A 144,179-nucleotide genomic window follows, 5' to 3' on the forward strand; every position below is an offset into this window, starting at 1 on the left:
CTTCCAAAATAACCAATTATGCAAGAAAATGAAAAATATGCAGGCATGGTTTAGCCACAAAACACAAAAGTATGTTAAACATACGTGATACGTCCATACATATCTTTAACTGTAGGTTTAAACCTAAGATTAATATTAGTCATGGTTTCGAAGCATCATCAGATTCAACATTCTCCACGCCACCGCTCGTAATAGCATCAACTTGCTCTTTTAAATGAAAGCACCACCAATTTAATGTTTCATGCATAATCATTGAATATGTATGGGAAGAAAAACAGGTCTTATACCTACGAGTTCAAATCTCAAATGTACGTTGTCGGATTACATGTAGTATACAGAGATTTGGTAAAATTATCAACCCTAGTGTTCTAGTGAGGCAAGAAAGCTAGACGTATTCGTTAGTAACGTGTTAAATTAGTAAAACTACCAGCCCTAATGTTCTGTAATTTATTCTTTGCATACCAAAATGTATTTTTCCCCTAATCATGACAATCCAAACACTAAACGGGTCAAACTTTTCTCGTTAAACAATCAATTGATTTAGTTGCGATTTATTCAATAATCTAGAGTCAATTAGACGAATATATGGTTGATTGGTTGTTAAGAATTGAAGACTGAAAGCATGTAGGTTTATTATGGAAGTGGACCAAAAGTTAAACAAAACGAAGAAGAAAGCATAAACGGTTAAACATCACACAACTTAATCATTGAATAAGACAACCATAGTCTACAAGCCATAGCAGTTAGCACCAATATCTAATGAGCTGATAATTTCTTTTAGAGTTTGTCAACAATAGGAATTCAAAGTGCCATTAATTAACTAATCTCATCACCGGTGACCTTCAAGTTTGATGGATATTTGAAACCCTTAGCTTCCAAACGACTCAGAACCTACAAACAAATAAAAAAACATAACAAAATTTAACACATTATATTTATACGAAGGCGCAAATTGCTAGACAAGTAATTTGACCTTAAAACATGAACTCCCAATTTTGAGCTCTTTGGCATGACGAAGATGGAGGATAATTTCTTTAAGCATCTCTTCCTCTTGGGTTGGATCATCATAAGTCTCTTTCATGGTGTAATCTAACTCAACCTTAACTAAAGAAGACACATTCAGCAACAAAATCTTCCTCAACTACAAAAGACTATTAATTGTCAGCGACAAAATATTAGGAGCGTTGATTTCAACAATATCATCCCGAGCCTTGTGTCCGGAGAGCACCAAGTTCTTAACACTCTTTGAGGCAATATTGAGCCGCCTGAAACCATAACAACCGTTTAACATCAGAGTTTCCAATACAGGATTACCTGATAATATGTTTAAAATCAAATCTTCATCTAATCCCACAAACATAATACGTAAACACCTAAGGTTTTTCAAACTAATCGCCCCTGTCGGGTTAAACGTACTGGAAAACAAAGTCACATCCGTAAAACATGAATTCATGGAAAATATCAACTCATCTAGGGGAAAGTTAGCTACACGTTCCGTATTCCACACCGCCAATCTAAGCTCTTCAATGTTACAGTTTACAGCGTAACGAATCCAGTTACTGATCTGAGAATCATGATGTGCAAAGTAGCAGATACCCAGTATGAATTTCTTGAGCTTGAATTGGGGGTGTTGAGTTAGGGTTTTGTCGACGAAAGAAAAGAAATCGGAGCTCTGAGTCTCTTTAAAATGCATGAAGTTGAGATTGGAAACCGAATGCCAAACATGTTTCCATCGTTTGGAGAGTGCACTTGTTCTAACAGCGTACACTGTTTTGGGTAAACGAGAAAGGATTTCAACAAGTAAGCAATCTGGTAACTTACTTATTCCATCTTCATCATCTTCTTCTGTTCGGACCCGTTCCATAGGTTGTTTTTGACTTTCTTCCATGGCAACAGAAACTAAACAAGGCTTAAAACTACGTAAGCATTGATATAAATACGATTCTAGGTTTAGATTTCAATTCTTATTGTTATGTTTTAGGCCCAGCCCGATATGTATAAACTAAGAGAAGGAAGCTATCATTAATTAATATGGCCATTAATTAACAAAAAATAAGGTAAAGACTTAATATTTGATAAACTTAATATGGCCATTAATTAACAAAAATATTAGAGAAAGGGTAACGATCAAATAAGTTTGATAAGTTAATGTTAGATGTTCATATTCAAGAGCAAGAAACGTCAAAGAGTTTGAGTTCAAGTTCAAGTGACTGTTTTAATCTTCTTGTTTCATGTTCAAATCTCGGATCACAAGCGTAGCTTTCTTGTGTGGTGTAATTATATGAATCAGAAATCCAGTCTCACGGTCCTCTTCTTCATAAGTCTTATCCATGATAAATATGTTGCTTTTAGAATTCCATTGTTACGAACAAAGCCCCCGAGTGCCAAACTCATGAGGCGACTATACTGTAAGGCCCCGTTCCCGTAGCCCTACTTTAACGTCGGATTTACTCATAAACACAGTTCTACAAATCAGAGTTTATTAAAAATTTCGCGGAATATAAAATATCAATCATTCGTTACAAAACATTAAATCCTTTCTTTAAAACCAACTTAAAACATCATATTTTAAACAACATCATTTCTTCCATCTTCAGATGCCAGCCATTCAATCCATGCCATGTGTCATCCTCATATAACTCTACATTCAGCTCACCTGCGTGCATACTAAAAGTCAGCTACGCTGAGTGAGTTCTAGTTAATCAGGTAACGTACATTACATACACATATCATACATACTTACGTATCCGAAGATACATACTCATACTTAACTAGTTACTCTTCTGTTCTACATACATACTTACTACTATCACTTACCTCAGTACACTGAGAGTATGTTCATAGTCCACCGTCTATACCTATACTCAAGGTCGTGAACACGAAAAAGGTCCGCAGTCCTTACCTATGCTCACCTTTTATGGTACGTGCAAGGTCCGCAGTCCTTCCCTATACCATCCTACATTAACAACACGTACAAGGTCCACAGTCCCTCCCTATGTTGCAACCTAATTCATAGCACGTACGAGGTCCACAGTCCTCCCATATGCTACCACAATACAATTACAACACGTATAAGGTCCACAGTCCTTTCCTATGCTGACTCCTATCTAAATTAAGTATAAGGTCCACAGTCCTTAACTACGTTCTTATCTATCATCTATAACACGTATAAGGCCCACAGTCCTTAACTACGCCATGACATGCCAAGTCTAAGCCCAACGGAAGTTAGAGGGATTTGCCATCCTAACTTACTGCGTCAGACGTAGAACTCACATACCATTCATGTACCTGCATACACTTACTTCGCATATACAATAATTACATCATATCGTAAGAACACTCTAGGCGTTCTTCACATCATTCATTTAACAATCATACTCATTGTCGGTACGTGCAATATCCGTAGATCGTTCACGCCCCGACAAGCATTCGTTCATAACGATCATACATCATCCATATATAACATTCATATCTTTATTTGCAACCTGACAGTACGCGCAATATCAGAAGATCGTTCGCGTACCGACAAGCAATCATTCATATCTATCACATATATCACATATGGCATACACTTATCACTTAGGATAAATGTATTAACAAACACATCGAGTATGCACACAGCCCCGAAAACATAACAAGGAATGGGGCTAGAAACTCACCTGAATGCGGTTACGTTCACCGTTAATCGTAATCCCTTTTCTTGAGTTGTGCACGGCTAGCTGTATAATATTTACATGTATCAATTAACTATTACTACTCATAACGTATTTCTATCTTTATATAACCCACAACGAATGGGGGTCCGGGGGCGGCAGCCCCTAGCGGGGTCCAAGGGGCAGAGCCCCTGAAAATTTTATTTTCATTAACTGTCTTAACACATTTTCCATTAACATTTTAATTTGTTCCCTAAGTTGGGCTTATTTGTTAAGCTTAAGATAATGGGCTTAGCATCCAGTGGACTTAGCTAAATCTGGCCCATCTGTTCATTAAGTAACTGGGCCTAACTGGCCAGGCCCAAAGTCCACCTCGAGTCACTAACTGGCCGAGAACTCAAGGACATAGAACTCAGCCAAGAACTCGTGACCGAGAACACTTGGGACCGAGATCATTGACCGAAATCATCAACTTTGACCGAGAACTCGTATGTTGACCGAGAACCATTGTTCCTGGCCGAGAACCCCCTTGGCCGAGAACTCTCGTTGACCGAGATCTCCTAATGACCAGGTTCTCATGTTGACCGAAAACTCATGTCTGATGTTTTTAACTCGGATTTTCCTAACCATACACCCAGTCCAGGCTCGAGAAATGATTAATCAGTCTAAAATAACATTTTTTAACTTCCTATTTCCAGTTTCCTTAACCATTTTACACCTGTTAACATCCCATTATCAAGATCTAGTCCATTTCTAGCATAAAGCTTGGATCTTTACACTTTTAACACGTTTTAGGCTAGATCTAGGGTTTCCTTCATGAACCGTATCTAGCCATGAGTATATTACGTCTATTTTAATCATCAATTTGTTAACTTTATGTTTTATCTAGATCCGATCTAGTCTATGTTCAAGTTTCATGGCTATCCGTTTATAAAAACGTAAGCTTTAAGATCAAGGACATACCTTTATACGGCTAATAGGCTACGACTTGACTTGTTTATCAACCTTTATCTTTTATCTAGCTTGTGTAATCAATATCTATTGGTATTCGGCTTGGATTTGGTCTTGGATCTCTCTCTTTCTCTCTCGGCCGTAAATAGGGAAGGGTTTGTGTGTGTTATGGAGGTGTAGAGAGAATAAGATTGATAAGATGGATGAAAATGGAAAGATTTAGGGTTTAAGGGGTATTTATACTCCCTTAAGCCCATAGACCTAAGACCTATTTTTCCTTTTTAGTCCATGATTAATTCTCTAATTAGCCTACATCTCTTTCCCTCTTATATTATTTTATAAAATATTATTATTTGAAATTCGGGATGTTAGATATACTGAACGAGAAATCATTTCTCCTAGCTCTCGTCTTATGATTTGGGTACATTTTGTCACCTCCCAACACCAAATTGGTAGTTTAGAGAAACCAAACTAGCTATAAACTAAACGGAAAACCAAAGCAAACAAGAAACCAGAAACCATGAAGTATCAACAACTATCAACTATACTTTATAACTTGTTTTACAATTAATTAAATCACTTCTTGAAAAACGGCAAGGATAAGAAAATCTCCAATCCAAACTTGTAACAATGAAGGAATCGGCTTTTATTGACAAACTCACACAGTAGCGAGTTTTTTACTGTTGCTGGAAATGAAATTTGCAAGGAACACATATTGATGATTGTGAGATCAAAACAATCCCTGTTTACATAAAAAACTGAAGTGGGTCAATTATCTCAACTTGTCCGAAAATGCAAGTCTTAGGGTAAATATATGTACAAGATGAAAAAAAAGAGTTAAACCTTGTATGTGGAAATATGAAATTTGAAGTAATGGGTAAACATTATATTTCAATTAGTATAGGGATATATATGATATTTTAAGTTTATGTTGGACATATATGATATTTATAAATTCGTAGAGATATATATACATGAAATTTTCCCTATGGGCTAACTCGTTAGTAAATTGGTAAAATTTTCACTTCTAATGTTCTATAATTTGTTCTTTCCATATACCAAAACTAATCATGACAATCCAAGTAAACACCTCAATGAGCCAAACTTTTGTAAGTTTACCAATATAGTGTATGCAAACACAAATTCAAGTACCATTAAAGAATCAGCTAGCCTCATCACCAAGCAATTAAGGTGAAGAAGGGACCTTCAAGTTTGATGGACGGATGAAACCTTTAGCTTCCAAACGTTTCAAAACCTACAAACATATTTTAACATTACGTTAATTCGCCCGTGTTTGGCATAAACGAAACCAGATTCATATCAAAGACACAATTTACCAAAAGAGAAGCAAGCTTACCTTAAAACAGTGATGCCCAATTTTGAGCACCTTGACATGACGAAGCTTGAGTAGAAATCCTTTAAGAGTCTCGTCTTCTTCCAATTCATCGGTTGTCCCATGCCAATAGTTTATGTCAGCTTCAACTAAAGATGACACATTCAGCAACAAAAGCTTCCTGATACATAACCAACTTTTATATGTTAGTGACAAAATGTTAGGAGCATTGATTTCGATTATATCTTCATAATGACGGCCTGTGTAATCATTAAACACCAAGTTCTTAACACTCTTTGAGGTGATATTGAGTGGCGTGCAACCGTGGCACTTGTCCAACACCAGAGTTTCCAATACAGGACTCCCTGATAATATGTTTTGAATCAAATCTTCATCTAATTTACGATAATAGGAAATACGTAAAGTACTAAGGTTTTTCGAACTGATTGCCGTTGTAGGATTTAGCATACAGCCTGACAATTCCAGATGTGTAAAATATGAGCTGATAAAAACAAACTGATCAAGGGGGAACTCGGTTTGGATTTACATATTCCATAACCCCAAATGAAGCTCCTCAACGTTACAACTCACAGCATAACGAACCCAATTGTGGATATGAGATTCATAGAGACTTATGTAGCAGCATAACGTATCGATAGCCACTTTGAATTTCTTGAGCTTCAACTGGCATCCTGAGTTAGCGTTTTATCGACGAAAGAAATAAAATCTGGGTTTTCTTCAACATCGTCATCAGCATATACGAATATGAGATTAGGAACCTGATGCCAAACATGTTTCCACCGTTTGGAGAGTGCACCTGTTCTAACAGCGTATATTGTTTGGGGTAAACGAGAAAGGATTTCAACAAGTAAGCAATCTGGTAACTTACTGATTCGATCTTTATCATCTTCATCTTCAAATCGAATATGTTTCAGAGGTTGAATTTGACTTTCTTTCGTCATTAGTAACACTGAGGCAGAAACTTAAAAACCAAAAAGTCTTAAAACGTAGCTATTGATATATAAATACACTTTTAGGGTTAAGATTTCAATACTAATTAATTGTTATAACTTAGGCCCAGCCCAACCAGATATTAATAAGCTTTGGATGGTATAAACATGATTGTATTTCAATTGAATGAATATAATTTAATTTCCATGTTACGATATTCGTACGACTAGTTATTATCTTTAACCCCAGAGTCACAAACACCCGATACTATAATAGGAAAATCCGGCATCCCTTGTGATTTCCTCATTAAACGATTTCCTTTTTTATTCGAATATGAGGTTTTTTTTATGTAAAGAAAATATTAATCTTCAATTTAATGGCAAACACAACAGTTCATATGTTCTATATTGTTTCATTCAAGTTACATGTTAAAATCGATATTCTGTAAGACTATATAGCTCATTTACACGTAAACTGCAGGTTCTTTAATTATTTTTTGCATTGTAGGTTGGTTTTATTAGTTATTATACACCACGATTGTTAATTAATCTTGAGAGAGACAGAATTTGTTAGTATATGGTTTATCGCATAGGCCGGTGGATGATCTGTCTTAGATCTTAGTAATTTGTGTTGTTCAATTGTATTTGAGATAAAAGTCTTTATCGAGGCAAAATCGATGCATCCTTAATAATTTCCCATGTTTTCTTACAATAATAATGCCTTCACAAGTCGTGCCGACATCAAAGATCAGGTGATTAGGCTATTCAAACCTCTTGCCCGATGTCGATTTACAGAACTGGGTCTACCATCGTTACCAATGTAATAATTAACCCTTGTGTTTATTTGGGATGCATAGTCTAATGCATAGTTCAAGTGACTTGTAATCTTCTTGTTTCATGTTCAAATTTCGGATCACAAATGTAGCTTTCTTGTGCGGTGTAACTATCTAAATCAGAAACCCACTCTCACGGTCTTCTTCATGAGTCTTATCCACAATAAAGGTGTTGCTTTCAGAATCCCATTGCTACGAACAAAGCCCCCGAGTACCAAACTCATGAGGCGACTATACTGAACGAGAAATTGTTGCTCCTAGCTCTCGTCTTATGATTTGGGTAAATTTTTGTTACCTCCCAACACCAGATTGGTAGTTTAGAGAAACCAAACTAGCTATAAACTAAATGGAAAAGAGTTGACCTTGTATGGGGAAATATGAAATTTGAAGTAATGAGTAAATATTATATTTCAGTTAGTTGGTAGGGATATACATGATATTTTAAGTTTATGTTGGACATATATGATATTTTGTAAATTCGTAGAGATATACATGAAATTCTCCCTATAAAATATAAACGGAATGGGCTCATTCGTTAGTAAATTGGTAATATTATCACTTCTAAATTTCTAATGTTCTGTAATTTTGTTCTTTCCAAACCAAAACTAATCATGACAATCCAAGTAAAACCCTCAACGAGTCAAAACTTTTGTAAGTTTACCAACATAGTGTATGCAAACACAAATTCAAGTACCATTAAAAATCAGCTAGCCTCATCATCTGCAGGATCATCACCAAGCAATTAAGGTGAAGAAGGGACCTTCAAGTTTGATGGACGGATGAAACCTTTAGCTTCCAAACGTTTCAAAACCTATAAACATATTTTAACATTATGTTAATTCGCCAGTGTTTGACATAAACGAAACCAGATTCATATCAAAGACACAATTTTCCAAAAGAGAAATAAGCTTACCTCAAAACAGTGACACCCAATTTTGAGCACCTTGACATGACGAAGCTTGAGTAGAAATCCTTTAAGAGTCTCTTCTTCCAATTCAGCGGCTTTCCCATGCCAATAGTTTATGTCAGCTTCAACTAAAGACGACACATTCAGCAACAAAAGCTTCCCGATCCATAACTGACTTTTATATGTTAGTGACAAAATGTTAGGAGCATTGATTTCAATTATATCTTCATAATGATGACCTGTGTATCCTTGGAACACCAAGTTCTTAACGCTCTTTGAGGTGATATTGAGCCGCGTGTAACCTCTGCACTCGTACAACACCAGAGTTTCCAATACAGGACTCCCTGATAATATGTTTTGAATCAAACCTTCATCTAATTTACGATAATTGGAAATACATAAAGTCCTTAGGTTTTTCCAACTGATTGCCGTTGTAGGATTTAGCATACAGCCCGACAATTCCAGATGTGTAAAACATGAACTGGTAAAAACAAACTGATCAAGGGGGAACTCGGTTTCGATATCCATACTCCATAACCCCAAATGAAGCTCTTCAACGTTACAATTCACGGCGTAACGAACCCAGTTGCGGATATGAGATTCATAGCTTTCTATGTAGCATCATAACGTATCGAAAACCACTTCAAATTTCTTGAGCTTCAACTGAGGTCGTTGAGTTAGGGTTTTATCGACGAAAGAAATAAAATCAGGGTCCACTTCATCATCGTCATCATCATATACGAATTTGAGATTAGGAACCTTATGCCAAACATGTTTCCATCGTTTGGAAAACGCACCTGATCTGATCGCGTATTTTGTTTCGGGTAAACGAGAAAGGATTTCAACAAGTAAGCAATCCGGTAACTTACTGATTTGATCTTCATCATCTTTGGCTTCATATCGAAACGGTTTCAGAGGTTGATTTTGACCTTCTTTCGTCATTACTTATGCTTATGCGACAAGAGAAACTTAATAAAAACTAACAATGAAAAGGCTTAAAAGGTAACCATTAATATATAAATACGATTTAGGGTTTAGGTTTCAATACTACATGTTATATTTTAGCCCAGCCCATATTCTAAAAACATTATATATTATTGTTCCCCATTGTAGAAACTGTTTTTCTAGATGATCATGACCGTTTAAAGTGGTTAAATTTTGATCTCGGCCGTTTAAACTCACTAAAAAGTCGTCTAGAAGGAGCAGTTGGTGGACATTTGAGTCTCCCAGCCGTTTAAACGAGAAAGAATTACTCATGTTGAGACACCCAATTCCCATCTAATTTTGATATTAGGTGTTGAATTCAATGTGAAAAGCTTAACATCTAGAAGTTGGAACACATTAGTTACATCATCCGAAGGTATGTGTTCAGACTTAACTTGTTGAAGTTTAACTTCTTAATAGTTTTTTTTGAAAAATTGCATATGCAGGTGCAAGGAGAAAGGAGCTACCTAGATGAGGATTAAGTTTAGCCGCTTCAATAAGATGGGACTTGGCTTTGATATATTCATTGAAGGATAGTGACAGGGTAAAGTGTTAAATGTTGAGACACCCAATTACCATCTAATTTTGATATTAGGTGTTGAATTCAATGTGAAAAGCTTAACATCTAGAAATTGGAACACATTAGTTACATCATCCGAAGGTATGTGTTCAGACTTAACTTGTTGAAGTTTAACTTCTTAATAGTTTTTTTGAAAAATTGCATATGCAGGTGCAAGGAGAAAGGAGCTACCTAGATGAGGATTAAGTTTAGCCGCTTCAATAAGATGGGACTTGGCTTTGATATATTCATTGAAGGATAGTGTAAGGCCCGGTTTTGTTTAATTGAGTCTTTCGTATCTGTATCATTTTAGTTTACGTTTTCGTTCGTTTACGTTTATATGTATTGGGCCCGAGGCCTTGTGTACTTGGTGCTTGTTGGGCTTATTATTAATGAAATGGTGTATAACATACCACTATATATTGTGCGTGTATGGAATACACCAAACAACCCTTGCATTTTTCATTCTTCCAAATAACTTAAAACTCTCTCAACTCCCTCACCCTCCTCTATATATTTCGGCCTCCCTTTCACACACACAAGATCCGAGATCTCGGTCCAATTAGTTGTTTCCGCCAACTAGTTGTGAGGTTGATCCAAGAACGACTAGTCCTTAGTTTGTTTTGTTGTTTGATCTGGTTTTGGGACCTACAATTGGTATCAGAGCTTTCGGGCTCTACTAGTTGTAGATCTTGGGTCACAACCTTGGATTTTGGTCTTGTGTGTGAAAAGACGGATTTTTCGAGAAAATAATTGGTTTTCGGGTTCTTGTGTTCTTAAAGTTCTTGAGAAATTTAGTGTGTCTTTGTTGAAGATGATAAAGTTTGGTTGAAAAAGTAGTGGTTTTGGTGTTTTGATTCTCAAAGGATTATGTTTGTAGTGGGTGCATGTGATATGTTGTTTCAAAAGTTGGGATATTCATGAAATTGGATGTATAGTGTAAAAGGTGATGGAAAGTGAGTTAGTGACTTTCCTTGTTTGGAGTTGAATGTGTGTGAAAACTGTAACATCCTACTTTCGGTTATATTAATAAAATAAACTTCGTCTATTTTATAGTGGGTCGTTATCGGTTTAGATAAATAAAATATGAGTTGGACTAGTGTTGGGTAAATGAATATGGGTTATGGCCTTGGAGTATGAAAGAAGAAGGAAAGACCATGGGCTTAAGCCCATGACCCCTAAATATAAATACCATTAATCATCACTTAATCCACATTCACACATATTCCATACACCACCCAAAAACACACACTTAAGATTTCTCTCTAGTTCTTCCTTATCCCTAGCCGAAATCAAGAAGGAAACCGAGCACCGACCCGAGGTAACGATAGTTTAATATTGTATGAGCTTAACCCGTTAGATATAGTTGCGAAACGACGAGCCGACACCGTTAAACCGTTTAAATCACGAGATTCGGGTGGAATCGGGTATAAACCGAACCTATGATGAGGTTAGGGATCACCCTAGCTCAGATCTGGATCAAACGGGACGAAAAACGGTGAAAACGGAGCTGAACCACGTTTTTCCGGCGAAATCGCGTTTCTCCGGCAACGGCGCCGGAAAGGCGGCTGGTACGAGGATACGATGTCAGAGAATGTTTCTGACATTCTCTGACCTAACCCTAGTTCGCTAACGGAGAGTTAACGAATTAGAGGTAATTCGACACCTGATTCGCTAAGGAAAGAATAACGAACTAGCCTTAGTTCGCGTCCAGATTCGTTAAGGAAAAGATAATGAATTAACCCCCCAATTCGTTATAGTCATTCGTTAAGGAGATAACGAATTAGAAGGTCCGATTCGTTACCCGGACTGATTCGCTATGTGGACTGGTTCGTTATATGGACTGATTCGTTAAAGGACCAGTTCGTTAGAGGGTTCAATTCCCTACAATGACCAGTTCGCTAAGATAAGCCATTCGTTATGAACCAGAAACGAATCAGAAGTTCAACATAATGACAAGAACAGTCCCTGGACTTAGAAAAAGATTGAATTAATTACAAAGAAGCCCTTGGACTTTCAAGTTAGCAAATTAAATAATAATATAAAATCCTAATGGAAAATGTGTTATGACAGTTAATAGAAATAAAATTTTTCCAAGCTGACCTGGCAGCTCGACCCCAGCCAGGGGCTCTGCCCCTTGGACCCTGCTAGGGGCTGCCGCCCCTAGACCCCGATGCCAGGGGCGCTGCCCCCGGACCCCCGTTCGTTGTGGGTTATAAAAAAGATAGAAATACGATATGAGATAGAATAGTTAATTGATACATGTAAATATTATATAGTTAGCCGTGCACAACTCAAGAAAGGAATTACCATTAACGGTGAACGTAACCGACTTCAAGTGAGTTTCTAGCCCCATTCCTTGTTATGTTTTCGGGGCTGTGTGCGTACTCGATGTGATTAGTTAATACACTTATCCTAAGTGATAAGTGTATTCCATATATGTATTATGTGAAATGTATGAATGGTTTCTTGTCGATACATGAACGATCTTCGGAATTGCATGTATTGCCAGGAAATGGTTGATGTTATATGTATGTTGAAGATGAAGAATGAATGATGTATGTATGAAACTTACGATTATGTATATAGAAAAGTATGTTAAAAAGGTATGGAAGAAAGGGTACCGGACCCTAATAATATCCGAGGATGAAGGGTACCGGACCCTAATAATATCCGAGGATGGAGGGCACCGGACCCTAATAATATCCGAGGATGGAGGGTACCGGACCCTAATAATATCCGAGGTATGTAGGGCGAATGCTCTTTATAACGTAAGGCTAGTTATGAATGTATATGAAAGAACGATGGACAGGTTATGTATGTAATGCGTACCTACGGGCACGTATATGTGTATGTAAAGTAAGTTATGTGATTAACTAGAACTTACTCAGCGTAGCTGACTTTTAGTATGCACGCATGCAAATAGGTTGAGGCAGCTCGCGTGATTGAAGACACATGGCATGGAATCGAAGACACTGGCATCTCGAAGAAATGTTGTGATGTTTTAAAGACTATGTTTTGTTTTAAATGACTTTGAATGCTTTTATAAGACAAGATTTGAAGATTATGTAATATATTATGGTTGAAGCTTTAATGTTCCGCGAATGTTTAATTAACTCTGATATTAAGAACCGTGTTTATGAGTAAATTGATTACTTGCCTCACCTAACTCGCATACATCCTCAATCGATCACATCATCCAACCCGCTTACACTTATAGTCGATCACAACCAACTCGTTTACACCGTCCATACTCTAATACATCCTCAACAATCATCCACAGTCGCTTCGCTCACTTCCATATTCGATTACATCTACACTCGCATACAAAGCTCCTACTCGATTACAATTTAGCATTCGATTACAATCTTCCAGTCATTCGCTCACATCACCATTCGTTCACAATCGAACTCAAACCACCACCTAATCGAATTAACCATTCAATTTAATCGAACTTACCTTCCTTTCCATTCCAATCGAATCTTTCATTCGAATCGAATCGAACGCACCTTCTACCATCTCACAGCCCTCTTGTTCTTGCTAATCTGTTGAGTTGTGTTGTTGATTTTATCTGGTGATGGTTTAAAGGAATTTAGATCTATATTTTAAGTTTGGGTTGGTATATATTATCTTGGTGATGGAGAAACAAAAGGACCGATTTTTTAAGAAATAATGAAAAAGATGATCATCAATGAAAGATTAAAGTGCATTTAATTTTCTTTGACATCCAGCCATTATTGGTGTAGTCTACGTTGACACTTGAGTATTGTGTGGGCCATTTTTGGTATGGAATACATATATTAAAAAAAAAAAACTACTTTGATTTTGACATTTTATTTGGGAGCTTGTCTATGTTTGGGAAATAAATTTTATTGGGTGTTAGTAGAAGCAATTTTTTGTGTTGAGAACCATTTACAAGTTTTGTGAACCAGGCGATTCTTAAAAGATTTGATAGGGTCTAACTTGCGGGTTATTTCGGGAATTCAGCATTACTTCTTTAGATTTTAAAGTTGATAAGACTTTTCTTTGGGCCGGTACAAGAAAGGGATTTGGTTTATTCGTCAAAGTCAGATTAAAAAAAAATGTATTACAATTATGAGCTTGAAGGAAATCTGGATATGAGGGAGAACCGAAAGAACATAGTAAAAGAGGAATTAAACATGTTTAACCATAATAAAGGAGAATCGGTTGCCTCTATCATCAACAGATATGAGTCACTCGTCACTGAAATGAGAAGTGCCGGTATCACAAATAAGTTGTCTGAGATTAACATGAAGTTGAATTCACTGCCTTACACATGGAACAGCAGTGTGTTTACCATCAGAAGAACGACAAACCTGGACACCTTAACACTCTCAGAGTTGACTTCTACCATCAAGTTTTTGTGCAAAGAAAATAAAGATGAGACAAGTGATGTGGGTGTGAGCAGTCAAGCAAGTCCTATCATCCTCGAGTGTGCTGCAGGTGGAAGTAGTCAAGCAAACACCTCGTCAAGCCCCACCAACGGGATTCCCACACCCGCCTCTCTCATTCCCGAGGTACACAAACTCTGCTCTCAAGAATGTATTGATAAAGTTCTTCATTATAGAAACCATAATGCTAAAATTCTTGAACAAATTGAAAGCATTAGAGTTCAAAATGATGATCTTAAAAAGGCTGCTAAGATTTACACTATTAGAATTAACACTCATGGTAATGATATGGCCGATCTTAGGGAACAAGTTTCAATTGCTAGAAATTTAGCGAAGCGTCATGAAAATCAAGTAGTTGAACTAAACGCTAAAATTGTTAAATTAGAAATTGAGTTAACCCAAAAGAAGATTGCCATAGAAACTTTGAGTTAGCCACGGAAAAGCTGAATAAACTAATTGGGTCACAAATGGAATTAAGATTAAAGACTGGTTTAGGCTATGATAGTTCTGCTGTTGTTGGTGCATTTTGTGACCGTCGCTATGCAATTCTGACCAGCGGAACGCCATAGGCGAAGTTAGCACAACTTCGCCTACTGAAGCCCAGGCCCGAGAATGTTTTATATATATATACGTGTGTCTTGTTTAGGTTTAGAGAATCCAGAAATTAGTGTGTGTTTTGAGTAGTTTGTTTGTTTAGAGAGAGTAAGAGACAAGGAGAGTCGTGTGAGACGACCCGAGGTAGAGCTCACCTCGGGTCAGTCGTGTTTTCTGTTTGGTTACGGTATGTAACGTGTTTGTTTGATTATTATATAAGAATCTGCAGATTTGATTATCCCGTTTGTAACATCCTAAAATTTTTATAATGTTAAATAAAAGAAAGTTATGTTTAGTGATTTCACGTTTTAGTTATTTAATGTCGAGTAAGGAACGGGTCATGGGCTTAGATTACGTAAGATGGGTTAAATGAGAATGGGCTTTGGGTCCGTGGGCTTGAGAGATATAAATACCCATCCCAAGCCCAAGATATCATTTTATTTCCATCTTTCTCTTTTACACACTAAAAAACACACACATAACCGACCGAGATCCGAAGTCGAGACCCGAGATTTTGCTGGTAGATCTGAGTTGGAAAGGTAAGAACTAATCCCGCAAAGCTAATATTACTGAAAATGGTTAGGATTTGACGGGTTAATCGGACCCGAAACACAACTGCCCAAATCGGACCCCTAAAACGTCGATTTTAGGCCGATTTGATGGTTGGGATTTGTAGGCGCCGATCATACGATTCCGTGGGTACCAAAATCGAGTTATTTGGCTAAGAAACGAAGGAGTTATGGGCAAACAGATCTGCAGCGCGACAACGTCGCCTTCATCTGGGCAACTTCGCCTTCAAGCGATGAACTTCGCCTGCAAGCTAAGTTCGCCTGATGAACTTCGCCTGCAAGCCAAGTTCGCCTGATGATAAGTTCGCCTGAAGCCAAGTTCGCCTAATGGCAACTTCGCTGAAATGATAACTTCGCCTAAAAGCCAAGTTCGCCTGAGGGTTAACTTCGCCTAAAAGCCAAGTTCGCCTGAGGTTTAACTTCGCCTAAAAGCCAAGTTCGCCTGAGGTTTAACTTCGCCTAAAAGCCAAGTTCGCCTGAGGTTTAACTTCGCCTAAAAGCCAAGTTCGCCTGAGGTTTAACTTCGCCTAAAAGCCAAGTTCGCCTAAGGTTTAACTTCGCCTGAAGCCAAGTTCGCCTAAGGTTTAACTTCGCCTGAAGCCAAGTTCGCCTAAGGTTTAACTTCGCCTAAAGTGAAGTTCGCTTAGAAAATAAATTAAAAACCTAATGGAAAATGTGTTAAGGCGGTTATCGAAAATGAGTAGTAGTAATAGTAGTAGCAGTAATTGATATGTGTAAATATTATACAGTTAGCCGAGCCCAGTTAAAGAAAGGAATTACAATCAACGGCGAGCGTAACAGGATCCAGGTGAGTTTCTAGCCCCATTCCTTGTTATATTTTCGGGGCTGTGTGCATACTTGATGTGTTGTTAATACATTTATCCTAAGTGATAAGTGTATGCCATATGTGATATATGTGATATGTATGAATGATTGCTTGATGGTTCGTGAACGATCTTCGGATATTGCACGTACTGTCAGGTTGTAACGTTATAAAGCCATATGTGATATATGTGATATGTATGAATGATTGCTTGATGGTTCGTGAACGATCTTCGGATATTGCACGTACTGTCAGGTTGTAACGTTATAAATATGGCAAGTATGATATGTATGTTTATGTGTATGAACGTAATAAAGTTAATAAAAGAAGGAAATGACGGTTGTATGGTTGTATGGTTACGAAAAGGGTACCGAGCCCTAATAATACTTGAGGTATGATGTATGGTTGTATGGTAACGAAGAGGGAATCGAACCCTACTAATATTCGAAAACAAGGGACCAGACCCTAATAATATCTGTGATGTTAGGGACCAGACCCTTATAATATCTGTGATGTTAGGGACCAGACCCTTATAATATCTGTGATGTTAGGGACCAGACCCTTTTAATATCTGTGATGTTAGGGACCAGACCCTTATAATATCTGTGATGTTAGGGACCAGACCCTTATAATATCTGTGATGTTAGGGACCAGACCCTTATAATATCTGTGAGGTTATAGGGCGAAAGGCTCTTTAAAACGTATGATTATGAATGAAAAGAAAGTATGTAAGTAAGAAAGAAAGTATGTAAGTAAGAATGAAGGTATGAGTACTTATGTGTGTATGAAAGAAAGTTATGAGGTTAAGTACGTATGTATGTAATAAGGTATTGTATGGTATTGTATGATTAACTAGAACTCACTCAGCGTAGCTGACTTTTAGTATGCACGCAGGTGAGTAGGATGAGACAGCTGGCTTGAGTGGAGGACACATGGCAGAAGACTAAAGCCTGGCATCTGAAGATCTGATATGTTTTATAAGTTATGTTTTGATTTTGAAAGACAAGAGGAATGTTTTAAGACATGATTATGAATCGATATGTAATGTTTTATGAAAGTTTTATATTCCGCGTAAAGTTTTTAATTAACTCTGATATTTAGAACTGTGTTTATGAGTAAATCCAACACGAAAGTAGGGTTACCGGTAACGGGGCCTTACAAGTTGGTATCAGAGCAAAGTTCGAGAGATTTAAGCATCCTACATGCTTAGACTCGAACAGAGAATGGGATTTAAGTAAGAAAAGAAAGAAGATGCCAGTTCAAGAATGCCATGTGTCGCTCAAGCAAGATCAGTAAAGGTGAAAGGTATGATTAAATGATATACGTTAATGAGAAAGAAAAGATATGAGAATGGTACGGATAGGAATAATTGATTGTTTTGAATTGACTAACTACTTAAGTAGAACCAGCACAAATAGACTCATAAAAGGAAGTGTATAGGACGCGGAAAGTAACGTGATCAGCTAATCACAACTGGCCACTGTTATTACCTGTTAGCCTTACTATCCTTGTACTAGATAGTTCCTTGAGTGATGATGTTTGTGTTTTCCCCTTTAGAATACTAATGGCTGGAGCTGGAGAATTTGTTGAAACTGGGGGTCGCACTGGGCGTCGTGGCAGGCCTCGTCTTGTCCGGCAACCCTCGGTAGAAGAAGCTTCCCACACCGAAGATGAAGGAAGCGCAGCTGGAGGAGACCAGAACAACAACGAGGAAGTTCAACTTAGTCCTGCAGTTCAAGCAGCCATTGTTCAGGCTGTAGTTGCTGCTGTGAAGAACCTGAATCCCGAAGGATCTGCTGGAAGCCGTGAACGAACTGCTGAAGGGGCGGGTGGTGATGGTAGAAAGGATGGGGAAGGTGAAAGAGGGGCCTCGAGTGGGGATAAGTCTGTGAAAGTCGATGATAGGAGAGGAGGACAAGGTGGGTGCAGCTATAAGTCCTTCAAAGGTTGTGACCCGCCTAAGCTGACTGGTTTAGGAGACGCAATCGCTACTCTCCAGTGGTTAACCGCTATGGACAAGGTTATCCGCATTAGCGAATGCCGTCCCGACCAAGCTGTGGGTTATGCTACTCAGTCATTCGTAGATGAGGCTATGTATTGGTGGGAGAGTGTGGAGCAGAGGAAGACCCGTGAAGAGATCAAAGAGATGAAGTGGGAAGATTTGAAAGAGTTGGTAATGAAGAAGTTCTGTGCAGATGCCGAGGTTGAAAGAACGGAGATGAAGTTCCAGAATTTAAAAGCCGGTATGATGACGCATCGTGAGTATACCACGGAGTTCAACCGACTATCTAGGTTGGTGCCTGACATGGTTGACACTGAGGTCAAGAGAATCAAATGTTATGTGAGGGGGTTGCCACAAAAGGTCCGCATGTTAGTCAGGGCGATTCAACCTGCTACTTTTGATTCGGCTGTTGGACTCGCGGAAATGGTCTATGCTGACGTGGCCGCGGATGATAGGGTGGAAAGGGACGAAGAGAAAGAGAAGAAATGGGTCACTCCTGCTAAACGACCCGGTACTCAGTTATGGAACTCCAAGGATAAGAAACAGAAAGTGTGGGAGAAGAGATCGTGTAAGACCTGCGGAAAGAGGCATGGTGGTGAGTGCAAGTGGGGTAAAAGTTCTAATGTTTGTCTCAAATGTGGAAAGGCCCATGGTGGAGAATGCAGAATGGGGTCGAGTGCCTGTTATAAGTGCGGGAAGGTAGGGCATTATGCCAATGAGTGCAGTGCGAAGCCAGCATGTTACAAATGTGGCAAGACAGGCCATATGTCAAGGGAGTGCACTGAAGGTGTAGCTGGAGGTACTGGAAAGAAGGATGCCGATCAAGCTAGGCCCAGAACTAGAGCCTACATGCTGACCCAGGAACAAGCCAGGCAGATTCCGGATGTCGTCACAGGTACGTTTCTAGTGAACGATGTTTCCGCTTCTGTATTATTTGATTCTGGTGCGAATAGAAGTTTTGTAGCTACGACGTTTAGTAAACTAGCTAAAATGAAAGGCTGCCGAGTGTCTGAAACTTTTGTAGTAGAAACCGCAAGTGACACTTCGGTGAAAATAACAAAAATGGTTAAGAATTGTAAGATAGTGTTAGAGGGACATGAGTTCCCTGTTACTTTGTATGTTATGGCCTTAGGAGGGTTCGATGTAGTCTTGGGTATGGATTGGTTGTCTGAGTTTGAGGCTCAGATAGTATGTAAAAGTAAGATAATAAGGTTAAAGTCATTGGATGGTAGTGCGGTGACGGTTTATGGTGATAAGGAGAGTTATGGGCTTAATGTCATTTCGATGATAAAAGCCGAGGGTTTGTTAAGGCGAGGGTGCGGTGCCTACCTGGCGTATGTTGTCAACGCTACGGCCGAGACGAAAGAAATGAAGAATGTTCCTATTGTGCGCAACTACCCAGAAGTATTCCCTGAGGATCTTCCGGGGTTGCCACCTGAGCGAGAGATAGAATTTCAGATAGATCTAGTACCAGGAGCCCAGCCCGTCGCGAAGGCGCCTTACCGTCTAGCACCGTCCGAGATGAAGGAATTGATGTCCCAACTGCAAGAACTCCTCGACAAGGGTTTTATCAGACCGAGTGTTTCTCCGTGGGGCGCACCGGTTTTGTTTGTGAAGAAAAAGGATGGAAGTATGAGAATGTGCATAGACTATCGTGAGTTGAATAAGCTTACGGTAAAGAATAGATACCCCTTGCCTAGGATTGACGATCTGTTTGACCAACTGCAAGGTTCGAGTTGGTTCTCACGAATAGATCTCAGATCAGGCTACCATCAGCTGAAGGTGAAAGAGGTAGACATCCCTAAAACAGCGTTCCGAACGCGGTATGGACACTACGAGTTCCTTGTAATGTCATTCGGTCTAACAAATGCTCCTGCAGCATTTATGGACATGATGAATAGGGTGTGTCGACCGATGTTGGATAAGTCGGTTATCGTCTTCATCGATGATATATTGATTTATTCAAAGAGTGAGTCTGACCATGCCGAGCATCTGAGAGAGGTATTGGAAGTTCTGAAGAAAGAAAGGTTGTACGCCAAGTTTTCGAAGTGCGCGTTCTGGTTAAGGGAAGTGCAATTTTTAGGTCATGTGGTTAATCCGGAGGGGATTACCGTGGACCCAGCTAAGATTGAAGCGATAACGAATTGGAAGACTCCGCAGAATCCGACTGATATACGAAGCTTCCTAGGGTTAGCTGGCTACTATAGGAGATTCATCGAAGGTTTCTCCAAGATAGCCGCACCGCTGACCGGTATGACCCGTGAGACGATAGTATTCAATTGGGGAAAGTTTCAGGAGGAAGCCTTTGAAGAATTGAAGAAGAGACTCACGCAAGCTCCAATCCTTACTTTACCCGATGGTGATGAGGATTTTGTTGTTTGTGCTGATGCCTCGCATCAAGGGTTAGGTTGCGTGTTGATGCAACGAGGGAAGGTGATAGCCTACGCGTCTAGACAGTTGAAGGTCCATGAGAGTACTTACCCGACGCATGATTTGGAGTTAGCAGCTGTGGTGCATGCTCTTAAGATATGGAGGCATTATCTGTACGGCACTAAGTGTACTATCTATACAGATCATAAGAGTTTAAAGTACTTCTTCGAGCAGAAAGAACTGAACATGAGGCAGAGAAGATGGTTAGAATTGATAAAGGATTACGACTGTGAGATTAAGTATTACCCCGGTAAAGCTAACGTGGTCGCTGATGCGTTAAGTCGGAAGATTGAGGAAGTCCTTGCAACAGTGAAGTCATACAAGTTGATCATGAACCCGAGTCTTTTTGAAGAAATCATCAAGGTGCAGTCAGAAGTGTTAATAGATGAAGGGTTAGTAAAGAAGGAAAGGATTTATGGCCAGCAAGATGAGTTGATGGAAAACACTCATGGAGTTAAGACTAGGTTCGACCGTATGTGGATCCCACGCCATGGTGATCTTAGAAGTCGAATCTTAGATGAAGCTCATAAGTCAAGGTACTCAATCCATCCAGGAGCTACAAAGATGTACCAAGACTTGAAAAGAGATTACTGGTGGCCAGGATTGAAGAGCGATGTAGTGGATTATGTTAGTAAGTGCTTAACTTGCTTACAAGTCAAGGCCGAGCACCAAAAGCCTTATGGGAAGATGCAACCGCTAGAGATACCTGAGTGGAAATGGGAACACATCACCATGGATTTCATAACTAAGCTACCTCGTACAGCTAAGCATCATGATACCATCTGGGTGATTGTGGACCGTTTGACCAAGAGTGCTCACTTTCTGCCCATACGAGAGGCCATCTCGTCAGAAACGTTAGCAAGCTTGTTCATCAAGGAATTGGTAACCAAGCATGGAGTACCGTTATCGATCGTGTCTGATAGGGATACACGGTTTACTTCGAGGTTCTGGAAGAAATTTCATGAAGCTATGGGGACGAGGTTGAACATCAGTACGGCGTATCATCCTCAAACCGATGGACAGTCTGAAAGGACGATCCAAACCCTTGAGGATATGCTACGTGCTTGCGTTTTAGATTTTGGTGGAAGTTGGGATGATCATCTGCATCTGGCAGAGTTCTCCTATAACAACAGTTACCATTCGAGTATTGGTATGCCACCGTTTGAGATGCTGTACGGTAGACGATGTAGAACCCCGGTGTGTTGGGGTGAGATTGGTCAGAAGGAAATGGGAAGTATAGAAGTGGTTCAAGAAACGTCTTCAAAGTTCGATCAGATCAAAGCAAGAATGAAAGCCGCTCAAGACAGACAAAAGTCTTATGCGGATAAGCGGCGACGACCAATTGAGTTTAACGTTGGCGACTATGTGATGCTTAAGGTCTCGCCTTGGAAAGGAATTATCCGTTTTAGAAAGAGAGGGAAGCTTAGTCCGAGGTACATTGGACCATTTAAAATTTTGTATCGTGTGGGGGAAGTAGCTTATAAGCTGGATTTACCCGATGAGTTAGAAGGAATTCATTCAACCTTCCATGTTTCTCATCTGAGGAAGTGTCTAGCTGATGACACGTCTCACGTGCCATTAATGGACATCGAGGTTGATGAACAATTGAACTACATCGAGCAACCGATAAAGATCGTTGATCGCAAGGAGAAGCAGCTTCGTCACAAGATTATACCCTTGGTAAAAGTGATATGGAAACACCGCAAGGGATCAGATGCTACTTGGGAAGTCGAGGATGAGATGCGCAAGTTTTACCCTAGTTTGTTTATGTAATAGTTAGGTTTCGGGGACGAAACCTCCTTAAGGGGGGAAGACTTGTAACATCCTAAAATTTTTATAATGTTAAATAAAAGAAAGTTATGTTTAGTGATTTCACGTTTTAGTTATTTAATGTCGAGTAAGGAACGGGTCATGGGCTTAGATTACGTAAGATGGGTTAAATGAGAATGGGCTTTGGGTCCGTGGGCTTGAGAGATATAAATACCCATCCCAAGCCCAAGATATCATTTTATTTCCATCTTTCTCTTTTACACACTCAAAAACACACACATAACCGACCGAGATCCGAAGTCGAGACCCGAGATTTTGCTGGTAGATCTGAGTTGGAAAGGTAAGAACTAATCCCGCAAAGCTAATATTACTGAAAATGGTTAGGATTTGACGGGTTAATCGGACCCGAAACACAACTGCCCAAATCGGACCCCTAAAACGTCGATTTTAGGCCGATTTGATGGTTGGGATTTGTAGGCGCCGATCATACGATTCCGTGGGTACCAAAATCGAGTTATTTGGCTAAGAAACGAAGGAGTTATGGGCAAACAGATCTGCAGCGCGACAACTTCGCCTTCATCTGGGCAACTTCGCCTTCAAGCGATGAACTTCGCCTGCAAGCTAAGTTCGCCTGATGAACTTCGCCTGCAAGCCAAGTTCGCCTGATGATAAGTTCGCCTGAAGCCAAGTTCGCCTAATGGCAACTTCGCTGAAATGATAACTTCGCCTAAAAGCCAAGTTCGCCTGAGGGTTAACTTCGCCTAAAAGCCAAGTTCGCCTGAGGTTTAACTTCGCCTAAAAGCCAAGTTCGCCTGAGGTTTAACTTCGCCTAAAAGCCAAGTTCGCCTAAGGTTTAACTTCGCCTAAAAGCCAAGTTCGCCTGAGGTTTAACTTCGCCTAAAAGCCAAGTTCGCCTAAGGTTTAACTTCGCCTGAAGCCAAGTTCGCCTAAGGTTTAACTTCGCCTGAAGCCAAGTTCGCCTAAGGTTTAACTTCGCCTAAAGTGAAGTTCGCTTAGAAAATAAATTAAAAACCTAATGGAAAATGTGTTAAGGCGGTTATCGAAAATGAGTAGTAGTAATAGTAGTAGCAGTAATTGATATGTGTAAATATTATACAGTTAGCCGAGCCCAGTTAAAGAAAGGAATTACAATCAACGGCGAGCGTAACAGGATCCAGGTGAGTTTCTAGCCCCATTCCTTGTTATATTTTCGGGGCTGTGTGCATACTTGATGTGTTGTTAATACATTTATCCTAAGTGATAAGTGTATGCCATATGTGATATATGTGATATGTATGAATGATTGCTTGATGGTTCGTGAACGATCTTCGGATATTGCACGTACTGTCAGGTTGTAACGTTATAAAGCCATATGTGATATATGTGATATGTATGAATGATTGCTTGATGGTTCGTGAACGATCTTCGGATATTGCACGTACTGTCAGGTTGTAACGTTATAAATATGGCAAGTATGATATGTATGTTTATGTGTATGAACGTAATAAAGTTAATAAAAGAAGGAAATGACGGTTGTATGGTTGTATGGTTACGAAAAGGGTACCGAGCCCTAATAATACTTGAGGTATGATGTATGGTTGTATGGTAACGAAGAGGGAATCGAACCCTACTAATATTCGAAAACAAGGGACCAGACCCTAATAATATCTGTGATGTTAGGGACCAGACCCTTATAATATCTGTGATGTTAGGGACCAGACCCTTATAATATCTGTGATGTTAGGGACCAGACCCTTTTAATATCTGTGATGTTAGGGACCAGACCCTTATAATATCTGTGATGTTAGGGACCAGACCCTTATAATATCTGTGATGTTAGGGACCAGACCCTTATAATATCTGTGAGGTTATAGGGCGAAAGGCTCTTTAAAACGTATGATTATGAATGAAAAGAAAGTATGTAAGTAAGAAAGAAAGTATGTAAGTAAGAATGAAGGTATGAGTACTTATGTGTGTATGAAAGAAAGTTATGAGGTTAAGTACGTATGTATGTAATAAGGTATTGTATGGTATTGTATGATTAACTAGAACTCACTCAGCGTAGCTGACTTTTAGTATGCACGCAGGTGAGTAGGATGAGACAGCTGGCTTGAGTGGAGGACACATGGCAGAAGACTAAAGCCTGGCATCTGAAGATCTGATATGTTTTATAAGTTATGTTTTGATTTTGAAAGACAAGAGGAATGTTTTAAGACATGATTATGAATCGATATGTAATGTTTTATGAAAGTTTTATATTACGCGTAAAGTTTTTAATTAACTCTGATATTTAGAACTGTGTTTATGAGTAAATCCAACACGAAAGTAGGGTTACCGGTAACGGGGCCTTACACCGTTCTTGTATTTGTTCGTGTATTTGTTCGTGTACGTGTTTGTGTTCTTCATCTTTACACCAATAAACGAGTCTAGGAGGATTCCGCACTCCTAGACCTCGTGCGGATCTCGTATCGATCGGCGACGCCCCTGGGGGACTTACATGTGGTATCAGTACGAGATCCGCACTGTTATGAACCATAGCATGTCATGTAAGTCCCCCCGGGGCGTCGACGATCGATACGAGATCCGCACGAGGTCTAGGAGTGCGGAATCCTCCTAGACTCGTTTATTGGTGTAAAGATGAAGAACACAAACACGTACACGAACAAATACACGAACAAATACAAGAACGGGATAATCAAATCTGCAGATTCTTATATAATAATCAAACAAACACGTTACATACCGTAACCAAACAGAAAACACGACTGACCCGAGGTGAGCTCTACCTCGGGTCGTCTCACACGACTCGCCTTGTCTCTTACTCTCTCTAAACAAACAAACTACTCAAAACACACACTAATTTCTGGATTCTCTAAACCTAAACAAGACACACGTATATATATATAAAACATTCTCGGGCCTGGGCTTCAGTAGGCGAAGTTGTGCTAACTTCGCCTATGGCGAAGTTGTTCTAACTTCGCCTAAGGCGAAGTTGTGCTAACTTCGCCTGTGGCGTTCCGCTGGTCAGAATTGCATAGCGACGGTCACAAAATGCACCAACAGTCTCCCCTTTGACCGTTGCTCTCAATTCTAACAAACACAAAAGATCATCTGTTACACGACATGCACCAACAGCTGTACCTTCACCATTTAAGAATAACTATACTAACCTTCCTCACTTTAACTTTAATTCTCCTCCAAAGGAAGAAATGGTCTATGGTATTGGTCATGTGCCCATATCAAAGACATTTGTTCCTGCTGCTTCAAAGACTGTTGATTCAGCTGTTCCTTCAGTTAGTCCTAATAGTAGTTCATCTTTTGTAGCAGGTTGTGTAGAAGAAAAGGGGTGTGTGGAAACAAACAAGGGTTGTGGAGATAAAAACGTACTTTTTGATTCATCTATTGTCAACCCTGTCTGTAATAATATTGATTCCAAAAACATTTTGAACAATGATGTATCTGATGAGAGTGTTCATGTTGGCACGTCTCTTGAAAATGAAAATGATGTTTCTATTTCTGATAGTGATTGTAAAACTATTTTTGATGAAACCATTGTTGATAGAACTGTGCATGAAACAGTTTCTGTGAATACTAACCTACCCAGCTGCTCGTCAAAAGATTGTAAAGTTGAGGAGACTAAAATTAATGAAAATCGTTTTGAAAAGCAAAAGACAAATACATCTGGTAAATATATGCCACATCATAGAAACAATTTTTATCAATCCACAAATCAATATTATCAACCTCAACTGTACAATCAAATTGATAATAGTTACTATGGTTATTATCCACAAGATTATGTAAACTCTTTCTATACAAACGTTTTTGATGACCGGGGTCATAGATCTGAAAGCTTGTTTGTTCCCGCACAACCATCTCCTTATTCGCCACAACCCATGTATTATCATTATGACGGTTTCTATAGGGAAGATAGAAGAAAACTTTGTTTTGTGTGTGGTAACCCGTCTCACCTTGCAAGACATTGCAAGAGCTGGCATAAGGTGAAAAGAGAAACGAACATTAGGTTTAATCAATTTCGTTCAAGAGCTAAACCAAGCTCAAGAACAAGAAATGATCAACCTGACAGTTCTGCCAGCGAAATGGATGTGAGATCCAGAAATAAAAAGAATGATAAACCTCCTTTTTGGATAACCAAAAAGGAGAGAGCAAAAAGGAATTCAAAGACTGAAAAGTCTGAGAATTCATCAAAAAGAAAGCAGAAACGACATCCAAAGATTGAAAGATCTGAGGATATTGTTTTAAAACCAAAGAGAAGACAGTCTCGAAAATCTTTTCAAAACAGGAAACCTGCAAGTGCATGGAGTCCTAGAGACTGCTCCTCCGATTCTGACACGTCCCATAACTTCATAAACAAAAATGAGAAAAGGACATTTGACCCTCCCGAGACAACTACGTCTCGGGAAACTGTATCTAATTAAACTGCTAATGTGTAGGGTCAGGCAAGACGTTCTGTAAATAGTATATGGTATTTAGATAGCGGCTGTACCCGACACATGACAGGAGACGAATCTTTGTTGTTTGACATTAAACCGTTCGATGGCGGATACGTTTCTTTTGCTGGAGATATGGGTGGAAATATTTCAAAACAGGTTAAAGTGTTAAATGGAGTCATGACGTTTGACGACGTCAATCTGGTGGAACAACTGAACCACAACTTGCTTAGCATCTCTCAAATATGAACCGAAGACTTGTTAATAGAACGGGTCAAAACTGATTACAACTTTGCTGACCTATTTACCAAAGCTTTTGATCGTGCCCGATTTTTGTTTCTTGTTGAGTCACTTGGCATGATCTCTTATGAACAAAATTAAGTTTTATTTTTAATTTTTACTTTATTTTAAAATTATTTAAATTTTAACTTGTTTTATTTCATTTTATTTTTGTTTCACCTAATATTTTCTTTTATCTTACTTTATTTGTTATTTATCTTAAATTTTTTTTAACTTTAGGTTTATTTTCATCTTATTTTTAATTTTCCTTTTAATTTTCATCTCATTTTATTTAAATTTTCTTTCATCTTTTGTATATAAAATTTGTAAATATTTTTCAAATATGTCACAAATTTAGAGGGAGAAAATGAGTTTTAACTCACCAAAAAGATTTTACATTTGTTAAGAAAAACAAAATTTAAGTCATTTGACTTTCAAAAAATATTTTATATATTATTTATTTTATTTAAGAAAATCTGAAAAAGTCTTAAAACTATATTCTCTCTCTTAGAGGGAGCTCCTGTTTAGAGGGAGTTGGATAATATTAAAATATTAGAAAATTTTGAGAAATTGATCCGACCTTTGGAAAATGATAGAAAATTGTCTTAATGATCCTAGCACATGAAAAGAGTAGATCAAAAGCCAACAAGATCATTGCTTGATGTGTAGATAGGCTTAACAAATGAGTAAGTATCATAGTGATATAAACTTAAATATCTGCCTTTGCTAGTGGTTACACTCTTATGAAGTGGTTGCCGACTCCAAATAAGTCATATTAATGAAGGCAAAAATCCTAATAGTCAGTCATACACGAGCCCGTTAGTGATTGGTCACAATGGAAAATTATTTCTTGCTTTAGCTTCAAATTGTGAAAAATATCAAAAATTATTGAAAAAGCAGAAAAACTGCAATATGCTCAAAAAGTGCTCAAAAATCAACAACAAAAATGTTGATTATTTTATCAAACAAAAAGGGGTATATTAGAACCACGTAACGTGGGGCAAACAAGTAAGTCCTAAACACTTTATATGAAGGCATACGTCAACAAGGCTAGTAAGTCCATGGTTCAACCTTTACATATTGTTTGAAAGAAAAGTTTGCAAAAAGTCTATAGAAGCTCAAAATGTTTTGATCAATCATTAGGGGGTCGGAGTCAATTCGGGGTGATACTAATGAACACAAAGTATGCCCGAGGTATGATGGAGTATGTAACATGTTGAATTAATAGGGGACCACACAAGTATTGTGCCTAACTATACCTTAACGTATCACGGTGAAATCAAAATACTTGATAAGTTTATAGTGAACCAACATATCTACAATCGACTTTGGATTCTTGGCATAATAATATCCAAATGAAGTGTGATCTAGGACACTATAGACAATATGATTCCATGTCGTGATCTTTCTCACCAAAAACAAGTATTAATAGCCTCTTCTGCAAATTAATTAATACAATTAATATAATATTAATATTCTCCTTATCTAAATTTTCCAAATTTTACTTCATTTTTAAGTTTTTATTTTATTTTATTTTACATGTTAAAATTAGTTTAACTTGTATTTCTTTTAATTTTATTTTATCTTATTTTTTTATTTTAACTTTCATTTTTATTTTTAAATTTTATTTTTTATTTTTCACTTTTAAATTATTTTTAAAATATTTGACTTTACCTTATTTTATTTCACATTTAATTTTATTTTCTCTACTTTTATTGATTTGTTTTAACTCTTATTTTAGTTTTAGTTTGTGTTTTATCGTTATTGTAAATCTTTAAATTTTAATCTTATATTTCTTTAAACCTATTTTAATTTTTTAATGTAAATTTTAATTTTATTTTGTTTTAAAATTTTATTTTCGTTGAGTTTTGTTTTAAAATATTGTTTTATTTTTATTTTCAATCTTTCATCTTAAACTTATTTTAAAGTTTTGTATAAATCTTGAGTCTGTATAAAAGTTTTAGTTTCTAATTTATTTTTATTTAAACTTATTTTAACTTTATTTTCAGTTTTGTCTTTAAATTTTTTAAAAATTGGGTTAACACTTATAACGAGGTCGTCCATGCAAAGTTTGTTAAGTCTAGACCTGACAACATTATACCTTGTATACATTTATAGGTGTTTGGATTCGATGGATAAACATTTTAAGGGTTTTTAAAGGGATAACATTTTTAGAGTTCAGGGTTCGGGAATAAAATTTCGTTTAAAATCGAGACAGTCTGACCCTATCACGAGGTGAGTTGACAGCATATTAGGGTTTTCACAAAATCTCTTTTATTTCAAGCTTTACTTTCTAAACATTATCCATCTTCTCTCTCTCTCTCTCTCCTATACGCACCTCCACCGTCGCCCCCTTTAAAAAAAATCAAAAAAAAAAACAACAACCTAATCGGCTCCTCAATCAAACACAATCAAGACACAGATCTGCTTAATCGATTACAATTGTAATCGAATACAATTGAAATCGAATACAATTATAATCGATTACAACTGTAATCAATCAGCATTGTAATCAATGTTATCAGTGTATTCGAGTGGTAAGATTGTAATCGAGTCTATATGCATTTGTTTCCATTGTATTCGAGTCTGTGTAATTGAGTTTGCACTGTATTCGAGTCTATGGGTATTCGATTTCAAGTGTAATCGAGTTCCAGTGTAATCGAGTCTATGTTTTCTAGTCCATTCGAGTCTGGAATTAAGCTTGTAATCGAGTTAATGGTTTTGAAAATGTAATCGAGTTCAATTTTTTTAAGTCTGTATATTTGAATCTTTGTATTCAAATTGATTGATTTTAGATTGTAATCGAGTTAAGATGTAACTGATTTATAATTGTAATCTAATTACAATTGTTAGCGAGTTCTTGGATTTTAATGTGTATATTCGATTACAAATAGATCTTTGCTTCCTTAAATCTTAAATCAATTACAATTAGATTATCATTCACTTTGGTCTTGATCGATCACAATCTTTATTTTTGATCACTTTGTGGTTTTTGATTACTTTTGGTGATGAAGTGATAAATTGGTTTTGAGATTGATATTAAATGTGTATTATGGACAGTGTATTCGAGTTAGATCAAGATGTGTTTTCGGTTGAGTATAATTGGAGAACTTGTGAAAATTGGCTAAGTATAATGTAGTCTATTTCATTGGAATGTGTATGGGTTTATATGAAAGTTTCTTTAAGTAAAAAGTAATCTAAATATTCAAATGGACTTGTGAAAATTCTAAGTTCAAAGTATTCTAATTCACTCGTTTACAAATATAATGATCTTCAAAATTATTAACTAATTTGTACTCAAAAGGAGTTGTATTCAAATTCTTTGAATAGAATACTTTTAACTTAAAATTTTCTTCAAAATTCATCTCATTAGAATACTTTATACTTAGACATTTTTCTATCCATTAGAATACTTTATACTTAGAAAATTTTCTGCCTTTGAGTCTTTTTGTAAATAATTTTTGTCAATAAAGTCCCTTTGTTGCAACAAGGTGGTGGTGATGATGGTGATGACAAGGATGATGATGAGGGAAATGATGAAGAGGATGATAATCACGAGCACGATAGTTATGATTAACCTCGTGATGGTGGAAACGATGATGGAAATGGTGGTGGTAGTGGTAGTGGTGATGCCACTGAAAATAAGACGGCTGATGTTGAGCCGTCAAAAGAGGCTAAAAAAACAAGAGAAACGGAAGCTGCGGTGGAGGCCGAGCTCGCCTTCTTACTTAACGTTTGTTCTTTAGCAGGTACCGTTCCTTCAGTTCAGAAAGCCGGTGAAGAAAATAAAGATGATGATGACGGCATCAACTATTCTCCCGAACCCGACACATCACCAACTGGGAAGAATGTTGAGCCAACCGTTGACAAGCATGCTGTCGCTCTTGCTAGTAATCGGTCAAGAAGAGGAATCAAATACTATAGCATGAGCTTATTGGGAAACATGCAAGCAAGGTCAAAGTCAACAACAAATTCGATGATGTCATCATGCATTGCACTCGCAGTCACGAGCTCATGTTCTTTGATGAGCACGAATTGACTAGACTTGGACTTCGCGACCTCAGGAAGCTAGTTGAGTCGCCCCTTTGCACAGTCGAAGATGTCCGTCGTGACAACACGAACGCCATCGTTGAAAAGTCAACAAATTTGTCAGATTACTTGTTGAAAAGCAACTTTTTGAAGAAGATCCAGATGGTGTATTTGACTATGAGTCCGAGTGCGAGTGGTGAGAAGGAAATAAGACAAATACCAAAAGACTAGAGGGAGATTGTAAGGCTCGGTTTTGTTTAATTGAGTCTTTCGTATTTGTATCATTCTAGTTTACGTTTTCGTTCGTTTACATTTATATGTATTGGGCCCGAGGCCTTGTGTACTTGGTGCCTATTGGGCTTATTATTAATTAAATGGTGTATAACATACCACTATATATTGTGTGTGTATGGAATACACCAAACAACCCTTGCATTTTTCATTCTTCCAAGTAACTTAAAACTCTCTCAACTCCCTCACCCTCCTCTCTATATTTCGGCCTCCCTTTCACACACACAAGATCCGAGATCTCGGTCCAACTAGTTGGTTCCGCCAACTAGTTGTGAGGTTGATCCAAGAACGACTAGTCCTTAGTTTGTTTTGTTGTTTGATCCGGTTTTGATACCTACAGATAGTACATAGGCTAGTAAAAATAATGTCAAGTAAGAATGTATGAGTATGTGAACCTATGTGTATATTATATCTTCACGTATTCATTAAGATTAGAAAGGGTTCAATCGACACCGCTATATTCGAATATTTGGAATGTGTAATATACTAATATGAACTTCAATCAACACGACATTTCATTTATATATGTATAAGTTTGTTGATTGTGTGAATTTGTTTAAGTTAATCAAGGACTACACCAATATGGGAGAGGATTGCTAGTGATTTGACTGTAATTGGGGATTAACTTGTTGATCATGATAATTGCAATATGAATCTAAATAAATCGGGCGTAGAGTGCGCACTTATTTGATCTTATTATAATTTATAATCTTATTGGTACTTAGGGGCGAAACCCCTACCCTGATAGCAGGGTTCAAAGGGCAGAAACCGTGGCTGGGGTCGAGCTCCTGGCAAGTCTTCACCAAGGCAACCGAAAGCAAATATGTAAGGCAATGGTAGTACATCCTGGCCAAAAAAGACAATGTTATGGTACGACGATAGCTGATTTGTTTATAAGGAGGTGTACACCTTCCCATCATAACACATTTTTGGACGCTTAATGGTAGTGAATGAGAGGAGAATACCACAATTAAGCGTGCTCAGGTATGAATGGTATTAATACGGGTTCGTTGGGTCGACCCTTAAAGCAAGTTATTAGTTAAGTAGTTTATTTAGTTATACTAATTATTTTATGATTTTTAGAATTTTAATTTGTTTGGTTTCTCTATTATAAAAAAATTACAAAACTGTACGGTTGCTAGAACAACTATCATATGTATACTAACTCACGAGTAAACACCGTTTTTAATCAATATACTAATATTTTTATTAAAAAAAAACTTGAAATCTACATTAGTTACTAACAATGTTTCGAAGAAATATGCACATATGATTCCGTATGTGGATTCTAACACGTATAGCTTGACCCATCTCACCCATTCAATCCGATTAAACACGTAACATAATATTATGCCCTGTTAGAGGTGTTTATAGTGGTTTGGCCGGTCTAACATCATGAACTCAAAAACAACCAGAACTACATGCATATTTGTGGGTTGATCGACTCAAGCACAACATGATAAGTAATTGGAAACTTGGAAGCCTAATCAAAGCCTTGATAGGCTTGTTATTTTTATTTTCAAGTTCGTGTATTATATCATGTCTCATGAAATTCTAGACGTCAGAAAACCAATCTTTGTTATGAAGTATTCTCTAAGTCAAGGATGCATGAATGGAAATACATGTCGAAAGAGTCAAGGTAGATGATTATTTAGTAAAAAAGGCCACACGTTTACTTTTTTATCAAAGTTTCAAGTCATATGTGGATTTATGTTACGTTAGCTATAACAGCTTGAAGGGAAAAAAGCCCACAAGTATTTACCTTTTATCAAGTTGCACCATTTTTTTTAAAAAAAGACAAATAATATCACTACCCATAATTAATTAAAATGATTGGTGCGTTCAAATTACTAATATATATATAAAGAAAGTTTAGCGACGTTAATTTATAATTGGTTCACTTGGTAAAGTTTCATTGGGCCAAGGTTTTCTATATAATTATTGTTCTTTTTGTTTTGCTTTTCTTTTTCTTAGATAGATAATTATATTTCTAGTTAGTTTTTATGTTCTTTATTTGTTTTATTTTGTTTTGTTATTTCTAATTCGTAACGAACGTGAAAAAAACCGACCGAATTTGCATAAACTCACCATAACAACATCAGGGATCAACAACGCTCGAATTTTACCAACCGACGTCACCCCATTGATCAATCTCAAAATTTATAACTTTTTTGTTTTGGTTCCCGTACAATAACACACGTAACCAAAACCGACAGTATTCACGTCGACTTACCGCCTCAACACTTAGGACATGTAATGCTTGGGTTTACCACCGTCCGGATTTACCAACTTACCCGGCAACGTGCGGGGTACAAAACTAGTTTGAATATAATCAACATGCTCTTTTACGTATTTTTTTAGGAATTATGAATTTTTATTTTGAAAGTTATATACGTGAGACAAAATCTACAAAATCAATCTTAAAATATTTATTTTAAATACCCTATTATAACGCATAACCATACCCGTGGTCTCGTTTTATAATATCTCGGGAGCTAATGAAACTATTTTAGTAAAATCGAATTGTCTAAGTTCTCGGCAATCGCACCAAAAACTCGAGTTCATTTTGGATTTCCTTTTTGATCAATCACAATTACAACACTACTTTACTTTTTATCCAAGAGATATATGACTCATCTTTTGTTAGTTAACCAACAAAGTGTAAATAAACACAAATTCAAAGCGCCATTAAAAATCAACTAGCCTCATCATCAGCTGGACCATCACCAAAGCAATAAAGGAGAAGAAGGGACCTTTAAGTTTGATGGACGGATGAAACCCTTCGCTTGCAAATGATTCAAGACCTACAAATGATTTTTAACATTATCTTTGGCCGCATTTGACATAAACGAAACCATATTCAATAATATCGAAGACACAAATCGCCAAAATAGAAGTAAGTTTACCTTAAAACAGTAACCCCCAATTTTAAGCACCTTGACATGACGAAGGTTGAGTATAAATCCTTTAAGTGTCTCTTCTTCATCTTCAGCGATTGTCAATAATCTAGGCGTCCCGTGCCAATAATATAAGTCAGCTTCAACTAAAGATGACACATTCAACAACAAAAGCTTCCTAATAGATACATTATCTTTAATTTTTAGTGACACAATATTAGAAGCATTGATTTCGAAACTATGACCATCTCCAAAATTATAAATGTATCCCGAGAACACCAAGTTCTTTACACTCTTTGAGGTGATATTGAGCCGCCTATAACCATTACAACTATTCAACTCCAGCGTTTTCAATACATGACTACCTGATAATATATTTTCAAGCAAATCTTCATCCAACTTCCCACACGATATGCATAAACTCTTGAGGTTTTTCCAACTAATTGCCATGGTAGTATTTAGTACACAGCCTGACAATGTCAAATCCGTAAAACATGAATTGATGAAAAATAACTCATCTAGCTGAACCTTAGGTACCTGCTCCACATTCCATAACCTCAAATGAAGCTCTTCGACGTTACAACTGATAGCATACTGAATCCACTTGTGGATATGAGATACAAAGCGATAATCGCAACACACTTTGAATTTCTTGAGCTTCAATTGTCGACGTTGAGTTAGGATTTTCTCGACGAAAGAAAAGAAATCGGGACTCGCATCATAAGGATGTAGGAATATGAGATTAGGAACCGAGTGCCAAATATGTTTCCATCGTTTAGAGAGCGCACATGTTCTAACCGCGTCTTTTATTCCGGGTAAACGAGAAAGGATTTCAACAATTAAGCAATCTGGTAACCTACTGATTCGATCTTAATCTTCGTCTTCAAGTCGAATCAGTTTCAGGGGTTGATTTTGCCCTTCATCCGCCATTTGTAATGCGGGAAGAGAAACTTGCAAATTCACAAGAGGCTTATAAAAATTAGGTAAACAAACATTGATATACAAATACGAATTAGGGTTTAGGTTTCAATACTAAATTTTGTATGTTAGGCCCAACCTGATCTTTTCAAGCTTTATTAATTACATATTCTAAATTTGGAATATATATATGATATATGAAATAAATATTTTAGATTAGTATTTATGAGACGATATTAGCATATGCCACAATATTATAAATACAAGGAGGAGGTTAGAGATAGACCGGCTTCAGATGCAACAATCTCAGAACCTTATTAGAGAAAACAAGCAATCGTCGATTTCCACTATTACACAAGTGAGCAAAAGCGACCCGAAATTTGGGCAACCAGAATGGTCGCAAAATTCGCGACTGTGACCAAAATCAAAATGGTCGCAAAATCCGAGATTAAAACTGTCAGTCAAATATTTAGCGACCGAATCAAAATCAGTTGCAAAATAAGCATCCAAATTTATTCAGTCGTTAATTGGTCGCAAATTTAGCGACCAAATTTGTTTCAGTTGCAAAACTGTTGGTAGTATTAAATACGGTCGCATATTACCAACCACAATTGTTCGGTTGAAATATTACCGACTGATATAATATCGGTCGCAAAATTATGAACCAATGTTTTTAGGTCATTAGTTAGTCGCAAAATGTTGCAACCAAAATTGTGTCGGTTGCAAATGTGGTCGGTAGTTTTAAAGAACAGAAAAATATTTAACCTTGTCGCAAAGGCGGTCGCAAATATACCAATCAACTTGTTCGGGTGCAACATAAGTGACCAAAATAAATTCCGCTGCATAATTAGCAACCAACTTTTTTTTGTCATTAATAGGTCTCAAACTTAGCAACCAAAATTGTTTCGGTTGCAAATATGGTCGATAGTACGAAAACGGTAGCAATCGAAGTTGTGCACTTAATTTGTATGCTACGTTGCAATCGAAGTTACGAGTTTGACTCTTTTGGATTTTAGTTTGGTTGTTGTTAGACGTGTTGGTGAATGGATTCTCAATATAGAGAAGTTACTGCAGCAAAGCAACCCCGTTTTCGTTAGTGATCTAGTCCTATCTAAAAAATGTAGATAAATTGGTTACAAAGAAACCAATCGCAAAATCGGTTGAAAATAGGTTCGGTTGTGATTGTGGTCGCAAACAGTTCAGTCGCGATTGCGGCCACAAAAAGTTCGATTGTAAAATCAGTCGCAAAATTGGTCTTGAGAAATTGGAGTCGCAATTTGGTTGTAAAAAGCTCGGTCACAAAACCGGCCGCAAAAAAAGATTTGGTCGTAAATTCAAACGTAATCGATCTGAAAAATATTTTCAGTAGCAAAAAATGTTCCCCACCAAGGTATAACCGACTGTCAAATCGGAAACAAATCAGTCGAAAAGGGCATTCGCTACCGATTTGCGACCGAAACGGCGGTTTGCAAATGCCCAACTTTCTAATAGTGTTCCAACTTGCGTATTCAATGATACGGCTTCAGCGATTGATGTGTTACAATCAGACATGGTGAATATGAATGATTAAATGCAATTATAAACATCATATACATTTTGCAATGCAGGTAGTATATATAATTTTAGAAAAATGTTTTAAAATAGGAAATTATGTAAGTGTGAAATGGTTTTTAGAAGAAAGAAAAATTGTTGATGGTTTATAGGAGATTCGTCATTTGAAATGGCGGATGTCAAGTAACATGTTGACCATATCAGATTTTGTTTGGTGAGTTGGACAATTACTAGGCGTTCCACCATTTCAAATGACGGATCTGATACTTTTTATTCGTGTTCTGCCATTCGAAATAAAGGATGTCCTTTTCTGTGATTCGCCATTTTGACTGGTAGGTCACAATTCCCAACGTAGGCTACCCCTATATGTCAAAATGTATTTTGATAGACATTCGCCATTTGAAATGTCGACAGATGCCTTCTTGACATCCGTCATTTCAAATGGCAGATGTGAATAATGAATGTACTATGTACTTGACTAATTGATTGACAACACTGCTTTTTATTATTATTGTTTATCCATACTGTATATAATACATAACTCATGGCTAAATTAAGACACTTGAATTTTAAGTAATTTACAACTTAACTAACAAATGATATAACATACATAGCATATTAAAGAAGGGTAAAATAGTAAACTTCAATTCTTTAAACATAGTTACAATATTGACCCTTCAACTTTAATTAACTTTGTAAATTTAAGTAATAGTTGCAACCTTAGCCGTTAACTTTTAACTATATATTCTTTTTAATTTCACATTTAACCCAACTTCCACCCACGACTTTTAAACGGTCATAGTTTTTTCATACGTTAATATTTTTTTTTAAAATCGGCACCATAAAAATGAGTATTTTATTCTTTTTAATTTGAGTATGATATCGCCTTAGTTTTTTTAGTTAAAAAAATTAACATTTAAGAAGCGGTACTTGCAATACGGTTTTGATGGTTTTTAAATAAACAATCAGTAGCGGTTTTGATCATATAAACCGAAACATAACCGTTAAAAATTGAAACCAAACCATTATCGGTGTTCCCGCTGCATCGCATGGACACCCATCTAGTTATTTTAAAACAACATTATTTAAAAAAATAAAAATTTAATATTAAGAAAGTTGGTTTCTATTAAAAACACTAATATATGTAATTTAAATTATTAGTAAAATTACATAGTGTTAAAATTACATATATTAGTGATTTGAAAAATAATAAATAATAAAAAGTAAATGTATATTCTAATAATTTAAATTACATATATTAGTGGTTTTAATAAAAAAAAATCTTTTTATTATTAAAATTTTAATTTTGTTAAATAATGTTATTTTGAAAAATAAAAAATAATAAAAAGAAAAAGTAGTGTTGTCAATCAGTCAGTCAAATACATAGTACATTCACTATTCACTTCTGTCATTTAAAATGACGGATGTCAAGAAGACACCCGCCATTTCAAATTGTGGGTGTCTGAAAAAATGTATTTCTAAAGTTACATATATTACTGTTTTTAATAAAAAACAACTTTTTTAATATTAAAATTTTTTATTTTTTTAAATAATGTTATTTTAAAAATATTAAATAACAAAAATAAAAGTAGTGTTGTTTATCAGTCAGTCAAGTACATAGTATATTCACTATTCACATATGACATTTGAAATAACGGATGTCGAGAAGACATCTGTCATTTCAAATGACGAATTCTATCAAAATACATTTTGACATATAGGCGTAGCCTACGTTGGGAATTGTGACCTGCCAGTCAAACTGGCGGATCATAGAAAAGGGCATCCGCCATTTCAAATGGCGGAACACGAATAAAAAATAACGGATGTCGAGAAGACATCTGTCATTTCAAATGACGAATTCTATCAAAATACATTTTGACATATAGGCGTAGCCTACGTTGGGAATTGTGACCTGCCAGTCAAACTGGCGGATCATAGAAAAGGGCATCCGCCATTTCAAATGGCGGAACACGAATAAAAAATATCAGATCCACCATTTAAAATGACGGAACACCTGGTAATTAATTGTTCAACTCATCAGACAAAATCTAACATGGTCTACATGTTACTTGACATACGCCATTTCAAATGACTGATCTATTAACCATCAACAACTTTTCTCTCTCGCAGAAATCATTTCACACTTACATAATTTCTTACTATATTTTTATAACGTGAGAAAAATTCACTACTTGAATCAGTGTACTAGACCACCAATAAGTAAATAACAAACCACGTAAAGTCGGCACCAACAGACATAGATGGTTAATGTAGTAACTATAATTTAAAAGCTCAACGTAGGAAACTAAATGTAGTAACTATAATTTAAAAGCGCCACGTAGGAAACTAAAATATCATCGAGTCATCAGCCTAGTTCACCTCATGTTCATCATATAAACTATAAATGATGTATTGAAAATTGCAATAATTTATAATATATATAACACCTAATTTCAATTGATGACTCTCAAAGTATGAAACTAAAGTATCATCAATTCGACAACGTAGGTTTGAGCGATTATAGAAGTAACGAAATAAGATTGTGAAGTAGGGCTTTAATCTATTTACCTCTTAATCTGTCAAATGTCAATAGAACCGTGAATCACGATTGCTAGAAGGCACGACGAAATCGAGTAGAGAAACGTACTCTTGGTGGAAATTAGCCATACTAAGTTCACATTATCAAATTCTACCCAAATGCGTCTCCATTTGTAACATATTTCTAAAACTACTATCAGTTCCAATAACATATAGTTGTCTTATATATGAGGTGAAGAACCTCCATACAAACACAAGGACAAATTAAGCATATGTGGGCCAGTCTATAAATAACATATACACATCTATCAGGAGAGATGAGATTCTATACAGCTGAACACAGAAACAATTTCTTCTGCAACAATACCTTGCAACATTGAGAATATGAGATAGAGGAAAAAGTGTGTGATCTAGAAACTCAAAACAAAACTTTTAGCTCTACTTGGACACATAAATATCACTTGTGGATCGTAAGAAAAGAACATTAACTCTCTACCTAGTACTTAACAGTAACAGTTTGTGTGATTTTTCAAAGCAATATGTTCTGGAGCCTCCAAAGCAAAAGGCACCAAATATAAAACAAAATCAATTTGTAACTTCATACAACATTTAAATTCCAAGAAATAAGGGGTTATAGATATTTACGTAGGTCGATTCTCTGCTTCAATGTTGAATATGACGAAACAAAAAGCACTTACAATGATTGGGGGACACCTAAACGGAGAAAACAGAAAGCATCAGCTGAATCTGATGGTGGGTGGGGGGATTGCTGAAAAACGATGGAGTATGCGGGTTGGAGTGGCTGCGTGTGTATGCAAATGTCACCCTAGTAGACTGGGCGTGTTTTAAAAGAAGGGAAAAAAAAGTATACTACTGAGTGCTTCAAACCTGGGCTAATTTATTAAGAAACGCAGCACTTAACCACTGTGACAGCCTTGTAGCTTCAAATTATTATGGTTTCACTCAAGTTTGCGGTTATTGGTGCTTCACTAATATTTAAAAAATCAATGGGTTCCTGTGACACCGATGGTTCAAAGGTGGGTCCGCCCCTACCTGAATGGGCTCATTTGTTAGTCAATTGGTAAAACTATCACTTCTAAATATTCTAATGTGCTGTAATTAGTTCTTTGCATACCAAAACTAACTATGACAATCCAAGAGAAACCCTCAATGAGCCAAACGTTTGTAAGTTTACCAACAGAGTGTACATAAAAACAAATTCAAAGTGCCATTAAAAATCAACTAGCCTCATCACCTGTAGGACCATCACCAAGCAATTAAAATGTAGAAGGGACCTTCAAGTTTGATGGACGGACGAAACCCTTAGCTTCCAACCTATTCAAAACCTACAAACAAATTTTAACATTATGTTCGCCCGCTTTAGTATAAACGAAACCAGATTCATATCAAAGACGCAAATTTTCAAAAGAGAAGTTTACCTTACAACAGTAACCCCCAATTTTAAGCACGTTGACATGGAGAAGCTTGAGTATTAATCCTTTAAGCGTCTCTTCTCCTTGTTCTGCAGTTGGCCCAAGCCAATAATCTAAGTCAGCTTCAACTAAAGATGACACATTCTGCAACAAAAGCTTCTTCGTAGGAACGCCATCTTGAATTTTTAGTGACAAAATATTAGGAGCATTAATTTCGAAATTATCCCCTCCAAATTTACTCCCGTATCCAGATAACACCAACGTCTTAACGCTCAATGAGGTGATATTGATCCGCCTGTAGCCATAACAATTGTCCAACACCAGGGTTTCCAACACAGGACTTCCTGATAATATGTTTGCAATCAAACCTTCATCTAATTTCCCTTTCAAGATAATTAAACTCCTAAGATTTCGCCAACTGATTGAGCCGGTGGGATTAAATGAACAGCCTGACAATTTCAGATCAGTAAAACTTGAACAGCTGAAAAAAACCTCATTCCATAACCACACATGATTCTCAGTTTTTTCGGCACGCCGTAGCGTCAAATTAAGTTCTTCGATGTTACAACTGACAGCGTAACGAATCCAATTGTCTATCCGAGATTCAAACCGACTATCGTAGCAGGTATCCAGCATAAATTTTTTGAGTTTCAGTTGACGACGTTGAATTAGAGTTTTATCAACCGAAGAAAAGAACTCGGGGCTCACGTCGTTGTAATGTACGAATCTGAGCTTAAGAACCGAATGCCAAATATGTTCCCATCGCTTAGAGAGCGCACTTGTTCGTACGGCGTATTTTGTTTCCGGTAAACGAGACAGGATTTCAACAATTAAGGAATCTGGTAACTTACTAATTCCATCTTCATCTTCAAACCGAATCTGTTTCAGGGGTTGATTTTGCCCTTCTTCCACCATCTCTAACGCCCACCAAAATTCAGGTTTAAAAAGTAAGCATTGTTATAAATAAGTTTCTAGGGTTTAGCTTTAGATATACATACATATACATGTATATATGCTAGTTGTTATAAATTTTGGGCCCAACCCGATCTTTATAAGTTTTAGTGCATATTGTTTTATTTTTTATTTTTTATATTTGTATAGATTTTAGTTTTAGTCTTACTATACTATTAAACTAACACAAGATATACATATGAAATTCAACTAGCATGTCCATATAAGTTTTCAAGTCACCCGGTTTCCATTTATATAATTACCACATAATTCACTAATTAATATTCTCTAGAAAATAACATCATTAATTAATGTTTTCTATAATCATAACCAACTGTTTCCTTTTAAATTATTTAAAAACCGATTTTGACAACAATTAATTATTTATAACTGATTTTGTGTTCCTTTTCTTAGTATAACTATTATTTTAGCAATTCAATGATTTGTAAAACATTTTCTCATTCAATCATTTATACATATTTTTCCTACATCTTGTGGTTTTGCAGAGAATAATGAAAGAATTCTTATAATATCGACAATGTTTGAAATATTTTTCACCCGTGTGTAACATGGGCGGTATCCTAGTATAAATAATTAAAGCAAAACAGTTTAGCTTTTTTTAATGGTTATCTGATAGGCATGACTTAGGAAATAGGTTATCCATATGTATATTATTGAATATTGATCCTCGATCAAGTATTTCTCTTGATCGTTTAAAAAAAACTATACTTTGTACAGTATTTAGAAATGAAGAATTAGCTTCTATATTTAGGGTGCACGTGTACTTGATGAAATATATCATTTTGAAGACTGAATTAACCTGTAACTTTCATGATCAATAACTCATAATTCATCTGAACAACACCCTTCTAAGATGGTTAAGTTAATGTTAGAATTTTATCTTTTAAGAGTTCCAAGTTCAAGTAAGAGTTTCAATCTTATTTCATGTTCAAATCTCGGATCACAAATATAGCTTTTTTGTCAATGTAAAATATAATCTGAATGGGCTCATTTGTTAGTAAAATGATAAAATCATCACTTCTAATGTTACTGTAATTTGTTGTATATATGCATATGGAAACACTGATCATGACAATCCAAAAGAAACCCTCAACGAGTCAAACTTTCGTAAGTTTACCAACAAAGTGTAAATATTAGCACATTTTTATTATAGAAAATCATCAAGATATACCATCAAATTCTAATATGACAAATCACAGCTTTTTGTTGACATCAGTTTCGGTCTAATTTTAGTTGGTACTATCTTTTAATTTTATGTATTTAGAATGTACTTTTGATGATGACTAAATGACTTGAACATTCACAATTTGTAAAGACGGAGTCTTATCAAGACCTTGGTATCCAAGTGTTAGATTTGGTTATTATTTAATACAAGATATCCATTACCTATAACTAGTCAGGTGCCTGTGCTATGAAGCGGAGTACGTGCGCAAAACCGATGATGGTGCGTTCGTAACTCGAAATTGGACGCTTAACACGTGCAAAGCCAGTACGTGTGTAACTGACAGTTGAACACGCATAACCGGCACCTGAATGCATGTTACATGCATTAAACATGCTTAACCAACATAATGTGTGTAACCCACGTTGATTACTTGTGCGTGACGTGGTGTTGGGCGCGTACCGGGTAATGCTCGTTACGTGGTGTTGACAGGTGTTTATTGGGTATGGTACGTGCAAACATCGCGAAACTGATGCCTAAAATGTACAAAAATTTCAATAAATCGATTTTTAAACCAATCTGTTTTGACCCGAATTGAAACCCATCTGGACCAGACACCGTTCTAACTCGAAACTCGTTTCGACCCGATACCCTTTTGACATGAACCCTTTCGACCTGAACCCATCCCAACCCGGGCCAAATTAACCAGCTTTTGTATTGACATGTTCTGACTCTAATTCATTTTGACCCATGATTCGAACCGCCCGACCTAACCCATTGTCGTTACAAACCGGTAATCACGTAATTACTAATTTTTTAAATTAATAAACTCTAGCAATATCATTTGCAAATTAAAGAAAATAAAATGTTCGTTTGTATTGATTAATTTTCTTAAAAAAAATATTAACGTGTGAAAAAGTTATGAACGTTTAAAAGTAATAGAGGGAGTTTGTTTTAAATCAGGGTTAAATGTGTAATTATTCTATAAATTAACAAAATTTTATTAAAGTTAGAGGACTAAAATTGAAACTATTAGGTAAGAAACTAAAGTATCCATATATGTGATGTTGTGACAACATTACCCTTAAAATTTCTTAAATCTATTCATAGTATGTTATACAATAAGCAACAAGTTAGGCACATCTTAAAATTTAAGAGGTACCTGACTCATGTAATTATGTAATTACATCATAGATAGTGTAATTACATAATTACTCTACTTGTATATATAAAAACTTACTTGATTATCACAATTAGCACGTTAATTTCATTTGTATGTTAACTTTCCCCCTATAATAATATACATTATACGAAACATGATCAAATACATTTTATTTTTAACATGAAAACGGTAAGAACCAATTTGTTGTTATGATTAGGTTTATTGTTATAGGTGTTTGCTGCTATTTTTTGTTCGTATTTGCTTATTTATATTTTGTTGTTATTATTAGATGTTTTCTGTTGCTATTATAAGCATTTGCTGGTATATGTTGTTATTATTTTGTTCTTGATTTTGATTCTTTTGTTGTAGTTTTTCAGTTATTTTCTTTGTTATTTATTATAGGTCATTGTTTATGTAGATTGCTATTGTTTCTTACATTCACATTTTTAAATAAATTGGCATTATTTCCTACGTACTCATGTTAAGATCAAAATGTACATAAACTTCCCCTACATTATACTAAATTTATTTTTTCTTAAACTAGTTGTGAAATAGACTTTTTTTTTCAAACCAACCCACTCTTAAATCTACACTAAGATCCACCATTAAATAAGAACTCTCAACCATTTAGTGTGAAGCATCTTTACTACACATATTGATACTACAAGACCTTTGGTAAACGCAAAATTTTCAAAACTAAAAAGATCAATTCTGTTCAGGAGTAAAACATCTATGATAAAAAAAAGTTAAAACTAATTACCCAACTGAGCCAGGGAAGATCATCTACTTTTCTTGATCACTGCCTGAAATTGTAGTTGTCGTTAGGCTCAATAAAACACTGTAAAAAATTAAAACTAGAAGAAAAGCATAAACAAACTAATTTACTTGAACATAGCATCTGTTGGTATAACAGATCAGTCAGTTGCAGCAAAACTAAAGAAGAATTGAAGCAAAAGACTTTTTATACTGTTGATTGAATCAGAGTACTTGACAAAAGGAAATAAGCCTCTCTAAAATAGAGGATACAAAGCCGCCGCGAAGAACCGGACTCAACAAAATAAACCTGACTAACAACTTATAATTCAAAAGAGAAATAACTTATTCAAACTTCAAAATAACAAATGTTAAAAAAGGACCAGCAATGCTTCCATCATATGAGTCTTGAATCAATTTTCATCAGCATCATCCTCCCCTCCACTGCTGGTAATAGCATCAATTTCCTCATCATCATCCTCCAATCCGCCGCTGGTAATAGCATAATATTGCTCAACATCATCCTCCAGTCTACTTTTGGCGTAAGCATCAATTTGTTCTTGTAACTGAAAGCAGGAGACAATTAAGAGTTTCTTCTTGCATAGTAATAACATGACTCACTGATTACTCATACAGAACATCAAATCCGTTAAAAAAACACAAAAACAAAACTCCATTTTAAGAAGCAGAAACATAATCAGAAACTTAAACCCAAACAAGATATTACAATGGAAATCTGATAGAAGATTCAGAATCGTGATTAACCAACAACGATGATTGGGAAGTCTTAAATATTGAAAATATGCAGTTGGAATGAACTATGAAGACACCACTAATTTAGCATGAACCTAGATTCTAAAGTAACATTAATCAACTAACCGTATCAGCAAAACGGTCATGAACCTTCAAGTTCGATGGAGAAACAAAGCCTTCAAATATTAACTGAGCGAAAGCCTACAAACAAAAAATAAAAATGAATGTTAATATTCTTTAGTTTTTAAATAGAAACAAATTAACAAAAGAAATACAACTTTACATCAAAGCAATAAGGCCCGATTATGAGGTCCTTGACATGGCGAAGACTCAGTATAAATCCTTTAAGCAACTCTATTTCACTGATCAGTCGCCCATAATTAACATAACTTAACTCCGCTATTACTAAAGAAGACACATCTAGCAACAAAAGCCTACTGAAGTTCATCTTTCTTGTAATTGTTAATGACAAAATATTAGGAGCATTGATTTCAACATCATCACCTATATATCTAGAGAACACCAAGTTCTTAACACTCTTTGAGGTAATATTGACCCGCCTAAAACCATCACATTGGTCCAACACAAGAGTTTCCAATACAGGACTTCCCGATAATATGTTTTCAATAAGATCTTCATCCAACTCCCCATAAGTAATGCGCAAACTCCTAAGGTTTTTCCAGCTAATCGCCCCCGCGGGATTAAACATACAGCCTACCAATCCCAGATCGGTAAAACATGAATTCATGAAAAATAACTGATCCAGCGGAAACAAAGGCTCGCATCCTATATTCCATAACTCAACATCAAGGTCTTCAACGTCACAATTGATAGCATAATGAATCCAATTGCGGACCTGAGAATCAGATTGATCAGTGTTGTAGAAAAACGAGACTTCGAATTTCTTGAGCTTCAATTGTGGGCGTTGAGTTAAGGTTTTGTCGACGAAAGAATAAAAATCGGAGATCGGGTCCATTCCATAAGTATATACGAATATGAGATTAGGAACCTGATGCCAAACATGTTTCCATCGTTTAGAGAGTGCACCTGTTCGAACGGCGTGTTTTGTTTCGGGTAAACGAGAAAGGATTTCAACAAGTAAGCAATCTGGTAACCTACTTATTAGATCTTCCGCCATATCAAATGCAGCGACAGAAGATAGAAACACCAATATTAAATACGATTTAGGGTTTGGTATTATATATATATATACGATTTTATAATTTCAGGCCCAACCAAGTATTTAACGAGCTTTAGCATAATACTACATTGGTTTTTATGAAATAAAATGTTTTTAGTTAAATCAATGATAAATATGGTTATCACGACCAACTACTGTAAGACAGTTGGCCTTGTGATCCAATGGCATGGGGTGACGGTTATGACTTGGGATTTTAGGGTATCAAGTTCGAAACATGTCTTAAAGGGGTTTTTATCAAAGTGGTAGAATTCCTCCTTGATAGTGTTATTGGGTGAGTAAGGACTGGAGCGTCAAATCAGCATGGACAGCAGACATCACGTCTCGGGAAAACTCGCAGTGAGTATTAGAGAGGTTCCACACATTGTTAAAAGAAAAACTACTCTATGCATCCCTGAAACACCGGATACTATCATTTATAGTGGAAATTTTGGCATCCTGTGTGGCTACGCGATAACCTCAATCAACCACATTTTTGTTAATTTCTTGTTGAAAATATATGTATGTCATCTTCAATTCAATAGCAAACATAATAGTTTATAGAGATATTTACTAGATGTGTATTATAAGCTTGTTGGTGATACTGATAGCGTTGCTATGGAATCAAGTGAAAGCTATAGGGCTGCAATGCAAGTTAAGGAGAGATACATATATGTCGCTTGGTTGTTCATGAGAAGAAAGATAAATATCCAGTTATGTACACCTATGTATGTAACACCCCGACTTTAAGTGGAATACCTGAGGATGTAACGTACAGATCACCCATAAGCTCGTAATACTATTGAAGTGATAATAATTATATTTATTTCATTTCATAACATAGCAAGTACACAATTGTTCATAAATAAAAAGAAAACAACAAACACTTCATCAAATAACAAATAAGTTCTTTATAATATACTAATTTGAGGCTCGTGTACTACACGAGTAGTTCTTGAAAATACAATATTTAATAAATAATTAGTATACAATAAATAATAAACCCGTTAAATACTATAAATACAGTTGTTGCACAATAGTCTTTAAAATATTTTTAAAGTAAAAGATATTTATAAATATCAAATATTTGAAAAAAAAATATGAAGTAAATATTAAATTAACAAAATTTGAAGCATAAATTTTAAAAATGGTAAGTGTTATTTTACTATTATAAATTTGTTAAAAATGATAAGGTTTAATATGGGAGTGACAAGTGGCAAAACTTGTAGCCTCTTATTAAGGAGTATAGATAGGTTTCCCACTGAACATGGAAAAGTCCTAGATATGGATATGTATTTAAAAATTTATATTTATTCTGGAACAAACTATTTAGAAAATTACTCAGTAAGCTAGAAGAAAAACACTAAAGATCAATATTATGAATTTATCAACCAAACACTACTAGAAAAAGAGATGTTTTTCTACGACTGAATTCGTAGGAAATTTGTTGGAAAATCTAGTTTCTAACAGTTTTCCAACAAAAAGTTACGTTGGAAAAACAAATGCTTGAAGATCGTTTTCAACCGTTTTCCAACAACTTTTCTTACAAAATTGCTACAAAACATGTGGTTGTAAACTTTTTACAACTTTCTTACAAAAACTATTTTGACTTAACATAATATTTATTAGATAATATTGTAGCAAAACTGGAGCTTATTTTTTGTTAGAAATCCGTTGGAACTACTTGTCGTAGGAAATTTTTGTAGGAAAATAACTTATTTTCTAGTAGTGAAACTCGATTTAATTGAAAACAATTGAGGATCTTCTACAACAAATTAGGAGCCTAATTCTATTAAAAATACAAAATCAAACCAGATACTAAATTTTTTTTACAAAACTGGGGAACCGAGAACTCGGTTAGGTGACTCGGTGTGAACAGGGTGATGTACCAATATATATAGCTTTGGTTGGATCTTTTATTTAGTAGCAAATATCTATTACCTATTACATACATTATTATTTTACACTTTTTATTCTTAAACTAAAATGCAAAATAGATAGGCCAGTTTAGGTTAGACCATGGTAGTCATAACTCTTCACCTCCAGGTATTATGCGTCATGTGGTGCCCAGTAAGAGTTATGGTTTTTTACAAAAATAGGGTGTAGTCATAACTCTCCACCCCCAGGCGTTATGCGCCACGTGACGCCCAGTCACTTTTACACTTTTTGTTTTTTTTTAACTTTTTAATAAAAATAATCAAATAACAATAATATTTTATTAAATAAATATTACATTAAATAAAAAAAAATTACTCGTCGTCGTTGTTGTCGTCCTCGTCGTCTTCGCCCTCGTCGTCGTCACCCTCGTCGTCGTCGTCGTCTTCATTGTTGCCCTCGTTTTGATCATCATTTTCACTAGGCAAAGGCCGATACATCCAAAGATGTTAGACCAAATCCTCCTTTAGTGCGTTATGTATTTCTCTTGACATCACGGAATCCGAGTTTTCGAGTCTTTGCTCCATACTTGCTGGAGTCCGTGGTGGATCCGGGTACGGTATGAAAGTTGGACATATTGCTCTTCCCTCGTCCTCGATGATCATGTTATGCATTATGATACACGCATACATAGCACATTTCATTCTTTCTAAAGACCATAGACGATAATGATTTTTAACAAAATGTCATCGTTGTTGAAGAACACCAAAACACCTCTCGATATCCTTTCTCACAAACTCTTGCACTTTCTTAAAATACTGTCTTTTTTCATCCATCGGGTCTCTGAATGTTTTAACGATTATCGCATACTCTGGATATACAGATAGTTCCCATGATGGTAGAAGTTATCGTTAGCCCAAAATGAAGCGACGGGAACGGTCCCAGATATGTAACTCTCCATCACAGGAGACTGCTCTAAGACGGTTATGTCATTGTTGGAACCGGGAACACCAAAGAATGCCGAACAAATCCAAAGGTCGTATGAAGTAATCGCTTGAAGGCTGACCGTTGTTCCCTTTTGGTCACCTCGTGTGAATTGACCTCGCCATGCAGTTGGACATTTAGCCCATTCCCAATGCATGCAATCTACACTCCTAATTATGCCGGGGAAACCATGCACCCTTGTATGTGCCTCGTAAAAACGTTGTAGATCGTTACAGTTGGGCTCTCTCAGATAATGTGGTCCATATAGTTTCAATATTCCTATATTTTACACAACTTTTATAAAATAAATGATTAAAGTAAACAAGTGATAAAATTAAAAAAAAAACGTACCGTAACAAAAATACTCCAAGGTGTCCCGAGTTGTTTTATGGCCATCTTTAAATACTCGCCGTTGATGTCGGCCGTGTTTCCATAGGCGAGCACGCGTACAACTGACGCAACCTTTTGAATAGCCATGAATCCTAGCGTCCCTCGACCGTCCGGCTTTTGCTTAAAGTAATCAAGCTCACGCTCCAAATCATTAGTGATGCGCATAAATAAATTTTTAGACATCCGAAAACGACGCCTAAATGTCTTCGGGTTCTTGTATCTCGGCGAGTCGCAGAAGTAATCCGCCATCAACCGGTTGTTGGCTTCGGTACGATCTCGTTCGATATATGCTCTTTTTAAAACGGGGGTGGTGGAGAGCTAATCACACTCGTAACGGAACTCATATAAGTTGTCGCGAGCATAATCGCACTCGTAACCGCATGTTCCTCCGCCTCGTCGTCGGCTTGTTGGTCGGCCCGAAAAACCGTTTATATATAGATGGAGGATCCATTTATATAGTGAATATTGTGTGAGGAAATATAGAGTTGAAAGAGATTTTTTATAAGTTTGATGAGTTTTGATTGGGAATAAGTTGGTTTAATATATAGGAAATAATTTTTTTATATATTCCAAAGCTCCAACGGTAAACATAACGGCTCTTTTTTTTTATATTGGAGCCATTAATCACTTTGTATACATAACGTTAAAAAAAATACCAAAACGGCGGGGGGGGGGGGGGGGGGGAGGGGGCGGTGTGCCCCCGGCGTTATACCAAAAAATGCGGCCACAACATAATGACTACGGATGGTCTTAGAGAGTTGAGGTAATCATCCATTTTTCTTGCATCCAAATTTAGTTAGTGTAGTTTGACCTAACAAACTACTGTAAAACGTAAAACTAAATAGAAGATATGTAAACATCAAAGATTGAATTTCAAGTCTTGGATCACAAGTATAGCTTTCTAATACAACATATAACCTGACTCGGCTCATTTGTTAGTAAACCGGTAAAATTATCACCTCTAATGTTTTGTAATTTGTTCTTTGAAGATACCACAGTCTTTTACTAATCAAGACAATCCATCGGGCCGTTTAAGAGATACCTTAAATGGGCCAAACTTTTGTCTTTGGATGGAAAACATGTGTGAGATTTGAACCAACACTATTAACTTGTTTAACCGTTAAATCATTTAATTGCGTTTTCAACAACAATCCAGAGACAATCAGATGAAGCTATGGTTGTTATTTGTTAAGAACTGAAATCATAATATATTATGGAAGTCAAACATTTAACAGAAAAATTATCATTGAAATATGAGAGCCAGAGACTAGATGCCTTGGAAGACACCAACAAAGTGTAATTTAACAATTATCCTTTTTTTGTAATTAGGACAATCATTCTTAAGAATCTGATAAATCGAAATCAGTTTGGGTAACAAACTTGATTAACAAAGTGTAATTAAACATGAATCTAATTACCTTTACCTATAGGACCTTTATCAGAGTATAGCATCAAGGACCTTCAAGTTCGATAACGAATTGAAACCTTTAGCTTCCAAACGAGCAAGGACCTACAAACAAGCAAAAAATAGGAAATGAAAACAAATGTCAATACATATATTACCAAAAAATAAAAAAAAAATTAAATAAACCTTAAAACAGGAAATCCCAATTTTGAGGTCCTTGACATGGAGAAGGTTGAGCATAAATCCTTTAAGCATCTCTTCTTCGGCTTCTTCACGGTTTGTCTCATTATGCCCAAAACGTTTCCTATAATCTAAGACAACTTCAACTACAGAAGACACATTGATCAACAAAAGCTTCTGCAAAATCAATTCATCTTGAATTTTCAATGATAAAATATTAGGAGCATTGATTTCAATAATATCGTCAACATGAAGACGATGCATGTATCCAGAGAACACCAATGTTTTTACACTCTTTGAGGTTATATTGAGCCGCATATAACCATAGCAATTGTTCAACGTCACCAGAGTTTCCAATACAGGGCTACCGGATAATATATTCTCGATTAAACCTTCATCTAGTTTCCCATTCCAAATATCTAAGCTCCTGAGGTTTTTCCAACTAATCGCCCCAGTGGGATTAAATGCACAGCCTGACAATGTCAAATCTGTAAAACATGAACAGTTGAAAAAAACTGACCAAGAGGAAATTCAGTTATACGTTCCACATTCCGTAACGTCAAATTGAGGTCTTCAACGTTTCAATTCACAGCATAACGAATCCAATTGTTGACATGAGATTCAAAGCGATGATTGTAGCGGCTATGCAGTCTGAATTTCTTGAGCTTCAATCGACAACGTTGAGTTAGTGCTTTGTCAACGAAAGAGAAGAAATCAGGACTCACGTGATAGTGAGTTACATAAGGATGTAGGAAAGCGAGGTTATGAAGCGTAGTCCAAAGATGTTTCCATCGTTTGGAGAGTGTTCCTGTTCCAATGGCATCTTTTGTATCATGTAAACGAGAAATAATTTCAACAAGTAAGCAATCTGGTAACCTACTAATTCGATCTTCATATTCATCTTCGTCTTCAAATCGAATCCGTTTCAGACGTTGATTTTTTCCTTCTTCCACCATTTCTAACGCCGGCGGCAGGAACTTGAAAGACCAATATTCACAACAGGCTTATGAAAGATCAAAAGACATAGTGATTTGTAAGAAGAAAATAAGGCGAAGAAGATGAGAAAGTAGCATCTAGTTGTTATCTTTGCCTACAAACGATCTAAGTCTTCATTTCCGCCTAAATTTAGAAAGAGACAGAGGGATAACTTAGTTGGTCGTATTTTGGCTGGACTTGAAATAAATGTCAACACCACATGTAGGCTATTTTGACTTTTCTTAATGGACTTTTGTATTTGTATATATCAATATATATTATTTTAAAAAGAAACCGATGTAAAGTTTTCCAATCATTTTGATATATATTTCTTAAAAATGAAACCGCTGTAGACTCATCAAAATACAAATCACAGCTTACATATATTGTTCTAGCTGATAAATGTGTGGGTGTGGGTGTATTATTGTATTATCCATTTTCACTCAAGCTCTCATCACACACATTCATGTAAGTACAAAATTTTTGATATTTTTCACATTTATTGCTATTATACTTGCTTATTAACTAACTTTTAACACATAATTTCTTTATATTACCCAAAAATAGTATTTTCAATTATTTCTAGCAAACAAATAAATAAATTAATAAGTGGTAAATGAGCCGAGTTTGAACTCTGTAAGCTAAACGAGCCGAGCTCGGGCTCAGCTAGTTTGCACCCCTATTTATACATGTATATATTCAGCCAAGCTCGAGCCTAGCTAGTCAAGCTCAATCTCGGGTTTAGACTCGGTTGGCTCGTTTGCATCCCTATATATACATGTAGACATTATTATAGAATAGCTTTTTAGAGTATATACTCATCCAAAGTTTATCTAATAAAGATAGCATTTTGGATTATTCCCTTTCGAGACTGCTTTTTGAATATTATATCTCGTTTTTAGGATGCATATATATTTTAAGGGTTGCCATTTAAGAAAAAAAATGGCAATTATTTCCTCCTACTCCTGCGAGTTTGTGGTTAGTACACATGCTTGGGGAGTTAAGGGAAAATGTTGTCGATTTTTTCTTAAATTGTCAACTCGTTATGCGAGATATAACTTTCAAAAAGTGGATTAGAATCTGCTGTCTTAGAGCACCGATTTACACCATATATGTATTTATTTTGTTTTTTTTTCTCAGATGGAACGTAATGACTGGATTTACGGTATTTTATCTACTAGCAAAGCTTTAGAAGCGACGTTAAAGGTTTTCTAAAGACCGCCAAAGATAATCTCAAGTGAAGGTTGGAAATAAAATGATTTGGTGTCCTTGTAGGAGTTGTGAAAACAACAAAATATATGATAATATAGAAGAAAATAGAGTAACATTTGATAACGCGTGATTTTAAGCCTAGATATACTCGTTGATTAATGCATGGTAAGTAACTTGTTGATCGTGGCACGTCATCACAAGCTAAGCTTTAAAAGTGGATTCACTAAACTACATTTTACACAACATTAGCGAGTGTACCGGTCGCTAATGTGTGAAAATTTGTTTATTTAAAAATTAAATAATTTTTAAAAATAGAATTGCCTAATTACCTACACACAATCGACAAGTATACCATTCGTATTGTAGCAAGCAAGCAAGTCCAAATATCGAATCTATGACACTATGAGAAACTTCTAACAATAAACCTAACCGATTACTAACATGAGTGATTTTTGGTTTTGAAAAGGTTTTGAATATTAATAAAAATTAAAAATAAAAACTTTATATAAGACTTGAATTGACACGAAAAAAAGGAGAATGGGAAAATCGGTTTTCTTACTTCAAATATAACAAAGACGAGCTACCTATGTATGAATCCCTAGACACAAGTTATGAAATCCTAATTCTGATTATTGATTGAAGACCCGGCTCTAACCCAGTAAACTTCCAACTAAGAATGAATATGATAAACTAAACTCGAATTGGGACAAATGGTAAAGTGCTAAGATGAATCGGCTCGACCTATCTAGTTAACTAATGGTAACTAAGGCTCACTAAATCACTTTATCGGTAATTACTAATCAGTTAACTATAATCACAAGGTGAATTATAATGTGTTAGATGCTGGTTTATATTATAAAATTCTTTTGGTGGGAAGTCGGGTATTGAAACACAATGGATATTGTGCGTGATCGAGGTGCGAGTGTATGTATTTTATTGCCATATTTTTAGAATATATTCTGAAATCTTTATTATTAATTTTTGTAGCTGGATATTATATCCGATGGGGATGCTTGTTTTGGGTTCGCTTTATATATACTTCCCATCCCATAGCATGTACCTTGTCAACCATCATGTTAATATTGGAACTCATCTCATGTGCTTAATTTTTTCACAAACAAAATTTTCAACATTTTCATACAAATAACTAGTTTTTATCCTCCGTATTACGGGGGTTGTTTTATATTGTTTGTTCTAATGTTTATTTATTTTTTGAATTTATATATTTTTTATTGTATGAAAATTAATAATATACTTATGGTTTGATGATAAATTGTTTCACAAATAAATGAGATGTTATAACCCGGTTTAAAAGCTATATAGTTTTGATGAGACCCAAGACCCGTTTATTATTTTTACTATAAAATTGATTTTTTAATTATAAATAATATTTATGAAAGTTAATAATATACTTATGGTATGATGAGACCCAAAACCCGTTTATTTTTTTTACTATCAAATTGGTTTTTTAATTTAAATAATATATATATCTTTTTAAGCTATATGGTTTTGATGAGACCCAATACCCGTTTATTTTTTTTACTATAAAATTGGTTTTTTAATTATAAATAATATTTATGAAAGTTAATAATATACTTATGGTTTGATGAGACCCAAGACCCGTTTATTTTTTTTACTATCAAATTGGTTTTTTAATTTAAATAATATATATATCTTTTTTAAAATAAATAAGATATTAATTTTTATTATATCCTATTTTATAGGATTTTTACATCAATAATTTGGTGAGAATAATTTTTAATTTAAAGAGATATTATAACCCGTTTAAGGAATATCTGGGTTTGGTAAGAACCATACCCATGAATTCGGGTCAAATGCATGAGAAGCCTCCATTTAAAAATCAAGCAAATCTGGTGACTCCAAAAAATGGGGGAGCAACAACATCGCAACACGTAGGATTTGTATGTCTTCGTTTATATATATTATAGATATAGATGGTGTAGAAAGTAGAGGTGCACAAAAAACCCGTATCTAGAACCTGACTCAGTTTTTATTTTTTACACCTGGGTATTCTATACCCGAAAAAGTTAATGACCCTACCCGTAGGGTATGGTTAGGGTATGCATTTTGAGCTCAATACTTGTACCCAGAAACATACATATATACTGGAGCCGGTCATACCCTATACCCATACCCGGTTACGCTATACCCGATACCAATATTTTTAATACCCAAAATAATACATGTTTTTATAATATATTTTTATGTTTACTTCACAACATTTATATTTAAGTTTTTTTTAAAATATATATTATAAAGCAAATAATTTGTACTTGAGTGAATTTATGGTTTTTGTAATATACTTTAACTATTTTTATAAATTACAAAACAAATTTAATTTTTAAATGAATTTAAATATATAAAAAAAATTACAAATTAAAAACCGGGTAATAATACCATGTCATACCCGGACACATACCCGATTCCAATACCCGGTTATACTCAAACCAGATCATACCCTACGCGGGTACATAGGCCGGGTTGAGTTTTTCTCCTCAATACCCTACCGATCACCCTACCCGATTTCTCTTAATACCCGATTTTTAAAATACCTGATTATACATAAACATGGTTCTATACCCGGAACCGTATATATGAAAAACCCGATTTGTTCACTTCTAGTAGAAACTAGAAAGTGATATATTTTGACTTTCTTTTCTTCGGGTACAACTGGCAATTTCCATCCTAATAGTATGCAATTAGGCATTCTGTCCAGTTTGACTCTGACCGACAAAGGCAAGGACTTTGAAGAACGAATGACAAGTTCTTGGTGAGGGGGAAAAGCTCTGAGCAAGGTAATTTTTTTTAATTTTATTTGTGTTAATGTATGACAGTTTTAACCTTTTGTGTGCTTGTGAAATCTTTGAGAAATCACACATCAACCGTGAACAAAAGAGTTTTGTCATATGGACATAATGCGTCAAGTTCTATAAACACCATATCGACACGTTTGTTTCTGATGAAAGGAGAATCTAATAGTTTAACACGCTTGTTTAGGAGAAAATTTTGAATGGTGATCTCTTGGGAAGAATCAAATACATGTCGCCCTTCAACTTGGAAATTTAATATTATTATATTATTGTATATTATTGGGGCGATTTTGGGCTACAAACCACTACACCCTAAAAATGAAAATACACCCCCCCCCCCCAACGCTAACATGGCGCACGTGTCAAAAATCGACCCCCAATGTAGCCCCTCCACTAAACATGTAACTTGTCTCCGATATAACAATCAATCTAAAAATTAGGTCCATCCTTAGATTTTCATATTCAAGAGCAAGCAACAGCCAACATTGATATAATCAAGCTAAGTGTTCAACAGCCTCATGTTAAGAGCAAGCAACATCAAGAGATTCAAGTTCAACTAATTTTTTTTTTAAAGTACAGTACGTGTTCAAGGGCAAGCAACATCAAAGAGTTACAGTTCAAGTCACGCGTATAATATATAACTTGAATTGGCCCATTTGTTAGTAAACTGGTAAATTTATCACCTTTTATGTTCTGTAATTTGTTCTTTGCATACCAAAATGTGTCTTTTTCTAAACAAGAAAACCACATAATCCTCGAAGAGAAACCTTAAACGGGTCAAACTTCTGCAATGATATGTTTCTAGCAATGATGAATCTATGGTTGTTAACTTGTTAAAAGCTAAAAATCTTAGTATACAACTTTATAGCAGAATAAGAGAACCACAGACTACAAATCTTAGCATCAATAATCAATAAACTTATAAGCCAAGAAGGTTTTTTACAATCTGACATCAATAGCCCTGCAGAATCCGCTAAATCATAATCACTTCGGGCAACAAACTCATATGTATTTGGAATACACCAACAAAGTGTAACAAAATATTAATCAACTAACCTCATCACCCGGTAGAACCATCTTCAAGCAATAACACCTCCAAACTCTGCTTTCAGTCGAATCGCTATTGGACCAATTATCACTAAGCTCCACCGAATCGTTATCAGTGCATAAAGGTGAAGACGTAACATCAAGCACCTTCACGTTTGATGGAAAAACGAAACCTTTAGCTTCCAAACGACACAAAAACCTGCCAACAAAAACCACATTCATCATCCAACATATTTTTCACGAGATTTGATATAAACAAACCGAAATTATAACCTTATAACAAAAAATCCCAATTTTGAGCTCCTTGACATGGCGAAGATCGAGTATAAACCCTTTAAGCATCTCTTCTTCCGCTTCTTTAGCGGTCGTATCATAATACCCCTCCTTCGTATAATCCAAATCCGCTTCAACTAAAGAAGACACATCCACCAACACAAGCTTCCACAGCAACAAATCATCTTGTATCGCCAACGACAAAATATACGGAGCATTAATCTCAACAACATCCGCAAGATCATTCGACACGTCATCAGGGTTCACGTACCCCGAAAACACCAACCTCTTAACACTCTTCGACGTAACATCAAGCCTCTTAAAACCATAACAATTATCCAACACCAGAGTTTCCAAAGCCGGACTCCCCGAGAAAATGTTTTCTATCAAACCCTCATCCAAATTCCCATACGAAATACGTAAACTCTTAACATTTTTCCAACTAACCGCCCCGGTGGGATTGAACACGCATCCCGACAACGTCAGATCCGTAAAACAAGAACACGTGATAAAAACATCATCTAGTAAAAACTCAGCTTCACATTCGACATTCCATAACATCAAATTAAGTTCCTCGACATTGCAATCGATAGCGTAATGAATCCAATTGTTGACATGGGATTCAAACCGGTAATCGTAGCTGGTAGAGACTATCAATTTGTTAAGCTTTAATCGGGGTCGTTGACTTAAGGTTTTGTCAACGTATGAATAGAAATCGGTACGCGGGTGGTTTGAATTCTCACAGTGATGTTGGAATATAAGAGTATGAAGCGAATGCCAAATATGTTTCCAACGTTTAGAGAGTGTAGTTGTTGTAATGGCGTGTTTTGTGTCGGGTAAACGAGAGAGGATTTCAACGAGTAAGCAGTCTGGTAAGGTGCTAATTATGTCTTGATCGTGTTCGTCATGGTCCGTGATTTGTTGGAATCGGGTCCGTTTGAGGGTTGTTTCGGGTTGATTTTGGGGTTCTTCTGCGTCCGCCATTGCTGGAAATGGGGAAATTAAGTTTTTCTTGGTCTTTAGGGTAAGAAAATAGAATAAACCGAACCGAAACTGAATTAATCAAAAAATTCGAATCGAAGTATTAAAGTCATGTTTGGGATTCCTTATTTACACCTCTTTATACCTTATATAAGGAGTTAAGTTACAAATTCGTAACTTATGAAAACTCTTTTTCCTTCTTTAAAATGTTTAATAAGTTAAATTACCCAAACACTATTGTTATCAGGGATGAGCAAATTAACCGTCATAACCGCAAACCGAACTATAACCGACATAACCGAACCGATTTTAACCGATATAACCAGTGGGTTGGTTTAATGAATTTTTGAAAACCGTCATACATGGGTCGGTTTTGGTTAATATTAGTTCCAAACCCGCCATAACCGAATCGCCCCATTTATGTAACTAGTAATCAAGAAATAAGGTTTGGAAATTAGAATTAGTTCATGAATAAGATATTTTTATAGTTATTGCCGTTACATATTAAAAAATCTCCACACCAACTAGGATTTAGGCCAATAATATTGGTGATAATGGCTACCATATTCATTCCAATATTTCATTATTGTCGTTCTGGATTTCCATATAAATTGTCATTTCAAATATTTAATATGTCAATTAAATATGTATATTCCATAAATTGCAGTAAAAAAAGAACATTTATTTGAATTCCACAATATAGTTAGCGACTTTAAGTGTTCGCAATCAAATAGAAGGATTGTTTATTTTGGTCACGGTTAATCGACCTATAACCGACTCGCTATAACCGTTAAAACTGATTAACCGCAACCGCCATAACGGATCGGTTATGGTTATGGTTATCTATTAACCGCTATATCGGTTACGGTTATGGGTTTGGAAATAAACCGCCCCAAACCGACCCATGCACACCCCTAAGTTTAATCTATAAAAATGAATAAGTTATAAGGAGGTAAAAATAAGGAAACCCAAACACCCCCTAACTGATGGTTAATTTTTGTATTTTTTTGAGACTGAATTTTCGGTTTCGGTTACAATTTGGTTTTTAATTTTTAAAAAACAGATTGATGATGATGAAGATTATAAAAATGATAAAGACTGAGACTAAACTCTGTAAATGAACAAGATTCTGTAAATGAACAAGATGATGAATGAAGGTTGAGACTAAATTTTTAGTATCTTTTTTATTTTTATTAAAAACTTTGTTGAATATTAAACTCTGCTACTCTAGCTCTTTTGTATTCGTATGGTTCCACGTAACACGCGTCTATTTTTCCTTTTGTTTGTTGTTTTTTTTGTTGTCTTCATTATAAATGTGATACTCTAATATGCTCTTACAAGCCTAAAATCATCATCTTCATTTTTTATTTTTTTTTGCAATGTCTACACGTATTTGAAAAAAAAACAACTATAACCTAACCAAATCGAAAACCAAACGGTTTGTATATTCAAAAAACCGATGACTTCAGTTTCGTTTTCGGTTTCAGTTTTGCCTAATAACTGAACTGTGCTCAGCCCTAACTTGGCTTTTAAAGTTTGTGGAACTACCAAATTTGAGGATGATTATACAGAGTGTTATGGAACGGAATTAGTTGACGAAAAGTGACGTCACGTCATGATCACGTTTGCGATGAAGAATTGACTAAGTAAGCTATCAAATGGATGAGATATTTCAACCAAAAAACAGCTATTTATAAAAAATAATAATAATAAAAATGTGAGTGGGGTATGTTGATTGATCGGATTTGTACGTAATCCCACCATTTAAGGCCTTCATCTTGTTACTTAGCTGACACTTGAGGTGCATCTTCTACTTTGGCGTCCCCATTTTTTTTATGTGTAACGGCGTTTTGGCTCTCAAAAATGATGCCCATTCTGTTCATAACACATAGTCTTACTGATGGTACTTGGGTTTTATAACACAGATGACGTTTATAGCTGACTAAAATTGTTAGAAACACACAGAATTACTAAAACGTAGATAAAGAAAAAACGTCAAATAATGTCGTGAAAATGAGCGTACCTTAAGAAAATTGAATAAGAAAATTTTCAAAGTCACCCCACATAATATTTGTTATTATAAACATTGTTGACACTATATAATAAATCTTTTGTTATAAGTCATATAACACAATTAAATTAATTAACTTATGTAACAATTCAACATAAAAATAAATAAATAAATAAATAAAAAACAACCTTTAAAGTATTGCTGGAGTTCTAAAGTCTAAACTCACCAAACTCCAAAACGGTTTGTGTGTCCCATAACAACCACCTACATTTGATAACGATTTCTAGTGTTTAATTTAAAACTGAAGCTTCCACATGTAATATTCACTTTTCAACTTTCAGTCTGCTGTTTGGTGACAAGTTAATGTTTTAAAGATGTGATATCTCTGCTGCATTTTATGTTTAATTTGCAAACAATCTCCATGAACAGGTCACCTTATTCTTTATTATATCCCATTGTTTACCTTTCATTTTCATAATTTGATGCATGCTTTCATATTTTTTTATTATTTTTTAGTTTTCCAATACTGTATATTAAACATTTAAACATTCAAACATTCAAAACTAGGAAAGTTGTTTCATAACAATGGGGAAGCTAGAGTTTAAACAAGGGGATGCATTTAGTTACCAGTTTCGGTATCAGAAAACAACGGTGGGAAGTGATCCTGCGAAAGTGAGGAGGGTGTCAGGAGATAAGTTTGAGTTGTTTCATGGGTTAAGGAGTAATTCTATGAAATCAGGTTCTTTTAAGGGTGGTTATGTTGGTAAAAGGCATACGTGGATACGTAAACATTTGTCATCGATTGTTTTCACCGTTGCGTTGATGGCTTTTCTTTTTCTTTTGGATTCTGTCATTAGCTCCATGTTTGAACCCTCGGTTATTCTAAGTCATTCTACGTTGAATATTGTTTCTAATGACTCGGTATGTATTCATGTGTTCTTTTATGTTCTTAGAGGTCTACAAGCTTTCTATTTAAAAACCAAATGTTTTTAATATGTGGCATGATGATTTTCATAAACTGACTGTGTTCTTTTGTAGTTTGGAGATAACGGTGGTAAAAATGTGGTGCAAATGTATGATCGCCTTACAAGCATGGCTTCAAGTGCTCTTGTAGAGGTTTGATTTATTGTTTCAACTCTGCATACTGTTTAATCATCAGTTTTTGGTTTCTGGTTTGTTACATCAGACTTAGAGGTCTATAATTAATGCATTGGATATTATTAGCAAAAACAATATAATTACCATATGAATCCAAACCTTTAGATTAAACCATTAGGAAGTTGTATGCATTAAAAACACACTTCGGGTAAATTTCTACCTGTTTGACTCGTTTCCTTCTTAGGTAAAAAATGTATTTGACTCGTCTGAGATCATAAATCCAAATCTAGTTAATCTAGGTCAGATGATATGTTTTGTTGTTCATGGATAATTCCTAACGCAGAGAGAGCTTAAACAAGACGAGTCAAAATTTTGGAAGGAATCTTATCGTAAAGCATCCACATGGAGTTATTGTGCAGATGGAGAAGAATCAATAAGTGCCGGTAAAGTCTTATTTTACAATTCTTTGTTAATTTGTATATTCCCATATCTATATGAGATTTGAAAAGTGGTCCCGTTGACCTTGAAAGTCAAACTTGATATGTTTGATCTGTTATGCATATATATATATATATGTTTTGCATGATCTGTTTCATTATTTGTCAATGTTGTTAGGACAGGAAAACTTCAAAGCAACAATGGTTACATATTGGTTAGTGCAAATGGAGGCTTAAATCAACAACGGGTTGCTGTAAGTAAAAGTCATTCTGTTGTTTATTTTTTAGCAGCCATATGAACTTAAAACTTACATATGGATGCAGGTATGTAATGCTGTCGCGGTAGCATCATTATTAAATGCAACATTAGTTATTCCAAGGTTTCTTTTCAGCAATGTATGGAAGGACCCCAGGTATGTGGACTTCATTATCTGCTTAAACATTTAATTAAAAAAATAACTAAAATTGTAAGTTTCGACGCCTGCGTGTGATTCAGCCAGTTTGGTGATATTTATCAAGAAGAGTATTTCATGAAAACATTAAAGAATGATGTTAATATTGTGAAGGATCTTCCGCCTCATTTGAAGTCACTAGATTTCAAAGAAATCGGTAGTCTGGTATTCGTTTTTTTAACTTAATTTTGTTTATCAAAAAACTTTTGTTTAAACTATGGCATGTTGCATATAATGTTTCCACTATTTTTTTCAGATAACTGATGCAGACATCAGCAAGGAGGCATTACCAGCTGAATATATAAACAAGATACTTCCTATTTTATTAAAAAATGGAGTTGTTCATTTTCTTGGATATGGAAATCGGCTTGGATTTGACCCGTTACCTTCTGAACTTCAAGTTAGTAACTAACTAACTATCACTTATCTTTTTTATATGGATTATTTCAAACACATTATAATCTTATGATTATTGTTGCAGAGGTTAAGATGCAAATGTAACTATCATGCTTTAAAGTTTGTGCCCAAAATTCAAGAAACCGGTTCGTTGTTGATAAGAAGGATAAGAAAATATGATGGCCCAAGGAACAAATTAGATAAAGAACTACTAGGAAACTTCATCATTGGCCCGTCAAACGGGCCCACTATGGATAGAGAACCACTTAAGTATATTGCTTTTATGAGATTTGAAATCGACATGGTTGCGTATTCTCTATGTGAATTTGGTGGTGGACAAGATGAGAAAACCGAACTCCAAACGTACCGAGAAATCCACTTTCCGTTGCTAATGCAACGGTTAAAAGAGTCAAAGTGAGTAATGGGTAAAGGGTCAACTGAATGGTTTTTGGGCCTGGCCAGCCTGAACCAAAACACTTTTGGCCCAATTTTTTTTAAATTTTGTTATGAGTAGCCCTGTAACCGAACCGAACAAACACGAACGAAGCGTATTCATGTTCATTCGTTTAACTTTAACCAAACAAACGATCGAGCACGAACGACTAGCGAACGTGGTTTCTTGTTCGTGTTTGTTCATTAACAGTATAAATGAACGGTTCACAATATTAAATATTTTTTTTGAACGGACATATACAAACTTCGTTTACATGCCTAATTCAGAACAACGATTGAGGGCATTTTTGTAATTTTATCTATGTAGGCCAATTTCTGCAGAAGAACTAAGGAGGTCAGGAAGATGTCCATTAACACCAGAAGAAGCTGCACTCGTTCTTGCTAGTCTCGGTTTCACAAGTGAAACATATATTTATCTTGCTGGATCCCAAATATATGGCGGAAAGTCAAGGATGCAACCGTTGACTAATTTATATCCTCATGTTATCACCAAAGAGGATCTCCTCTCGCCTACCGAACTCGCACCATTCAAAAACTTCTCTTCTCAGGTAAATAATAATAATCTGTTTTAACTTATTGTCATCTCTAATAATAACCACTTTGGGTTATAGCTTGCAGCACTGGATTTCATTGCATGTGCAACTGCAGATGTATTTGCTATAACAGATTCAGGTAGTCAACTATCTTCATTAGTGTCGGGTTTCAGAACATATTATGGAGGGGGGCACGCCCCGACATTAAGACCGAGCAAAAAGAGACTTGCAGAAATCTTGTCAAAGAATAATACAATAACTTGGAATGATTTTGAAAAGAAAGTGAGAAAGATGATAACCGGAGCACAAAGTGTTCGGTTGAGGAGTTGGGGCCGAAGCATTTATAGACAACCGAGATGCCCCGAGTGTATGTGCATGTTCCAGTAATTTTTTGATTCTTTTAGATGATCATTTGTTATTAATTTGTTGCATATAGAAAAGCAGATAAAGAACATTCATTTACACGAAAATAAAATTAATCAAATTAATGAATTTTTCAGAACACTAAAAGGGATTGTGATCAGCACAATCTTGATCTTGCAAAATGACAACACTACCCTTAACTGCTAAACTAAAAAAGAATCTTATGATGGCGGAAAGAATCGGTTAAGATTGAACGGAAGGGTGTAAAATTCCTCATTTCGACTATCGTCTTTGAACGCTCTAAACCGGGCCCACCATGGCATCCCCCTGTCTCTAGCACTGCCTTTCAACTCGAGTGTGTTGTCAAGAAACACCGACACCATCAATGCCACCGTCGGGGAGGAGAAGAAGACAGTGTTGAGGAAATCATTGAACTGCATCAAAACACATGTGAAAAGACCAATTTACCCTTCCGGCTTTCGCATGTGAAAACACTATGAAACTAGATGTGAAAAGACCGACTTACCCATTCAGCTTTTGTATGCGAAGGACCATGTTGAGCACGGGCCATGTACTCCCTAAAGTACTCGGGGATAGACAAACCGAGAAACAATGACACGCCAACAATGAACAAGTTTCTCATTGAGTTCATGTTTGTGAATTGCAAGAACGACAACCCGACAGAAGCTGCCAAAACAAAACAGATACAAAAAGGATATTAACTTACATTTTGCATTTTTTTAACTGTGTTTTCTTTATTAACTAAAGACGGGGGGATGCTTACCAACAAAACCGAACAGCAAGCAATACACCGCAGCAAAGATAGGGAACGGTATCGATGCAAATAAAGCTCCAAATTTCCCTACGCGTTATTAAAACAAAAATTAAGAAGACGTGATTCGGTTAAAAAGCAAATTTTGATGCATAATGCGTTAACTTTACCTAGTATCGAGAAGAAGATCATGAAACCGGCTGAGATTTGAATGACTCTTCGACTACCTACACGAGTGCTTCCCATAAGACCAACATTTTCTCTGTTTTACAGATAAAGACATGTTTAACATGTGTCATATGTTTTTGTTTCAAACAAAGTTAATGGTATCATAAACATTAAACACTTACACCAAAACCGTTGATCCGGTTGCTGTTCCAAAGAGACCACTCAACAGAATCCCGATTCCCTGCCATCCGATGCCTCGACTAAGAATATGAGCAGGAGGCGGTGTAGCACTCGCTAGGCGGGCCGACGCCATGTATGAACCTGTTGACTACATTAGCAAACATAAATCTTTATGTTACATTTTATTAGTTGACCAAATGGGACCCACAACAAATCACAAGATTCTCACCTCAACAAGGGAGACTAAAACCGCAGACATCATTCCAAAAGCATGCCCTGCTTGAAACGTCGGTGCGCCCCATTGAAGCGGGTAGGGGATCTTTATCCTGCATTATTAAAAGAAATTTTACTTATGGTTCATGATTTATTAGATAAGATTTATGACTAAAATAACTAACTAACCATGGTGCAGCGGATATGAGATCGGCTTTATCGGTTCTGCAGTGCAGTTGTGTTTGTTCTGGATGATGTTTATATGCGCCACTAGCGGTTAATAAGTGTGCATAGGCCCAGATTAGTGCTATGGTCAAGAGTAGTGCAAATCGCTCCAATATTGGCAGGTGTTTCGCCTGAAACTGTTTCAGGTACTGTTTGGAAAATCAAGAACCTAAGATTAAAAATTTAAAATTCTATTAAATGAAATGTAATGTATTTAAATTAACGAACAGTGGTAAGTTGGAAACTACCTGAGAGAATGCGATGAAAAGAATTAGCATCGGTATGCCAAATTCGACGCACCTTCCAACCTATGAAAAAAAATTGAATAACAATTATTAAGCTGTTGTGTCAAAGAACAATACAGACTTTTGAAGTCAAATGTGCCTTAAAAGCTTATCAGTTTGACCTAAAAAAGTCAAACTAAAATCAGGGAAGTATATCATTCATACCACAGGAAACCCTCCGTCAAAGAGTCCAAAACCGACCAATGAAATCACCGGAACCATGGCAACAGGACTAAAGAATCTGAAATCATCAAAAACATTAATAAGAATTTGACTACTGAAACACTATTGATTAATGAAATTAAACTACTCACCTTGAACATATAGCCCACAACTGACTATACCCTAAAATGATCTGCACACTCGACGCCACAATAAGCGCGCCTTGTATCGCTCGCATCGTAGCAAGAAATCTCTGCAAATGCAAACAAACCCATCATCAAAGATTATGCTTTTTACAGTTTTACCTCTTATAATAATAAAAAGATAATCTTTTTCACTTCAATTACTAAAAAAATTCAAACTTTATAAGTTTAAATTACCATATGATCGTCTCCAATGGTGGCGAGAGAAGGATCCTGGATGATTGAGACTATAGGAACCATGAAAGCCCATGAACCCCCAATGACAGCCGGCAATCGGGTTCCGAATAATGTTTGCAAAATAGTATTAATCCCTTGAACAAATAACAATGTTTGCACCACTCTCACCTTATCACCCTGCAAATTTTCATTCACATATTGTTCTAAATCTATATTCTATTCACAGTCATAAACATAGTACAAATGTACAAGCAGGGCCGTCTCCGAGAATTTAAATACCTCGGCTGAGCCAAAATAAAACCGCCCGTAGACCTTAACGAAAAATTTTATTCGCTAATGTACATGGATAAAATTTATTATAAGCAGAAACCATTCTGAGCATGTAATTATCACATAAATCATTGCAAATAACCTTATTTTTAACAACAAAAAACATATATATGTAACATGTATAAAAAAGTTTGTGCCCCCGAAATTTATATGCCACGGCCGATGGTGCGGTTCGCACACCCTCCCCTGAGTACAAGTAATTAATGCATGATTTGGATTAAAAAGACTCACAGGTGTACCACCCATCAAAGGAACAAGAAATGAAGGGATCATAACAGCAGTCCCTAAAGACAAAATGTAATGTTGAAACCCTAATGCTATTGCCTCCCCTGTTTCCAAGAATCATCAAATTAAGCTCAAATTAATATAATCAAGTGTTTAAAAGTTAAAATTTATTATAGATTTGAAGATAAAGTTAACAACTTTACATACCCCATGATGGATTTGAGTCAATACAGTACTCTAAACCCTGAAGCTGGTCTGTTGGAAGATGAGTAATATCCTCTGTTTTTGGTGCTTCAGCCATAGCTCAAAAAATGTGATTTTGATGGTGAAATGAAGATTCTGAAAGCAACCCAGATGAGATTATGGCTTGATTGAAATGGGTTTTGAATGAATTTGCAAGAACACAAGTATTTGAAGAATCTTGGGAGGACCAATGAGATAGAAAGAAAAAGGGTGAAGTGAAAAGCAAAAGTTGATTGGGGAGTGGAGTGGAGTGGAGTGGAGTTGCAGAGGGAGACTTGAATCTTTATAATATGTAGTGATCCGTTAAAATATGACAGAAATGCCCCTATAAAATACTTCCAAACTTTGTTACCGTTGGTCCCTTCAACGTGCATTTAATATTGAGATACCCATCTTCACACCATTAACTATTTTCACTTTTTGTTTACTTTTTTTAATTAATCCTTAAGTTTTTAATTTAGTTTACTTTTTATGTTGTTAATTAATTAATTTTTCTTCTATTTAGTGGTTTAATGTAATGATTGTAACATTAATATCAAACAAATCAATCACGAATTTTTTTAACCGATTCAGCTAGCTTTCTTTCGAGTTCTTTGGTATTATTCTTTTAACGACTCGTTCAGATTAAGTGCTTTGCTCTATTATTTTTATACCGACTTAAATGATCTCGTTTATCATCTATTTTTTTCTAAATTTGAGTAGAATGACACTTAAATATGGTGTTTCTCCACAGTTGTTCTAGATTTGCAAAACTGGATTCTTTTTTAACTTGTATTTAGTTTATTTTAGTCAAGTGGAGCGGTAGCGGACCAATACCGGTTAAAGTTAAAGCCCGTATGGTCTTGAGCTTGAACCTGAGTTGAGTTGGCTTGACTCAAGTTTGAATCGTAAACAACATAATTCTAGTTATAAAAAAATGCAATAATATGTATTAAAAATATAGCTATATTTATAAGAAAATAATATATATACCTTGTGAATTAAAAATTTTAAGAATTTGGTCTGTAAACAGTGCATGCACGTTTTCATCACTAATTTAAATTTGGAAAAAATAACAAAATTGAATTATGAAATCAATCCACTTTTAAATTTTAAATTGGTTGTTAATTCACTGTGCGATCGATATCACCGATATATCAGTGTGATATATCGGCTATCGGTCCCTTGGTAAAATGTCAGTCAGAATATCGGTACCAATAATATATGCGATATTGACCGATATTTCATCGATATTTGACCTATATATCACCAATATTTCCGATATCAGTGTTTTAAGTCTTAATTATCAATTTTTAGTGTTTAATATTACTATTTTAAGTCATAGCCGTTTCCTACTTGTGATTGTTATTGTTTTGCAAGTTACAAAAGATTAATTTGTTATTGGTAGGAAAGTATACTGAATTATTAGTGTTAAATTGTTATATATATGAACCTTACATGGTACTAAAATTACCGATATCTCACCGCGATAACCGGTATCTCAGATATCGGTCCTTGACCGATATCCGATATTTTTTCACATTAACTACTTAGCTAATTCATTCTTGGGTCACAAATCTTACAAAATAAAATATTTAAATAATGATAAAAAATAAGGGTTGAGTTATTCAACACATGCTAAAAAAATAAGAAGTGTGATAAGCCATAGTTAATTGACATGTGTTAAATCGGGACAAAAAAATGGTATAAAAATAATAGTACACATTTTATCTCTCTAGATGCTAGTCACATGTTAATTCCGCAATTATCTTAAAACTTCTATAATTTTTTCATATGATATTAAAAAAATCACTATAATAACAAGCGTTTTTTTATCTTTGATATAAGTATAATTTTTTTATATAAAAATTAAAACAAAATTACGTCATTATCTTTTTGCTTATCATTGTGTCTTTTTCGTAATTGTGTCTTTCAACTCGTCATTGTGTTTTTTTTTCAAACACTAACAACACCGTTGTGTAATAATAATATGTAAATATAACGAAAAATACCAATAAATTATCTAATACATAAAACACAATGATGAATAAATACATATTACACAATAACCTGAAACGTAAAACACAATGATAAAAGGGGAGGTGTCACCCCATAGCAAGCTTCGAACCCATGTGATAATATCGTCGCCGTCATGCATGGCTTCAAACTCATATGGTAAACCTTTGCCACATAAACCCACACCATTTTCTTTTTAGCTTCTAACAACCAAATTTTTTTAAAAAAAAGTTAGAGTATTTGTGGGCATGTGCTGCTAGTGATTTTGTGGTTTGTAAATACTTTGGGAAAAAAATAAGGTGACAATGCAGGATTGACCGGTTCATTAGTTGTATTCACCGGTTCATTAGTTGTAAAAAACATTAATTATGGTAATATTCTATTTAAAACTATATATTTATATTACTTACATTAATAACTACTATATTTAACATTACATTTTCACCTCTTAAATCTTACCTTCATTGATAACTATTAAATAATTTTTTTTAATTCCCTCTAAAATTACTATTTCATCTCCCACCATTTTTATATTTATTTTTATGTAAAGAATATTCAAATATAAAAGTAACTTTTGAGATTCCTATAACGTCTTCAAGTGTTGAACCAACTTAAGATCAGCTTCCTCTAGCGATTCAATATTCGGCTTGCAAAGAAAAATGAACAAGTTTTGTTGTCAAGCATTACAAAGCGGCTCGATGGCATAAGGTTATTTGAGATGGTAAGATGGCTGCCAGCACTTGCAAAATTTTGAATTTGTAAGGATACTTTGTCGACATGTTTAATGTTTCTTCTCCATACATGTTGTTTTGAAATTTCTTTTAGTTATTGGCTATCACGACACAGACGAGAAGAGGCTCAATTCAATAACGTCTCTCAATTACACCAAGAAGGAACTTTGGATATTACATCATATTTTATAGAAAAAAATGATCCTATAACTAATGCGATTGGTGGGTTCAACACTTAGAGACGTTATATGAATTTCGAAAGTCACTTTCATATTTGAATACTAGGTTACTAACCCGTGTAGTACACGGGTGGAAAATAGGAAATTCTTCACGTAAAGAAATTTGATTATATATTTGAATATTATATTATTCGTCTAATTATAAAAACAAATAATTTTAACCAACAATATCGCCCGTTCTTGAAAGTAAGTTCATTGAACTTGTCTAAAATCGAAGGATACACAAAGTCTATTAAATCATATAATGAATATAATGAATTGTTAATTAGAAGATAATCGAGAATTTGTACATTCATTTGTCGTCATTTGGATCCCCACCCCAACATTCCCTTCACCTATATCCAATAATTAATTCACAAATTATTTATCTTTTCAACATGTAAGGATTAACATCCAACTATGAGCCTCGTGTTTTTTTTTTATAATTTAAGTACCTTTCACTTTAACAAGATATAGGAAGAACTTATTGAAGTATAATTTAAAATAAACACGAATAAAAATCTATACAATCTAACTATTTATTTAACAAAAGTATCATAAATTTAATATTTACAACTCCCTAAATACTTCCTTTTATACAAGGTTTATACTTTAATTTGTAGCATTTCATTGTTGTCAATGATTAATATAAAAAGGAACAGATTGATTTTTTAACAACTAATAGCTAAACATTTGGAAACATCAATTGGCTTATATGACTTGTTTAACGATTCATAGAGCCATAACTTGTATACACTCTAATATTGACTTGAACTTGTTATGGCTTAAACTCAAGATGCTAATAACCCATCTGGTATTATAGTATTTTCCATAATACCTTACCGAAAAACCATAATAGTTCAACATCTCCATTGAATTTTTTATTTTAATATGGAACCTAAAGAGATTATAAAAAAAATTATATAATAATTAAATTCATTATAAACAAAAAGGGAAAAGAAAAAAAATTGCTAACGAAATAATGAATAATATGAGAATCGATTATTAGAGTATCAAATTAAACCTTACCGGAAAATAATTAATCCCCCTTACCAGAATTGGCGATGATAGAGATAGTAATCCGAAACAGAGAGAGAGAGAGAGAGAGAGAGAGATTATAATTGTTAATGTTTTCAATCTTAAGATTTATATAATGTAAATGAGATGATTTAATATGTTTTTAATAATTAGAATAATTAATATCATAATTACATTAATAGGTTAATTATGGATTGTTTGACCAGATTGTAAAAATATTTAAGTTATTGTAAATTTTAAATTTTAAAATTGGATATATTTTTAGTAATAATGCATTTTTAATTATGGTACATTTAGACTTTATGGAATGTTTGACCAATAAAATTCAAAAGTTTAAAATTTAAAATTGAAAATCCTTTTAAAAATAATAAGTTTCATCGTATTAATGTTACATTATGAAATGTTTGACCATTGATTTACAAAATATACATTTGAGTTACACTTTAAAGTTTTAAAGTTTATAAAATATTAAAATGGCATAAAACTTTGAGAACTATGGTTATAAAATGGTGACACAAAATAAACGTAACTAAATGTATTTATGATAATAAAACACACACACACACACACACATATATATATATACTTATGAATGATAAAAATAGCACTAATCAAAACAATACAAACCTTATTTCAATATACATCGTTGGATAAATTAACCTTACAATATTCCAAGGCAGGCCAAAATGCAATTCGAGTTAGATTTAGATTTAGTGACGATATAAATAATTAAATTCATAACAATATGTAAGGGAAATTTAATATCACAAAACATACTTGTATACATTTAATTAAATGGTGACCAAGTTTTGATTTTTTTGGTTGAAATGTTGACGAAATTTGAATACCTGTATTAAAAAAAATCAACCTCTCCGGGCAAAATGCAGTCATTTCGATGGTATAAATCCCTAAAAATTATACACGGACTTATATTATTGTTTGGGCTAATTATACACATAAATATCCCCGGGCTAATTTTTTAGGAATTTATATACATGTTTTGATTATTGTTTGGGCTAACTACCATTTCATCTTGAACAATCATTTCGATGGACCAATCTTCTCCGTGCTTTGAATTTTCCTTCAGACGTCAAAGTTTGAGAATACGCACCTTGAGGATACAGTCACTGTTAAGGACATCCAATTGTTTCAACATAGTGATGTTTGTTGGCTCCATCTTCCTGGTGGTGGAAAAAAAACATTAATTTCTGAAAAATAACACTTTTAACCAAAAAATGAAAAAAATTGAATGATATAAACAACAAAAATATAAACCTTAGAAATCAAGAAAATCGTTTTAGCTCAATTTGGTGTGACAGTGTAAGAATTCTTGTGTGAAAGTGAAGTATTTATATATAGTTCATAGTAAATGATTGAATTTTGGGAGGAATGAATAAAGAAGGAATGTATATACGGAATTAATTAAAAACATAAAATTAGGGAACTTCAATTACATTAAATCATGGACGAAAATTAGGGAATGAGGACTAAAGGATTTTCAAATTTTGAATTACTAAAATGTAATGTTGTTAAATACAAAATAATTCAATTCAAATCTTTAATTCTAGACTATATTTAAACATACAGAATTAACTTTTTAATATGGAAAAATAAGTTACTACTTTTTTTATTTACATGAATATAATTAATCATCAATTCAATCAATTAAATAATTACCTTATATCTTGAATGATTATCAATTACCGTATATCTAATATCTAAAATTATAATCAATTATGATATATTTAAATTGTGAATCATATGGTTGAAATTTATAAAAATAGTCAACATAATATAATTAATAAGCATTTGAATAATTAAGTAACTAATATAAGCTGTGTAAAAATAACTAAGTAATTTCTTTTTTTTTATGTATTAACAATAACACAATTTTATTATAATAAACAACAATTTAAAAATTGAGTCATTGATATAACATATGGTAAGTAGTAATAATAATTATAAATTAACATATATTTCAAATTAGAATCAGCCTCATATATTAAAATCTTTGATTGACTAATTTTGAATTAGTCAATCGGTCAAAATCCGTATTTATAGTAACCCTTAAGAACGCTTAATCAAAACCTTAATCAAATGATCAAATGATATATCATAATTTATTAAAATATAGAAATTCCGTAATTAAAGAATTCCTTAATCAAATGGAAAATTTATCCCTAATTTACAGAAATTGATTACAGAAATTGATATTTCATAAATATCAAATTACACACAATTATAGTATAGTTAAATCCGTAATCTCTGTATATTAGATTGTTTTATATTGAATCCAATGGATGAAATATCAATTAATTATCTCAAATAAGTTAAACTTGGAAGGAAGTCTGATGATTAAACTGACTTGAGGTAATGTTGATGGTGAGCACCTTCATCGATGGTGGACCGTGAATTTGACAGATAAATGAATTGAAGAAAGTGATAGTTGGTACATGATAGAACCATCAATGAGAATGGAGGCGTGAAAGAGGAAAATTGATTTGAGTTTCTAGGTTAATTAAGTATATTAGTTAGATACATAATAATAAAAATAACATAAACAATAAAAATCATAATTAATTAATTAATAAATAAATTGGTTAATCATTATTAAATTAAATATTAAATTAAAGTTAAAGAGAATCATTAAAGAGAATTGATTGTATCTTATTTTAATTTAATTTTGATTTATTTTATTCAAATTAAAATTAGAGAGGTGGTAGATATATATGGAAAGTTTAGGAAACAACCAATAGGAAGATGTGAAGTTGAGTTAAAGCCTATTGCTTTAATATATATATATATATAGATAATTAATTAGAATATAGAAATTCCATAATTACATAATTTCCTTTGGTTAGGTTATTAAAAGGTTTAAAATTTAAGTTTTCATAACGGTATATATGACGAAATTCACATTTGTGGATGGTTTTTATTATTTTATTACTAACATGTTCTTGAGTTTTTTAAAGGAGAGAAAGGAAATGAAAACTAAGGATAGTTAAAAAATGGGTGTTCTTGAGTTTTTTTAGGATGGAAAGGAAATGAGTAGGAGAAGTTAGGAAGGATTAAATTAATGTATTTTCCCAATAAGTTATCCTCCCAAAAATGGAATGATTACTAAGGATAACTATTTTTTAACATAGTTATCCTTTCCTTTCCTCTAATTTCCTTCCAACTCAAGAACACACCAAATTAAAAAAAAATTCATTCCCTTCCCTTCCCTTTCTTATCCTTCCCTCTCCTTTCATTTTCTTTCCTTGGTTAAAAAACTAAAGAACAAGGCGTAAAGGTTTGCTTAATGATATTTATAATTATTTGAAGAGAAATGTTAAATAGTAAGTACCTCGCCAAAATAAATAAGTATTTTACCTGTGATAAAATAAATTGATAAAACTTTATAAAATTTAGTAGTGATAATTTCGTAAATATCATTAATTGCATAGAAATTCCCCGAAATGAATTTAATTAGCCGGAGTCAAAATTATGAATTTTAATTATTAACTTGAAATATAATTACAAAAGATTCAAGATTAAAATTAAGTTAAATATGAAAGAGAATCATTAAAGAGTATTTATTGTATCTTATTTAAATATATTTTTGATTTATTTTATTAAGATGGAAATTAGACAAGTGATTGATATACATAGAATGTTTAATCAACAACCAATAGAAAGAGGGGAAATAGATTTAAAGCCTATTACTTTAATAGTATAGTTAGATTCTTTGCATATCAATTAATACAAAAAACGGTGGAAGATGAAATAGTAATTTTAGAGGTAATTAAAAAAATATCTAATAGTTATTAATGAAGGCAAGATTTATAAGAAGAAAATGTAATATTATATATAATTTATTAATATAAGTAATATAAATATATAGTTTTAACAAGAATATTACCATAATTAATATTTATTACATGCGCCCTTAAAACACATGTTAGAAAATCCCTTGGTAATATACGAAATAGTAACGTCTATAATTTGAACGAACACAAAGCACACGTGAGTGTCTGAGACTCTCAGGTGTTTCACAACCGCAAACGTAAGCATTTGCCACCAAACCGTACGGTTCAAGTCAGATGTTTTACAGCAAACCGAGGATTGTAGTGATAATTTATTTATGATAATTTCCTGAGTTGTTTCTATTCAAACAGATGAGCCATCAACATTTTATATATCTATTTTCAGATATGCTATCAATGAGTGAAGTTAAATTATAAATATAATTAATTGTTCATTTAAGTTCTTTCAAATGTATTATGGATTAATTTTAACTCAACAAATTTTACATTACACGTATATTTTATTGCTAATTATTACTTTGATACTAATGAATAAGGGTCCTACTAGGGACACTTAGATACCCCCCATATACGCCCCGTATATACGGGAGGGTATAGGATCCCCGTATAGTCCTATACGGAGCGTATATGAGGTTTTTTTTAGGAAAACGGTGGGTGTCCCTAGAAAACCCCATGAATAGTGATCATCTATTTGTATGTCAATGAAACTGATTCATCTCTAACACCAAAAGTTTAAAATTCTAACATAACACAAACAGTGGCGGATCTTGAACACATAATATGAGTGAGCCAGAGGATTTTAAACAACAGTTTGGATGAGCCGAACTTGATACGTACATATAAATTTTATTTTTATTTTTTTAAAAAAACCTACACTATTGAACGAAAAAGCTGCCTGGGCCTCGACCCGCCTTAGCCCGCACTAAGACCTGCCAATGAGCACAAATTAATCATCAACGATTAACGATGTCTCATTAAACTTAATGAACTATTATGAATAAGTTACAATGAAAACGAGTTGTAAATCACACCATGAATTATCACATCATTGCTTATATATCAACTGTTTCCAACAGAAAAATATCAGTGTCTTTCTAGCAACGTTAATAGTGACCTTACTTCCTTCGATATCAAACTATTCTTACTTACGGAGTAACGGTTATACTCTACTAGTATGAACTCTTCAATCTTCATCACTATTTAACATGTCATCATTACTAACTTATCATCAGCACTAACTATCCTACTGATAATTAATGCATACTCAATAACTATATCAATTACTAACGTTATACTTACTAACTACAAACTTTTTTTAACGACCAACAAAAAACCCAGTCACATGTGCTAATTGCCAAAAGGTCACCCATGCTAATTGCCAATTATCACAGACAACGTTGGTAACCTGGGCCGCCACCAATCTTGGGGGAAACCCGCCGTCTAAAAACCGATTTTGGTAAAACACTAAAACCTCTGGCCCGCACACGACATTTTGTCATGAGCGCACACAACATTAACTACCAACTAATGACTATATTTGCTAGCATCAATAGCTTTATTAGTGATGATACCTTTAACAAGAACTTAATTAGTTTATTCTATAAGTCTATAACATGATACATTGATGATAAGCAAACCCATAAATCTTGTTTTAAATGTTGACTCGTCCTAGAATACAAGCATCATATAAGTCATTAGTGTAATAAAGATGAGAAACATACAACATGGTCATATGATTTTTCCCCTTTTTTGAAAGGTTAATTTCTTTTTTACCCGAGACTCGAACCCAGAACATTTAGATATTTAAGAGACTTGCGGGAAATCAACCCCCAAACATGACAAGATGATTAACATATCTAGTTTTGTATATTGGTGATGGTGTGGACTTTTTTGTCGGACCGACACTAAACGTTAAAGTAAAATGATGAACGGTGTTGATGATCGGATCTCCCATAGGACCCATACGACTTCCTTTTTTGAGTGTGGGGTAGGCCAAAACCCATGGTCCCGCCAGCCCAAACCAAAAGACAAGCCCGAACAGTATATACACATGTAGCATTGTAGCCCAAGACAAGCTAAAGATTTTCAGTTCTATGCTATAGATTTACGAAACTTAGAAGTTTTAAAATTTTTGATTTTATTAATAACTTTTAATAATTCAACTTTCTTACAATCAAATATGATTATTTTAATTCGGCCCATTTCACAACCGTTTTTACTAAACATACAAAATCCTAAACGACTAAACCCATCACTGATTTTACAAAAACTAACATATCATGCTATATTGTCTCAATCCCGGGGCCCGGAGGTCTTCACCAAAGTGTTATGCACCGCATGTTAATAATAATCGCTCTCCCGGTCTCCAAACCAAATATTTTCAGGTCTTATTAGACTAGTTATATAATTATCATATCTAGAATATATTCAAGTGTAATATTATTTTCACCGGAGAGTATGTAACCTTACTATACATGCAATCAATTAGACCTTAATAAAATTTTAACGCGATTAAGCATATTTTCTAATAAATCCATATAAAACAAGAAAAATATGTAAACCGTAAAAGGTTAAAATTTATATCAACTCACATTGCAAACTCCCTACCACTACACCAGTAGGCCTTCGGGTGGGTGAGTTTTCCCTGAAACTGGAGATAACTTGGAGGCGCTTAAGGGGGCTCCGTACGGCTGGGTTGGGCCAGCTAGCGGTGGATTTTAGCCATTGGGTCACCCCGTACGGAGTAACTAGGCATTCTATGTTCGTTAGCCGTACAAAAAAAATAAAAATATTTACAAAGGAGAGTTTCGGCGACCGAGATGGTTATCGCACGAGTTAACGCAGTTGTTGAAACGGATGCTTGATACGAACCCAGGGACAAGGTCCACAAGGATTACCATATACCCGAGATTATGGAATATTAGTGGTTTAAGAAAAGTTTTAAGCACATTAAATTTTATTTATAGGATGATAAGGTTTTTTTAGTGTGAAAGATCATGTTATTGATTATTGTTCGGATCAGTCATTGTATGAATCCGAGAGTGAAGTCGAGGGGAAAAGGCGGTCAGTTAACTTGGGTAAACCCGTGGGTTTAAACACGTTTGATTTGATTTCGTTTTCGTCCGGTTTTAGTCTTTCGGGTCTGTTTGAAGATGGATGTGAAGATTCAAGATTGTGTTGGGGGCTTCGGTTTCTAGCATTGTTTTTTGAGTCTTCGGTTTTTTGTTACAATGTTGTTAAATTTTCTGGCATTTAAAATGATCATATGTATACAAAACAAACACTAACTGATCTAGTGATATAAGTGTATCAAGAATTATAATTCCTTGTGATGAAATGATGGATCATCATCCTTCATCATTTGGTATCAAGATTGTATCTAGCTTTCACATTTTTTCGCAAAAGTTATGATACTCTACCGTGTCCCCAGACAACAACTTCACCTCAACCATATGCAATGATGGTGCAAACTCGAATATCTCCGCGTCTATGGCTAACTTACCATTTTTCCCTTCTTTTTTCCTTTGCAAAATCAGTGTCCCATCTAACTTCTTCAAAACCCTATAATCTTCCGTCACCGCTACCTCTTCCAACTTTGACATGATTGTGGCTGCTGGCTTAGTCGTCATGAAACGGGACTCTAGTTTCTCGCTTGGAGCTTCGTCCTCAAACAAACCCGAAAGGTTTAATCCATCCGACATTGATATGATATCAAATGCATTCATTGATGTTGGCTTCAATTCAGCGGGTTCTTCTTTCTTGAGTTTTTCAAGATTAGTACTATTAACACTACTTCCACTTGGAATTTGGGATTATTGTTTGGTGCTTTCAAGATCAAGGTCAAGATCGAGATCAAGATCGATCTCAATGTCTTGTTTTGCTTTGTTCTTGTAACATCCTAAATATTCTAATAATAAATAAAGAAAGTTGCTTTAAAGTGTCGTGCGTTTAATAATATTAACTAACGTCTAATATGGAAAAGATCATGGACTTGGATTTAATTAAGATGGGTTAAGGATAATGGGCCTTAGGTCCATGGGCCTTGGGGAATATAAATATCCCCCTAAACCAACCTAAAACCCTGAACCCTCATTTCATTTCCATCATAATCTCTACACACTCAAAAACACACACATACACTACACCATATTCGGCCGAGAGAGAGAGAGAGAGAGACATCCGAGACCAAGAATCAAGCCGACCATTATTAGATCTTCAATATACGAGATAACCAAGCAAACCGCGACCACACCGAACGTATAAAAGGTATGTTCTTGACCTTTAAAGTTTACGTAGTATTGAACGTTTTTACCTTAAAGGTCCAAGCTTTATAGTATATACGGGATATATATACGAACGAAAACGGTTAGGGAACGTAGGGGGTGATGTCGAACCATAACAAGGGTATTAAAATCGCCAAAATGCTTGATAAAAACCAAACCCGTAGCTGACCTGAACAACTTCGCCTGCAAAAGCTTAACTTCGCCTTCAAAGCATAACTTCGCCTTCAAAGCTTAACTTCGCCTACGGCCAAGTTCGCATAACTGGTAACTTCGCCTAAGGCCAAGTTCGCCTAATTGATAACTTCGCCTAATGCCAAGTTCGCCTAATTGATAACTTCGCCTAAGGCCAAGTTCGCCTAAGTGATAACTTCGCCTACGGTCAAGTTCGCCTAACTGATAACTTCGCCTAAGGCCAAGTTCGCCTAACTGATAACTTCGCCTAAAGCTAAGTTCGCTTAAGGTTTAACTTCGCATAAAGTTAAGTTCGCTTAGAAAATAAATTAAAAACCTAATGGAAAATGTGTTAAGACAGTTAATGTAAATAAAATTTTTCCAAGCTGACCTGGCAGCTCGACCCCAGCCAGGGGCTCTGCCCCTTGGACCCTGCTAGGGGCTGCCGCCCCTAGACCCCGCTGCCAGGGGCGCTGCCCCCGGACCCCCGTTCGTTATAGGTTATATAAAGATAGAAATACAACATGAGTAGTAGTAGTTAATTGATACATGTAAATATTATACAGTTAGCCGTGCACAGCTCAAGAAGGGAATAACGATTAACGGAGAGCGTAACAGGATTCAGGTGAGTTTCTAGCCCCATTTATGTGTTATGTTTTTGGGGCTGTGTGCATACTCAATATGTTTGTTAATACGCTTATCCTAAGAGATAAGTGTATGCCTTATGTGAAAAATGTGAAATGTATGAATGATTTCCTGATGGTACGTGAACGATCTTCGGATATTGCACGTACTGTCAGGTTGTAACGCTATGTGTAAGGTAAGTATGATATGTACGCTTATGTGTATGAATGTGATAAAGTTAATAAAAGAAGGAAAAGATGGTTGTATGGTTGTATGGTTACGAAGAGGGTACCGGGCCCTAATAATACTCGAGGTATGATGTATGGTTGTATGGTAACGAAGAGGGAATCGAACCCTACTAATATTCGAGAACTAGGGAACCGAACCCTACTAATATTCGAGGAAAGAGGGTACCGGCCCTAATAATACTCGAGGAAAGAGGGTACCGAGCCCTAATAATACTCGAGGAAGGAGGGTACCGAGCCCTAATAATACTCGAGGAATGTAGGGCGTAATGCTCTTTATAACGTAAGATATGAAAGCAAGTTAATACAAAAGAAAGTATGAAAGTATGAAAGCAAGAAAGTATGAACGTATGAAAGTATGAATGAAAGAATATAAGTTTATGTGTATTGTATAATGTATGATTAACTAGAACTCACTCAGCGTAGCTGACTTTTAGTATGCACGCAGGTGAGTAGGATGAGGCAGCTCGCTTGAGGAGACACGTGGCATTGAATAAGAGGCTGGCATCGGAAGACTCAAGACGTTTAAGTTTAATGTTTTGTTCATTTTGAAAGACAAGATGTTGTTTTAAGACAAGATGTGTTTTGCTATGAAATGTTTTACGAAAGTTTTTATATTCCGCGAATGTTTTAATTAACTCTGATATTAGAATTGCGTTTATGAGTAAATCCAACACGAAAGTAGGGCTACCGGTAACGGGGCCTTACAGTTCTTCATGGTGATTACATTTGGGATTTTAATCTTCTTGAAACCCTTTTTGAACCAAGAGTGTTGCATAATCTCAGGTGCTGTGATTCTTGTGTTCGGGTTTGTATCAAGAATCCGAAAAATCAAGCCTTTGACCTCCGGAGAGAACCATTGCGGACACTTAAACGTGCCTTTGCTAATCTTTTTGTACATATTCATCAAATTTGCATCATAAAATGGAAGATAAGCCGCAAGCAGAACAAACAAGATGACTCCACAAGACCAAATATCCGCCTTTACACCATCGTACCCTTTTGTGTTGATAACTTCGGGTGCCACATAAGCCGGTGTCCCACACATTGTATGCAAAAGACCATCTTGCCTCCTGGACTCAGACACCGCGCTCAAACCAAAATCCGAGACTTTAAGTTTTCCTGATTCGTCGATGAGGAGATTCTCAGGCTTGAGATCACGATGACAAACACCGCGACTATGACAAAAATCAACGGCTGATATTAACTATTGAAAGTATTTTCTAGCAGCATCCTCTTTTAGCCTACCTTTTGCAACCTTATCAAAAAGCTCACCCCCTTAATGTATTCCATCGCGAAGTAAATACTGGTTTTGTTTGCCATCACCTCATAAAGCCGGACCACATTCGGGTGTTTCACAAGCCTCATAACAGAAATCTCGCGTTTGATTTGATTCATCAACCCTGCCTCCATGACCTTACCTTTGTCAATAATCTTGACCGCGACACTTTGGTTTGTTTTAAGGTTTCGCGCGTGATAGACCTTCGCAAATGTGCCATGTCCAAGCAACTTTCCGAGCTCATATCGTTGCATCAAAATGTTTCCTTTTTTGTTTTCCATCTTTCTTTTTGTTCTTTTATTAAAACCTTAAATTAAGAACAGAAAACATGACAGAAAACCTAAAGGAATTCATGGGCATTCAACCAAGGAGATTTTTGCAAGAAGTTAGAAATTATATATGCATGCACATGATCATGATACATCAAACAAAAGGAACTCTATGGGTCAAATACTTGATTATGTAATTGAATTAGATTACTAATTATGGAAATTGAGTAACATGTGGTTTAAGAATTTGTATATAGGAATAGCACATAAATGGAGGAATTATGAGTGATACATGATTTATCGATTTATTGTTGTATTTGAGGAGTTCAAAGATTGTTCCAAACTTGACTTTAATAGCTTGTGACATAATTGCATAAAACACTTTTGCACAATGTTATGGAGACAGAGTGGAAGTAACAAGTAACAGATAGAACGAGGTATCATCACCAGCTGTAACACCACCATGCCTGATATAATACTGCCCAAATATGCCTCGTGTGGTAAATCTATCTTGAAGACCATCCCGAACAATGCCATTGTGGGTATTTTATCTTACGCTTCTTATCTTGTATCTTACTAAAAATGGTTTACGGATAATAAAGATTCATTTCAAGGTAACTACTGCTCTATTCCTGAGTTCAATTAAATAAGAGAAAAGAAAAGAAATTTTTCTTTCTTCCCATTTTATTTCTTTTCCATCAATAAGTTAACTCGGGAACACAGTATAAGGGATTGTTTAGAGACAAGTGATATGTAATGGAAAAATTATGGCATTAACATAAATAGTCATACAAAATTGTTTTGCCTGTTTTAGTTACGTATAAAAAAAAGTATAAATAAATATGTCAACGGTAACTCTATATGTGCTAATCCATGAGTCATGACCATCAGTCCTTCAAATTTGGCCCTACCGAATCAAGCCTCATCCAAAATCTTGAAAATGGGTTTGATGTATCATCATCTATGCATGTCCCACATTGAAGATTTTCGTTGCGTTTTTTTTGTCATTTCAAACCAAATTGCTATAAATTTAATTAAAAAGTACACAAAATTATATTACATAAAAGGTGTAATAAAATGGGTGGAAGATATGGATTTTTGTATATTGTTCAACAAATAAATCCTCCGGTTGACACAGTCGAGATAAGGATAAGAAAGATCTGATTAACGGTAACCGAAAAAACCTATCCAACCTACAAACGAATATTCGGATATGTTTATTCTTAAAAACCAAAAATTGCTATTTGCTTTTAAGGTGTTCTCTGTTCTTCTATGGAGAGGCAACATAACCTTTTTACATCATCGTCATATAGGAAACAGGGCTTCGAAGCCTCTCTCCATAACGTACCGCTATTGTTTGTTGTTCCATTATATATACATATATATATACGTGTGTATGTGTGTGTGTGTGGGAGAGAGAGAGAGAAGTTGGATGGCGCATCTCACCCTCAGCAACCCCCCCCCCCACCCACCCCAAATCGCCCCCCTATATCTCCCTCAGCTGTGTTCCTCCCCAATATTGCCCTTAAATCGCCCCCAAGACACCCACAACAAAGAGTCTAATAATGTCTCACATCAAAACTGAAGCGAGCCACCCCATAAAACCGAATTGCATTAGACTTGTCCAAATGTTTATTTTTGAGTTTATTGCTCAAATTCATTATTTTGGTACAAAAGTTAATGATTAAATTTCATTAATAGGTGCACGTAGTTAACAAAAACTTCAGACCGGTTTTAAAATCAAATTCATTATTTTTATATCAAGTGTTTCAAATCCAAACATTTAAGCTCAAGTGTAAAATAAAAACACACTACAACCAAATCAAATCAAACCAATTACAAAAAAAAACGAATTAACACAACAATTTCTATGCCAACTTGCACCGTTTATGGTTTGAAAAACCGAGTCTAAAAGTATTAGTATAGAATCTGATCTTTAACTTTTGTTTATTTATTTTATTTTTGGATATTCACTTACGTACATGGCCTATTTTTATCATTAAATCAAAAAGAATTTTGATAAACTGGGCCCGGGTCGGATCGAATATTCTTTAAAACAAACAATAGAAAACATGCAAGTCGGCCGCCTTTTAATATAAAATAAAACGTTGCCTCTTAATTCTTGTAATTAAAATTACTAAAAATATAAGGCAGGCGCCCACCTACGAATCCAAGGGTTAAAGGGGTACAGAAAACATGAACATAAACGGTACAAAAAGAGTACATGTCATGTCAGTCACTACTCACTAGTGTGTTCTTCACTCTTTCAATTTCTCCCGTAATTTCCGATCTATTTAATTCTTTATTTTTCTAGATTGGATCAATTATATAGGTTTTTTATGATGTTTAAGAAATTTACGAGGAATAAATATATTGGATCATAAGTTTTAACATTTATTTGTTAATCAATCCATATGATAAGGGAGGTGCGTTGCGTATATAAAAATTATCACTTTTACGTAGAAATTGTAAGAAATTTCGTATTTGCATTTATACTATATATGTTGGAAGTAATTTCAGACTCCAAGTTACAAGTCGGTGAACTTGAGGGATCAATATTGACAAGTAAGTCATAGTGGTTATGTTTTCTAATTGTATCTCTATATATAATAAAAGAAAACAGGTTCTGACACGTGTCACCACCATATTCAATTGGGACACGTGTCAGCCCCACAACCATTTTGATATTGTGTTCAAAAACTACGCTTCCACATCGCCTCTTTCTTTGAACCGGGTTTTCTTCTTCTCTCTCCGTCATTCAAAACCATAACCCTATCTCTTTTCTTCTTCTCTCTCCTTCATTCATTCACTCAACCGTTTCAATGTTTCTCTCTTCTCCACACCAGATCTACAAACATCTATTCTCCATAAAGGATCTTATGATATTCACTATATTTCAGATCTTCAGATCCACAAACATCTCTTCTCCACACTGGATCTTCAGATATTCACTATATTTCGGATCTGGTGATCTTCACTATATTTCAGATCTTGTGACAAATCAAGTACTTCAGTTGTTGTTGTGTTCATTAATTCTCGTTTTTTGCTATCTGCCGCCGTGAAACCTCACTGTTCAAGGTGACTTTTAATGTGTTTATATATTTCTTATTTTCTCTAAATATTTTGTTCTTATGTTCTAATCCTTTAAATAATTTATTATCTCTTTAATATTTAGGGGAAATTTTTACGATCAGTTCATCTAAAGCCTCCGTAAATCGTCTTTGTTGAAGGTGAGCGCAATTAATTTTTTTATGTTAGGTTTTATTAATTTGCCTCATATTGTGTACTTAAGTCATGTTAATTAACTGTGAATTTATTTTTCATTAATAAATAATTCTATGTTATCTATTCAGATTCATATGTTCAACAGTGAAGATGAAGATGAACATAAAGAGGTACTGTTATCCTGTTCAAATAAAATATTAATTTAATTTTTTAATTTTCCATTTTCTATATTTCTCACTTCTGTTTTACTTTTAACATTTTTGTATTTTGTGTTCCAGGTACACATCGGCTTTGCTGGAATCAATATTATGTTTTTGCAAGGTATGTGTAGTTGAATTTATAATTAATTTAATTCTTTATATTTTGAAAAATAAGAGTTAGATTTATTTAATTGATCATTTTGGCTTGCATTTTTTGTACCATACTTTTTAGGCGTATTCTCAACATTGAAGATTTACGATGACGATGAACAGGTACTGTTTTGCTGTTTAAATCTCTATATATAATTTAGTAATTTAAAATTTTATTTTACATATTTATTAATTCAAATTAATTTCCAAATTTGTTTTCAATGTTTTGCAAGTACAAATTAACCTAGCTGCATTCTGGATTGTTGGACTTCAATATCATGTTGTTTAATTCAATTTCTTCAAACAGTAAGTTATCTTCTTCATAGATGTGCTATGAAAGTTAAATTTATTATATTAGTTACTTATTTTAAACAAAATCTGATTTCCATATGTTTACAGATTACAGTATGTTTCTTCAAGCAAGAATCACATTAAGAAATTTCGTTCTCATATGATTTATGGTGTGAAGGTATACTCAATTTTACATTTCTCTTTAAAAGTATGTATTTGTTTAGTTTAATTGATAATATTTTATTTAGAATAAATTAATTACATATTACATATTTTGAAAACAAAAGCATAAAATAATACGCTTGAAAAACTATAATTTTTCCTTTTATGATGTAAATATTTACATCAACATTTATTTTTTAAAAAGGTTATTATTTAAGAATTAGGAATTGTATTCTCATTTTTATATATGGAATATTTATAATTTCTAATTTCCTAAAAGTTATAATATTGTTTAAAAAGGTTATTCATTTTGCTTTTATCCTTTTTATGATGAATTATTTTTAAATGCTAAATATTTAGATCAAAATTTATTGTTTAAAAAGGTTATTATTTTTTTGTTGTATCCTATTATGATGTATATGATGTTTTTCATCTAAATGTTCTTGAATGATAATTATTTTTTGGAATTAACAAATTGATTTTAATTTTTAATAGTTTTATAAAAAAAGAATACTTTTTTATATATGCAATATTTTAAATTTACAATAAATTTTAGTAGTGTTTCAAAAGGTTATTATTTTTGGTCTTTTCCTTTTTATGATGTATTTTCTTGAAATTCTAAATATTTAGATAAACATTGATTACTTAAAAAGGTTATTATTTAAGAATTAAGAATTATATTATCATTGTTATATATGCAATATTTCTAATTTATAATTTTCAAAAACTTATAATATTGTTTAAAAAGGTTATTATTTTTGGTTTTATCCTTTTGTGATGAATTTTATTTAAATGCTAAATATTTAGATCAACATTTATTGTTTAAAAAGGTTATTGTTTTTTTGTACTACATATAGAGATTATAAGTTAAAGAAAACAATGAACTATTTAGAATATAAGAAAAAAAACTATATATTTTATAAGACTGACATATTTTAAAATTCATCACAGTAGAAAGTTAATATTTTCCCTACCTAAGTAGGTTTATAAATTTATTTTCAAACTAGAAAACACTATATGAAAAAAGTCCGAAAATTGTCAACATTTTGAGTATTTGATATTCCAAGCAACATTCAGACTAAGTAAATTATGTTATATGTTTTCAATTTGAGTTTAAAAAGTCTATGTTTGTTGTTATTATAATCTGTAATCAAATATTTACATATCATATATTTTAAAAATAAAAAATTTTATTTTGACTTATAAAACCATTTTTAAAGTGTTCACTCTTTTCAAAAAACCGTCAATATTCTTTACAAATCTTTACAAAGCTCGATACAATCTTTTTGTTATCTTTTTAATGTTTTATTTTCTTTCAACTTTAAAAAAGGTAGATATACTTTTGATTAACTTTTCATTTTAAACCAAAAGATATGATTATCTCTCAACTTTAAAAAAAGCAGATCTACTTTTCATCAACTTTTCATTTCAAACTAAAATATATTAAAAAATCCAACTTTCAAAAAGGGAGATCTTTACAAAATTCAACTTTTAAAAAGTTGATCTACTTTTGAAAGTTGGACTTTTCATTTCAAACAAAATTATATTATAGAAAATTAAACTTTCATTTTCAAAAAAAGTATACTTATGTCAGTTGTTCAGTCTTTCTAATGAATTTTAATTTTCTTTTTTCAAACCTTAATACATTATGTTTGTTTTGTTTTTTATGTATTGTTGTATATCAACTTTAAAAACAGTTACAAAATATGTATGACGCTTTACCTAAATATCTGAACAACTTATACACAATTTCCATATTTTTCCAACTATGAGGACAAGTTGACCATTTCAAGATTGTTAGAATGTGTTCGACTAACTTTTGAATAATTTAGGATCTTTATATTCACTCAATCTATAAACACTATTAAAAGACATCTTTTTCACATCTTTCCAAAAATGTTTCCAAATTTAGAAACCAATTTCTCTAACCAAGAAACAATATTTTTCTGTCATGTTTCTTATATCTTAAAATAGATTGTAGGTGAAAGTATATTAGAACATTCAAATGTGACAAAATAGATATTGGACCACTTATTCAGGTTATAGGTGAAAGAAAAATATAACATTTACACTATAAGAAACTAAACTACGATATTGAATAAGACATTTTCAAATCCCAATATAGATATTTACACTTTAAAAGTATTTTTTTTCTTTTCAAAAAAATGGATATATTCGTTGGATATTTAAATGCATTATGTTTTTTTCCGTTTTTATGTATTGTTTTATTTCAACTTTAAAAAACTTAGGATCTTTATATTCACTCAATCTATAAAACACTATTAGAAGACATCTTTTTCAAAAGTTTTCAAATGTTGATCAATTTAGAAACCAATGTCTCTAACCAAGAAAGAATATTTTTCTGCCATGTTTCTTATAGCTTAAAATAGATTGTAGGTGAAAGAATATTAGAGATTAAAATGTGTCAAAATTAGTTGGACTACTTATAAAGTTTGTAGGTGAAAGAAAAACATAACATTTACACTATAAGAAACTAAAAACATAAGATAAATAGCAATGAAATGTTGATTTCAACTATTTCAACTACTTATAGAGATTATATAGCAATAAAATGTTGATTTTTTTTATATTATAAGAAATAAAACAGATAAATTATCACCCATTGACACTGTTTAAAATTCCAATCAAAGAATCTGGCTAATTAAATTCTCATGTACATTTTCCATTTTCGTTTAAAAGTATATATTTGTTGTTATTTATTTACATTCACAGATTAACAATAATTAAAATTCAAAAATTATAAACTATATTTTAGATTTTGAAATAAAATTTTACTTTTCAATTGATTTGTCTTTTCAAAACATTGTCAATATTCATTGGATATTTTCATGTTTTCTGTTTTTATCCATTTTAATGTATTGCTTTATTTAAAAGTTGCAAATATTTAGAAAGTTAATCTTGACCTTACTTAAATATGTTTATAAACTTTTCATATATAATGAATATTATATATTATATTTAAATTTTCAAAAATGTAAGAATAATACTCAATATATATTTCAACTAATTTTAGATATTAACTAACAATGAAAAAAAATAAGGCTATAATAAATAAAACAGAAATAAATCAGCATTCACACCGTTTAAAATTACAATCAACAACCTCGATAACTCAGTTTTCATATACATTTTCCATTTACCTTTAAAACTATATATGTGGGACAATAATTTCTATACACAGATTTGTAATTTTGTTTTTTTCTATGTTATAAGAAATAAAACATATAATTTATCACCCATTGACCCTGTTTAAAATTCCAATCAAGAATCTGGCTAATTAAATTCTCATGTACATTTTCCAATTTCGTTTAAAAGTATATATTTGTTGTTATTTATTTACATTCACGGATTAACAATAATTAAATTTTAAAAATTACAAACCATATTTTAGATTTTGAAATAAACTTTTACTTTTTAATTGATTTGTCTTTTCAAAACATTGTCAATATTCATTGGATATTTTCATGCTTTCTGTTTTTATCCGTTTTAATGTATTGTTTTTAGAAAGTTAATCTTGACCTTACTTAAATATGTTGATAAACTTTTCATATATAATGAATATTAAATTTAAATTTTTTAAAATTGTAAGAAAAATACTCAATACTTAAACTATATATTTGGGACAATAGTTTATATTTTGAAAATTATAAATTTTTAATCTGAAACTTTATAATCACAGATTTGTAATAATTATATTTTGAAAATTATAAACTGTAGTTTATATTTTTAACTAAACTTAAACTTTGATGCATTCTGTTTTTAACCGTTTTATGTATTGGTTTATGTAAAAGTTGGTACAAACTTATATTTGTTTAGTCTTAATAAAGTTCTCTTTAGAGAAAATCTTTCCCAATTTAGTTAACAATTTATCAAATTAAAAAAGAAGATTTGCCTTCTATTTTTCATATAGCCTGAAATAGATTGTTGTTTTTCCTCCATAAATACTCCCTCACATGCTCACAATTTTGCACGCTCACCTCCCACTTGTCTTTAATTTCTGTATTGTATCTTTCTTGTGAAGTCATGGAGCACGGGTATATTCTAATACTTTATGTTGTAATGTATTCTTTATTTATATCAGCTTATAATTAATAAATTTGTTTTTTGCATATTATTTTGGTACAAAAACATCACTTATTTGAAGGATTTGGATTTGGCTCGTCGTGATTACACTGTCAAAGTTCGTGTAATCCGTTTATTGAAGCAGCCTTTGTATAATAATCCAGATCAGTTTTACTCAATTGAAATGATTGTTGTGGATGAACATGTATATCTTAATCCATTTAATTTATACGTTTTCTTTTAAATTATGTTGTTTTATTTTTCATATCTTTTTGACCTATACTTTTTACTTATAGGGCACCACAATGCAAGCTAATGTTCCTAGAAGATGGTTTCCCAAATTTGAAAGTCTTCTTCATGAATCCGGTTATTTTTACTATTCTTTTATTTTTATAGTCAACAATATTATTTTTACTTTGCACAGTTGTTATCATATGTTGATTTCTTATTTGTTATTATATTAGTTTAGAATTTGTATGTAAGGCCCCGAACCCGGTGACCCTACTTTAGCGTCGGATTTACTCGTAAACACAGTTCTTCAAATCAGAGTTTATTAAAACTTTTCGCGGAATATAAAACATCAATCATTTGTTACAAAACATTAAATCTTTTCTTTGATACCATAACACAAAACTTTATATTTAAAGCATCTTTACTTCTTTCTTCAGATGCCAGCCGTTCAATCCATGCCGTGTGTCATCCTCATGCTAACTCTATAATCAGTTCACCTGCGTGCATACTAAAAGTCAGCTACGCTGAGTGAGTTCTAGTTAATCGAACGCCATACAGTACATACACATACATACATATCTGTAGATACATATCCATACTTCGCTAGTTACCCTTCTGTTCTACATACATACTTGCTACCATACATACATACATATCTACAATCACTAACCTCAGTCTACCGAGAGTACGTTCATAGTTCACCGTCTATACCTGTACTCAAGGTCGTGAACACGTACAAGGTTCGCAGTCCTTACCTATGTTCACAATTTATGGTACGTACAAGGATCGCGGTCCTTCCCTATACCATAGTACATCCACAACACGTACAAGGTTCGCAGTCCTTCCCTATGTTGCAACCTAATTCATAGCACGTACGAGGTTCGCAGTCCTCCCCTATGCTACAAAATCAGCACGTATAAGGTTCACAGTCCTTTCCTATGCTGAAATACATCCACAACACGTACAAGGTTCGCAGTCCTTCCCTATGTTGCAACCTAATTCATAGCACGTACGAGGTTCGCAGTCCTCCCCTATGCTACAAAATCAGCACGTATAAGGTTCACAGTCCTTTCCTATGCTGAAATACATCCACAACACGTACAAGGTTCGCAGTCCTTCCCTATGTTGCAACCTAATTCATAGCACGTACGAGGTTCGCAGTCCTCCCCTATGCTACAAAATACAGCACGTATAAGGTTCACAGTCCTTTCCTATGCTGACGCCTATCTACATTACGTATAAGGTTCGCAGTCCTTATCTACGTTTACCTATATCATCTACTTCACGTATAAGGCTCGCAGTCCTTAACTACGCCATCACCAGCCGAGTCTATGTCCGACAGAAGCTAGAGGGATTTGCCATCCTAACTTACTATGTCGAACGTAGAACTCACATGCCATTCGTGTACCTATATACACATACTTACATTATAACATAAGAATACTCTAGGCATTCTTTACCTCATTCATTTAACAACCATACCCCTTGTCGTTACGTGCAATATCCGAAGATCGTTCACGCCCCGACAAGTATTCATTTGAAATATTCATACATCTTCGATATATAATATTCGTACCTTTATTTTTAACCTGACAGTACGCGCAATATCCGAAGATCGTTCGCGTACCGACAAACAATCATTCATATCTATCACACATATCACATATGACATACACTTATCACTTAGGATAAATGTATTAACAACACATCGAGTATGCACACAGCCCCGAAAACATAACAAGGAATGGGGCTAGAAACTCACCTGAACACGGTTACGTTCATCGTTAATCGTAATCCCTTTCTTCAGCTGTGCACGGCTGACTGTATAACAAGTACACGTATCAAACAACTATCACTACTCATATCACCTTTCCAGTCTTAACTACTACCCACAACGAACGGGGGTCCGGGGGCAGCGCCCATGGCAGCGGGGTCTAAGGGCGGCAGCCCCTAGCAGGGTCCAAGGGGCAGAGCCCCTGGCTGGGGTCGAGCTGCCAGGTCAGCTTGGAAAAATTTTATTTCCATTAACTGTCTTAACACATTTTCCATTAGGTTTTTTTTAATTTATTTTCTAAACGAACTTAACTTTAGGCGAAGTTAAACCTTAGGCGAACTTGGCTTTAGGCGAAGTTAAACCTCAGGCGAACTTAGCTTCAGGCGAAGTTAAACCTTAGTCGAACTTGGCTTCAGGCGAAGTTATCATCAGGCGAACTTAACTTTACAGCGAAGTTGCCATCAGGCGAACTTAGCTTGCAGGCGAAGTTCATCAGGCGAACTTAGCTTGCAGGCGAAGTTCGTCGCGTTGAAGGCGAAGTTGCCCAGACAGCCGCTGTTCGGTTTCTTTCCAGCATTTTGAGCGATTTTAACACCCTTGCTATGGTTCAATCTCACCCACTACGCTTCCCGACCATTTTCGGTCGCTTATACACTAAAAAGAAGCTTGGATCTTTAAACTTCAAAGATCAAGAATCATACCTTTGAGCTTGTTGGATCTCGTTAACCTGCTAGCACACTAATCTTTTCTCTTGGACCTGCCCGATTCTTCCCTTGGCTCGGCCCGGTTCCGGCGAAGTTAGTGTGTGGTGTGTGTGTGTTAGGGAGTTTGGTGAAAAATGAAATATATTTTGGGTTTAGGGGATATTTATATCCCTGAAATCCCATGGACCTAAGGCCCATTCTCATTTAACCCATCTCTATTAATCCAAGTCCATAACCCACATCCATTACACGACACTAGCCCGACCCCTACCAACTCCTATTCTTTTATTTATTTCCTGATAACCCGAGTAAACTTTCCCTCTATTATTAAGTAATATAATTAATATTATCTTGAAATTTCGGGATGTTACATTGTATTATAATTTTGTAGTAAATATTGATAACATTTACTATAATTCTCTTGATTGTTTATACTAATTTTTTTAATAATTGTTTACACTCTATTTTTTTCTTCATTGTATTTGTATTATATTTGAACATATGTTATAAAATTAGTATGTATCTTTAAGTAATTTTAAGAATATTTGTCAAATTGTATGTGAATTAAAGTTATTTGTATTTTGTAGTTTTCCATTTTTATTCAAAAGAGTATAACCTATTTTGTGTTCCAACTTTTTTTATTTATTATTAAAATTAATAAATAATTATAGATATTATTAATGAATCAGCTTCTTTATAATATTATCCTCTTTTTATACTTAATATTACTTTTACTTTGCACAATTAATATCATATGTTGATTTTTTATTTTTTTTAGATTATGCTTTTAGTTTCTTTAAAATCACTAAATCATTTTTTGATTAAATCTTATTTACACTTCTTTAATTTTACTTTTGTAGACTGTTATTACATTGTGAAGCCTATGATTGGTTTGAATGACTCAAAGTACAAATATGTGAACAACCAAAACAAACTTGGTATTTTTGTGGACAGTGATGTGTTCCCATGTTTTGATTTTTCTAGTCCAGTATATGGATTATGTTTCACAGATTTTAAGGATATCATTGAAAAAACCGTTCCTGATAATCAAGCTTTAGGCAAACAGATTTTATATTGTACAATTATTTTATTTCTCTGTACTTTAACTTTTTATATTTAAATCCATAAATTATTTTTCCAGATGTTATTGGTTTTGTTGCTGATGTTAAAGATCTGAAGAAATTCAAGACATCAAGGGTAAAGACACAAAGAAAGTGAATGTCATTCTTCAAGATCTTGAGTATGTATTCAGTCTTAATATTTTATAATTATAAATTTAGTTTGTAACCACTTTTGTTGAAATATTATTTTTAATTCTGTTTTGCAAGGATGAATTCAATTTACCTTTTTTTGTGGGATTCTGTAAGGCCCCGAACCCGGTAGCCCTACTTTAACGTCGGATTTACTCATAAACACAGTCCTTCAATTCAGAGCTTATTATAACTTTTCGCGGAATATAAAACATCAATCATTTGTTACAAAACATTAAATCTTTTCTTTGATACCATAACACAAAACTTTATATTTAAAACATCTTTACATCTTTCTTCAGATGCCAGCCGTTCAATCCATGCCATGCGTCATCCTCTTGCTAGCTCTGTAATCGGCTCACCTGCGTGCATACTAAAAGTCAGCTACGCTGAGTGAGTTCTAGTTAATCAGGCAACATATAATCTATTCCCATATATTACTTCCCGTATCCGAAGACACATATTACTACCTTAACCTTGTATAAATATCCATAGGAGGATCGTCACGTAATATCTATTAAAAGAACCATTACCATTACCCTACCATATATAATTTCCATAGGAGGAACACTATACTATCCATAGAAGGGACACTTTACTATCCATAAAAGGAACACTATACCTTCCATAAAAGGAACACTATACCTTCCATAAAAGGAACACTATACTTTATTATTTAATATCCATGTAAGGAGCTAGTCACTTCCCTTGACGATACGTGCAATATCCGAAGATCGTTCACGTACCGTCAAGCAATCAATCGTATCGATCACATATACCATACACGGCATACACATAAAATTATATCCTTTCGTTCATACTTTCTTTTGTATTATCTTACTTTCATATCTTACGTTATAAAGAGCATTACGCCCTACATTCCTCGAGTATTACTAGGGCTCGGTACCCTCTTCGTAACCATACAACCATACGTTATCATTTCTTTCTTCTATTATCTCTATCATGTTCATACACATAAACATACGTAACATACTTACCTTATTCTTAGCGCTGCAACCTGACAGTACGTGCAATATCCGAAGATCGTTCACGTACCATCAAGCAATCATTCTTACCTTTCACATTATCCATATAAGGCATACACTTATCTCTTAGGATAAGTGTATTAACAAACATATTGAGTATGCACACAGCCCCGAAAACGTAACACATAAATGGGGCTAGAAACTCACCTGAATTCTGCTTCTTTTTCTGATAGCTGTAAATCCCTTATCTATCTGAGCTCGGCTGACTGTACAAGTTACACGTATCAATACTCGCCTGATCTAATCTGGTGGCCTAGTAGTAGCTTACTTAACTTATCGCTTTTTAATTTATTTTCTAATCAAACTTAGCTCTAGGCGAAGTTAACCTTAGGCGAACTTAGCTGTAGGCGAAGTTACCAGCTAGGCGAACTTAGCTTTACAGCGAAGTTGCCATCAGGCGAACTTGGCTTCAGGCGAAGTTGTCATCAGGCGAACTTGGCCTCAGGCGAAGTTACCAGTAAGGCGAACTTAACTTTACAGCGAATTTGCCATTAGGTGAACTTAGCTTGCAGGCGAAGTTCATCAGGCGAACTTAGCTTGCAGGCGAAGTTCATCGTGTTGAAGAAGAAGTTGCCCAGATGCAGGCGAAGTTACCCAGACAGCCGCTGTTCGGTTTCTTTCCAGCATTTTGAGCGTTTTTAACACCTTTGCTATGGTTCAATATCACCCACTACGCTTCCCGACCATTTTCGGTCGCTTATACACTAAAAAGCTTGGATCTTTAAACTTTAAAGATCAAGAATCATACCTTTTTGAGCTTGTTTGGATCTCGTTTACTTGCTAGTACACTAATCTCTCTCTCTCGGACCTGCCCGACTCTTCCCTTGGCTCGGCAGGCCGGAGGCGGTATGTGTGTGGTGTGTGTGTGTTTTGGGGTGTTAGGGAGTTTGGTGAAAATGAAGATATTTTGGGGTTTAGGGGATATTTATATCCCTGAAATCCCATGGACCTAAGGCCCATTCTCATTTAACCCATCTCTATTAATCCAAATCCATAACCCACGTCCATTACCCAACGCTAGCCCGACCCATACCAACTCCTATTCTATTATTTATTTCCAGATAACCCGAGTAAACTTTCCCTCTATTATTAAGTAATATAATTAATATTATCTTGAAATTTCGGGATGTTACAGATTCTTATGCTGATTCTGTTTTAGAGCACTGGCAAAACAGAAATGAAATTGGTGTTATTGTTGTTGTACTCCAGTTTGGCACATTGAAGTACTTTGGTCGTTTCGGTTATGTAAACAACTGTTTTAATGTTTCAAAGCTATTTGTGAATTCTGACATTGTTAAAATTACTTCAATTCAAAACAGGTTTTATACATTTATTATTAAAGTTTCATATTACAATATAATATGATTTTGCATATTTTTTATTTTACTCACTAAATTTTTCATTTTTTATCAGCCTCCTTCAAAACTCTGCTGGTTCATCATGTTCCACCCAATCATCTAGGTTATCTGGAATGTTTTTATCCCTCTATGATGAATATGTTGTAAGGAGCGAATTTGTTAAGATAGCTGAGATAACTTTGAATGAGGTAAACTTTATTTGATTTTTTTAATATTTAATATTTATGTTATGTTATAATAGAGTTAACATAAATATAGGTGAAGTCTGTGGTTATTGTTGGTACTGTTCGGATGATACAAGAAAAATTGCCCTGGTATTATTTTGCTTGTAAAACTTGTCACAAGAAGGTTACAAAAAAGTGTGATAGTGATGAACATACTGTGGGTGTTTTGGTTGATCAAGAAGATGTTTTTGAATGTAAAACAGAGAGTTGCAATAATACTGTTATTGAAGTTGTTGAAAGGTAATATTATATTTAAATTTTATCATCATATTTTTCTTATAATCATAGTATGTTACATGATTTATTATTTATGCAGGCTGAAACTCCCATTGGTGATTCAGGATTCCACGGGAAGTGTTTCTTTGACAGTTTTTGACAGAGAAGCTTCGAAAATTCTCAACACTTCTGCTAAAGCTTTAGTTGACAAACATGCTGCTGTAAGATACCATTATTACTTTATAATTTTTCTGGCTTATATTTTTAATTTTAATAACTATTTGATGTTAATATTGTTGTAAATGTTACTTAAAACAGGGTGGTGATAAAGCTTTGTATCCTGATGAGTTCGATATTCTTGTGGGGAAAAAGTTTGCATTTCGGATTGATATTACCGAGTTTAATCAGAAAAACAACTTCTGGGTTTTGGTGTTTCCAAAGTCATTGATGATGCTGATATTATCTTTGAGCTTAAAAAAAAGTCAAACAATTATGAGGTAATACATTTACATAAAAATATATTCAACATACATTTTTTCACCAACAAACTATGATGGTAATTTTTTCCAATTAAAGGTTGATGACTCCGCATGTTTGACCAACTGTTTGGATGATAGTCAATCTCAAGACACACTGAACCCCAATGGATGACCTTTATATAGTTAAAATTATGTCAATTCTTTATAGTATTACATATTTTTTCAACCTTATATAAATATAATTTTAAATATTTGAACTTCATTCTTTGTTTGTAAATACATATTAGGTTGATAATCTTGGTGGTATTGACTCAAGCCAAGCTCTCAAACCAATGGTAATTACCATCAATTTAACTTTAAAATTTCAATTTATTAATAGAAAATGCAACATTTACTTACAAGCTTATTTTATAAATTTATAGGTTGTTGTTGAAATTATGGATGATAATGTCATTACTCCAGCTGGAAAACAAAGTAATGACAAACAAATTGAGAAGCCTGATGTTTGTGACACTGCAACTTTAAGAGGAAATCTAAAAATCCAACTTTCAAGAAAAATTTGATGAACATTTACGATGTTGTTGAACTTGGGGATATATCTACCACCAAACCTGTTTCTGATGGCAAGCCTGCCCTGCTAATCCTCAAGCTCGAAAAATGAAGTGTTTATGTTTATGTTTTTAATGTTCTTCTATGTTATTTTGAAGTCTTTTTAATTATCTCTGTTGTTTAAGAACTATTATCAGATCTTGGATTCATTCCAAGGTTTATGGTTTTATTGTTGTATTTCCTGTTGTGTACTTTTTGGTTTAAGACTATTTGGAAATGTATCACTATGTTATGGTTTTTAATTAACTTTATGTTTGTTTTGTGTTTATATTTTAAAGTATTACATGTTTTCATGTTACCAAAAACTTTATTTTGTTTTAAATTTTCAACTTATATATTCATTTAAAAACTTTTAAGTTTTTTGTCATTAAATATAAATTTCTTATTGCAAAAAGAAATTTACGCCTTATTGCAAAAAGAAATAAAGATGGAAGAACATATAACTTGTCAACTGCTTCTGAGGTTGCTGCTTTAGTTGTTGGGGACATTGACACGTCACTTGAACCTAGAGATATTATTGTCAAGACCAAAGAAGGTTTTCTGCAACGTATTAGTGAATAACATCCCTCTTATGTGCCACTTCAGTATCCGATTATTTTTATTTATGGTGATGATTGTTACAGAATTGACATTCCTCATCGTGATGTTTCTGGTTCAAACACCACTAAAACACGCTTATGCACAATGAGAGTTTTTCTGTTACATGATCCAAGACAGATTGAATCATTATTCATTGATTCTACTTTCTAGGCGCCTTTTTCAGCAATTTTTAGTTGATGCGTATACAATGGTCGAAAGTGAAACTCTTTTTCATACGTAATCAGCAAAAGAAATTAAGATATGAGACTTATGAGAATCTCCGTTCGTTTCAAAATCAAGGCAACAACGATCTGTCTACAGTTGGTCAGCGTGTTATACTACCTTCTTCCTTTACTGGCAGTGCACGTTACATGTTGCAAAATTATTTAGATGCCATGTCTCTTTGTAAGTGGTATGACTATCCAGATTTTTTCATTACAATTACATGTAACCCTAAATGGCCAAAAGTTAAAAGATTTTTAGAAGACACAACGCTTAATGCCGAAGACAGACCTGATATTTTATGTCGATTATTCAAAATCAAATTGGATTCTATCATTAAAGACATCAAGGAGAATTCAATACTTGGAAAGGTCCAAGCAGGTACTTTTTTCTCCTTATTTCTACCTATCATCAACAAACATATATGTATGCTACAAAACCATATTAAGGAAAATAATTATACATATCAAATATATTATCATATATCACATATATATATAATTAGCATACCATCCTAGAATAATAATATATTACATACCAAGCCTTAAGAACATAAGGCAAACAGTTTAAAAAAAATTGTCTTTAGTTCACCATAACCATACCATTACATATCAAAAACATGAAAAACAAAGTTTTCACCACCACCACCTACATTCACCAGCACCCATCAACTGCATTCACAACCAGCCACCACCTATATTCAAAATATAACCAAAACTCAAAACATTATAACTTAAATGCTTAATTGTTGTTATAATTTTCTCAAATAATCTAAAACTACTATAATAATAAGTATTTTCATGGCTTACTATTAAACCGTAACTAACTTATTGAAATGCTTAATATATCTGAACCTAAAACTATACTAATAAAACTCTAATAATAAGCAAACAAAAACATCTATTAAAATTTCTTATTTATTGGGTGTTTGGAATTCCTTATTTTCATAACTTATAACTGATAAAATTTTTGCTAAAATTAATAAGGTGTTTGGCAAACCATAACGCCTTTTGGATTTTAAGTTATGGTTAAAGCAAAATATATGAGTTTTCAAAACTTAGGAATCTCTAACTTATTAACTTCATTGATTTGAATTACCTATTACACTATTTAACCCTAAAAAACCATTACAATCCCTAAAATAAAACTTTTCTCCAATGTGAAGGATTTTGACTGTACAATCATTCATGTCATCAGCACGTATCGTAAAATATCTGATAGAGATATTTTTCAGATCTTCAAATCGTTGAACAAACAAAGTTGGCACCACCTTTATATTCAAAAACATTAAAAACTAATTTAAAATTTTCTATACTCTAACTATTACTTTATATTCACAATAAGAATACATACCGTATAATCTATGTCAAGATGGAACAGGTTTTTGTAGAATGAATTGCCGTCAGCAGTAACACGAGTTTCATTGAAATGTTGAATTGTGAAACATGAATTTCCATCATGCTTAAAGACCAAAAAATCATCAGAAGCTAACTTCAAATCCGAAGCAACGTTTTCCCATCCTTTAGTCATCCTATAAGCATTCTTCACATATTTTATTGAAACTGTCCATCTTGATCCACGTTTTGTTCTAATGGTAGTAGAACCAAGTGGATAATTGTATTTTAAAAATAACTCATCGTAGTTTAACGGTAACTTATGAAATAAATACAAATTCAAAACCATTTTACATTAATATACTTATTATTTACTGATACTATTTAAAAACTACAAGGCTTACCATAGAAGTTGCATTAGGGTTTTTTACAATCCTAATAAACCTTGGACCCATCTGACCTGTGAATGATTATAACAGTCAATTTTGTATTACAGCTTATGTTATAATTCAAACATATTAATAAATAAACACTAACACAATGTCAAAAATAATACAAACATTATTTCATTCTGATTATATTTCTTTTCAAAAGCCCTAATTTTATTTATCAAAATACACACACATAATTTTTCATTAAATTTTGTTATGCAATCTACATAAACATAAAGATAACTTATATTAAAACATTAAACTTAAAAGATTATTTTAATCATCACCGTTTTTACTAAAAACTTTCACAATTTCACGTATTTTAACCTTAATCAACACAATACTTAGTATGTGAAAAGTAACTCACCAAATATAGAAGATCTTAACAATACGATAATTGATTCTTTGAGAGTTCAGCCGTATATACTTTCGATGTGGAAGGTGGAAGATTGAAGATGGAAGAGAGGATAGAAGATGAAAAAGAGTTAATGTAAAGACAATAGGTTAAATAGTGTTTTATTGGGATTCAAAGTTATATAGATAATTATATTGTTAATTTTTATTATTTTATTTTTTATAATACAGTATAATACAAAAATTAATATGACGTTTTTTAAAAAAAAATTCCTAACTTTTTAATTTTTTCATAAACATTAATTCAATTTTTCTTTTACAATCTTATAGAAAATTAATTATTTATAAAATTGATATGAATTTTACAAATTACTCACATAAATAACATTAATGAAGTTTTTATGTATAGTTGATCCCCTTCATTTTTTAAGTTTATTATTAAGTGTACTAACTATCATGTAATTTTGTAAATGACACTCTATTAAACTTTGTAGTGAATTAATTCAAAGGCAAAAATGGATGATTCGATACTCGATACAAACATCAAACCCTCTATAATAATGTCTTTAGAAGTTAGTAAATGAAAACTAGAATTTATATATATTAACACAATATATTTTAATTGAATTTTATTGTTATTTTTGAAGTTGATTTTAAATCTCACACATTTTATTATATATTGTTATTAATATGTTTACGAAAATACATTTTCTCAACCCGTGTAGAACACGGGCACGTAACCTAGTTGTAATTATAATAGGTAATGTCTTGGCTAACAAGTTAGGGTTAGTCTATATAAACCGAGTTATGGTTAGACATTAGAGATGGTGAGTTTGGTGTACCGAGTTAGGGTTAGGGTTTGATAGTTTGTAATCAGTTTTTTAAGTAAGATTTTCTGATTAATATAAACGAAGGTTATTCGTTTAATTCGTGTGTTGATTATCAATACGGGACTTGAATATATATGTTGTGCTGATTTAAGTACAAAGATAGAAAACAAGAATGTACCCTATAAGTTAAAGTAAAAAATATGCATTTTTTTAATGTAAGTTGGTTCTATATTAAATAACCATTTTGTTAGAGGGGGTCAAATGTGAAATGGCAAAGCAAGGCATGTTTGGATCGGCTAAACGGTTCGCCGGTTCTAGTCAAAATGAACAAATTGTTCACACCAGATGAGGTAGAAGGTGAAAGGATTTAGATAGGATCGAAGGTGGGTGGAATATGTTTTAAGATTTTGAGTAAAAACAATTTTTATGCATTTATATTTTTAATGGTTTATTTTTTATATTTAATATTTTGGGTAGAAAAGTTATTCTAATTCAACTTAGCAGACTTTTAAAATTTAAAGTACTCCCGTTAGTGGAAAGGACGGAAATATGTTTTAAGATTTTGAGTAAAAATAATTTTTATGTATTTATATTTTTAATGGTTTATTTTTTATATTTAATATTATGGGTAGAAAAGTTATTATATTTCAACTTAGCAGACTTTTAAACTCCTGTTAGTGGAAAGGACGGGAATTACAACAAGTATCAAAGTTTAGGGACGTTCACTGCACTTATTGAAGATTAAGAACATATTTGAAAATTAGCACAAACATAAATGGCAGCTATAGCGGTGATAGATGAACGAAGAGACATGGTGTTTGCACATTTAAACTCGTTTTAAATTTGGATAGTTTAAATGATGGTTTGAATCGACTAAATTACTTAACATGTTGGAAAAGAATAAACTAGTGACTCTATAACCTATTTTCTTTATCTTATAATCAATATGTTTTGATAAATAGATTTGTAATAATGGATCATCGAGTGTAGCAGACAGACTATGATTTGTAAAATGTTTAGGTTTAATTTGTTTAAAAGATATAAGTTAATGCGATTTCAATGATTTATGATAATATAATAGAACTTGATACATAAAAAAGTTAGATGGGAAGTAGTGAAGTACATATATGTTGAATGGGATAAAGTAAAACATTTGACTTCAAACTGTGACTAAAAGCCAAGGGGGTCGCATATTGTGGAAGCGTGAAGGAAGCTCCACATGGGACACCACGTGGTCCTTTGTCATGACACGTCTACACCTACGTGGCACTTTGGATGACATCACACCCTGGAAAACGCCTTTGCCTTTTTTCAAAAAATTAAAAATAAAACTCCCATTTTTTATGTTTTATAAATCCATCAAAACTTATATATGTAACTAAAAACCGAAGTTGATAGTGTTACATATCTTATTTGATAGTATGCTTGCATAAAACTATAAATAAAATGCGTATACTCTTTAGTCTTTACACCTTGTAGCTTATATAATATTCACATAGCTAGCTTTCTCTCCCCAAATTACAGTTCTTAGGTTTTAATTTATACCAGATATATTTAGTGCAAAATTTACATTTTTTTTAATATAATTATGAGTGGAATTTTTATTATCACATCACACTTATAGATATTATTATTAGAAAAACCGTTGTTTTTATATGTTTGCTTCATGTACAAAGATTTAAAACATTTGTTGTGCAGCATTCTTTTTTGGGGATGCATGTGACCACACCAGAGTTGAGTTGAAGCTGAGATGGATCTAAAACTTATAATTTGCTACTTATAAATATTCGATTAGTTATTTTATAATATTAGTTTGCATCAAGAGAAAAGAGGATGACGAATTAATCTAACTTGAAACATATATAACTTGCTATATGTGGGAGGTTCTAGTAAAGTGGATTTCGTCTAAAAAACACGAGAAGCAACGAGTAGACGCCAAGTGATTATAGAAAGACATAGCATCGAGTACGTGAAAATAATGCTATAACCATACATGGTTATTACACATACTCACACCATGTAAACTGATATGTATATAACTACGTAAAATTATATAAGCACTTTGGATGTGCGGATTCCATCTTTAGTAGTGTTAGTTGTTAATAACTTACAACTAATTACGAAATTCTCAATTGTGTTAATCTCAACCATTAAATTAGTTCTATTAATTGTTTCTTACACTTTTTAAAAGAAGAGATCTCTTTTTTATAGTTGATCCCTCCACTAATATAAATTTCATGTTTGGCTCATAGTAGTGGATATTTAGAGCTCGTTCAAACATCTTTAAAATACCATAATTAATTAATGGTGTATTCTTTTATCAAACCCTTTCACGAGTATTTAGTTCTGAGTTATATAACTAACTATTCCCGTTCAATGCAATGCATGTCACGGAAACCAGTATAATACTTTACTTTACTAGCTTTGAACTCGTGTATTACACGAAATATACAATATTAATACATAATATGTTACATATAATAATAATTTTAATAAAAAAATCAAAATATGTTAAAATTAATATATAGTTTTTAGGTTTCAAAATAAATTAATTACTATTTAATGTACTATGACTTTCCATTATTATTTGATTAAAAATGTAACATAATAAAATTTCAAAGTTTATTGAAATAAAAGATGATTTAAAATAAATGTGTTTTACTTAGTATAATTAATTAGTATTTTCGTTAAAAACAAATACCCCGCACTTATTACATAAAACACATAAATATCTAGTTTTTATCGTTGTAGCAGTCGAATGTGCGTAATTATATTCCACACACACAAGAAAATATTTTATTTGGAATACAACTCCGTTTTTCAAAAAACAATACTTTATTATTTTTAGAATACAAATAATAGTAACAATTTAAAGCAACTGCTTAACAAAAAAAACAAAGTTTATATATGGTATTCATAAACATAAGAATACAAAAAATTAATAAACATCTAGTTCTAATCATCGTCAAGTAGTTGACGTGTAATTATACTTCATCAAAACTCCTGATGCAAGCACATGCAAAAGTCGTTTATGATTGTGATGACAGCAATATCGTGAATAACAAAACCGATATCATATCGGTAGATGAAAATACTGAAACTAACTCGTAATGAAACCTAAACCTTAAAAATAAATATAGATAATGATGCTTGTTGGGCAACGATACGATATAAGTACTCGATATTTTGAGTAAACTCATTAATTCTCCAATAAATTTTAGATTGGAGTGTTATTCCTTGTAGGATTATGGTAGGAAACATGAGTTTCTTAATGAAAATCCAAGCTCAAAACCCACAACACTACTTGTGGGGTGGGGTGGGGTGGGGTGGGGGGGGGGGGGAAGGGGATGGGTGGCTCAATAAAAGAAGACTGAATATTTGTGATATCCGGTTCAATCCTGAGAGCGTCTGAGTTTTACAATAAAAGGGCCTTCAGACGGGTTGATTTTTCTACGAACCATGTATAACTTAGAAATGATTAAGGTCTCCGTTTGGCTGGTTCGGACTAGCTACCAGTGACTTTTTGTCATTGGGTGATTCCGTACAGTATACATAGACAATTCTCTGTTTGTTGAACGTTAATAAAATAACACAAAAATGTATATCAATATTTTTTCTAGAAAGTTAAAAACTAAAAATGTATCAATATTTTTTCTAGAAAGTTAAAAACTCAAAATGCATGTACAATAATATTATGAACGCTATCAAATAGGTATATTCAAAAAATTTCAAACAAATTCTATTATAGAGAGAGAAAGAGAAAGACTAGGTAAACCATGCAGCAGCATGCATCTTCAGCCACGCATTTCTCCCAAGTCGAAGCGTGTCACTCATCCACCCTTTCTCTCTCTCTATGTACAATACATGTATCTATATATATATATACAACCTCAAAAGCATCGGCCATGTTTAATAATAATAATAATAAGAAACCATGAAAAAGACACCAACAGAAGAAAAATTCTCAGATTTCTACGAGAAGTGGGTATGCCAGCTCGAAGAATATCTCAGATTTCTGGTCCAAGATTACACCCACCAGTCCGATTACGAAAATCTGGTCGCTAAAATGACTACTCACCACAAGAACTATTATCGTGTCAAATGGGCAGCTGCCCATTAAGACGTTTGTGCGTTTTTTACTCCGGTATGGCTTACGCCTCTAGAAAACGCGTACCTTTGGGTAACCGGGTGGAAACCGTCCGCGGTGTTCCGATTTGTGGACACGTTAAGGCGGACGGGTACCGGGCTGGCGGACTTGACTGATGAGCAAGTGAAGAGGATTGAGGGGTTGAGGGTGAAGATTAAGATGGAGGAAGAGAAAGTAGAGAGGGAAATGGAACGGCAGCAGGTTGGGATGGCGGATAGGTGGATGGTGGAGTTGACTAGAGGTGGTGGTGGTGGTGACGGTGATGCGGTGGTGGCGTTGTTGAGTGGGTTGGAGAGGATGATGAAAATGGGAGATTGTGTGAGGTTGAAGACATTGAAGGGGTTGTTGGATATGATGAATCCTAAGCAGTGTGTTGAGTTGTTGGCTGCACAGTCTATGTTTCATGTTCAGTTAAGGAAGTGGGACAAGAAATTGTGATGTTTTGGTGATTTTGTTATTTGGTTTTAAATTAAGTGTTTGTTAGTGTTTAGCAAGTTAATGTTAGTTTGTGGTAGGCTAGTTGACTTCTTGTTGTTTAGTTAATTATTCCATTTTGATTTACAAATCTTGGGTCTAAACTAAATATTTTATTATGATCGTTATTAATTAGTTTATACAATGGTTACAAAGAATATAGTTAGACCATCTACAATGCTAGTCGGTTAGCGACGCAAAGGGTTTGAAGCTTCAAAGAGTTTGCTTGCCACTTTGAGGGTTGTGGCATCGCTTGTTGTCCGTTTGTCTGCCACTTTATTGTAATTGTTTTATATTATTAATGTCAAGAAATTTATGGTTAAAGAGTAACTAGGGGGTTGTTTTCTCTTGGCTATGTTGGGTAGGGTAATGAAGTGGTGGCGACAACAAATCTGTAAACAGGACCGGTTAATCTCTATTAAAAGAGGGGTCTAGATGCGATGCGACCACGCTATGGAATAAGAGTTTTGGGTAACTAAAGTAAAAAATGGAGAAAGAGCTTGATCTTAAATGTATTTGAACTTACCTCACCTTGGTTGACAAGGACGTGTTTATACCCTTCATATTCACCTTGGTTGACAATGACTTGCTTGTACCCCTCGAATTCTCATGACCTCATTGTAGTCCCCTTCTGGACCGGTCCCTTCCAAACCAATCACTATCCGGTCACCCTTTTGAATCAATCACTATCGTGGTTAATTATTTTGTTGTTTCCGGTCATGTTAAGAACTCCGCACCATTCCAAAATTTCATTACTTAAAAGTTGGGTTTTTATGTTTCTTTTGACCCTTTCCGGATCAAATTGTGATGTGTGTTGTTATGAATTCTCTAATTCGTTTTTTTCGTCTTTCTGAGGTGTTACCCCTTTAGGATCTGTCTGACAACGATTAGCATGGGCTTATTGGTTTGTCTAGAAGTCGAAGTCCGAATGATAGAAGATGAGGGCTCCTGGACAAATTTAATAAATACATTTAAGTCACCAAAATTAAGTGGGGGGTGTTTGGGTCCTTTGGGATTGCTTATGTAAGCTTCTTTTTTAACTTATTAACTTTTCTAGAAAAGCTAATAAGTTAATAAGGTGTTTGGTAAGTCAAGATATATACTCTGAGCCACACATTAATAAGTTAGGTTATTCTGACTTATTAACATTTTTAAGAAAAAGATTATAAGAAGGAAAAATAAGGAATCACAAACACCCCTTAACATACTTCTTAATTTTTTGTCAAATGGGCATGTACTCTATGAGCGAAAATGTTTGCCATGTGTCATCCTTTGGGCGGATGTGCACTCCACGTGGCCTATGCAAACAACACGTGCCACCTTTGAACGAAAACACATGCCACACGACTTTTATTGTTTCGTCGACGACTGTATAAATATTTCGGCACCTGAATGAAATGTATATATTTTTTAAACTTCCATCTGTGGCCGACGAAAGTGACCCTTATAGAATATTTAAGATCAAAAGTCATCCTTGGTAGTGACAACAACCCTTCTTGTGAGAAAAAGAAATGTAAGAAAATACTCACTTGTGATGTAAGCATCGGTTCCATACTCATTGATTAAAGAAATTCTCTTCAACATAGTCCGGCTAGCGAGTATAGGCCAACACTAGAAGATCCACCCGATGGTTTGGCATGGGTGCTGCGATGGCTAGATGGTGGCAGAAGAGGTTTTACGATTCATAATTAGTTTTCTGTTTCTTTTATCTTTTTTGTTTTATGTGGAGTAAGTTTATGACATTGTATCATGTGTTTAATGACCTATATATCATATCCATGGTTAAATCATATTAATTTTAAAGATATTAATTTTAATATAGTCAATGATATTTTCTTTATGTTACACGATCATTTAAGGTATGTAAATTAGTTTACTAATAAATTTCCTTTTATAGCAACACATTCTATAAATTCTTATAATAATTTGATTATGAAAAATTATGTGTGAAACATTAGGATGTGGGCGAAAGAATACGGTGTTGGTGAAGAGATACGTGTTTTGATTGATGAATTATATATTTTGAGAGAGCAGATGTTGCATGCTTGTAAACATTTCTGATGCCTATAATTGTAAATGATCTTAGTATCATTGGTATTTTACGTAGTACTAAAAATGGTAATCATACTGAATGCATATTATATTTATTAAATATTTTGATATTTTATTTAAAAACAATTAAAATCGAACCAAATTACAAACTTGATTTCCGGTTCGGTTCTAAACCAAAACTGAATTTGGTATTTGCTTTTGTTTTTGTGAATTTGAATTTGGTTTAACGGGTTCATTAGCTCAATACCAAATTCCTTTGTAATAAGTAGCTGAATACCAAACTATGAACCGATCTGAATTCGGTTTGAATGGCCCATGACCCAGCTATTGTAAAAGCCCTATATCAAATCATACCATAACCTGATTGTGTATTGAAGCTTTGATGTGCTAGGCTTATAAAATTACTTATTATTGGTATAGTATACCCCCCATGGCCCATACTTTAGCCCACCATATTTTAAATGTACTCAAAACTCTCGGTCCAAATGATAAATAACTTTATATTCATATTTATCGTTTTAAACAATTTAATACATATTAATGATTTACATTAAAATATTTATAATGATACTTCCTTAAACCATATCTTCTAGCTATGGCAGTTAACTACAACATATTCTCTCTAGTAGTCTCTTGTTATACGTGAAGAAATCCTCTAGGCCTATATTGTTTTTATAGAACAGCTAACGCAAAGTCTATAAATATATACCTTAAGCTACACCAACGTCCGCTATGGGTTTAGAGCACCCCAATCACTTGATATGAGTAGAGGAACACATTTACTACATATATTGATACCGTTGAACTACAAGCCCTTTGATGTTGAGATCTAAATTGATCTAATTACTTGACTTTGCATTATTCAGCCCTTCACTGTTTTGATATTAGCGCTCCTTGGGGCACAAAAAGAACCTTTCATTCTAAAGAAGTAGTCACCAACAAATCAAACAATTAAGTTCAAACACATTTAGAACCCTTCTAGAGAGGCTAAATGTTAACTTGGTATGGTAATCAGATATTAAAAACAAACGAACTTCCTGATTAAAATTGAATGTAAAATAAATGAAAAATAAAACCCTTTAAATAGGAAACAAACTAATCCTAATTGTACTAGAACTAAAACGCAAACAACTTTTAAAAATTAAACTAACACTTATCTAACTAAAAAGATAAATATTAAATAATAATAAACTTATTATTATTAACGAGTTTAGTCGTCAGACTATGATCTCCTCCATAACCTCCCCTTGAGATCAACCGAACCTCCCTCTCGATCCTTAGTTGTCCACGTTATTAAGCTCGGTATTGGATATATTTTCACACTCCCTCTCAATACCGACTTTTCCCATGTGTAAGCCCAATCGAAACTCTTAACAACTTCCACTTTGGCAATCCCTTAGTTAACACATCAGCTACTTGCAACTTCGTGTCAACATACTTAAGATCAATTTCCCCATTTAATACTTTCTCTCGAATAAAGTGGTAATGCACTTCTATGTGCTTCGTTCGAGCATGAAACGTGGGGTTTTCAGCCAGTTTAATCGCAGACTTGTTGTCACAAAACAACTTAACTTTGTAATCAACTTTCTGGTTCATTTCTTGCATCAAACGTTTTACCCAAACAAGTTCTTGAGTTGCAACAGCCGCGGCTCGATACTCAGCTTCTGTTGTCGATAAGGATACCGTAGGTTGTCTTTTACTACACCAAGATATTGCACTTTCATCGATAAAGAAAACATACCCGGTTGTCGACCTTCTACCGGTTGGATCCCCGGCATAATCCAAATCACAAAAACCATTCAGTTCAATGCTAGACTCCCTCTTGAACTAAACCCCATAATCAAATGTGTCTTTCACATAACGTAAGACCCTTCTTGCTGCATAAATATGAGGTTTTCTTGGTTGTTGCATAAACCGACTTAGGACTCCTACTGAGTAGGCTAAATCGGGTCTAGTTAGTGTTAAGTAAATCAAACTTCCCACTATCTGCCGGTATTCTGTAGCACACTCCAACACCGTTCCTTCAGTCGCAAGCAATTTCATGTTCACATCAGTTGGTGTGGTGGCCGGTTTTGAATCCACCATGTCGAACCGATACAACAACTCCGACGCATACTTCTTTTGGTGTAACAACAGCCCGTTTGACTGATCCCTCTACCTCTAGGCCCAAGAAGTGGCTTAACTTTCCCAAATCTTTGATCTTGAACCGAACATTTAGATTACTTTTAAGTTGTTTTGTCTCTTCTTCCCAATCCCCGGTAATTATCAAATCATCCACATAAATTAATACCACGGCGATTTGAGTTCCATTCTTCTTTATAAACAAACTAGCATCCGAAGTTGTGCTAGTATACCCGTTGTGTTCAAGAAATTCTTCGATTTTACCGTACCAAGCTCGCGGGGATTGTTTGAGCCCATATATTGCTTTCTTGAGCTTGCACACATACTCGAGGTTCAATTTTTCCTCGAATCCGACAGGTTGCTCCATATAAACAACATGATTCAAGTCGCCATAGAGAAAGGCATTATTCACGTCCATTTGCCCAAGTTTCCAATTCCGACTTGCTGCAATAGCTAGGATCACTCGTACGGTTGTGAGTTTAGCCACTGGACTGAATGTCTCATCGTAATCCAACCCATACTCTTGTGAGAATCCACGGGCAACAAGTCGGGCCTTGTACCTATCAATACTGCCATCCGCCTTCCGTTTAATTTTGTAAACCCACTTGCACGAAACGGGTTTTACTCCTTCAGGTTTCGGTACCAAATCCCATGTTTCGTTACCTTTTAAAGCATCTAGTTCCAACTTCATTGCTGCTACCTACTCTGGTTTCTTGTATGCCTCATAGTAGGTTGTCGCTTCCACTACTTTTTCTTCAACTATAGTAGCGTTCGCATACCTTGGATTTGGTTTTCGTTCACGACTTGTCCTCCGCATTTGCTGTTGTTGTGTTGCCGCACCTCGATCTGATTCTTATATTGTTTCTGTTGTGACTGACGGACCAGCCCCGGTTTCGGGTTCGGGTACAACTGCGGTTTCAGGTTGTTCGACTCGTTCAGCTTCAATATCAAAATCAAACAGATTTAGCTGGGCAACTTCAAGCCTTTCTTTAAAATCATCCGAATCTGGCAGCAGTTCTTTAGTCGAAGACCACCATGACGAGTTTTCGTCGAATACCATGTTACGGGAGACGTAACTCCTCCCGGTGTTTGGATCGCAACACTTCCAGCCTTTCCTTTGTTGGTCATAGCCTACAAAGATACAACTAACGGCTTTCTTCTCTAATTTGTGCCTTAGGTGACTTGGTATAAAAACGTAACACAAACATCCAAACACTTTGAAATAACTCACGCTCGGTTTGACTTTGAACAAAAGTTCATACGGTGTTACATTGTCAAGTCCCGGTTGAGGCAGTCGGTTAATCACATACGCTGTCGTGGCCATCGACTCTGCCCAGAACCGCCCAGGTACATTTTTGTCATGCAACATGCTTCCACATATTTCTGATAAGTGTCGGTTTTTGCACTCCAACACACCGTTTTGTTGCGGGGTAATAGAACATGTTAACTGTCGTCCTATACCGCAATTTTTAAGGTACTGATCGAACTTGTACGATGTGTACTCTCCTCCGTTATCCGATCGTAACACTTTAATTTTTGACCCGGTGACTCGTTCGGCTTCTAGTTTAAATTCTTTAAACTTCATGAAGGCTTATGTCACACCCCGACCAAAGGCGGCGGAACATGCCGGGGTGCAACGATTGCTCATAAGCGCATGACACTATTTAAAGCGACAATATTTAACAAACTCATTTCATTTCACATCATCGAAAATGTCACATAACCAAATATTCATAACTCAAATACAACAAAATATAACAAAATATAGCAAATCAAATATTGTTCAGTTTTGCTAATATCCTAACGGTATTTGTGACGTTTTCTTCACCGAACTCCATAATCAACCTAGATGCAAACCTGTAACATTTCATAAAATAAAGTTTATCAACACAAAGGTTGGTGAGCAATTCATAAGTTTGAACAATAGATATATAGTATGAAAAGCCACAAAACTAGTATACAAAACCATAAATAATAGCTATAAACTTGGATAAATAGTTATCGCTAACAAGTTAGCGACACCCAACTATAAGGGGTTGCCAAATAGTTTAGGATTTTATAGTTATCGTTAATTGCATTACGCTAACGACACCTTGCCATGAGGGGTTGCCAAATGGTCTAGGATTTATAGTTCCACCATCCAAAAGCGATAAACACATAGTCAAATAAGCATAGAACACCAAATCGAGCAATTATTCAAGTAAGGTAAACAACAACGTTTGTGGTTTAAGACCCAAGTATAAAACATTTAGTTTAGATAAGTTGAAATGTCACCCCCAAAATAAAAGATAGAAAACGGGGTATGAAGTTACTCACATTCAAGTAATAAACTTGAAAGATTGATTATTTGGAGATTTGCCGGAACGACGAGTTTAACGTATGAAGCCTAAATAAAAGAAAGTCTTGGATTTAGAAAGGTTGTCTTGAAGATCTTTAAATAAAATAATTGTTGCAAAAACTAATCAATTAAAGTTCAAGGTTTAAAATGTAACTATTTAAGAATTTATAATAATAACCCTTTTAAAAAATGTAAGTTTGCTCAAAACCGGGTTAAAGTATCTAACCTTAATATTTATTTAACCAATGTTAAGTAATAAGGTGGGGAAAATGCTAAAATGCAAGTTCCATTAGGCTAAAGATACTAAAACGGGTTTTTAACGAGTGTTCGGGTTGTCGGTTCGGGTCTTGACAAATGGTCAAACCCAAAGTCAACTTTCCAAAATATTAATTATTATGAGATAACTCATTAAAACATACTAACACTTAACTAAGTATGTAGATCTATTGTTTAGAACTAACAACGCACGTTAAGCGAGTGTTCGGTTTTGTCGGTCCAAGCTATGTTATGAGATCAAGTTGGATCCAACTATTCCAAGTACTTAAGAAATAATTAAAATCAGTTTGTAAACTATTTTTTAAAGAAATATACAAGTCTTGATAACTAAAAACACACTTGTGTGTCTTAAGCGAGTAAAAGTCGGTATAGTTCGGTCTCCATCTCACAAATAGTTCATAGATGGTTTCTACATGCCCAAATATCATAGAACTTGTATATTGGTTTATAAATGAAGAAAACTTAAATTTTACAACAAAAAAAGTTAACTACAAGTCTTTTAAGCAAAAGTTTCGGTTTAGTTCGGTTTCCATCTCCCAACGAGTTCATAGATGGATCCCATATGCTTAATATCAAAGAACTTGTAAAAATGATTTTTGAAACTCAAATATAGCAATAAACATGTTTAAACAACTATTTTAACAAAACTAGTAAACAAAAGTTCGGTTTCCGGTTTGGACTAGTTTCGGTTAAACCGAGGTTAGTCTTATACAAACCCACACCATGGAACTTGTAAATAAGATGAACAAACTAAAGGGTTAGAAGTTAGTCATAAGTGATATGTATAATAAGTTATGTGTGTGTAAATATATATCAAGAACACGAAGTCCTCCATGAAACCTTGCCTTATGACATTCGAAACTTAACCAACCAAAGTCGGTGAAGTAACAAATAAAGGAAACAAGGGGTGTGTATTATATATATGTTGTACCACCATATTCAAGAGTTAGTAATGTTAGATGAACAAGTTAGAATGAAAGACTATAGTTAGTTTGACTTGAGAAGTCAAAACTTCAAGAATACATAAGAAATAACAACCTTGAATCTATGGAGTTTGAGAGAGTTTTTGGAGATGTAGCAAGAGTAAAATGAAGAAGATGGGTGTGTATATATAGGGAAGGAGTGAAGGGTTGGGTATAAAGATTCTTTTATGGTTTGCATAAAAATGGGTATGTTTAAATGGTCAAACAATGCATAATAAAAAAAATATATTTTTTATATTTTTTATATTTAAAATGACAAGATCCAATATTTTATATATTTGAAATGTTCGGGTTACAAATGAGTCGGGTTTACATAACAAAAGTGACCCGAAATTGACGAATGTCACAGCTTATGACTTCTTTCATAAACGATACCGAAACATAACGTGAATAATCGTCTATAAACGTAATCAGATATCGTGCTCCACCCAATGACTTTTGTTTAACGGGTCCGAAAACATCCGTGTGGACTACTTCGAGAGGTTCTTTGGCCTCTGTTTTGACCGTTCAAATTCTTGTTGGTGTGACTTGCCAAATTGGCAACCTGCACATACCACACCTTTAGACATATTTAAATTCGGTAAACCACTTACCACGCTTTTCTTGGCCATGATGTTTAGCTTATCGTATGCTACGTGCCCAAGACGGAGATGCCACAAATCAACACTACTTTGATTCCTTGTTTTCTCCAAATACGCGGTCTCAGCCGACAACACATACAAAGCCTCCTTCCTACAACCTTGTAAAATTGGTACAGATTTAGTTTCAAATTCCTCAAACACTTTCACGTCATTCGGCCCGAATAGAACATACTTTCCCGACTCGGTCAATTGTGGAACCGAGAGCAGGTTCTTCTTAATTCCGGGTACGTGATACACATTGTCGAGAGTCAAACTTGTAGCACCATTCTTCTTTGGGAATAACACGTCACTGGTACTCAGAGATTGAGTGCCAGGAGTTATCAGCAATCACGACGACCCGACTACCATCATACTTCTTCGGGTTCGTTAACTGATGTTTGTTACCTGTTAGATGATTGGAACACCCTGAGTCAACGATCCATTCTTCCAGCGTGTTGGTTTTCGCTTCCACCGTCACCGTGAGGGCTTGCACATTAGTATCTACTATCTGTGCAACATACGATTCAGCATCCCAACTTGCTTCGACTTAGGTCTCGGCACTATTCCCTTCATCTTGCTGCTCGCCTTGACAATTTTTAGCCATGTGGCCTTTTTGACCACATTTATTACACATGAATGGGATAAAGCTTGAATAGCGGTGTTAAAGCTACTGTACTCCGATCTCAGTCCATGAATGATTATTCGTTTCATCCGAGCCTCACTTATCTTGGATTGTGCATCTAGATCTCCGATTTCCCGGCATAGGTTCTTGATCTTTCGAAAGTACTGTGGGATTAAAAGATCTCCTTGAGGGGTTGACATCAGTTCTCCTTCAAGTAACTGTAGACGGACATCATTCTTTTTCGAGAACAAGGCTTCAAGAGTATCCCATGCTTGCTTAGGATGCTCGAGTTCTTGGATATGATCGAGAATTTCTTCCTACACTGTGGTCTTTATCACAAACATGGCACGACCCGCTTTCACATGCCACTTTCCGATCGATCCGTTGATGTCGGCAGTGGGTACCCGGGTATCTGTTCCGTTCGTGACTTGCCATAAGTCTTGCCCTTGAAGGTACAACTTGATACACGTAATCCACATCTTGTAGTTGGTTTGATTTAGCTTCTTGATCCCTCCAATAACCTGCAAATCAGCCATACTTGTCGGTTTCTTGCGCTTAAGTTTGTTTTCTTTTCCTTCTGAACTGCAGCCTTCTGATCAGTTTCTTGTAGCCTTTGATCACAGCTTGCTTCAGATCTCCCAAGACTCGTTTAATGCTCTGATACCAGTTGTTAACTTGGTATGGTAATCAGAGATTAAAAACAAACGAACTTCTTGATTAAAACTGAATGTAAATTACATGGAAAATAAAACCCTTTAAATAGGAAACAAACTAATCCTAATTGTACTGGAACTAAAACGCAAACAACTTTTAGAAATTAAACTAACACTTATCTAAACTAAAAAGATAAATATTAAATAATAATAAACTTATTATTATTAACGAGTTTAGTCGTCAGACTATGATCTCCTCCATAACCTCCCCTTGAGATCAACCGAACCTCCCTCTCAATCCTTAGTTGTCCACGTTATTAAGCTCGGTATTGGATATATTTTCACACTAAAATGAAGTTTTTTTTTCCTTTTTTTCTAAAGATATATGTAACTAGTTTTTTATTTATCTGTAACAGAAAATTTTTTTATTTATATGCATTTTACTCAAATATATTATCAAAAAAAAGTAAGATAACGTGTTGTCCCTTCAGCCTTCCAAATACGAATTATAAAGAAAAATGACAACAATTGTCATTTTCAGTTAAGAAACTCAAAACTCATACAAATACTCAACCATGTGGTCCTTTAATTGCAACACTTATATAGAAGATTTTTTCTTATTATTACCTGTTTAAACATTTACAATCATTATTATAAAATATACATTGCATTTTCAATCATTATCATAGGATTTCGAATCTCACATGTTCACATTTAAATGGCTGAATAATTTTATTTTATTTTTTAAACGACCAAGAATTATCATAAATGGATGAATAATAATAGAAAAAGTTTTCCTTATCGATTAATGTATTTATACAAATATGTGTATATAATTTATTGTACTAAATTACAAGAATGCGTTAATAATATATCTATATTACATAATAATAAAGATAGGAAACCTTTTAACTGCATACTTTCTCTCTCCATAAGACGCTTATATATTAATTGTATATTATTAATAATAATTACTCGTACAGACTACACCGGTCTTACAATGCCGGAGCATCTCAACGCATTGGAGGGTTTGGCGGTTACAAACGCATCATTGAAGCGACCGATGGTTGCTTTACCCTGTCATTGAAGATACCACGGGTCCTGCCATAAAAATTAGGTTTCATTGATGGTGCTTTATAACACTCACACTCTTCTGTAATTTCTCATCATAATGTTGATGAAAAGCTTTTTTTTCTTGGATATTGATATAATATCTTGTGTGCGTGTATTGTGTCTCAATTGTCAATACACATTTTGTACATATTGTCATGACTGTGGACCATTAGTTTCGTATTTTCTTCATAAGTGAGATCTCTATAATGATATGTCATGGTATGAAAATTATAACCATCATCTAGACTATATATTTTAATGGAGATTGGAGAAGAACTACATATTCTATTCATTGTTTTTCATACGTACACTCTTTTAGTTTGGAACGTCAATCATATTATACTATAATTAAATTTTATACCATTAGTAAGCAACCAAGAAAAGATATCTTTACGAGAAATTCGGTTTTATGTTTTTTTCTAAAGATGAATTTTAACATCAATCATATTATACCATTATTGAATTTTATATATTTTTCTATTAGGTGTTAATTGTTTGATCTCCCTCTGCGTAATGTAAATATATGGCATTTTGATTGAGTTCTAATCAGGTATAACTGATAAGAAATTGGTTTCAATTAAACTTGTGCAACATTGGCTAAAAATAAGGGTGGTATGGATGAGTCTCGTGTGCGGTGGAGGAGACTACTACTTATAATAATGTGTTTATTATATGAATTCAAATAGTTATGTTTTGAGTTTAACTCAAATTTAGTATTGATTTGTAACAGGTTAGTATATTTGATGGCTCTATATAACCTAGGATCTTTTTCAATTTTGATTGTATTCTGTTTTGTTTTTCATGAGTCGAATAAATCAAAGTCAAGAGTCGCTTGAGTTAAGCAAACTTGTTTTTATTTGGTTGCGATTCTTGATTCATTTGTGATAATTTAACAGTTCCCACATACTTTTCTTTGAATTTCTGATTATGTGACTCACAATTGCGGAGTTTTAAATATATGAATATGTTTTCCCCATATTACATTTTCAATTATTAAGATGTTTATATGTAGACTAATACTTTTAAAATTTTGAATGATTGTATAAATTTCTTTTCAAATTTTACAAGATGATGTATGTGGAAAGTAAAGCCTTTAATATATTTATTTAAATTTATGTCAATGAATTTTTAACATTTTATAATATATTATTGCTAATTCTAGCAAATTATTTAGGGTTTACTGTGGCATATTATTTGTTATTGTAAACATATGAGCATTAACAGAATTAAAAAAGTGAATGTTTATGAATATAAATGAACGAAGGAGACGTGCTCATGTTTGCCCGTTATTAAATAAACATAAACGAAATTCCAACCAACCGAACCGCGGCTCACGAATTTCCATTGCGCCCCACTGCAACGCGCGAGCTTGTCTACTAGTTTAATAAAATAAACAAACTAGGTACAATTACGAACTTTTTATTAGTTTTTTTTTGTTAAACGGCTTTTATTTTATAATTCAACAGGTATATGTTTAAATTAGTTATATAAAAAGACGCTATTAATAGATAAGATATACAAATATTTGTATATAATTTTTCGAACTAAATTACAGAATGCATTAATAATATATTTAATAAAGTACAATTACGAAGTTTTTTATTAGTTTTTTTTTTGTTACACGGCTTTTATTTTTATAATTCAACATGTATATGTTAAAATTAGTTATATAAAAAGACACTATTAATATATAAGATAAGATTTTAAATAGGTGTTAATTAATAAGATAATGACACCTATTTGATTTTAATAAAAAAAATGATGTTACATTTGTTTTGTTGCATTGAGAAATAAGAGATTGTTAGGAAATAAGATTAAAATGCCAATATTGATATTTTGATCATGCATATTCCAAGAATGTCCATTAAAATTAGTCCCGCTTGAACATGTTCATGGTAGATCTCCACGACTGCCTTAATTTTTTTAAACCAACCATTGAGAGCCATGCGCCCCTATCTAGTCGGGCTACCCATTAGAGATTAGCAAATTCGGTATCGATACTGACTGGTACCGGTACCAAAGTTTTGAGTTTTGAGTTTTGAGTTTTGAGATCGGTACAGTAACAGTATTTCTCGAATTTTTACCTTCAATGCTGGTATGGTAGGAACCGAACCAAATATTTCGGTAGGGTACCAAGAATTTGAGATTTTCAGGATCGGTATTTTCGGTACTGGTACAGTACCGAGCTCATCCCTACCACCCACTATTGAATAATACTAGAAAACAGTGGGAGGCTGAAAGTTTTTTCAGTAAGTCAATGCTACAATAAACATAGAACATAGCCAACATACATTAACATTTGAGATATATAATTAACATAATGCACTAGTAATACAAAGTACATATTGCGACCGACAAATAGTGACACGACAGGCGTCACTAATGCATCATCGCAACATATATTGATGAATCACGTCAATCTGATCAATAAGTGTCAAGTTCTACGATCGTTGCTAACATTTATGTAACATGCTTTTAGGTTCTAAAATCATACATAATAATAGACAACCCCCTATGACAAGGGATGTGATAAAAATATCCCTTATGACCAGTTCTTAGACCGCAGCCGCAAACCTGTTCCTGTTCCACACCAGGGGCTGAAACTCTTCCACAACGGTTTCTTCAATCTTCTCCCATGGCATCTTGTGTTTAGCCATCTTTCTCTTCTTTGCAGCCACTCCAAAAGTATCTCCGGATTTCTATATATTATGAACAAGTTCAAGTAAATTTGCAAATAGTACAAAAGCAAGTGTTCAATATTTATATAGCACTACTAAACAAAAGAGTATCAAACAGATGTTTTTGTTGACAGTGTGTCAGTGAAGGCGTATACCGACAGAAATTTGTATGTAACTATTTACTAGAAAAACTGTTGTGGTGAATCTCATTCACAACAGTTTATTGGTTGAATTTACGCATAAGCCTTTATTAATGAATAACCACAAACTTTTATTCTTGTTCAAAACAATTGTTTCTGATGGTTAACCGATGGCAATCTGTCGGTAATTACTGACAACCAGAAAAAATGGTTGTCAGTAGTTTCATTTGTGACAGATTATAGACATTATTTACAAAAGGATCACTATTCACTAACAGACTACTTTACCAATGAGCCACGGACAACTTTTATATGGTCGCCCACTGACGAGCCGCATACTACTTTACTGACAACTTTTATCGACGACATCATTAGCGATAACATACCGACGGACACCTTTTTTTAACAGCTAATTTTTTTCCACTTTTCAGTCTTTCACCTCATGTCTCAACTGAGACTATAATTCCCAACTATTTGGTTTTAAGACATACACCTTTACCACTAGACTAAGCTAGTGATTTGACGGAGACTTTTTGACGGCTAAAAGTTTTTTTTTTTTTTTTTGGAAATAAGCTAAAAGTTTTGTTGATAATTTTAATACTTACCGACTGATTAATTTATTCGATTAACATTTTCCCATAAATTCGACACTCTTTTAAAGCTAAAAATTTCATCAGTAATCTGTCAGTGATACTCTTTTGTTTAATAATGCAGCAAAAGGTCGAACATATACGTACCTTGTAGCAATACCCCGCTTGAACATCACAAACCGGGTAATCACTCGGGCAACAAGCCGATGACCCCTTACAACACACGGCATTCGTATACCCACAACAACCATGGATCAAACAATAGTTATAGAACTCAAGGATGCAACAACACGTCTCAGAAGCCTGACAATACGAGAAGTCGCCACATTTGCTAGGCGTGGGAGACGGAGGTGGCGGTGTAGGTGTTGGACGTGGCGGAGAGGGTGGTGCGGGTGGAGATGGTGGTGTTGGTGCTCCATTGACAGGGTACATTGCTTCAAGATACATACCGCAAACACCGTTCTTAACGTTGGAGTTTCGGGCCATTAGTACGTAGCCATCGAGCCCCCAGTAGGTGCCCCATTGGTTCTTGACGATCCAGTAGTCTTGACCGTCTTGCGAACCGTAACCAACGATTAGCACTGCGTGGTCTAGGCTGTATAAACTGTTGGAGCATTGTCCGTTATATATACCCTAAGCCATATGCAAAGAAAAACACAAATTAACCTTTAGTTTTTATATTTTATTTAAAAGGTTACTTAAAAAGAAAAACATAAATCATATTTCATCACCAAATATCATTTTATAATTCCTAAATTTTCATTATTGTTTATTTAATATTTTACTTATTCAATCTGTTTAATATATGGGTTTCATCACCAGATGGCTTTATGTATAAATAAATGTTTCTTATGCATTTGATCCAAATTTATGGGTATGGGTCTCACTAAACTTAGATAGCCCTTAGAGCATTCTCAACTCATTCTCTAAAGTTGTTAAACCCATATAATTTAGGGTAAATTTTAAGAAAACCATCAAAATCACCTCTCCAATCCATTCCCTATTATATGGATGAGTTATATAGCAACTAAAGTAAATCCCTAAATATAGGGACTTATTTTTGATCCACACCATATAATATATCACATATCTACCAATCACCATTTACTATATAATAAGACAAAAGAGAATAAAATAATAAAGAATTAATTTATGGATTATAAATAGGGAATAGAATGTGAAAGAATTTTGAAAAATGATAGATAAATTTATGGAATAGTGTTTTTAGCTAAATTATAGGGAATATATATGGAATGAGATGTGAATGCTCTTAAACGGATTATAATATCTCATTGTATTAAAAATTAATCTCATTAAATATTTGCTATGAAAATCTTATAAAATAAGGATAAACTAAAAATTAATATCCGTTTTTTTAAAAGATACTATTTATAATTAAAAAATAATTTTATAGTAAAAAAAGCGGGTCATGGGTCTCACCAAACACAGATAGTTTTTAAACCCGATTAAAGCATCTCATTTAATTTGTGAACTTCTTTCATCATCAAATCCTAAATATATTATTAACTTCCTAACAATAAATAAATTTAAAATCCTAAAAAATATATGAATATTATAAACGCATAATATAAAACAACCTCGTAATACGAAAGATAAAAGCTAGTATAATATGTATATTTAACATAAAACAAGTCAGCCTTACCCCGGTGTAAAGTTGAAAGTCATAAGCTGAACCACAAATACCAATGGTAATAGGTTGTTGAGCCGCAGCACAAAGGACTGCATCTTCATTCGGGTCTACTTCCACAAAGCTATCAATCGACACAACCGATACTTTACTCTGGTCATATATTGAATAATTGTTAGTTGCACTATACTGTCTATACAAATATATACAAGTTGAAATAATAACAAATTGTATAATGATAAGTACCTTTGTTTTGTCGCATTTTCCATCGCGACCATTAGAGCTGGTATAAGGGTAAGCTTCTTCCGAATTGAGCCCACCATTTTTAATGACCCACCTAAATGCGGTGTCCATGTTCCCACCATCGCACCCATAATCATTTGTGTCACAATCCACGAGCTCTTGCTCGGAGAGGCTAATGAGCTCACCAGACGCTATTGCGTGGGCGCCTTCAATGGATCCGGTCACAGAGAATGCCCAACAGCTTCCTAAATGTGTAGTTAGACTTAGTATTAGGAGTATGGTGAACTATAATAAGTGAAAGCATTTGACAAAGTTTTGAATATATTTAGTCAAATTTATATTAACCACAGCAATACATCAACTATAATAATCTAATAATAGGGAACTATAGCTATACTTAATTTATTGTAAGCTAAAATATCGTTTTATTTAATAGAAGTAGGAAAACGGGAAGTTGCATTAGTAACTTGAATGTGTTACACTTATTGGTTATGACCTAGTGTGATAGTGAATTCAAAATGGTTCAAGTGTAAGTGTAAGATTATAGAATATTTTAAGTATAAAAAAAGTTTGTTATTTTTTTGTAACATTAACTTAATCTACCATTACACTATTGCTCAGGTTAGAATTTAAACCTCTTTTTTTAAAAAAACAAGTGTCTCTTTATCAGTGAGCTAGTCTCACTTTAGTGCGTTACTAACAATAAATAAATAAATACTTGAAAGTGTCAATTACTACGGGTGTTTCTCAAAAAAAAAAGTTGTGAAATAATATTTATTTATTTACCAATAATAACTTTATTACTTTCAATAGCTTAAAAAAATAACCCAAATAAAAAAAATAAGCTAGGAAATCACCTGCATATAAAATTATAAAATTTATAAATTTTTTATACTGATAGTGAAGATTTAAACACGCTATACATATATGAGATAATTACAATTAGGATGTTTAGACTTTGGTTTGTTGATTTTGATAAACTTATTTACTAAACCACTAACTACGGTTTCAAAAATGACAACCCATATCAGTCTAGCTCGGTGGGCCAACAGACAGTTCATTTTTAGCGGTTTGATAGCTAAGCTGATTTTTTCATGAATACAATATCTAAACATGCTTGTTTATTTCAAATACATAATAATAATAATAATAATAATAATAATAATAATAATAATAATAATAAATAAATAAAAAATAAACATCAAGTGTGGGCTTAACGAAATATATCAAGTTTAGATGGTTCACTGAACTCTTCAATCGTAACAGAAAAACCGAACCATATAATCTCAAGCCTGTCTAATCTACCGAATTTATTAGGTTTATGCATATTTCAATTCAACAATTTAAAACACCTCTGATCACAACATATACAAAATTATATTATGTTTTGCCTCCAATATATAAAACCACATGTGTATTTCAATTTTTCAACCACCAAATCCATAAAATGCCCACAAAAGTAAACCTAGTGAAAAAGAAATTAGTTATATCTTTTTTTAATAACTAATACTATTCCACCATATTTTATTCATACGCCCACAAGTATTTAATTTATTTAATTGTGATCGAATGTCATGCCACTTTGTCATGAAACAAAACTAGTGCTTGTAGAAATTAGTAATGATAACCAAGCTACTATTGATATTATTACTATTAATAATAATAATAATATTAATAATAATAATAATAATATTAAAAAGTGAATTAAATGCTTACCACACTGGCCTTGGTCCTTCATTGGTGTAACTACCCCCTTGTCCCTCCAATCCAAAGATGTAGGCGCATCACAAGTCCCTGAACTTAAAGTCATGTTCCTTTTTACACCCCCAAATTTTAACTTTTCGCCTTTTAGCCCCTTACTTTTCGAAAAGTACGTTTCTTTAAACTCCTCATTGCTTAAATCAGCAAACCTATTCAATCCAACCGTGTGATCCAACTCAGATTTCCTCTTTGAGTTTCTCTCCAATATGAACTTCAAACTATTGCGAAAGTTCTCGAGTCTCCGCTTCTCCTCCTCTTCATGTTCGTATACTTTTTCGTGTACTTCTTTCCATTTCAGGAATAATTCAGAGACTCTTTCAGTCGATAAGACATCGGTTTCTTCACCGTCTAGTATCGAGAACTCGGTTGGGATACTAGACGAAAAAGGAACCGATGACGATAATAAAGATGAAACATAGGTGAACAAAAGAAAAATAGTGAGGATAGAACTAGAAGTAGTCATTTTGGTGAGCATGTGAATCTTGAAATTGTGTTTTATTATATAGAGGATTGAATCTTTTGGTTGTCCTACCTAACACAGTGGACCAAATATATCTTTATTAGTAAAAGTACGAAAATGCCATTGGGTTGTACGATTGATGTGATTTTTGACATGGGTATTTTCATAATTTGGCAATGAGTGAAAAATATCCACATTGTTGTCTACAATTTGACCACATATTTTTTATCTTCACACATTAAATTCTCATATTGAGAAATAGGTAAATATATTTAGTATGAAATTATATTTTTACTTATAATGACAAAAACAAGATAGCTGACTTGATTGTAATATGTTTTTTAATAGGTAAAATGTCTGTAATTTATAATAAAAAGATTATTTATTTTTGACCTTCTACATAAACTAAAATAAACTGAAATTTAAATAAACTGATTTTTTAAACTTAAAAGAGCTTTTCAACATTAAAACTTAAATAATAGTTATACAAAAGTAAATAATATTATTTAAATTGCACTTAAACCCTAGTGATTAATTCAATCTCATCACGGGCAGATTTTAGCAAATAAAAAATCTGAAAGCTGTCGATTTCACTTACAATCAACGTCGGAGTTCAGAAGAGACGACAGACGGTGGCAGTGGTGGAGAAAAGCTGAGACGAGAGGTAGCGAAGCATGGTACAATAGGTTTATGTTTAGAGTGTTGGATTTCGATCGGTGAAGTAGGGGTGTGGAGACGCCCGGTGAATGAGTGAGGGGTGGTGGCTAGGGTTGAAAATCTGTGAAGAAGAATGATGGTTTATGAGGTTAGAAAAGGAAAAATAGGTTACGCCAAATCTGCACCAAGAAGAGCCCGTATAAATGATTTTTAGTGAAACGTCTGCGAGAAAACAAACACTTTGCAAAAGCTCGTGTCTACGCGTGGTCTACGTGGACAGACTGAAGAGCTTTTGCAGAGCTTTTTTCAGAAGACAAACACAATAGTTGTGTAAGAACACCCGTAGCCCCCCCACCCCCTTAGTTGTGAGGTTAGGCTTGCAATTGATAGTTGTGTACACAACGCTCGTTGTGTGAGAGAGAATGGAGAAAAATATAATAATTCTAGGGGTTCTAAGAATTTTTACCATTACGCCATTTTTTACAAAACTTTTCATTGTTTACTGGGACGGCAGCTGTCGCACACGAGCTAAGCATGTATCTTAATGGGATGTATTTTCATTCAAGAGATATTTTTAAACATTCTTTTCAACCCATATATATTTTTAAACATTCTGGCTTTCGTACAAATTAATATTGTCTTTTTTACTGATTACCGGAAGCTCACGTAATTGATTTTTTGTTGTCAAAGTTGAAGTTCTCCGAATATTGCTTTCACTCAAGCACATTTAATAGCGACGTCAATACGCTCAAAGCGCATGTGTTATAAAATAATAAAAAATTAAAAAAAGTCCTTGTATTTGCCAACTTTCGTTTAGCTTTTAACTTCTTTTCAAGTAAAATTATATTTTTAAAATATGATAGTTTCTATCACATGCACTTTGTTGAAATTTTTTAATTGAGACATTTACATATATCTTCTTCCTAAGTTCTCAAATTACATATTTACATAACCTTTAAAAATCAATTACATATTTTCCCTTCATAAATCACATATATTACATATTTGTTCATTTCATTAAAATTAACATATTAAATGACTATTTATCCTCATTTTTACTAAAAGATTTTTTTTTCATATTTCTCCATTCAAATCATGTTCCTAATCCACATCTCTATAAATTAACATGTTAATTAGAACAATTATATCAACCAGTGAACTCTTATAGCTTGTAAATTTAGTTCAATTGTCAAAATTGAAGAAATAGTATAAAGAATGAAGAATCAAACTATCCACTACCGAATCAATTAACAATAAGAATTTGATATTACTTAGAACAATTAAACTGAAAAATATTAAATAACATAACTGATTGCATTTAACATGAAGTACAAAAACATTGAAATGTTTCTTGGATTATAGTGTTCAAATATAAAGCAAAGCCAAAGTGCCAAATGTTTATTAATATCACACACTATAGTGGATTTAAACAAAACTAGTAGCAACGAGTAAACAAGATAAGAACATAACCAAATACATAAACTGTTTTCGTGAATCAAAATCCCCAATCACGAAGTCGTCCTTCATGGCACCAATCTCATCCTTTCCACCGCACATTCAGGTTCACCGCAGTGGGAAAAAAAGATCTAGAATTAGGTGTGTTTAGTAAGGGGATATGTAAAAAACCCTTTTTAGGGGGTGTTTGGGTTTTCTTATTTTTAACTTCTTATAACTTATTCACAAAAATAAATTAAAAAAGTGTTTGGGTAATTTAACTTATTAAACATTTTAAAGAAGGAAAAAAGAGTTTTCATAAGTTAGGATTTTGTAACTTATGGAAAACTCCTTATGTAAGGTATAATGAGGTGTAAATAAGAAACCCAAACATGCCCTTAATTAGGTGGTGGATTTTAGGATTTTGCAAGTGGTGGGAGGGGTGATAAACTTTTTGCATGTGTAGATGAAAAGACCAATATGCCCTCACATGCGCCTCAAGTGAGAGTATTTAACTGAGTTTTTCTAACCCAGTTAGCGTAAATGACATAACGTATAGATAAAAAAAGTTTAAAGTACACCGCCTGCAAAGAAAATAAATAAAGGACACGAACCGTAAATTGGTTTTGTTTAAAGGACAAAATTTGCAATTCCGTCATTAATATATTGTTTTATTATGGTATCATATTATATCATAATCTCTTAAGGCCCGACTGGCCCGAAAAATTTAACGTTTGGTTGTGTGAAATTTAAACACCGAAAAAAGGTAAATCCATAGAAAAAAGATCATGGACCTGCCATTGGAGACTCATACCTGCAAATTTGGATAAAAACATAAAAAACCTTATATTATAAATCAATCAATCTGATATTTTAAAAGAGGATGGAAGCAACTGAAAAGTGAGAGGATTTTTTTTATGGACATTTATATATACATGTAACGAGGTATTTTAAACGAGGTTCTCTCACCAAGGTGGTTGAAAACTTGAAACTACTGCACGTGACATTCGATTATTGTTTGCAATCGTACCTTATCATGAGTTTGATGAGAAAACTTTATGAAATATTTTAACTTAAATTATTTTAAAATAAGAATGATTTGCAAACAAATCTCTTTTTATGTCACACCCTCAAAATCCACTAACGGAGTTTTACCGTCAGAGGGTGTGAACTAACAGGATCGGAATCATTAGTTATAATCAAACCATAAAAACGTTTAAATGAAAATAAGTGCGGAAGCGTAAAACCATAGAAACCAATGTTGCGTCACGCAGGACGACTTAAAACCCAATGATAACAGTTTAAAATAAGTTTGCATAATTAAATGTTTCAAGCAATGCATGTTCCTAAACCGCGCGTCCGCCTCGGCTACCTGAGAATAACATACTAAAAGTGTCAACACAAGGTTGGTGAGTTCACAGTTTATATAAAATAAAGCATTTAGCGTTTGCGTTCAACGTTTTGCGTTACAGCGTTTTGCGTTACAGCGTTTTGCGTTAAGCGTTTTGCGTTACCAGATAGTGTTATGTCAATTATATATCTATAGGTAGCTAGACTATAAAACAAGTATCACTAAGTGTTCGACACCGAAGCTGACTGTTTATCATTTGCCTTGCCACCAGGTCATCCAGACCATGGTATGTGTTTAGCCAAGATTACACCCACTCGACCTCCAGTCGAGTTTAGCGTTGGGTGGGGTTTGTCAAACCCAGTAGTACTACTCAACAATGACTCGCTATTATCCAATATTAAACGGTTCGATGTGAATGAAGGACTTTAGTTATTGCGTTTGCCACTTAGTCTTTACAAGTGATATATAATCTATATTAACAAAATCTTAAATGCGTTTCGGAGTATGTTATCTCCCCCAAGTGAAAAGCGTTTAAAAAGTTTAAAAGGGGAAAGTGAAACTCACTGTTTGCGAAGTATTCCCAAAATAATTCACCAAGACGCGCGTCACAGAAAAACTCTCTCTAGCGTTCTAAAACAATAAAGAGATTTTTCTAAGTGTCGGAATATTATCGAGTCTCCAGACCCGGCACATAATACCTATGCACATAACATGTTTCGTGTTTCGTTTGTGAATCGTGTGTGACTTTAACAAATGTATTTGTGATACGTTACATGTGTAAGCAATTATTTACGTGTCATGTATTCATAAAGTACATCACTAGCAATTACTCCCCGTAAAGGGCAATTTGGTCAACACATAACAATTAACTAGCCATCATTCCCCATGAGGGCGATTTGGTCAAATCATGACAATCAATTAGCAATTATTCCCCGCAAGGCCGATTTGGTCAAAACATAACAACTATATAGCAAGTATCATGTTTCATGCATTTTCACAAAACTCAGCAGCTAGTTTCACCGAGACAGAAATTCTACTTGAAAGATTGTACTATTCCACTTATCATAGCATCTCAATTAATTTACCAAAAATCATCACAAAAGCATATATGTCTTAGGTTTCCAGAACATATTTTATTATATTTTTATTTCACATATTTTTCTCACAATCATCAAATCATTACAGCAAACTCATAACAGTCAAATTCATGCGCAACAGAATGTTATTTGCAATTCCCGTTAAAAGAAAAATCCAATAAATGCAAGACCAATTAGGTTAGGTTTCTAACTCAATAAGTCAACTTCCAGAAGTGGAACCAACCCAATTGGTCTCGTAGTTCATGAGATATAACATTTACAAAACAACCTAACAGCAGGTCTAACAGCTCAGCGTTGCACAACGTTTTTGTAAAATCATAAGAGTTAACTTCTACTTATCCAAAAATTACAAATTTATACTTTATAGAAACTAGACTCAACCTAGTTTACTTTAGTACCAATAATCTCAACCAATTTTCACGATTACACTTCGTTACAGTCACTTAAACATCATATACACATTCTGTCCAGGAACTGTTTGCATCCAAACTCAATATATTAACAACCTATGAACTATCATGCATTCATATAACACTCTAGACTCCACAAACACCATCCATGCACATCAATTACCCATTACATACATGATTAGGGTTTTTGTTTGAACTCAAATCATAGACACAACAATCAACATGTAACAACATCCAAACTAGTTATCAAATCATCAATTAATCAACAACAATCATATTAACTACATATACATATAGAATCGGCAGCTAGGGTTTACAATTAACCCAGCAAACATCAAAATCAAGTAATAAGAATGTATAGGATAATCAATTATACCTTCCTAGCACCTAATTCTTCAATCAAAGCTTGAAATTGATGGTGTATTTGTGTGTGTATGTCGACGGCAGCCAAGGGAGCAAAGGGAATGGGGGCTGATCGGTTTTGAGTGGGGAAAGAAAAGAATAGTTAGGGTTTAGTTAATGATGTATTTATAAACATAACATGTTACATTCAAGTCCCTCCACTTCTAAGTATTACTTTTCTAGCCTAACTAACTTGTTTACATCTTGAGTTAACGTTTATAATCATGTTATCACATAACACATAATTACTGTTTTGACGTTTTTCGTTTATTCATCAATCGTTTGCGTCAACTCGTTTGCGTTTCGGTGCAAATCCCGAAAGACTACACATGTAGTAAGTGTTAAGCGTCATTTAAACCCTAGTTTAAATGTAATGAAGTGTGCGTTATAGATTTAGTGATCTTAAGTTTGAATTGACGGAGTTGAGTTAACGGAGTTAACCTGAAATTGACGATTGTCACATCATTCCCATGTTAAAGAATTTTCGTCCCGAAAATTTCAGTCAAGTCGTGATGAGTGTCTGAAAAAGTAAGAAAAATTTTCAGTTTGTCATATCATCCCCTAGTAGAAAGAAATTTCGTCCCGAAATTTTATTCATACCTCCGGTGATGTCTGACGGTTTGCCGGGTTTCGCGGTTTTCTGTGTTTGGTTAGCCCTTCAAAAAGGTGAGGATACTTTTTCATCATTTGATCCTCGCGTTCCCACGTGAACTCCGGTCCACGTCTCGAGTTCCATCGAACCCTAACGATTGAAATCTTGCTGTGCTTGAGTGTTTTGGTTTCCCAATCCAAAACTTCGACTGGTTCTTCAATGAAGCGTAGCTGTTCATCAACTTGCAGTTCCTCCAAATGGACTACTTGGGTTTCATCAGACAGGCATTTCTTCAAATTGGACACGTGGAATACATTGTGTACGCCACTGAGTTCTGTTGGCAGGTCCAGTCGGTACGCCACCGGACCAATGCGCTCAGTTATCCGGCAAGGACCAACATATCGTGGGTTGAGTTTGTTTCGCTTACCAAAGCGAACCACACCTTTCCAAGGTGAGACTTTGAGTAACACTTGATCGTTCACTTGAAATTCGAGAGATTTTCGGCGCTTGTCGGCGTAACTCTTTTGGCGATCTCGTGCTGCTGCCATGCGATTTCGGATTTGTACAATCTTTTCCGAAGTTTCGAGTACCAGTTCTGGACCAGTGATTTGGCTGTCACCCACCTCTGCCCAGCAGAGTGGTGATCGACACTTCCGTCCGTACAACGCTTCAAACGGCTCTGCTTTAATACTTGCGTGGTAGCTGTTATTATACGAAAACTCTACCAAAGGTAAGTGGGGTTCCCAACTTTTTCCGAAATCCAATACGCAGGCACGCAACATATCCTCCAGGGTCTGAATAGTTCGCTCACTTTGCCCATCCGTTTGAGGATGGTATGCTGTGCTCATATCAAGACGGGTGCCTAGTGCGCTTTGCAGCGACTTCCAAAAGTGCGAAGTGAAACGAGAATCTCGATCGGAAATGATCGAGACATGCACTCCGTGTCTAGACACCACTTCTTTCATGTAAACGCGAGTTAGTCTTTCCATTTTGTCCGATTCCTTAATCGCTAAGAAGTGTGCAGACTTAGTCAATCGGTCTACGATCACCCAGATGGTATTTTTTCTCACAATCATCAAATCATTACAGCAAACTCATAACAGTCAAATTCATGCGCAACAGAATGTTATTTGCAATTCCCGTTAAACGAAAAATCCAATAAATGCAAGACCACTTGGGTTAGGTTCCTAACTCAACAAGTCAACTTCCAGAAGTGGAACCAACCCAATTGGTCTCGTAGTTCATGAGATATAATATTTACAAAACAACCTAACAGCAGGTCTAACAGCTCAGCTTTGCACAACGTTTTTGTAAAATCATAAAAGTTTAATTTTCCACGTCCAAAAATTGCAAATTTACATTCTTTAGAAACTAGACTCAACCTAGTTTACTGTAGTATCAATAATCTCAACCAATTTTCACATTTTCACTTCGTTACAGTCAATTAAACATCAATAACACAATCTGTCCAGAAACTGTTTGCATCCAAACTCAACATATTAACTATCTATGGACCATCATTCATTCATATAACACTCTAGACTCCATAATCACTATCCATGCACATCAATTACACATTACATACATGATTAGGGTTTTTGTTTGAACTCAAATCAAAGACACAAGCAATTAACATGTAACAATATCCATTCTAGTTATCATATCATCATCCAATCAACAACAATCATATGAACTACATACACACATAAAATCGGCCCCTAGGGTTTACAATTAACCCATTAAACATCAAAATTAAGTATAAAGGATGCATAGGATAGTCGTTTATACCTTCCTAGCACCTTAATCTTCAATCAAAAGCTTGAAATCTTGGTTGTATATGTGTGTATGAGTGGCGGCAGCCAAGGGAGCCAAGGGAGAGGAGTCCGATCGGGATTGTGTGAGGAGAGAAAGAGTTAGGGTTTAACATATTATAAATAATAATATGTTACACTTTGGCCCCTCCACTTTCGATTGTTGCTTTTCTAGCTTAACTAACTAGTTCTAGTACATTGAGTTAACGTTTATAACGATGTTATCACACAACACATAAGTCAAACACATAATTATCACATAATTACTGTTTTGACTTTTTTCGTTTATTCACCAATCGTTTGCGTCAACTCGTTTGCGTTTCGGTGCAATTCCCGAAAGACTACACATGTAGTAAGTGTTAAGCGTCATTTAAACCCTAGTTTAAATGTAATGAGGTGTGTATTATAGATTCAGTGATCTTAAGTTTGAATTGACGGAGTTGAGTTAACGGAGTTAACCTGAAATTGACGATTGTCACATTTTATCTATCATAAAATAGTTTACTTGTGATTTATCTCTAATATCAATTTAACCCTTTTCTTTTCGCTTCTCTCGTGTAATGATAAAACTGTTAAAATCACTAAATGACCCGACAAATGGCCATTGTCTTTTCCTTATATCGGATCTATGTTAAAAGTTCACAAATCTCCTCTCCCTCTCTCGTATTCGCCTTCTTGGATGCTCGTGAAAATGGATTTTTCAATCCATCTCTTTCTTCCACACGGCACAAGCATCCTAGGGACCCCCGAGTTATAGACGGTGATCTAATAACAAGTTTGCATAATAAAATATAGGTTTGTTTGATAAAATAAAATAATTTTCTGTGCTTGTATTTTTGTCCAAATTATAATAAAAGAGCTATTAGAAGAAGAATCCATTTGAGTCGTCCTCAAGGCTCAAACTTGTGACCAAAATGCCTTAAATTATATCTTTATTCTCTTTATAATTTTTTTTCTAGACTCAATTCATAACTTGAGAATCTTTTATCTTCAAGAACTCAAATTACTCTAGCTATTCTTATAGGGATTTTTGATCATTGCATACAATACAGCTTCAGTTGAATATTCATGCATGCATGGTGGTATTTTTTTATCAGTATTGTATACTACATTAATTTCCATTTACACTTTGATTTGAATAGGATCGATCATGCAAAGTAATTGCCGTCTACACTTCCATTCTTGTGTCGTCTTTTCAAGTGCAAATGACATATCAATACTTCATGGTACATCATATCAACCATATTTTATAGTTGTCTATGTGAAAATACAACACCGAATGGGTCTAATGGGCTGGTTGTTAAAAATAATGGGCTGATGTTTAAATCAAATAGTGGGCTAGCAAAGTGGGCTGAGAGTGAATCGGAAGTTTAGGCTAAAGATTTGGATGCAGTTCAAGTTTGACTTAACTTAAGTTTGGTTTGTTTTTAATGTTTTTGAATTTGAGTAGGAGTCACATAAAGTATCGTAAGGAACAAGTTAATGGTAGTATAAATAGGGGTCAGAGTTATTTGTTTAGTTTTAGTTGAGTCTTGTAATCAGTTTTTGTTTTTTTTTTATTAATAAAGAAAAGAGTCGAGGGTTGTCTTCCCAAAGACGGTGTGTTCGTGTTCGGTTTATTGCTCAATTCACTTGTGTTAATTTAACAAAGTGGTTTCAGAGCCCACTTGTATACCATGGCAGATCTCCAAGTCGTAGGCGGAATTAAGAAGCTCAACAATCAAAACTACAATACATGGTCAACTTGCATGATGTCGTATCTGCAAGGTCAGGATCTGTGGGAAGTAGTGAATGGTGCAGAGACAGCCGTACCAAGAAACGATCTGAACGGAGCAATGAACAAGTGGAGAATCAAGGTAGGGAAAGCTATGTTTGTATTGAAGACCACTGTGGAAGAAGAGGTGCTGAACAGTTTCGGGAAGCCGTGATGCCCAAGGAGGTTTGGGATATCCTTGCTAAATTGTTCTCGAAAAAGAATGACGCCAAACTTCAGTTGCTAGAAAACAAGTTGTTATCTATAACTCAACAAGATTGTTCCATCGCTTAATACTTTCACAAGGTAAAGACCCTCTGCCGGGAAATCGGGGAACTTGATAATGAAGCAAGGATCGGGGAGGCTCGGATGAAACGAATATTGATTCATGGCTTGAAACCCGAATATCATAACTTTATCGCTGCGATCCAAGGGTGGCCCAACCAGCCCACAATCGGTGAATTCGAAAATCTATTAGCGAGTCAAGAAGCTCTCGCTAAACAGATGAGCGAGAGTCGTAGTTCTGTTCCAGCAAAGTCCGAAGAAGAGGCGTTGTATGTCGGAAAGGGTAGAGGTCGATACCGGGATAATGAGGGGTATAATAATCGAGGTCGTGGTGTAAAACCAAGAAAATTGGAAACCCGAAGAAACTATCGGGAGCCGAAAAGAGATCAAGAAGACCAAGACGGTGATAATAAATATCCGCAAAACAGGCCATTCCCATACCCATGTTATAACTGTGGCAAAAGAGGGCATATGGCCCGAGACTGTCGAAACCCACCCCCTGAACAAGGAAACGCTGTCGAGGTCCAAAACGAAGAAGAATGGGATGTCGAGGCAATGTATGCAGTAGATGAGATGGTGTATGCTCTAACCGCCACCACTATTCAATATCAAGGTAACAAGTTTGATGAGTGGATAGTTGACTCTGGTTGTTCGAACCATATGACCGGAGATAAGAAAAAGTTAAAGGACCCTGTGAGTTATGGCGGTAGTCGTGTGGTGGTAATTGCAGACAATTCAAGACATCAGATAGCTCACATAGGAGATGTTCAATTCCCACCAAAGAGCAACAGACAAAACCTCATACTCAAAGATGTTTATCATGTCCCAGGTATGAAAAAGAATTTATTGTCGGTTCCTCAAATTACCGAAACAGGTCGTTACGTATTATTCGGGCCAAACGATGTAAAGATTTTCGATAAATTTGAAACTAGTTCAATCCCGGTTGTCGAAGGAAAGAAGACAGACTCCGTGTATGTCTTATCGGCTGAGACCGCATATGTCGAAAAGACAAGTATGAATGAAAACGCTGATCTTTGGCATCGGCGTTTCTGCCATGTCGAATACGACAAGTTGGAGCTAATGATGAAAAATAAACTTGTCAACGGTATACCGACCCTCCCAGTACAGAAGGATGTGGTATGTGGTGGATGTCAGTATGTAAAAGCAAGCGAACAACCGTACGAACGTTCTAAATATCGAGCTCGTGAACCTCTTGAATTGGTTCATTCAGATGTTTGCGGACCAGTGAAACAACCATCTGTCAAAGGAATGAAGTATGTGATCGCATTCATAGACGATTTCTCTTGGTATTTATGGGTGTATTTTATGAAAGAAAAATCAGAGGCCTTTGAAAAATTCAAAGAGTTCAAAGCCGAGGCCGAGAGTATGGTGGTAAAGAGTATACAATGTTTAAGATCTGACAAATGGAGGGGAATATGTATCCCATGAGTTCTCGAGGTTTCTAAGAGACCATAAGGTGGCAAGACAGTTCACGTGTTCCAATACACCTCAACAAAACGGTGTTTCAGAAAGAAAGAATTGACATATAACCGAGACGGGCGGGAGTATGATTCATGATAAAAATGTATCAGGACGTTTTTGGGCAGAGGCTATTAAAACCGCAACGTATGTGATAAACAGAACACCACAGCAAGGTCTAAAATATAAATCTCCGTTTGAGAAGTTAAAGAACGTGAGGCCAACTGTTAGTCATCTAAAAGTTTTTGGTTGTGTATGTTACGTGTTTATACCGGGTCATCTTCGTCATAAACTAGAGAAGAAAGCAACGCGGTGCATTTTTATAGGGTATGATCAAGAGCGCAAGGGTTGGTGGTGTTGTGACCAGAGACCGATAAATGTTATACCTCTCGGAACGTAATCTTCGACGAAGCTTCGTCGTGGTGGTCAAGAAATAAAGAAGCGCTGCAGGACTCAATTCTACTACAAGAAAGTCTAAAGTCATCAACACTTGATGTCACTCTAATGGATGGCGAGAAAGAAAATGAGAGTGAAGAACATGAAGCTACGGCACCAGATGTGAGAGACCATGCAAACCAACAAGGAGAATCTGAAGACACGTCTTCTGTGAGAAGAACAACCTGACAAAGAAAGCCAAAACCTAAGTACGCTAATATAGCAATTGTGGTGGATGAATATGAAGAACTGGAACCAGAATCGTTCCAACAAGCACGATCTAAGCAAGAATAGGTGAGTGCAATGGAAGAAGAGATCTGTGCACTAAAATCAAATCAGACGTGGGAGCTCGTCCCTAAACCAAAGGAGGTACAACCAATTTCTTGTAAATGGGTGTATAAATTAAAACGGCGAGCAGACGGTACCATTGACAGATTTAAAGCACGATTAGTAGCCCGTGGTTTTTCTCAACAATACGGGCTAGATTATGAAGAGACGTTTAGCCCGGTAGCTAAAATTACCACGGTGCGTGTAATATTAGCGTTGGTGGCTTGTAACGGATGGAAACTTTGGCAAATGGATGTGAATAACGCCTTCTTGTATGGCGATTTGGATCGTGTTATTTATATGGATCAACCTACCGGGTTCGAGAACATTACACATCGAGACTATGTGTGTAAGTTGAAGAAGGCACTCTACGGGCTTAAGCAATCGCCAAGGGCATGGTTCAGAAAGATTGGCGAATTTTTAAAGCATAACGGGTTCGAAAGTACATCTGCAGATGCAAGTTTGTTTGTAAGGAAAGAAGGTGACAAAGTTGCTATAGTTTTGGTATATGTGGATGACTTAGTAATTACTGGTGACCTTGTTGATATAATTGCTCAAGTTAAAGCAAACTTGAATACTAGATTCAAGATGAAAGACTTAGGTGAATTAAAACACTTTTTTTGAAAGTTTGAGTACAGTAGTCATGCATCAGGTTACATCAAAAGAAATATGTAGTTGACATTCTTAGAAAGTTTGACCTGTTGTCCTCTAAGCCGGCAACTACACCGATTGATGTTAACAACAAACTATACGCTGATGAAGGAAAGGTATACGAGAACCCTACCGAGTACCGGAGAATGGTGGGAAGTCTTATGTACCTAACATTGACCCGTCCAGACATATCATTTGCAGTGGGGGTACTGAGCCGGTTTATGCAACAGCCGCGTTTGCCTCATGTATATGCCCTTAAACGAGTGATGAGATATGCTAAAAACACCATTGGTTACAGAATAAAGTTTGAGAGGAAGGCCGGTGTTATGCTACAAGGTTTTTGTGATGCAGATTACGCAAGTGACCCAAGCATAAGGAGATCAACTACTGGGTATGTATTTATGATAGGTGGAAGTGCCGTATCATGGTGCAGTAAGCGACAACCAACAGTTTCGTTGTCAACAACGGAAGCTGTTAGTGCACGGAAATTTGACACTGTGGTTATGTTATCCTGGCATATAATCTGGATCAATTATCCTTAGAATATGTTGCAGATCCTGTCAGGATCAGTGATCCTCAGTACTTATTACTTATTAACGATTTTCTTTTGTTATGTTGATATTTTTGGTAGGTACAACGGCTAATGATCAAGTCCAAGCTATAATCTCGCAATCAAATTAATAAAACGCGTGGATAATGAAGGGAACAGCTATATTTAAGGAAAGGCTTGATTGAAGGCTAGAAAATAGGAGAATTAGTTATTCTACTTCTTGTATATATAGAAGCTGGATCAGCTAGGTTTAGACATCACAACACATCATACAAGACTTTCTCTGTAATTCAAGAATAGACACACACACTTGTATTCGCTGATCATAGCTTCCAACCCTTGTAACGTCCTTTTTTATTAATAAAAGTGGTGATAGACGATTTCTCATCACCCGGGGTTATTGTGCCGGCGATCCGACCAAGATCAAGGGCTTTTCCTAGTAAAAAATAACAGTGTTCATTATTATTTCGTTTACATATTCGCTGTTATCATTTTAGCACTAAACCTCACATAACATATTTGGATACATTATCCTTAGCGGATTTTTGTCCAAAACAATTTGGTGCCCACCGTGGGGCAATTGGTGCTATAATCCAGAAAATACCTTATAAATATTCAACCTTTCGGTGCTATCACCATCAATGGCCTCTCAATCAACCTCTGTTTCATCAACCATGCCGTCTTCAGTTCCTCTCTCATCAAGAAGTTTGTCGTCGATGCCTCCTCCAATTACGGGAGCACCGAGGGCTACTGCTGCTGGAAACAAGACACAAATTACAGTCTTCCAGAGCTCAAAGAACACTACTGCCACTTCGGTGGTTAACTTTAACAATGATGTTTCTGCCATGTTTTAACAGGTTAAGACATACATGGAGCAGCATAACAAAACCAACCAGAGAATTCTACGTGAAATTGAAGATCTCAAGAAGAATAAGAAGCCACTGGAGGATCATACTCCTTTAATGCCAAGGATTCTGGATTTCACTAGTCCAGGATCTGTGGCTCAACAGACTCAAGGATCCTCCATCTTCCAGCAAGGATCATCTATCCTTCAACCATGATCTATGGGTCAGCACGCTCAGGGATCCTCGATTTTCCAGCAAGGATCATCTATCATTCAACAGGGGTCCATGGGTCAGCAAACTCAAGGATCCTCGTTCCCTCAACAAGGATCATCTATCCTTCAACAAGGATCCATGAGTCAGCAAACTCAAGGATCCTCGTTCCTTCAGACGAGATCCTCTAGGATTTATCACCAAGGATCCTTCAACTCCCAACTTCAAGGATCCTTCTTCCAGAATCAAGGATCCTCAGGACTTCAACATCAGAGGTCTTTGGAGGTCCATGAAGGAGACATCATCCCAATGCAAACCATTGCTTCTGGTGGATCAGCTACCATGGCATATGCTTCTTACCTTGGCTACACTTCTGGGATGCCAGTGTTCAATCAACCGAGAGGTAGCATGTATAATCATATATCCTTAGACACTAACCTTGGCTCTATGCAGGATACAGGTATCAACCAGGCTATGGCTAAGGAACTTCAGAATCTTAAGGATATGATATTCAGCGTGCCAGGAGTGGTCCGTCCGATTCCTGAAATACCAGAAGGAAGCCACAAGTTGTCCAGATTTGCCCCACCTATTTGTGATGCTGAAGTCCCAAAACGATTTCAGACCCCTAATATGAAGGTGTATGATGGAACAACTGATCCCGAAGAGCATGTGGCTCAATACAGGGAGAGAATGGAAATCAATCCAATTCCCGAAAAACTCAAGGAGGCTTGCCTATGCAAGGGTTTCGGATCCACACTAACAGGATCCGCATTAAAATGGCTGCTAAGTCTTCCTCCCTTTTCTGTTACTTCTTTTTCACATTTAGTTAACTTGTTCAACAGCCAATTTTCTTGTAGTAGGAAATTTGAGAAGTTAACTAGTGATTTGTATAGAGTTGTCCAACCTTATAATGAATCCCTTAGGGATTTTGTTACAAGGTTTGGCAGGGAGGCCCTAGGGATCCCTAGTCTTGATATGGCTACGGGTGTTGAAGCATTCAAGATGGGATTTCAAAAGGACTCCCTATTTTATGATGATATTGTTATGACCCCATGCAGGACATTAGATGAAGTAAGGAACAGGGCACTCAGGTTTATAAGATTGGAGGATGATAAAAGAATCCAAGAACGATTAGGAACTCCAACAAAACAGGAGTCACCTGACAAGAAAGCAAGGACCCAGGATCCCGAAGAAATTCCACAGAAAGCAGCTCCACCACCACCTAATGCTCGGGTCATCAATTTTATCTCTGAAGGCTCTTAAGGATTACTTATCATCAGTACCAGATGGAAGGATGACCAAGTAGGCTGTGAAGCTGAGTGCAAATGATATTCAGTATGAGCCTAGAACAGCCATCAAGTCACAAGCACTCGCAGACTTTGTGGCTAATTTCAGTGGTGACATGCAGAAAGAAGTTGACTTGGAGGTTTAACAACTAGAAGAGACCAAGGATCCTTGGATCCTCTTTACTGATGGAGCTTCTAACGTAAGAGGAATAGGATTAGGTATCCTACTGAAATCGCCACAGAGGGGCATATTACCCCAGTCTATAGCTTGTGAGTTCCAAGCAACGGACAATGAAGCAGAGTATGAAACTCTGATCGCAGGTTTGCAATTAGCTAAACACATAAGGATCAGGTATCTTCAAGTATATGTAGATTCGTTATTGATGGCTAATCACTTTAATGGCTCATATGCTGTTAAAGGTGAAAAACTAATCGAATATCTAGATGTTGTGAAGGAACTATCAAAGTTCTTCGATTCTTTTAGTATTATACAGGTACCAAGAGAAGAGAATGCTGGGGCAGATGCTTTAGCAAATTTAGCTTCATCATTGAAGATTCCAGAAGATACGAAGATCCCAATCATCCATGTACTCTCACCAGCAATAGGAGAACAAGAAGTTGGGGAGATAACAACTGACAAAGATATTGTGCCTTTGGATCCATTATCCCCAAGTAATCAAGAATCTTGGATCCTTCCGATCAAGAAGTTCATTCAAAATTGAGAGATTCCAGCCATAGAGAATCCTAAGTCCTTCAAACTTAAGGTATCACAATACATTTTATTAAATAATATTTTGTATAGGAAATCTCTTGCAGGTCCATACTTGAGATGTATCGAAGATCCTGAAATTCAAGAGGTGCTCAAAGACTTTCACGAAGGAGATTGCGGTAATCACACTGGAGGTAGAGCCCTATTCTCTAGGATTCTGAGAACATGATACTTCTGGCCCACCATGAAGAGAGATGCCATAGAGTACTTGTAACATCCTACTTTCGGTTATATTAATAAAATAAAGTTCCTTTATTTTATAGCAGGTCGTTATCGGTTTAGTTGAATAGAATACGAGATGGACTTGTGTTGGTGTAGGTTCCCTAGACGGATCACACGAGATATCCCGATATACACAGGTGCGGAATCCCTGTGTAGATCGTTACGGACGTAGAATATTAGCTCACGAACACACGTACACACAATACGAACAACCACACGTTATATTGATAACTCAAACCGAGATGCTTACAGACTCACGTCAATAGACTTACACGTAACTGAACTCTCTAACAACTGATTAAACGATTGATTAACTGTAAACAGTAAACACGTAAACTATTTAAATACACGACAACTTCGCCTAAGGCGAAGTTGTCAATAACTTCGCTCGTTGAACAAGTTCGCCTAGGCGAACTTGTCAACAACTTCGCTTGGTTAACAAGTTCGCCTAAGCGAACTTGTCAACAACTTCGCTTTTACAAACAATTACATAAACAATATTACAGACTCGATTACAGACTTTAGACATATGAACTACTGACATCTATGCACCAACAGACTCCCCCTTGACAGTAGCTTCATATCTTGATCTTTCAGCTCTTGTCTCGTAATCCTGTATCTTCATGCGTGCACTCCTTCTCTCACACACACCGTGACTACTCTCTGATATTTCCTTGCTTCATCCTTCCAAGCAGGAATATAGAATATCTTCTTTTCGTTCAACGCTTGCAAATCAGCTTTCGATAAGTTAACAAGATGCATCGGGTCATACACCCTCAGCACTTCTTGTTCATCTTCGTCTTCCATCACGGCTTCTGCAGTCTGGCAATCAACATACCACCATTTTAGATTCTTCAACACATCTTGAGGCATATTCTTCATTGGAACCTCCTTGATGCATCGGATCGGCTTGTACTTCATCACCATCCATGGCTTGCCATCTGCTCTCAATCCCCTCTCTGTATCCTCCACGAGCTTTCCCTTTTGTGGCTTTAATAATTCAAACTTCTTTTCTTTTATGCCTTCTTTCCACACAATCTTCTCAATCATTCTCGCCATATTGTTGTCACTTCTGTTTATCAGGCCCAGCCTGGCCAAATCCTTCACCTCGCATTCCGGCAACGTGTTGAAAGATCTCAACATTCTCTTGAAGTATTGAATGCCATCATAACGCTTTACCACAAACAACTTGATCTGTTCATCATAGATCCAACATATGATTCCCTTCTTAGACTCAGCATAGCCTTTAATGTTATAGCTCTTCTTGAACATGGCTGGAACAGCAGGCTTCTTGGTCTTGATAAACCAATGAGCACAGCCTTCCTTCCACCTAGGCTGCTCCTCCCACTCAGTCTCATCCATCTCAGCACTCACATCGGCTTTCTCAACCTCAGGGATCTCGTGTTCAACGTTTTCTTCTACTATCTCCCCCTCTTCTATTCCATCTTCAATCACAATCTGCTCACCGATCTTCTCAATCATATCATTCGGCAGCACATCTTCATCAAACAGAACATCGTCACTGAACATGTCATCATCAAGCTCTTTCAGCGCATCAATAACATCATCTTCAACTAACACCACATCATCACCAGAAACACCAGCCACGTCAGTAGACTCCCCCTCAGCTGTGGAAGTACCAAGAGCTTCAGAAGTTCTTGGCAGCTCACCACCTGCATCTTTCGATACATTGGGATCATCGTCTCGGTCATTCCTCTTCTTCGTTCTGAGCTCGTCGCCTTTACAGCTCATCTCCCCCTGAGATGCCAAGAACTCCTTCAAGGCATCTATGATTTTCCCATGCTCGACCAGGAGGGATGCCTGTAGTTGATTTGCTTCCACTAGGCTTTGAATAGTCTTTGATTGTTCTGCCACGATCCGCTCTAGCGAAGCTATTCTTTCTGAGTCTGACATTGGCGAAGGCGAGACTCCAGAAGCAGGCGTAACCGCAGGTGGTACCATACCTGATAACCCTGCAGCTGTGACGACCGTTGACTCCACAAAACGAGCAGCTACCACCGATTGAGTAAGCGTTGGCGGTGGTAGAGACACGATTTCCAGAGTCGATG

General features: G+C 34.7%; 5 protein-coding genes and 8 pseudogenes across 7 annotated transcripts; 3 read left to right on the forward strand and 10 right to left on the reverse strand.

Moving 5' to 3' along the window:
* Positions 1-641: 641 nt before the first annotated feature.
* On the reverse strand, positions 642-2,386 carry LOC143615303 (F-box/LRR-repeat protein 25-like; annotated as a pseudogene).
* On the reverse strand, positions 817-59,292 carry LOC143615295 (F-box/LRR-repeat protein 25-like). The gene is made up of 2 exons (XM_077088459.1): positions 58,309-59,292; positions 817-891 (listed from the first exon to the last, which is right to left on the reverse strand). The coding sequence occupies exons 1-2, from the start codon at positions 59,290-59,292 to the stop codon at positions 817-819; spliced, it is 1,059 nt and encodes a 352-aa protein (XP_076944574.1).
* LOC143615304 (F-box/LRR-repeat protein 25-like) lies at positions 5,778-6,899 on the reverse strand (annotated as a pseudogene).
* On the reverse strand, positions 8,381-9,624 carry LOC143615300 (F-box/LRR-repeat protein 25-like; annotated as a pseudogene). Its single transcript, XR_013150448.1, has 2 exons — positions 8,634-9,624; positions 8,381-8,531 (listed from the first exon to the last, which is right to left on the reverse strand). The product of XR_013150448.1 is annotated as an F-box/LRR-repeat protein 25-like (transcript).
* LOC143615292 (F-box/LRR-repeat protein 25-like) lies at positions 34,544-35,647 on the reverse strand (annotated as a pseudogene).
* Positions 40,837-42,246, reverse strand: LOC143615302 (F-box/LRR-repeat protein 25-like). The gene is made up of 2 exons (XM_077088463.1): positions 41,164-42,246; positions 40,837-41,070 (listed from the first exon to the last, which is right to left on the reverse strand). Exons 1-2 carry the CDS (start codon positions 42,070-42,072, stop codon positions 41,002-41,004), a joined length of 978 nt encoding a protein of 325 aa, XP_076944578.1. The 5' UTR covers positions 42,073-42,246; the 3' UTR covers positions 40,837-41,001.
* LOC143615293 (uncharacterized) lies at positions 45,670-53,069 on the reverse strand (annotated as a pseudogene). Its single transcript, XR_013150447.1, has 3 exons — positions 51,977-53,069; positions 51,836-51,895; positions 45,670-47,157 (listed from the first exon to the last, which is right to left on the reverse strand). The product of XR_013150447.1 is annotated as an uncharacterized LOC143615293 (transcript).
* A 2,523-nt stretch (positions 59,293-61,815) lies between the features above and the next one.
* On the forward strand, positions 61,816-65,056 carry LOC143615299 (O-fucosyltransferase 8-like). The gene is made up of 10 exons (XM_077088462.1): positions 61,816-62,221; positions 62,339-62,416; positions 62,742-62,841; positions 63,019-63,089; positions 63,160-63,248; positions 63,332-63,452; positions 63,544-63,687; positions 63,769-64,097; positions 64,444-64,684; positions 64,748-65,056. Exons 1-10 carry the CDS (start codon positions 61,886-61,888, stop codon positions 65,054-65,056), a joined length of 1,818 nt encoding a protein of 605 aa, XP_076944577.1. The 5' UTR covers positions 61,816-61,885.
* A 58-nt stretch (positions 65,057-65,114) lies between these two features.
* On the reverse strand, positions 65,115-68,630 carry LOC143615297 (nucleobase-ascorbate transporter 2-like). Its single transcript, XM_077088461.1, has 13 exons — positions 68,179-68,630; positions 67,978-68,075; positions 67,417-67,593; positions 67,189-67,289; positions 67,040-67,115; positions 66,839-66,898; positions 66,555-66,739; positions 66,382-66,478; positions 66,155-66,300; positions 65,975-66,066; positions 65,817-65,894; positions 65,559-65,719; positions 65,115-65,466 (listed from the first exon to the last, which is right to left on the reverse strand). Exons 1-13 carry the CDS (start codon positions 68,270-68,272, stop codon positions 65,254-65,256), a joined length of 1,578 nt encoding a protein of 525 aa, XP_076944576.1. The 5' UTR covers positions 68,273-68,630; the 3' UTR covers positions 65,115-65,253.
* A 10,758-nt stretch (positions 68,631-79,388) lies between these two features.
* LOC143615298 (CBL-interacting protein kinase 5-like) lies at positions 79,389-82,885 on the reverse strand (annotated as a pseudogene).
* Positions 82,886-86,211: 3,326 nt separating this feature from the next.
* On the forward strand, positions 86,212-98,689 carry LOC143615296 (replication protein A 70 kDa DNA-binding subunit B-like; annotated as a pseudogene).
* A 7,671-nt stretch (positions 98,690-106,360) lies between these two features.
* Positions 106,361-107,431, forward strand: LOC143615305 (protein DOG1-like 4 pseudogene; annotated as a pseudogene).
* Positions 107,432-120,312: 12,881 nt separating this feature from the next.
* Positions 120,313-125,591, reverse strand: LOC143615306 (low-temperature-induced cysteine proteinase-like). Its single transcript, XM_077088464.1, has 5 exons — positions 125,040-125,591; positions 123,327-123,568; positions 123,096-123,233; positions 121,580-122,065; positions 120,313-120,723 (listed from the first exon to the last, which is right to left on the reverse strand). Exons 1-5 carry the CDS (start codon positions 125,557-125,559, stop codon positions 120,580-120,582), a joined length of 1,530 nt encoding a protein of 509 aa, XP_076944579.1. The 5' UTR covers positions 125,560-125,591; the 3' UTR covers positions 120,313-120,579.
* Positions 125,592-144,179: the final 18,588 nt, after the last annotated feature.

This window comes from Bidens hawaiensis, unplaced genomic scaffold (assembly GCF_021521415.1).
Source record: "Bidens hawaiensis isolate Kalapana, Puna unplaced genomic scaffold, B.hawaiensis_p1.1 tig00042396_1, whole genome shotgun sequence".
Classification (NCBI taxonomy): Eukaryota; Viridiplantae; Streptophyta; class Magnoliopsida; order Asterales; family Asteraceae; genus Bidens; species Bidens hawaiensis.

Excerpts from the sequence above, each read along its gene's own strand:
- LOC143615306 (XM_077088464.1), bottom strand. The coding sequence starts at position 125,559 with ATGCTCACCAAAATGACTACTTCTAGTTCTATCCTCACTATTTTTCTT. Across the intron at positions 123,569-125,039 it reads GAAGGACCAAGGCCAGTGTG|GAAGCTGTTGGGCATTCTCT; the intron begins GTAAGCATTTAA and ends CTACACATTTAG. Across the intron at positions 123,234-123,326 it reads GAAAATGCGACAAAACAAAG|AGTAAAGTATCGGTTGTGTC; the intron begins GTACTTATCATT and ends ATATATGACCAG.
- LOC143615295 (XM_077088459.1), bottom strand. The coding sequence starts at position 59,292 with ATGGCGGACGCAGAAGAACCCCAAAATCAACCCGAAACAACCCTCAAA. Across the intron at positions 892-58,308 it reads TTGGGATTTTTTGTTATAAG|GTTCTGAGTCGTTTGGAAGC; the intron begins GTTATAATTTCG and ends ATTTGTTTGTAG.
- LOC143615302 (XM_077088463.1), bottom strand. The coding sequence starts at position 42,072 with ATGGTGGAAGAAGGGCAAAATCAACCCCTGAAACAGATTCGGTTTGAA. Across the intron at positions 41,071-41,163 it reads TTGGGGGTTACTGTTGTAAG|GTTTTGAATAGGTTGGAAGC; the intron begins GTAAACTTCTCT and ends ATTTGTTTGTAG.
- LOC143615297 (XM_077088461.1), bottom strand. The coding sequence starts at position 68,272 with ATGGCTGAAGCACCAAAAACAGAGGATATTACTCATCTTCCAACAGAC. Across the intron at positions 68,076-68,178 it reads TGACTCAAATCCATCATGGG|GGGAGGCAATAGCATTAGGG; the intron begins GTATGTAAAGTT and ends TCTTGGAAACAG. Across the intron at positions 66,067-66,154 it reads ACCGGATCAACGGTTTTGGT|AGAAAATGTTGGTCTTATGG; the intron begins GTAAGTGTTTAA and ends TCTGTAAAACAG.
- LOC143615299 (XM_077088462.1), top strand. The coding sequence starts at position 61,886 with ATGGGGAAGCTAGAGTTTAAACAAGGGGATGCATTTAGTTACCAGTTT. Across the intron at positions 63,453-63,543 it reads TCAAAGAAATCGGTAGTCTG|ATAACTGATGCAGACATCAG; the intron begins GTATTCGTTTTT and ends TATTTTTTTCAG. Across the intron at positions 63,688-63,768 it reads CGTTACCTTCTGAACTTCAA|AGGTTAAGATGCAAATGTAA; the intron begins GTTAGTAACTAA and ends TTATTGTTGCAG.